At 41.3% G+C, this 144,179-nt stretch overlaps 1 protein-coding gene and 1 non-coding gene across 2 annotated transcripts; one reads left to right on the top strand and one right to left on the bottom strand.

Annotated features, from left to right (window-relative positions):
• Positions 1–6,630: 6,630 nt before the first annotated feature.
• On the top strand, positions 6,631–6,702 carry Trnae-cuc (transfer RNA glutamic acid (anticodon CUC)). Its single transcript has one exon. It is a non-coding gene; the product is annotated as a tRNA-Glu (tRNA).
• A 39,399-nt stretch (positions 6,703–46,101) lies between these two features.
• LOC126474806 (pancreatic lipase-related protein 2-like) lies at positions 46,102–120,941 on the bottom strand. Its single transcript, XM_050102278.1, has 5 exons — positions 120,869–120,941; positions 103,173–103,221; positions 91,976–92,127; positions 65,422–65,628; positions 46,102–46,106 (listed from the first exon to the last, which is right to left on the bottom strand). The coding sequence occupies exons 1-5, from the start codon at positions 120,939–120,941 to the stop codon at positions 46,102–46,104; spliced, it is 486 nt and encodes a 161-aa protein (XP_049958235.1).
• Between the last annotated feature and the right edge of the window lie 23,238 nt (positions 120,942–144,179).

The raw sequence follows: 144,179 nt of genomic DNA, 5'->3' as shown, positions 1-144,179 counted from the left end.
GCAGGGTAGCCTACCTTTGCTATGCGCCGAGTTAAATTCCTCTGGGCAGTTACCAAATTTCTTCCAGGCTTACATTAAGTCGTTCACGACATTTATTCGTGGAGGGCCTTCTTTTCAAGGGACGCAGATAACTTAATCGTTAAAATTCACAGAACTGTCACGATTCATTTACTCACTTAGACACTCTGTTCCTCTAAAATGTACGTGATTGATAGATTTTATATTTCTGCATGAACTGTGATGACAACTTGACTCTCTTAAATATCATTTACTTGAAACTTGGGGCTAATAACTTCTGAAATTAACAGTGGGGTATGCAGTTAGGACTGTTATTCTGGATTGGTATTAACTTGGTTTTTACTCTACTTTACTTATTTTACGATGGAATTTCAAACTCGATCTTTTGGCTGACGTGTTTTCCACACAGTGGTCACTTTACAGAATAAATATCACTGCAAGGGCCGGCTTCCTTGATGCCATATAGATCCGTTAATTAGCCACGAGACTGGCAATACGACATAGCTGAAGACCGATTTGAGACCCCAGCGTCTCCTATTTTGTGGATTAGGTGTTATTTACAAAACAAACGTTTTTGTTTTTTTTTCATACTGAAAATTCAAATAAGTGACATGGATAGATATCTAGTCCAGAGTAAAACTAGTAGAATATGTAAGGCAATATTAGGCCGGTTAGTTTACTTTTATAACTATCTTCTTCGGGTCTGTTGGTTTCATTGTAACCGTATGGTGGAAGGTGCAGAAGTATAGCGTGGTGGCTTAGGGGGTACCGCGTCACAAGGCAGTGTGGGGAGGGGCGGAAACCTAAAAGCTGCTCACTTAGTGGGGTGGGCAAGGCTTGCGGTCTGTAAACAAACTGCATGAAGCTATCTTGTGTGGCATTAAGCAGTGACTTTCTCTTTTGCATTTGGAATACAAGAACACATAGTATCATGAAAATATACCTTGTTGTTTCTCCAGTGGTATTTAAGAAACAATATAATGGCACTTAGGAAGGGCTCCATTTACTTTTAAAGCAACATATTTGATATTTAACTTGAAGGTATGTATTCTTGTTAATTGAAGACACTGTCTCTCTAGCCTGATGTTCAAATTGTTTTTGACATAGTAAAGATTGATTCTTACTCTGTGTGTTCTACTGACATGGGCAACTTTTCACCTTAATTCCCTTATTTCCAGCTGTTTACCACTACAACAACATTACTGGAGACATTGAATGATGCAAGGCAAAATGATTACGAAAAACTTCAATCCCTTCCCATTAACATATGACATCCTAACTTCTATTACAAATGGTTGCCAATACTTATGAATACTTACAAATAACACGCTCCACTTAAACGAATATAATGCAACGACGGCGGTTTCCCGTCAGTTAATTCTTTTGCTTCACTCAAGACATTTCAAATTAGGGGTAAATTCTTGGCACGCTGGACGTAGTCCCTGGCTCGTAATCCATAGCGTATCTAGGTTGCGCTATAGACGGTTGCACTACTTTCTTTCTTGTCTTCTTGGCTGGGGCTACTTGTGTAGCAGGCTCTGCTTCACTGTCAAGCGGAGGTGGCTTGGAACCCTTATACAATTTTAACATGTCAAGATGAACGATCATCGTCCATTCTGCTAACTGAATTTCTGCATTTACCAGCGAAGAAAGTATGTGGACCTTCATACATGGGAGTAAATTTCTTCGTCCTTCCCTTTGAACTGCTGAATTGCGCAGCATCACTAAATCTCCTACCTTGTACTCGGGCATTATTGCTCTCTCGTTACGTCTTTTTAACTGCTGAGCCATAGCTTTTGCGTTGTTTCCTCATACTTTCTTCCAAATAGCTATTAAACGTTGTGCCAAACCCTTCACGTCCATGGATCTAATCCCTGTGAGCAGTTTGTCAATTTAAAAGGCGAATTCATGGGTCAGCCATATACTGCCTCATCGGGTGAGTATTCAGTGGCCTCATGGACACGTATATTATATGCTGATGTGACGTATTGGACATACGTGTCCCAATCAGAATGATTTTGATTGACATAATAAGAAAGCATACGCATAACTGTGCAGTGGACTCGCTCTAAGTGTCAAAAACAGTATCGTGTCGTTTCATAGTATAAACATGCGCTGGCTGCTGTGGCTGAGCGGTTCTGGGCGCTACAGTCTGGAACCGCACGCCTGCTACGGTTGCAGGCTCGAATCCTTCCTTGGGCATGGATGTGTGTGATGTCCTTAGGTTAGTTAGGTTTAAGTAGTTCTAAGTCTAGGGGACTGATGACCACAGCTGTCAAGTCCCATAGTGCTTAGAACCATCTGAACCATTTTATAAACGTGCGTTGTATATCGAAGTAAGAGGGTAATCTCAAAAGTAAGGTCTCCTATTTTTTTTTAAGTACATAGACCTGTTTATTTCTGCAATGGTTTACATCAGTTTACAGCTTGAACATTTAGCTATTTTTCGACATAATCACCATTTCTGTCGATGCATTTTTGTAGACGCTGTGGCAGTTTTTGTATGCCCATGTCAACCATAATTAACGCTGACAGGTTCTGTGAGACTGTGAAAACCTCAAACGGGCAATTCAGAACCGGAGAAGAGGAATGTTGAGCAAGGGTGTACACATTCTCCATGACAACGCTCGCCCACGCATTGCTCGGCAAATCGTTGCTCTCCTGCAACAGTTTCTGTGGAACATAATCACCCACCCACCCGCCCACCCACCCTATGGTCCTGACTTAGCTCCCAGTGACTTTCACCTGTTCCCTAGGTTAAAAGAACATTTGGCCAGAAAGCGATTCAGCTCCGACGACGAGGTGAAAGAAGAGGTTCATAACTTTCTGAACAGCATGGCGGCGAGCTGGTATGACATGGGCATACAAAAACTACCACAGCGTCTACAAAACTGCATCGACAGAGATGGTGATTATGTCGAAAAATAGCTAAATGTTCAAGCTGTAAACTGATGTAAACGGTTTTAGAAATAAACAGGCCTATGTACTTATAAAAAAAATAGGAGACCTTACTTTTGGGATCACCGTCGTACTAACGCTTCTCTGAGGAAGGCTGACACACAAAATGATTGATGAACTACAGCAGTATTATGGGATGGCGATTAGAAATAATACTGAGGATTTGTTTAAAATGAAGCAGGCAGTATGGGCTATCTTCTTTGCTAGCTCCATACAGCCATCCATAACATTTACAAAGTTGTTTCTTAATGGTTGTTTGTGAATAAAGTGATTATACCACAATAATAAAAGAAAGAAAACATAAACTATCAAAAGACCACACATATTTAAATGGTTGAACATTCCATTTAACACTAGTACACAATTTCGGATAGACAACACTGCAGCCGACGTTGGAAGAGGAATGCTTGCATTAACCAGCGCTCTGGTACATAAAGGATTTTTGTTGTCTTGTATCTGGTACACGAGAACAGTGGACGATCGACATCTCCTTCTTCATTGCATAAACCGCATGATGATGATTCCTTCAATCCTGTGTCGAATAGGTGGGTTGGGAATTTTCCACGATTTAAGGGGAGTTGGAACAGAAATTTTTTTTTCACATTTTCGGATTTTTATCTCATTATAAAATTTGCAATTTTCCTAATAAGATTTATATATATATATATATATATATATATATATATATATATATATATATATATATATATATATATAAAATTTTATTTTTTAAAATATAATCTACAACAGTTGAAAATGTTAAAATTTTTGTGTGTATTACTTCAAGATCTAATAAAATCGGTAATTTTTTTTATATAGAAGGCTGTGGATTGCTGTGTTATAAAGGTTAAATTACGTGTTTGTATTGGTAGCACTGTCAAAAACAGTATAGTTTCGTTTTATAGTATAAACGCGCGTTGTATATCGAAGTACTAATGTTTCTCTGCGGAAGGCTGACACACAAAATGATAGATGAACTACAGCAGTATTATGGGATGGCGATTAGAAATAATACTGAGGATTTGTTGAAAATGAAGCAGGCAGTATGGGGTATGTTCTTCCACAGACTGTCAACTGATGAAAAACCAGTACACACCTGGGCCTGATTCATGGTGCAATGTCCCGTACTCAAACAGTTCACACAGCCATAACATTCCATCCCAGCAGCAGTCACGGATATCATAAAACCTATTTACAGAGACATGGCAAATCCTGGATTGCTGAAGAAAGTGTCTGTATGGTCAGAATAAAATTCCCAATGAGTTGTCAATAATCTTATATGGACTCGCTTACCAAATAATGTTTTTGTTGTAATGAAGACAGTAGCATAGTTGGCCAATAAGTACTCCAGAAAGAAGAAAAAACTAGGAATAAGATCAAAAGGATGATATACAGTATGGTGCAGTGTGCTTCTGAATGACTAAAAATAAAAAAATTAAGCATAAATTAAGTGAGTGATAGTCTTGTGAAACCTTAGAAGCCGTTCCAGAAAAATTTACATTTTGTGTTGCATTTTCCCCTAAATCTCAGAAACCACTTTGAGTATACAATTTTTCAGGGGGTAATAAATACATATCCTGAGTGTACTGAGCTAAAAGAAGAACATAATGCTATGTATAATTAAAATTATTTAGGATAACATACAAAAAGTACACCAAATTTTAACAGTGTAATAAAAAAATTGTATTTCTCAAAGCAGTGGCTGAAATGCAATTATTGTAGTTCAGTAGACTCAGAATATACAGTTTAATGTCCTGCAAAAGTTATATGTCAATGGCTACAGTGGTTCTTGAAATACAGGGAAGCCAAGTCACTAAACTTAACATTGTCGGGATAGTGCGATCCAAGTCACCTTAAGCGCATACGCGTACTCATTGTTATGGCTTGTCTGCTCCTTTTCCAATTGTTATGGCTTGTCTGCTCCTGTTCCAATCAGTAATCCAAGGGGATAACGCTATTTTAGGCTACAGCTGACTATAGTGTACTCTTACCGAAACCTTGGTCGAACCCCATTGCTTCTGCCAGTCGTTTCTCGACTTTTCATTGATTAAGCTCAGCATTTCTTGATAAGGAAGTGTCTCATTTACGATTTCACTGAAGTAGATTGTTCGCTTCGCCAAGATATTCACTATTTCACTAGGATAGACGCCACTTTGACGTGGAATCCGCAAGAAATTTGTTACTATTCTTCGTTGTTTATTTGTAACGACTTCTTTAATAATATCTATAAGTCTTGGTGACTCACTACCGTTGCATTTTTTAAATTTATTTTTATTTTCGTAGGCAACGTCCTTGTTAAATATGCGAACACAGAGACGGAACGGTCAGAGTGGGCTGGCAGGAACTTCGAATTCGGGAAAATATGGCGCAATGATCTGTCTCCCCTATGGCGCGATGATCTGTATCCTTGTTTTCCGAAATACAAATACTAGATGTTATTTTTCATTTACACTTTATGGGCGGGCCTGGTAGTCTGGAGGTAAAGTGTATTTATTTGTTAAACCCAATACTGCAATTTCGACCATGTGGCTGTTATCGTGTGGAAACTATATCCCTGATTACGACCTTCTTGTGTGTATTGCAGTCTTTGAATTGCAATGTAAATGTATTCCACTCATAGTAATACCGAATGGGGTAAATGATTCCATATTTGTTTATGTTTCATATGAAACGGAAGCTGGTATCGTCGCATGGTATACTGTGGACTCTTGTCCATTTGTTAGTCGTTACGAATCCGCTAGATTTAAATATACTGTACGAATATTGCCCATATTCTGCGTTATTTTCGTTCATATCTTGTTTTTGTACTCTCGCATTTAATATAGGTCACCAAAATATTGTCTTCTGCTAAAATGTACGTAATATTTTGTAGTACCTGTTTATAACGTGTGAAACAGTTTGCGGAACTACTGTCGCATTTTTAGCATTTGCATACTCATCTACATCCGTAATCGGCAAGCCACTGTGAAGTGCATGGTACTCAGTGCCAAGGAGCAACACCATTCAACGCAGAAATACCTACTTATTCGGTGACAAGATGTAACACGGTTGAATACGAAAAATGTCGAAGCTCGCTAACATGGAGTTCTTGATTATATGCGCCAAAGATGCAAACCAAAGTAACGTAGAATACGAGCAGTGCACTCAATGCATTTAAACAGAACATTTTACGCACTAATTCGTTCTCAATTGCAGAACACCATGCAATTAAAGCGTCTTATCTTTTGTACTTAACAACAAATATGGAATCATTTTCCCCACCTAAAACTACGGATGCAAGAAGAACGCAATCAGAAAAGAGCAACATATTCACAATGATTCATAGAGAGCAACACACAGTAGGAGGCTTAAAAAGAAGCGCAATGTGATGAAACCAACTTCTTCAAACAATGGTACGAAAACAAACCTGAAAGTCTAAAAATCAACCAATAAGAGAGCGAAATGATGGATTGATAAACTTGGAGCGCTCATGGCGGCGTGGCAACGAGCGAAGGTCGTGTTACCGGAAGCCCGCATATAAATTCACGCCTGTGCTTAGTTGGACGCTACGGAAAAGAACAGAGGAGAACGTTGCTACCAAATTTAACGCTGTACATGCATGGGCGTCATAAGTGTGCGACTCCTTAAGTGTGAAACACGTAGGATTTGCGCGTGTCCGGTATGGTCTAGTGGCTAGGATACCTGGCTCTCACCCAGGAGGCTCGGGTTCGATTCCCGGTACCGGAATAACATTTTTCGTAACGCGCTTCGCTTTTTATGTACCTGTATTCTGTAGATGTAATGTACCAATAAATAGACGTCGAATATCAGTTCAGATGCTTGCACTACAATTGACCCTTCTCTCATATGTAAATCATTCACAATGTTACTTGTCGTTTTTCTTAAATTCTGAGTAGTTCTAAGGGCTTTAATTCTCAATATTGTTCTCCACATAACGCCCAAAACAGACCAGAAACAAAACTAAAAACCTATATCAAATTAAAAAAAAGCTTTTAGAATATCAAGGATTCCATTGTAATGCAGCGATACATTTCGTTCAATATTGTAAAAATAGTTTATATACGTTAAAAAAGTATCGGAATGTAAATTTTAACCATTCAGAACGCAGAATTCCGGCGTTTGTCACGTCAGTCTATCGTCGTGTTAATGCTTTTGAGACCCAAGCATTAGGAGTTAAGGATGTATAAAATCTGCATGAGACAGAAGTTAGCACACATCTGCAGAACCTCGGCTAACCCAGTAACACCTGCGGACTTCATGACACCGGATAGTATGCACGAAAAGGAACGCAGTTAACTTGTTAAAAGGATTAAGTTTACATTATCTACTAACAAAAGATGAGTATGAATAACATTTCGGTCTGACAACTGAGGATCGCATGTTAATCCGAACCAGAAACGATAAATAAAACTAAAATTTTCTGAGCAGAGCTATTACATCGAAAAGAGAAGGAAGAATATACCGTCTATCAGATAGGAAGAGGACAAAAGCAATTATTGCCTTGGATAAAAAAGAATGGTCTGATGCACGGAGAATTTTCACATGACACAATTTGTTTAATTGTCCTTTCCATCATTACTTTTTTTAATCAAGAAGAAGATAATTTAAGTCACATGGAAAAAATTATATTTATCAACACTATTTTAAACATACACTGACGATAGCTTTTAACCCTTTCTAAGACCCAAAGAAGTGGACTTAATGATTTTAATCTGAATGACAATTTTACCAGCGCCATTTCAACATAAAATGAGAAGACTTACTTTGTTCACACATGGCAACAAGGCCATTTTTTCCTTTTCTCTTTTATTTTCGATTTAAAACGAAGTAGTATTATTTTCTATCCTTCGACACATTTCCAGGTTTATTTTTCGCATGGCAGAAAAAACACACACCAATAATGAAGAATGTTGGCGAGCGGATAAAAGAAATGGCTAGGATATTTGGGAGGACAGGTTCGATTCCCCGCACAGAAACATACTTGGCCAGCAGTCAGAGTGTCGAGGTTTCACTCTTTCACGCCTGTGTCAAGATACACACACACAGGCGTTGAAATGAGTGGCAGAGCAGTAATCATGGAAGAAGAGACGGTGCTTTGATATGTGACAGCTGACGCTACAAAGATGTGTGGCCAGTTAGCTCAGGAGGTTACTGAAGTTTTCATGGACGGACTTCCAAAAATGTCGTGCGGCATCCGCACGGATGAATAGAACAAAAAGAAAGAAAGAAATAAGATATAGATTAGGGCTTCATGTTAATAACGCGAAAGTCGTGGGTTCACCTGTCCGCGGACAACTGAATTTATCGTTTCCAAAAGACAATGTTTTCTCCAGCCGACATTGCCAGATGTGGTACCCCTGAGCGGCGGAGCATTATAGAGTCGGTGTAACGAAGGTCGAAGTCAGCCATTCGCGGCTGCTAACATAGGCGATGGTAAGTAGCGAGTAAACACTCGTGTTCCTGGCGAACCACCCGATGTCATACTTGGTACACCTCGTTTGAATAATGTTTTAGGGCAGTGGACAGATGCAGGGCCGCTGAGCGCCAGGAATGGGCCCAGAGCACAATGCTTGACTGGGCCCCATCTCCAAATACAGCAATGCAATTTTTTTTTTCTTTTTGAGTTTGACAAGCTTTATCATAATTCAGGAAGTGTTGGAGATACACCAAAATACTTGTTGAGGTGAAACGCATGATAAATATAATTTCTTATTTAAGAAGTATATGTTCACAAATGCAGTTTACACTACGGTATTCTCTGTTGCATGAGGTATTGCCTGTAGGATACGAGTGAACTGTAGTCCGATCCACGAACGATGGCGGTCCAAGCAGCTCGAGACATAGATGGGAATTGCATTATTGCCAGTTCAAAATGACAGTTGCTTTAAGTGTATACATATGCTCTGTGCTTGAAGAAAGCATGTATGAGGGTTGCCCAGAAAGTAATGCATCGCGTTTTTTCTTCGACAATTCTCTATTGAACATAATGATAGTTGCTCTCACGAAAGAATAGTGTTTTACCTAGACACCCTATTTTTCCACGTTCTCTCTATCCCATTCTGTGGCCATTCTCCAGAGCGAAAAAAGGGCGTGAATGCCCTGTCGATACCAGTCCTTGTCCTGGTGGCGGAGGCAGCGCTTCACTGTGCGAACTTCCTTTGCTGATTGACAGAAGCAGCGCCAACTGCCGAGTCGTAATGCGTCTGTCCTCGCGAATGACATCTGCAGCTCGCTGCAACATGTCAGGTGTGACGGACATTGATGGTCTTCCCGACCGCTGCAAATCGTGTAGCTTCGCTGAACTGCCATCTGACAGCATCACCCTCCGTGCCCAACGACTATCTGTATTTCTGTCAACAGCAGTGCTCAGGAAAGGTTGCACAAGTGTTTGTGAATATTTCCCACAGTTTCTTTTTCTGCAGTGAGAATTACAATGACGGTACATTGCTTGTGACGAATATGACGTACAGAGGCCATTTTGAAACTGTCCTGCAGTTACGCTATCTGTCGAAATTGACGGAAACTTGGCACACTCGCTCAGGAGACTTCAAATAATACGTACGTAACGTTTCGCATTGTTTTCGGCTGAGAAAAAAATGCGGTGCATTACATCTGGGCAACCCTCGTATTCTGCAAATTATTCTCGCTTGCTTTTCTAGAATTTTTCGGTTACCAATAGTATCGGCTGTAAGCTGCCATCGTTAGTGACTCCAACTAAGAGTTGGTCATGGTGTAGTAGGCTGAACCGGTGTGTGCAGTAGTGTACACAGTTGTATCATTGAACCACCATTAACAGCACTAACTGTAAGCCCGAACACGTATTCAGTGTAGCGTGTCCAGACTAAGCGCCTGCAACTTTCGCTTCCCGCGAAGCAGACCGGTACAGCGGGCCCCGGACCGAGTAGGGGTCAGCCTGGCCGGTCGTCCCGGAGACAGACGCTTCCCAGAGACCACCAGGAGACGTCCACGGCGCCGCAAGAGATCGCTACAGTGGCGGACCTCTTTCCTTCCGCCCGACAGGCGACTGCAAATAGAGCCAGCTATATCCATGCGCCAAGCAGTATTTAGGCGTGCACAGGAACCTGGAGAGGCAGTTCACGCCGAGTGAGTCCACTGGTGTCATCGTAGCCGCCGCGTCATCGTCCACCGTCACCAGCGTACCGGAGTCGTCCTCGCAGGGCCTCTACTCGTCCTAGGACTCTGGTGACGGCAACGTGGACTCCGCGCCGCTCTTCACGAGATGCCCGGGGCTTGGTTAGGTGAAGTTGTATGGTTACTACAGACAGTTTATGTTTGGAAGAATCTCTGATTTAGTTATTGGTAGGCTTGGAGGATCAGTCCTACCTTACGAATATTGTTTTGTCACACTCTGAGATTTTCCTATCCACGGACGGCGGATATATTACAGTGCACTTATCATGTTGTATTACTGAGTCTATGGACATTCGGGGAAATTACTACACATGCAAACAAAGTTGACACTCGGCGCCTTGGCTGATGGGAGCGATCGTAAAGGCATTTCCCGTTTACAGTCGCTCCCATCAGCCACCACGCCGAGTGTCAACTTTGTTTGCGGGGATATTACATGTAACATGACAATCGCCTTGAAATTTTAAGCTTGTGCATTTTACACAAGACGTCCAGTGATTATAAAGTAATGTATTCAAAGATTGAAATATGAATTGTTTTCAAATATTTAATTTCTTCTTCAAAATCTATTGTGACATTGTATTCACTGGTAAATAACTTGCGTGCCTCAGTGACCTGATTGTCAGTTATATTTTGAATATTTCCATAAAAACCCCAATGTTTCGTTGGAAACCTTCTCTCTTTTATTGGATTTTAGAGTTCGCCACTAAATTGTCAATGATAGCATAAAAACTCTTTAACTTGAGTAAATTTACCGAACTCACATCTCTCACGTCATTCCTGGTTCCATCGTGAAATGATGCCCACTTCTAAGTGCATCACCTCTGGAAATTCATGATCGGTATTGAATTTCACTGGCAGCAACTTTAGATTCAGAGAGAATGATGTCCCAATTCTAGTAGAGATATTTTAAGCCATTCAATTAGATCTCATAATGTTTAACAACACCGTGGTATCATCCAGAGATAGGGGTGCGACACCGAAGTTGGCAACGAATGTAGATACCACAGACATTGGCGAGGTGTCGTTTCAAACTGCAACGAGGTGTTGGAGTGGCTCCTGAAGACACCACCTCCACTCTCAGTGCAGCAGCACCCTCACACTGGCGGTCAGTATAGGTCCAAGCATGGAAGTGCGCTGCCAAGTTCATGACCTCGGCCATAGCAGTCAACATCATAGTGTAGGCCACCGGATTTTTAAAGTTTCTGTGAACATGTACTTTCATAAACGTGGAGCATTTTACTGCAATAGAGCAATTTGTTAAACTGTGCATAAAGTGATGCTTTCATAATCAATGACAGTTGTAAATTATCAAGCAATTGTGTAGCAAAGAACGGTGTCAAAGTCGTTTCATCTGGCTACAACACACACCAGTGGTAGTCTTTCGAGCTAGTAGTAATTTGCTTGTGTAGTCCACTGGTACAAGTTTACCAACAACTTTAGGCAAATTGGAGCACACTTCAAACATCTAACATAATTCAGAACACCGCACACCACAGAACATGTTTTTGGGTAAAAAATTTAATTCACTGCAATACATCTATAGTAATTTTGTCCAAGTGAGCTCCAATACTTCTCACAGCATCAGCCCAAGCACTCCAGTGGGCATTGGACATAGAATATAAGGAAATTCCAAGATGGTGTGTCAGAATTATGCACTGCAGCTCAACAGGCTATAAAGACGCTGAATCAATCTGAATAAAGTATCTGCTTTGCAACAACTCTCCGCTGCATATACTCCACGTTAGCCCATGACAAGCATACAGAGAAAATCCTGCAACACGATTCCAGCTGCTTTTAAGACCCTCTCATAAGACTTCTGTTAAAACATTGTCTGAGCTTTCAGTGGTAGCAGCTGAGTGTTTCACAGGTATTGATTGGATTAAATGTGCTTTAGCAACTCCTGTTTTCTCATTACAATCTATGAATCCCAAAAACTGTTCTTCTATTTCATACTTACCAGTTTGCTTTTTGAAATAGGCGTAACATAGGATGAATGTTGTCTGTTCAACGGAATTTGAATCAGAAGTTGCATCACCAATAAGTGAATAATGCCTCTCATTTTTCTCTCTGTTCCAAGGTGTACTTCTGACTTGATGGGCACAACTAAAAGTAAATTCATCCTATCACCAGAGATACAATGTTCTTGTAAATGCTTTCCAGCTTCTTGTCTGTCTCTGACCTTGTTGGTGTACTTTCCAGAATTGGATCATGATATCTGAAGAGCTATAATATTATGAGGAAATGTCCATTGTTTGGACCTCCAGTTTTCTGTGATGGACCTCTGATGGCCAACTCACTTTGTCCAAGAAATATCATTATTTCAGTCAATAACATGAGTGTACCAAGTTAGTCGATTACTTTGCATATAAACAAAAGAACAGCATTAACTCTTCACTTCCAAACCTCAGCATGGCTAATGTACCTCTTTCATATCATTTCATTTCTTCACTTTTATGATCCTTCCAGAAAAACTATATACCAGTACATATAGGCCTATTTCATTTTGGGTTTATTTAGGAATGCAAAATATTTTCTGTATATTTTGTGTAAAATCACCTTGTGATGGAAACAGAAGTGCCTTATTGTTGAATGTTGCTGACAATCCTACCAAATTACACAGTCGACCCATATTAGTGTGACCATCTGTCAAAAGCCTGAGTAATCACTTTTTGCAGTGTGTACATGCAGGAAGAGTGTCACTGAGTTTCTGGGAGTTACTGACAGGGTTGTGGAGCCATGCTGTCTACAGTTACTGTTGCCAGCTGCGCTAGGTGTCTCGGGTGAGGATCCACAGTGCAAAGAGCCCAATCGAGATGGTCTCACAGATTCTTGATTGGGTTCAAATCCATGTGGTTTGGTAGCGAGAGGAGTACAGTAAACTGACTCTGGTGCTCTTCGAACCACGCACGTGCACTGTGAGCTGTGTGACATTTTGTATTGTCCTGCTGATAGATGCTATTGTGACAAGGAAAAAGCAAATTGCACACAGGAGTGGAATGTAGACCCCCAAGGATAGATGCATACTTGTGCTGATCCATTGCGACTTCCATAACTACACTCCCTCCCCCAGCCTGGACCCTTCAGATGATTGTTGCAGGGTGTTTGCTTTAAGACGTTTCACACCGTACGTGTCAACAGCAATTTTTATGATGGAGTATAAAACATGATTTATCTGGAAAGGCCACCTGTCACCACTCAGTGGATTCCCAGCTGTGGTATTGGCACGAAAAATTCAAACCTTCGTTACTGAGGAACAGCTGGCAACATGGATGTGTGAACGAGGTGCCTGATGCGGAGGCCTATACGCATCAACGTTCACTGAATAGACGTTGAGGAGATGGTGATGATAGCCCCTTGGTTCATCTGCGTGGTTAGTTGCTCAGCATTTGCACCTCTATTCGGCCATCTACACCTCTGCAGCTGTCATTCAATCTTGTCATGTATGGCCTGTGGTGAATCCCAGTTGCCTTGGCATCAGTTTTCGATAGTGCCAATGGCCAAGCACATATTTCAACCTTAACTGTAGGTAAACAGTACACAAACTTAATTGTTTTGAAATTGCTTCCACTCTTGGCCCGAAAACCATTGGTCATGCCCTTTTGGACGTCAGATAAATCGCCCCATTTCTTCATTAAAACAATGACTACACTGTTTTCTGTGTTGCACTGACCTGCCTTATGTACCCTCCACTGCTGGTGCTGCCATTTGAGAGGGGTTATTGTACATTCACGTCCAACATAGTCCCTTGTTGACCAGTCTGGTGTGACAGTTGAAGATAACAAAGCAAAAGCCAAAGTGTTAAATATCGCCTTCAAAAAAAATGTTTCACATTGGAGACTTGTACAAACATGCTGTCATTTGACCATCAGACTGACTCCCATATGGACGACATCGTACTAAGCATCACTGTCATAGGGAAACAACTGAATGATTTGAAAACAAATAAGCCACTGGCTCTGGATGGAATCCCAGTTAGGTTTTACATAGAGTATTCTACAGTATTGGCCCCCTCGCCTAGCTTGCATTTATCGCAAGTCTCTCACCCAGCAAAAAGGTCAAAATGACTGGAAAAAGTGCAAGTGCCTCATGTTTATAAAAAGGGAAAAGAACAGACAGCAAAATAACAGACAAGTGTCCCTAGCTTCCCTTTGCTGCAGAAACCTGGAACGTATTCTCGGTTCAAATATAATAAATTTTCTTGAAACTGAGAATCTTATGTCCACAAATCAGCATGGTTTTAGAAAGCATAGCTCGTGCGAAACTCAGCTTGCCCTTTTCTCACTTGATATACTGTGAACTATGCATGGAGGGCAACAGGCAGAGACAATATTTCTAGATTACTGGAAAGCATTTGACATGGTGCCACACTGCAGGATGTTAACAAAGATATGACAATATGGAATAAGTTTACAGACATGAGAGTGGTTCAGAGACATCTTAATACGAGGGCCATTCCAACAGTAAAGCCACTTTTTTTTTCTGTGTGTGTGTGAGTGTGTGTGTGTGTGAGTGTCTGTGTGAGTGTGTGTCTGTGTGAGTGTGTGTCTGTGTGAGTGTGTGTCTGTGTGAGTGTGTGTGTGTGTGTGTGTGTGTGTGTGTGTGTGTGAGTGTGTGTGTGTGTGTGTGAGTGTGTGTGTGTGAGTGTGTGTGTGAGTGTGTGTGTGTGTGTGTGAGTGTGTGTGTGAGTGTGTGTGTGAGTGTGTGTGTGTGTGAGTGTGTGTGTGGGTGGGTGTGGGTGAGTGTGTGTGTGGGTGGGTGTGGGTGAGTGTGTGTGTGTGTGAGTGTGTGTGTGTGTGTGTGTGTGTGTGTGTGTGTGTGTGTGTGTGTGTGTGTGTGTGACTTTGGATGTCGTTGGTGTAATGCTAATGCTTGAATCTTCCTCTTCCATTTGCAGGTGATTCTGTTGTTCTGTGGTAGTTGGCGCCAGCAGAAGAGTGTTCCAAAATGGAGTCTGATATGAATGTGCTTATAAAACAGCAATGTATGATTGAATTCCTCATTGCTAAAGAAACTACACTGAATGAAATTCATCAACTGTTGTTAAAGGTGTATGAGGAATACTACAGACATGAGCAAAGTGAGGCAATGGGTGTGGCTTTTTCAAGGTGGTGGAAAGGGTGTGCATGACCTGGTCGACCCTGCACAGCTGACATGCCTTGCAGTGAAGAGTGTCTTGATCGACACATCAATTCTGATCAGTGGATAATGACCAGAGAAATGTATGCAGAGATGAATGCCGGCTGTAATGCCTAGGAAACAATCGTGGAACATCTACTTTATCACAAGTCTGTGTGGATAAATCCCGCGGATGCTTACAGAGGAACTAAAAAAAAACTCATTGAATGGAAATTTGTCAGAAACTGCTGGACCAATATGAAGCTGAAAGTGACAATTTTCTGAATAGCATAATCACCAAAGGTGAGACATGGTGTCATCACTATGAGCCAGAATCCAATATACAGTCCATGAAATGGTGACATGCGAATTCTCTGTCAAAGAAGAAATTCAAGATGCAGCTATCTGTAGGCAAAGTGATGCGTACAGGCTTCTAGGATATCAGGGTGTGGTTCTTTTGGATGTCTTGGAGCCTGGAGAAACTGTCAATTCAGCACACTACAAGATGACACTGACTGAGCTGAAAGCCTGAATTTACAGGGGAGGACCAGAGAAGACTAACTTTCACCTGCAACATGATAACACCAGGACTCACACCAGTTTTGTGACCATGGATTTCATTGCAAAACTCAGCTGAACTGTCTTCTACATTCCCCCTACGGTCTCGAGTTAGTACTGTCACACTTCTATCTCTTTGGGTCTCTGAAAACTGGAGTATGTGGAGAGTATTTTCAAGACTTGGATGCTGTTACTTTCAGAACGACCGTCGTAGAACCCAGTGTGTTGTCCTTGACAGTGAGTGTTCATCAGAGACAAGGGTATCATCAAGAGTGCCCCAGAGAAGTATGATAGGACCACTGTTTCTCTCTCTATCTCTTTATATATATATATATATATATATATATATATATATATATATATATATATATATATATATATATATATATATATATATATATATATATATATATATATATATATATATATATATATATATGATTTGGCAGACTGGGTGTGTAACAATCTGGTTGTTTGCTGATGATGCTGTAGTGTATGGTAAGGTCGAAGTTTAGTGGCTGTAGGAAGATACAAGATGACTTCGACCTAATTTGTAGTTGGTGTTATGAATAGCAGCTATCTCTAAATGTGAGAAAATTTAAGTTAATGCAGATGAAGAGAAAAAACAAACTTGTGATGTTCAGCAACAGATCTAGTTGTGTACTGCTAGACAGTCACATCAGTTAAATATTTGGGTGTGATGTTGCAAAGTGATATGAAATGGAACAAGCATGTCAGGACTGAGTTAGGGAAGGCAAATGGTAGACATGGGTTTATTGCGAGAATTCTGGGAGCAAGTGGCACATCTGTAATGGAGGTAGCATATAGGACATTGTCTTGACCTATTCTTGATTACTGCTTGAGTGTTTGGGATCTGTACCAGGCCGAATTAAATGAAGACATTGAAGCAATTCAGAGGCAGGCTACTTGTTAGGGCTAGGTTTGAACAATACATAAGTGTTATGAAGGTGTTTTGGTAACTCAAATGGGAATCCCTGGAGGGAAGGCGACATTATTTTGGAGGAACACTATTGAGAAAATTTAGATAACTTGCATTTGAAGCTGACTACCAAATGATTCTACTGCCACTAACATACATTCCACATAAGGACCCCAAAGAGAAGATATGAGAAATTAGGGCTCATACGGAGGTGTATAGACAGGCAGTTTTCCCTTGTCCTATTTGCAAGTGGAATAGGAAAGGAAATTACTAGTATTGGTACAGGGTACCCTCTGGAATGCACTATATGGTGGCCTTTGGAGTATCGATGTAGATATAGATGTAGACACTACAATAATTAAGTAGAGATTTTTACCTCGCACAACAGCTGTCCATTACATATGCTAACATAATTAAAGGTTTTACGGCGAAAGACATTCAGTTTTTGTCTTGATGTGAACATTCTCAGAAAATGTGTATTGGCGTACATAGTGATTTACCAAGTATAAACGATGTTAGCCGAATATTTTTTAAATGCTGCTTTAAATTTGTTTCATCTTTAACGATCTGATGTTGGCTGGCAGTCTGTTGTAACGTTTTGTACCAGTGTGGCTCACACGCCTTTGAGTGTTTGTTGTTTTTGTTCACTGATTGTAGAGTGCTGTGCTATTTTGGTTATTGTAGTTATGGAACTCGGAATTTGTTTGAAAGACTGCAAGGTGGACCCTAACATATAAAACACATTTGTATATAAATAATCAAGGTACTGTTAGTATTTTAAGCTTTTCGAATATGGGTTCGCAGTGAGTCTGTGGATGACTTTGTATTGTTATTCGTATTCTTCTGTAACAAAAAAATTTGTTTTAGATGGCAAGTGCTGAAACCTCAAAATATTATTCTGTTGCAGGAGACTGAAAATAGCCAAAATATTCCATCCTGGCACCCCCACCCCACCCCCCTGAGGTAAATGTATTTGTGATAATACTAAGGGCATGACAATATTAGATTTATCTGCATCCAATATCCAGCATGGAAGCCGGTCCGTTGTGATGGGGCCATCACATACCCATTTGGTGGTAGCACCCTGACAGCACAAGGATTGCACTGCTGATGCCTGAGTGCTAAACTCCCCATGTATGCCAAGGAGTAGATGCCTGTCTTCTTGGGGCATCAGGACTCCTGAGAACAGCCATCATGTCGGGTGGCCTTTTCTGTGGCTGGGTGGCGCCCGTGGAGAGAACCCCTGATCAGAGCGACTGGCATCAGGGCGGATGACCTGCAATGAAGTGGATTAAGTCATGTATTGCTGGTGACCATATGGCACCAGCATTCTATAAGAAGGGAAGATAGAGTACAGTGCTGACAGATATGACCCTAAATCGTTTCCCTCCCTTGCTACACCATGGGAGGAACGTAAGGCTACAGAAAGAGGAGAGCCATATTCGCCTCGGTATTTAGTTTGTAGCAGAATGGATGGGGACTCCTTTCTACCTATGAAGGCCCCCCTTGCGGGTCCGGGGTTAGAATAGGCCCGAGGTATTCCTGCCTGTCGTAAGAGGCGACTAAAAGGAGTTTCAATCGTTTCGGCCTTCCATGTGATGGTCTCCCTTGGGTTTTGACCTTCATTTTTCAAAATTCTACAGAAGTATGAGCCTTTTGGGGAAGGACGCCTTACGTGGTGTACCACTGGTCTTCAGTGCACTAAGACCTTGGCACTCAGCATTGTACTGGCGTTGTTGCATACCCACTATTCCTCAAATTGGGCCTAAATGCCTGATGGGTTGTACAAGTTACGCCCATAGTGCGTCCCCATCTGCACCTACGATCATGATGGACTTTCCATGGCACCAGAAATCCAGCACGGTAGCCAGCCCGTTGTGGTGGGGTGGTCATGTACCCTCTAGGTTGTAGCCCCCTGACAACACAGGGATCGTACTGCCGATACCTGAGCTGCACCCTCCCCACGTCGGCCAAGGAGTAGATGCCCGTCTCCTTGGGGCATCAGGACTCCAGGCAACGGTCATCCTGCCAGGTGGCCCTTGCTGAGGCTGGGTGGCGCCTGTGGGGAGAGCCCCTGGTCGGAGTGGGTGGTATCAGGGCGGAGGTTTCGCAGATGAAACGTCAACATGTATCAGGTCGCTCTGCGGCCGAGTCTTTCAAAAGGAAAGGTACTGTTTCTAGTTCTGGTTCTCCTGCCCTTTCCCCCTTGGCCACTCCCTGGGAGGAGGGACAGGCCCGCCGGCTTGGGGCGAAGTACTTCCCCCGCTATTTGGTCTGTTCTCGAACCGATGGGGGGGGGGGGGGGGGATGTTCGCCACCTCCAAGCCCATGTTGTTTGTTCAGCACATTGAGGACATCTTCGGGGAAATCGAGGCTCTCAGTAAGATGCGTTCGGGGTCCGTTCTTATAAAGACCACCTCCGCCACACAGTCGGCAGCGCTCCAGGCGTGAGACCGCCTAGGGGACATCCCAGTGTCCATTGTCCCGCATCTGGCACTAAATAGGACGCAGGGGGTTATTTTGCATCGTGACCTCCTCCTGCAATCCGATGAGGAGCTCAGGGCCAACCTGGAGCGCTGAGGCGTGCATTTCGTCCGGCGAGTCCAGCGCGGCCCCAAAGACCGTCGCATCGACACCGGGGCCTTTATCCTCGCCTTCGAGGGGGACGTTCTCCAGGAGAAGGTAAAGGTGATGTGCTCCCGGTGCGACGTGCGACCTTACATCCCGCCTCCTATGCGCTGTTTTCGGTGTCTGCGCTTTGGGCACATATCGTCACAGTGTGAGGCTGAGCCCCTTTGTGGCAATTGTGGACGTCCTCTTCGTGAGGAACATACATGCACCCCACCACCTCAGTGCGTTAATTGTCCTGGCATCCACTCGCCTAGATCCTCAGACTGCCCCGCATATCAGAAGGAGAAGAAGATACAAGAACTCAAAACTTTGGATCGGCTCTCTTATTCTGAGGCCAGGAAGAAGTATGACCGCCTCCATCCCGTGCCGTTGACCACTTCGTTTGCCTCAGTTGTGTCCACTCCTTCCGCGGTATCCTCACCCCTATCCTGTCCCCCCCTCCGCCTCCTCCCCCCATCCGGGGTCTCTGCCTCCGCCTCCCAAATCCTCCTCCCCCATGGCCCCCGCCCCCTCTGCCCCAGGGGCCACCCTTCCTCATCCTCCTCCTCCTCACCCCCCCCCCCCCCCCCCCCCACCGCCTGAGAAGCGCTCCTCTTCTCAGGTGTCCATCGGGGAAACGTTCCGGACCCCAGCTTCCGAGGTCCGGCGTTCCAAAACGGACCCCGCGCGTGAGGACCTTCTTCGGGTCCAGCCCACCATCCCTGTGCCGCCTCGGACTTCCAAGAAGGCCTCCAAGAAGTAGTTTCTATCCCCCTCTCCACCCCGGCGCGTTTCGTCTGACGCTCCATCCGTGAGTCGCTGCTCCTGGCCGTCCTGAGTTTCTCCGGGACACTCTGCTGCCAGGCGCTCAGCTGGCCTCTCATCGGCAAATGATGCTGCCCCTCCTAGACAACCAGGGACAGCGGCTGCAGCTGGCGACGACTCGATGGAACAGGATCAGCCTCCCACTGGTTGTAGCGTTGTTCCCTCGAAACCTGGCCCTCCACGGCCGTCGAGGTGACCAGCTCTTCCCCCGTCTCGTTCCCCCTCTTTTTTGACTAGCGATGGCCTTGTTACATTGTAACATAAGAGGTATTCGATCTAATCGGGAGGAATTACAACTGCTCCTCCGCCTGCACTGTCCGCTCGTCCTTGGTCGCCAGGAAACCAAGTTGCGCCCGACTGACCGTATTGCCTTTACCCACTATGCCTCAGAGTGGTATGACCTCACCCCTGTGTACGGTATCCAAGCTCATGGTGGGGTCATGTTGCTCGTTCGGGACGATGTCTATTACCATCCCATCCCATCCCATTGACCACCCCACTCCAAGCAATAGCTGTCCGTATTACTCTTTCTGCTTTTACTTTTTCAGTTTGTACCATCTAGACTCCACCGTCATCTGCTGTTAGTCGGGCTGACATGATGCACCTGACCATTCAGCTTCCCCCACCGTTTTTATTGTTTGGCGACTTCAATGCCCATCATCCCCTTTGGGGCTCTCCTGCATCCTGTCAAAGAGGCTCACTCTTGGCGGATGTCTTCAACCATCTCAATCTTGTCTGCCTCAATACTGGCGCCCCGACTTTCCTCTCGGACTCTACTCATACCTACTCCCACTTGGACCTCTCGATCTGTTCTACCACTCTTGCCCGTCGGTTCGAGTGGTATGTCCTTTCTGACACCTATTCGAGCGACCACTTCCCCTGTGTCGTTCGTCTCCTGCACCACACCCCATCCCGACGTCCTTCGAGCTGGAACATACCGAAAGCTGACTGGGGACTTTGCTCCTCCCTGGCGACCTTTCCAGACCACGATTTTCTCAGTTGTGACAGTCAGGTCGAATACCTCACGGCTGTTATCATCAATGCTGCCGAACGTTCCATTCCTCGTACTACCTCTTCTTCACGTCGCGTTTCCGTCCCCTGGTGGAACGAGGCTTGTAGAGACGCTATCCGTGCTCGACGACGTGCGTTACGCACCTTTCGCTGCCATCCTACGTTGGCGAATTGTATTGGATACAAACGACTCTGAGCGCAATGCCGTAGAGTCATCAAAGACAGCGAAAAAGCTTGTTGGGCCTCTTTCACCAGCTCTTTTAACAGTTTTACTCCCTCTTCTGTCGTATGGGGTGGCCTGCGCCGGCTGTCGGGCATTAAGGCCCACTCCTCGGATCCTGGCCTGACCTCAGGTAATGAGGTCCTCGTTGATCCTGTGGCTGTCTCCAACGCCTTCGGCCGGTTTTTCGCAGAGGTTTCAAGCTCCGCCCATTACCACCCTGCCTTCCTTCCCAGGAAAGAGGCCGAAGAGGCTCGGCGACCGTCCTTCCACTCGCTGAATCTGGAAACTTATAATGCCCCCTTTACTATGCGGGAACTTGAACGTGCGCTTGCACTGTCCCGGTCCTCTGCTCCGGGGCCAGATGCCATTCACGTTCAGATGCTGGCACACCTTTCTGCAGCGGGCAAAAGCTTCCTTCTTCGTACCTACAATCGCGTCTGGACCGAAGGTCAGGTCCCCATGCGTTGGCGTGACGCCGTCGTTGTTCCTATACCCAAACCCAGGAAGGATAGACACCTTCCTTCTAGTTACCGCCCCATTTCTCTTACAAGCTGTGTCTGTAAGGTGATGGAGCGCATGGTTCATGCTTGGTTAGTTTGGATTCTTGAATCTCGACAGCTGCTTACCAATGTCCAATGCGGCTTTCGTCACCGCCGCTCCGCTGTTGACCACCTTGTGACCTTGTCGACAGTCATCATGAACAACTTTTTGCGAAGGCGCCAAACGGTAGCTGTGTTCTTCGATTTGGAGAAGGCTTATGATACCTGTTGGAGAGGAGGTGTCCTCCGCACTATGCACAGGTGGGGCCTACGCGGTCGCCTGCCCCTTTTTATTGATTCCTTTTTAACGGATCGAAAGTTTAGGGTACGTGTGGGTTCCGTATTGTCCGACGTCTTCCTCCAGGAGAACGGAGTGCCTCAGGGCTCCGTCTTGAGCGTAGCCCTTTTTGCCATCGCGATCAATCCAATTATGGATTGCATTCCACCTAATGTCTCAGGCTCTCTCTTTGTCGATGACTTCGCGATCTACTGCAGTGCCCAGAGAACACGCCTCCTGGAGCGCTGCCTTCAGCGTTGTCTAGACAGCCTATACTCATGGAGCGTGGCAAATGGCTTCCGGTTCTCTGAAGAGAAGACAGTTTGTATCAACTTTTGGCGATATAAAGCGTTCCTTCCGCCATCTTTACATCTCGGTCCCGTTGTTCTCCCATTCGTGGAAACAACTAAGTTTCTAGGGCTCACGTTGGACAGGAAACTGTGTTGGTCTCCGCATGTCTCTTATTTGGCGGCCCGTTGTACACGTTCCCTTAATGTCCTCAGAGTTCTTAGTGGTTCATCTTGGGGAGCGGATCGCACTGTCCTGCTTCGCTTGTATCGGTCCATAGTCCGATCGAAGCTGGATTATGGGAGCTTCGTCTACTCGTCTGCTTGGCCATCCCTGTTACGCCGTCTCAACTCCATCCACCATCGGGGGTTACGTCTTGCGACCAGAGCCTTCTACACTAGTCCTGTCGAGAGTCTTTATGCTGAAGCTGCTGAATTACCATTGACCTACCGGCGCGTCGTACTGCTGTGTCGGTATGCCTGCCGGCTGTTGTCTATGCCCGACCACCCCTCTTACCAGTCCTTCTTCGCCGATTCTCTCGACCATCAGTACGGGTTGTATGTGTCTGCCCTGCTGCCCCCCGGAGTCTGCTTCCATCGCCTGCTTCGACAATTGGATTTTGCCCTCCCTACCACCTTCAGAGAGGCTGAGAGCCCGACACCACCTTGGCTCCAGGCTCCGGTTCATATTTATCTCGACCTCAGCTCACTCCCGAAGGAGGGTACTCCGGCTGCAGTGTATTGCTCACGGTTTGTCGAACTTCGTGCTCGACTTGCTGGTCACACCTTTATTTACACCGATGGCTCCAAAACTGACGATGGTGTCGGCTGTGCCTTTGTCGTTGGGGCCGCCACCTTTAAATACCGGCTCCTCGACCAATGTTCGAGCTTTATGGCCGAGCTTTTTGTTCTCCATCAGGCCGTTCAGTATGCCCGCCGCCACCGCCATTCATCGAATGTACTCTGCTCTGACTCACTCGGTGCTCTTCAGAGCCTTGGAGCTCCCTATCTGGTCCATCCCTTGATTCAACGGATACAGCAGTCCCTCCATTCTTTCGCTGGTAATGGTTCTCCTGTCAGCTTTCTGTGGGTTCCCGGACATGTAGGAGTGCCTGGGAATGAGGCTGCGGATGCTGCAGCCAAGGCTGCAGTCCTCCTGCCTCGTCCAGCCTCCCATTGTGTCCCATCATCTGACATTCGTGGGGATGTTCGTAAGAGGCTTGTGTCATTGTGGTGGGATGCTTGGTCATCCCTCCAAGGAAACAAGCTCCGGGCAGTAAAACCACTCCCAACTCCTTGGACAACCTCCTCCCGACCATCTCGGCGAGAGGAGGCCCTTCTGACCAGGTTGCGGATTGGGCATTGCCGGTTTAGCCACCGCTACCTGCTCTCCGGTGACCCAGCCCCGCAGTGCCCTTGTGGTCAGGCATTAACAGTGCGCCATGTTTTATTGTCGTGTCCCCGTTTTAGTCAATTTCGTGTTGTACTGTCCCTGCCATCTACTTTACCCGATGTTTTAGCTGATGACGCTCGAGCAGCTGCTTGTATTCTGCGTTTTATAACTTTAACTGGCTTGTCCAAAGACATCTAACCTTTTTACTTATTTTATCTGCATCTTTGTCAGGTCCTTCTGGTGTCCCCCTCATCCCCTTGAGTTTTACTAGATTCCATGTGCTCTAACAACGGTGACTGGGCGCTAATGACCTCAGTAGTTGAGCGCCCTTAAACCCCACCAAAAAAAAAAAAAAAAAAAACCCCTATTTGGAAAGCACGGTCCAAGATGAGAAGCAGTGCAGTCTTGATTCACACGACATCCCCAGCCCAATCCCGGGCATTACTCGCTTGTGACCTGCTGGGTGATATTCCTGTTTTCGTCACTCTCCATAAAAGCGTCAACATGGCCCAGGGGATTATTTTCCATCGCCACCTCCTCTTGCAGTTTTGACAACAAGCTCCACGCCATTCTAGAATGACGGGGTGTTCATTTCATCTAGTGCGTTTACAGGGGACCCAAAGACAACAGGGTTGCTACCGGTGCCTTCATATTGGCCTTTGAGGGTGATTCATTGCCTGAAAAGATCAAGGTGATGGTGTATCACTTTGACATTAAACCATACGTCTCTCCCCCTATGCGGTGCTTGAAGTGCTGGAAATTCAGGCACATGTCTTCCCGCTGCACTTCCAGTGCCACATGTCGAAGCTGCGGACGTCCACTGCATCCAGATACTCCATGTTCGCCTCCTCCCACTTGTATCAGCTGTGGAGAGCAGCACTCCCCCTGCTCGCCAAACTGCACAGTACTCCAAAAGAAGCAGAAGATCATGGAGCACAAGACCCTGGACCGGTTGACTTACGAAGAAATTTGAACGATTACACCCAATTTTGTTGACCTCCACATGTGCTGCAGGTACATTACCATTGCCGTCACAAGTACGTCATGCCACACTCTGTGCCACGAACAGTGGATCCTCCAGGTTTCCAGACCATTTCTGCCCCCTTGAGGGTAGGGGGAAAATCTCCTTCCATTGGTCCCAAAGTACCTACTTTGGGAGCAAGGCTCACCCCGCACCCCAGGTGGAGAAGCAAAAGCCTCCAACAGCTCCTCTCGTCTGGAAGATCCTCTCTCCCAAGGTCAACACTAATGCCACAGCGGACACTCGCCAGTGGCCAAAGGAGCCAAAAGCTGCTGGTCGAAGAGCTTCACGGTCTTCCTACATGCCCGAAGCTACTTCAGAAAAGTCCTCCCAGCAAGCCCCTAAAGAGAAGCGAGAGGCCAAGCAAACAAAGAAGTCTGCTAAGAAAAACGACCCTCCGGTGGCCCCAGCAGCGCCGCTTTCTACGAATTCTGCACCTGTGGATGAGGTGGAGATCTCAGAATCCCCTGAAGACCTGGATCTCACTGATGCCTCATCCACAATAGGAATGGATACAAATACTCAGTCAGTGGCAGCAGGTGACCCTGAGGCGTAACCTGCCTTCTTGCGTGCTTCATGTCTTCCCAGCCTCAAGATAACATCATCCTCCAGTGGAACAGCTTTTTTGTCCACCACCTGGCTGAGCTGTGGCAACTGTTAAGCTTTAAACCTGCTTTCTTCATTGCCCTCCAGGAAACCTGGTTCCCGGAAATGTGGACCGCTGCCCTCCGTGGCTATGGGGATATTACAAGAACTATAGCGACTATAATAGTGTGTCATGTGGAGTTTGTGTCTATGTCCTGTACTCAGTATGCAGTGAACCTGTGCCCCTTCAAACCCCTCTTGAAGCTGTGGCTGTAAGGATGAGGACGACGCAGGAAATACTGTCTGCAACGTATACCTTCCTCCTGATGGTGCAGTACCCTTGAATGCATTGGCTCCACTGATTCAGCAACTCCCTAAAGCCTCCCTACTTTTGTGAGATTTCAATTCCCATATCCCTTGTGGGATGGCACCGCGCTTCCTGGCCAAGGTAGAGGTGTCTAAAACTTTCCTGTCTGAACTCGACATCTGCCTCTCCCCCCCCCCCCCCCCCCCTCCCACCTGCCCTGCCCCTCCACTGCACCACTGTGGCATTTTACTGGCAATGGGAGCTTTTAGGATGAGCCCGGTGACGAAACGTGCTGGTGGAGGACAGAGTCCCTCCATTGAAGGTTACGCGAGCACAACTGCTCGTCAGTTACGTTCCACACATTCGTAGTTCTCATGGTCATCCGAATTACAGTCTCCTTTTCCCACCCATGGCGGTTCGTCTCCCGCATCGGAGGTGCAGGTCAGAGCTTACGATTATGGTTCGTGTCTTATCTCTTCTGTCTGAAGTGGAGTCCTTGCCTTTACCACCTACATTCGAGGTCCATTCACGTACACCTCCATGGTGTACACCTAGGCCAAAGCTTCGCCTGAACTTTTCACATGGTCCCAAGGACTCAGTTAACCCCGTGGCTCTCTGCTGTCACTTCCTCTCAATTCTTGACATGTACTGGGAAAAAAGTGGTTTACACCAATGGCTCGATGGCTGATGGTCACGTTGGCTTCGCGTATGTTCATGGAGGACATTTTGAACAGCACTCCTTGCCAGATGGCTGCAGTGTTTTGACTGCAGAGCTGGTGGCCATTTCTCGTGCTCTTGAGTGCATCTGCTTGAGCCCTGGCAAGTCGTTTCTTCTTTGTACTGACTCCTTGAGCAGCCTACAAGCTATTGACCAGTGCTACACCCACCATACTTTGTAGAGACCAACCAGAAATCCATCCTATGTCCTGCAATGGTCCAGTCGTTCCATGGTGTTTGTGTGGACTCCAGGCCACGTCAGTATCCCAGGAAATGAACTTGTCGACAGGCTACATGGAAACCGCTTCTGGAGATCAGCATATTTTTAACTGACCTGCGATCATTATTATGCCGCAAGGTTTTTCAGCTTTGGGAGATGGAGTGACATAATCTCAGTACACGCAACGAACTGCATGCCATTAAGGAGACTACGAATGTGTGAAAGACCTCCATGCAGGCCTCTCTCAGGGATTCTGTGGTTCTCTGCTGGCTTCGCATTGGCCATACGTGGCTAACACATGGCTACCTCCTCTGTCGTGAGGACCACCTCGGTGTCACTGTATGCCCCTTATGACTGTCGTCCACATCTTGCTGGACTGCCCACTTTTAGCCACTCTGCAGCAGAATTTTAACCTTCCCAGCACCCTACCTTCATTGTTGGGTGACAGTGCCTCAACAGCAGATATAGTTTTACATTTTATTCACGATAGAGGTTTTTATCATACCATCTAAGGGTGGGCGTTTAACCTTCTCTCAGAAGCTACCACTCTCTCTCCATCTTAACTCTGTCACACTTCCTTTGCATTTGTTTGTCTTGGTGGTCATCTTTTCCCTACATGTGTTTATCTTGCCTTGTCTTTTTGGGGTGGACATTTTAATGTGTTCCAGAGTGACTGGCTCATCCTCTTTTATTATTGTGATCAGCCAGCCCAGACCATCTGCTCTATGGTTTTAATACCTTCTTCTACCTTTCCTTGTGGTGTATGTTTTCCCGTTTTTCATTTGTTCCATTCATTTTCTTTTTAGGTGTGCTTCCCCATTCATTTTCCCCCTTTTACTTTCTCAAACCTACTTTGGGTGTTTTTGTACCTTGAGTGTTCCTTGCATCAGGAAAAAGGGGGCTGATGACCCTGTAGTGTGGTCCCTTTATACCCCCAACCAACCAACCAACCAGCTTTTGAAATTTTTGGTCTTTCTTGGTTTGTAAATTGAGAATGTAATGAAGTTGTTGCATTTATGAAATAATTGTTAATATAATTTGCCAAATGGTTTTTGGTGTTGACATTTTCTGTATTTTTGAGAATAATGTTCTGGTCTTTGCATCTCTTCCCTGTTTCTGCCTTCCCAATGCGCCATATAGCTTCTGATTTGTTTTCACTCTGTTTTAAGCTGCCATTACTTGTAAATTTTTCCTTGGCATTTACTTTTCAGTATACCTACTTGTAATTCCTAACATATGCTATGAACTGTGGGTCTGTAGATTATTTTCATTTTAAAACTAAGCCTCTTTTGAGTTCCACAAGGCATTTTGATGCCAGCTGTGATCCAAGAACTTGGCTGCATATTGCCAGATGATCTGGTTCTTGACAGCTTTTTCTGGAAGTGTATTTCAAAATATCCCATGAAAACTGAAGAAAATGAGTTGTATGCATCATTTGTATCCATTAGAGACAGTACTTCTTCCCACGACTAATTTGATAGAGTATTTATAAATTCTAAATGGTTTCTGTAGAAAAAATCTTTTATGTTGTAAGTATGCTTTTTTTCTTCTTCTTTCAGTGGAACTGAGGAATTTTGATGATAAGAGCATTGTGGTCTCATAATCCCAAATCAGTATTTGTTACTTCTACTTTTTTTTAGAATCTACATTTGGAAATATATTATCTATAATACTAACATGCAATACAAACATTGTTGTTGGTTCATGTATGTGTGGGAATACGTTGAAACTACACAACTTATTCAAGAACTGATCTTCTAGCCTACTTTCATTCATAAGATTTCTGTTGAAGTCCCCACAAACAATTACAGTGGCATTTTCAGTTAATTGCATGTCAAACAGTGTCTCTCATTGATTGATGAAAATGTCTCTATCGCCAGTACATGGTCTTTATATTGCTATGCCTTACCCCTGTATTTCATACAGCTATAGAGATGCTTCAGAAAAATGATTTTCCACACTCAGTGATTCAGCTTCACAGCTTCTTTTATAACAGATACTTGATTTGGTAAAGATATATATGCCCACCCCCTATTTAGGCAAAATTATTCAATTTTTTTTTTTTTTTTTTGGCAATATTGATTTGCCACGTTATTTGGATTAATATTAACACAGCTTAGTTCAAAAATTCTACTGGTTACATTGTATTTACACTTCCTTCCTGTGGCCTGGTTGTTGTTGTTGTTGTTGTTGTTGTTGTGGTGGTCTTCAGTCCTGAGACTGGTTTGATGCAGCTCTCCATGCTACTCTATCCTGTGCAAGCTTCATCTCCCAGTACGTACTGTCCTTCTGAATCTGCTTAGTGTATTCATCTCTTGGTCTCCCTATACGATTTTTGCCCTCCACGCTGCCCTCCAATACTAAATTGGTGATCCCTTGATGCCTCAGAACATGTCCTACTAACCGGTCCCTTCTTTTTTTCAAGTTGTGCCACATACTCCTCTTCTCGCTAATTCTATTCAATACTTCATCATTAGTTATGTGATCTACCCATCTAATCTTCAGCATTCTTCTGTAGCACCACATTTCGAAAGCTTCTATTCTCTTCTTGTCCAAACTATTTATCGTCCATGTTTCACTAACATACATGGCTACACTCCATACAAATACTTTCAGAAATGACTTCCTGACACTTAAATCTATACTCGATGTTAACAAATTTCTCTTCTTCAGAAAAGCTTTCCTTGCCATTGCCAGTCTACATTTTATATCCTCTCTACTTCGACCATTTTCAGTTATTTTACTCCCAAAATAGCAAAACCCTTTTACTACTTTAAGTGTCTCATTTCCTAATCTAATACCCTCAGCATCACCCAAATTAATTCGACCACATTCCATTATCCTCGTTTTGCTTTTGTTGATGTTCATCTTATATCCTCATTTCAAGACACTGTCCATTCCATTCAACTGCCCTTCCAAGTCCTTTACTGTCCCTGACAGAATTACAATGTCATCGGCGAACCTCAAAGTTTTTATTTCTTCTCCATGGATTTTAACACCTACTCCGAATTTTTCTTTTGTTTCGTTTACTGCTTGCTCAATATACAGATTGAATAACATCGGGGAGAGGCTACAACCCTGTCTCCCTCCCTTCCCAACCACTGCTTCCCTTTCATATCCCTTGACTCTTATAACTGCCATCTGGTTTCTGTACAAATTGTAAATAGCCTTTCGCTCCCTGTATTTTACCCCTGCCACCTTTAGAATTTGAAAGAGAATATTCCAGTCAACATTGTCAAATGCTTTCTCTAAGTCTACAAATGCTAGAAACGTAGGTTTGCCTTTCCTTAATCTTTCTTCTAAGATAAGTCGTAGGGTCAGTATTGCCTCACGTGTTCCAACATTTCTACGGAATCCAAACTGATCTTCCCCGAGGTCAGCTTCTACTAGTTTTTCCATTTGTCTGTAAAGAATTTGCGTTAGTATTTTGCACCTGTGACTTATTAAACTGCTAGTTCGGTAGTTTTCACATCTGTCAACACCTGCTTTCTTTGGGATTGGAATTATTATATTCTTCTTGAAGTCTGAGGGTATTTCGCCTGTCTCATACATCTTGCTCACCAGATGGTAGAGTTTTGTCATGACTGGCTCTCCCAAGGCCATCAGTAGTTCTAATGGAATGTTGTCTACTCCCGGGGCCTTGTTTCGACTCGGGTCTTTCAGCGCTCTGTCAAACTCTTCATGCAGTATCCTTTCTCCCATTTCGTCTTCAGCTACATTCTCTTCAATTTCCAGAATATTGTCCTCAAGTACGTCGCCCTTGTATAGACCCTCTGTATACTCCTTCCACCTTTCTGCTTTCCCTTCTTTGCTTAGAACTGGGTTTCCATCTGAGCTCTTGGTATTCATACAAGTGGTTCTCTTTTCTCCAAAGGTCTCTTTAATTTTCCTGTAGGCAGTATCTATCTTACCCCTAGTGAGGTAAGCCTCTGCATCATTACATTTGTCCTCTACCCATGCCTGCTTAGCCATTTTGCACTTCCTGTCGATCTCATTTTTGAGACGTTTGTATTCCTTTTTGCGTGCTTCATTTACTGAGTTTTTATATTTTCTCCTTGAATCAATTTAATTCAATATTTTTTCTGTTATCCAAGGATTTCTACTAGCCCTCGTCTTTTTACCTACTTGATCCATCTGCTGCCTTCACTACTTCATCCCTCAGAGCTACCCATTCTTCTTCTACTGTATTTCTTTCCCCCATTTGTGACAATTGTTCCCTTATGCTTTCCCTGAAACTCTGTACAACCTCTGGTTTAATCAGTTTGTCCAGGTCCCATCTCCTTAAATTCTCACCTTTCTGCAGTTTCTTCAGTTTTAATCTACAATTCATAACCAATAGATTGTGGTTAGAGTCCACATCTGTCGCTGGAAATGTCTTGCAATTTAAAACCTGGTTCCTAAAGCTCTGTCTACCATTATATAATCTATCTGATACCTTCTAGTATCTCCAGGATTCTTCCATGTATACAACCTTCTTTCATGATTCTTGAACCAAGTGTTAGCTATGATTAAGTTATGCTCTGTGCAAAACTCTACCAGGCGGCGTCCTCTTTCATTTCTTAGCCCCAATCCATATTCACCTACTATGTTTCCTTCTATCCCTTTTCCTACTCTCAAATTCCAGACACCCATGACTATTAAATTTTCGTCTCCCTTCACTACCTGAATAATTTATTTTATCTCATCATACATTTCTTCATCATCTGCAGAGCTAGTTGGCATATAAACTTGTACTACTGTAGTAGGCGTGGGCTTCATGTCTATCTTGGCCACAATAATGCGTTCACTATGCTGTTTGTAGTAGCTTACCCACACTCCTATTTTTTTTATTCATTATTAAATCTACTCCTGCGTTACCCCTATTTGATTTTGTGTTTATAACCCTGTATTCACCTGACCAAAAGTCTTGCTCCTCCTGCCACCGAACTTCACTAATTCCCACTATATCTAATTTTAACCTATCTATTTCCCTTTTTTAAATTTTCTAATCTACCTACCCGATTAAGGGATCTGACATTCCACGCTCCGATCCGTAGAATGCCAGTTTTCTTTTCCTGATAACGACGTCCTCTTGAGTAGTCCCCACCCGGAGATCCGAATGGGGGACTATTTTACCTCCAGAATATTTTACCCAAGAGGACACCATCATTTATCCATACAGTAAAGCTGCATGCCCTCGGGAAAAATTACGGCCGTAGTTTCCCCTTGCTTTCAGCCATTCGCAGTACCAGCAAAGCAAGGCCGTTTTGGTTAATATTGCAAGGCCAGGTCAGTCAATCGCCCAGACCGTTTCCCCTGCAACTACTGAAAAGGCTGCTGCCCCTCTTCAGGAACCACACGTTTGTCTGGCCTCTCTACAGATACTCCTCCGTTGTGGTTGCACCTACGGTACGCCCATCTGTATTGCTGAGGCATGCAAGCCTCCCCACCAACGGCAAGGTCCATGGTTCGTGGGGAAGGCCTGGTAAAGTACCAAAAATCCTTGAGAAAGACAGTTTCGGCACCTCACTGGGATGTGGTGAGTTGCTTGTTGCTGCTGCTGCAGCTGCTGCTGCTGCTGCTGATGATGATGATGTTTTTAATGCTGTCATCTATGTACTTGCTGATGGTGGTGCTGTTCCAGATGCTTCAGGTGTTGGTTTTAGCACTACAGTTGTGATCGCTTGTGGTGACACAACATTAATTTGTAGTCTGGTGGGAATACTTCATTGTTAGTGAATTGCACATGAGCGCTTCGAAATAATGCTTTGCTCTTGTCCATGAGGGGACTGATATTGGAGATGTTACCATTTCCTTTTGTTTTGATATTTACTATTTCTGAAATATTGGCTTTTACAAAGTTTTAACCTAATCCATGCTCAGTATGAAATCTCATCCCCAATTTACTTACATTTACAAAAGTCACATTTTCATATCAACTGCATATATTTTTTTATCTCACGTCTTTGTCTGTACAGGACCATTCTGCCAGGTAATGATGATGTGGAACTGAATGTATAATGACTTTAGTCCATCTCAGTTCACATAGTCTTCTTTTAAGGAAGAGCACTAAATCTTGTTTTTCGTTTCTCACATCATCATTTGTTCCCACCAGGAAAATGGAAAAGTCTTTGAAGCCTAAAGTGTAGATTTTTCCATGACTTATTGATGTTGCTGTACAAAATTTCACACCTGATTTCACTTATGGAAGTGCATTTCAATTTTAATACTGATACTGAATTGGAGCTACAAAATCTAGGCATGCCTTTGCTTTGCATAGCATTTTGTTTTGCATTGTTTATTTCATAACTTTTTATCCTAGAAGCCAGTAACTGATTGGAACAATTTAAAGTCGGCAAATTTGTGTTTACTACTGTCGCAATGGGTTTTGTACTTTTCTGCAGCAACAAATTTTGTTTTCCTACCGTATTCACATTTTCCTTTTCTTTTTCATATTGCTCATGAGAACTTCCTGGTACTGCACTTCCATCATACATTGTAGAAAGTACTTGAAAGGAGTTGTTGTACACAAAACTTACATTTATTTTTTTTTTTTTTTTGCAATTTTTTTGACTATGCACTTTTTCTTTGTGGGTACTCAACTTCACTTTACCCCATTTTTCTGAAATGATCGAATTGTTCTGTGGAAAACTTGGTGTGTTCACTTCACTTTTTCTTTATTAACGTTTGGAGATATCCATTTTCAGGGCACTAATTACAAACTGTAAACTGATAATGCTTTCATTAGGCTTGGTAATTTTGCCCTTACACTTTTCACACTTTTTCTTTATAGCAGAAAAATTCACATTTTTATGGACATACATATTTCGAACTTTTACCTTACATGCCCTTTTTCTTACTGTTGGGAAAGAGTTTTTGGTGTTTTACAATTTATTCTATGAATAGCTTTGCAGGAATAATCGGTATTATGAAAAGGATTGGTGATACCTACCAATCTGTTTCCACACATACATGAACCCACAAGAATAACATATAATACAAACAGCGTTATAGATAATATATTTTCAACTGTACAGTCCACAGAAGTAGAAGTAACGAATACTGATTTGGGATTATCAGACCATAATGCTCCTGTCTTCAAAATTCCTCCAATGCCACTATAAGAGAAAAGTGTTCTTCATGTATAAAAGAAAATTTTCCACTAAAAACTGTGTAGAATTTACAAATATCCTAACTAGTGAGTCCTGGGCAGAAGTGCTGTCCCAAACAAATATGAATAACGGATATAAGACTTTTTCTTTAGTTTTCCTGGGATATTTTGAAATGTGCTTTCCAAAAAAGCTGTCAAGAATCACATCACATTACAATATAAAGCCAAGTTCTTGGATCACACTTGGCATCAAAACTTCTTGTGGAACTCTAAAGACACTAAGTTCAAAATTGAAGACATCTGCAGATCCACAGTTCATAGAATATGTTAAGAATTAAGAGGGTATATTGAAAAGTATTTGCGAAGGCAAAATTTATGAGTAATGACAACTTAATAAGACAGTCTGACAACAAATCGAAAGCCATATGGTGTATTGTGAAGACTGAAATAGAAGAGAGATAAGAAGACCAGGATATCATTCTCAAAACCACAGAAAATGGTAATATTAAAAACAAGATTTGCCAAATTACATCAACAATTACATCATAAATGCAACAACTTCATTAAGCTCAAAATTTACAAACCAAGGAAAACCCAAATTTCCAAAAGCCACTTGTAGCATGAGGATAGATCCAACAGATGAGCATGAAGTGTTAAAGATAATAAAAATCTTGAAACCTAAAATGTGAGCAGGAGTAGATGAGGTGCCTGTTTATATCATAACAATGAGAGCTGCACAAATTGCAAGACCCTTGACATACATAGCTAGCTTATTATTTAGTGAAGAAGTGTTTCTAGAAAAGAAGAAAATGTCAAAAGTGAAGCCATTATTCAAAAAATGGCTACAAGCATATGGTAGAAAACTATCGGCCAATATCCCTCCTTCCAGCGTTTTCCAAAATAATAGAAAAATTAATGAAGCACAGAATTAACCAGTATCTAAATGACCATAAGTTGCCAAATACAAATAAGCCTGGCTTCCAGGCAGGTAAAAATACAGAAACAGCACTAAAGTGCTACACTGATCAAATAATCAAAAATCTAGGAAAAGACAACAGTGTAGTAGGAATAAATTTAGATCTCTCCAAAGCATTTGGCACTGTCAATCATGCCATTCTTTTAGAAAAACTGGAAGCATTAGGCATTCATGGGACAGTAAAAAAGTGAGTTGAATCATACCTACAAAACAGAACAGATTGTAGGGCTGATGTCAGATTACTCCAACCACAAAATAAATGTAGTATGAGATGCAAGAAAAGTGGAAACAGGAGTGGTGCAATGCAGTATTCTAGGTCCCTTATTGTTCCTTGTCTACATAAATGACTTTCACACCGCAGATGGCTCAGCAAAGGCCATACTATTCACAGATGACACTAGTGCGATAATAGGTGCACCAAAGCAAATGTTGCAAACAACTACTGATCAAGTAATAAAGAATGTCCACACTTGGTTCAATGCAAACTGGTTGACACTAAATGCAAATAAAACAAATTATATGCAGCTTGGGAAAATATGTCAAAATGTAAATCTTGATCTGCTGTTGGGTGATAAGGCCATAGACAGAGTGGCATCAACAAAATTGCTGGGGATTCATGTAGATGAAAATCTTAATTTCAATTATCATGTAATGAAACTACTGGAGAAACTTAATTCAGCTCGTTTCTGATAATGTTTATATTAAGGCAAAACTTAAAAATTGTCTTTCATCCCCTAAAGTTTCTGATATTTTCTTTAAAATTTGATGGACAGCTGTTGAGTGTAGTAAAATATTTACTGAATAATTGTAGTGAATATAAGGGCTTCCTGTTTAGGGAATACAAAAGTAACGCCTTAGGGCAAACAGACTACGCAGTTACAATACTGTTAGTATACATGTATTATTCTTTGTACTATGAAATGTAAAATTTTGTATGTTCCTTTTGCACAGATTGTTTCCCATAAATTTATATATACTTTTGACAACATAAATACAATATTTATTGTCTATGGATGGATGGAAAAATAAAATAAAAAATGGTTCCACAAAGTCTTATCTAAATGTGGCCACCAGCCAGTAATCCAGCTGTATGAAGAGACAATGACACACACACTGGTCAGTGAGAAGCTTGATTATTTTGTATCAGAGTGCAGTTCTCAGCAGAATATGGTTTACTTTAATAGCTGCTTTTGATACAGTGCTGTTCGAGTATTTTGCTCACTGCCTCCATTCCATCACCTGAAGCTGTAATTCCATATATGGCAATTGTCACCTTATCCACTCTACACACAAGTCAGTCTTCCTGCCTTGAGCCTCCTTTAATCATTGTCTTCCTGTTTCCATCCCATTTCCCACTACCTGAAACATATTTCTGAGCCCTCCAAAACATAAGGGTTACAGTGCCATTATAGTGTACACAACATATTTAAGGCAAGTGTGTCAGAAACTGTAATTATCTGGCACCTTCCCCTTCATATTACAACAACAGTGCTACAAATGGCAATGAAACATTACTTAAAGCTGCCTTTCCTCCCTGTCATACTAACAGCACAGCAAATCTTCAGCTCAGTCTAATTGTGTTTAAACAGTTCAGATATTACACTAAGACATCTCATGAAGAGGGCTATGCTTTGTAGTCTCTCACTGATGTAACTATGATACACTTTCCTAGGCAGCCGATAGAGTATCAGTTTTACTGTTAAAATTGTTCTGAGACTTTAGAATATTCCATTTTATTTATTGAATTACATTTATTTGTTATTTCTGGATGATGTTGTCAGGCCTTGTGCAGCACAGAATTGCATGTATTGTGTTTTCAGGTGTTCAGTGACAGTATATTGTAGATCAGTTATTAATTTTCAAGAAAATTTTATTCGTATTATCAAATGTTTAAGTTATTCCATTAGGTTTGATGATAATACTTCCATCATCAGCAAAAGAACTATTTCTGTTTCTTGGATGTAATATGTAAGGTGATTTACATATAGCAAGAAAAAGGTTGGACATGATATTGATCCGTGTGATACACCTGTGTGATTATTTTCCATTCGGAAGATTTTTGGCCCAGTTGTCACTTGTGGCAGCAAAATATGAAGCTTTAATGCTAAAATCAGTAAGTGTTACACCGTGAGCACTGCAAAGATGCACAATACAAATTACTGGGGAGACAGGAGAAGAAACAAACTTGTCATGGAACTGACAAAAGTAATGTTAATTAAATAGATGTAGTCAAGAAATGAAGGCAGCTGAATGGACTGCAGATGGAACAAACAAGTTACTTGCTGTATTGTAAAAGGTAAGTGCAAAATGATGTGATGTAATGCAAGGTGGATGGACAAATGAGAAGACACGAGTGACCTTGATGCATCACACACACAAAACCTTAAGAAAGCAGAGTGATTGTCTTGTAAAATTTTATTGCTTTTTTAGATAGATGCATGCATTTAGTATGCCACTTCTGGGATTTGGGGAGACATGCCGACTCCAAATTGAATCTGCTCCACAGACTGGAGACAAGTTAGTTTCCTGGCCAGCCTAGATCTGGATTTCAGGTGGTGTCACACATCTAAGTGAATGCTAGGCTGGTACCCACATCCCACCTCACTTACATGATTCACAAATGCTCCCATACTTTCACATGGAATAGCACTAGACTCGGACAGTGGGGTACACAAATTCTATCCCGGGAGTTCAATCATGAATCTGTTTAGAAAGTGAGCTGCCACAATGGTTTTCTCTCTATTATTTCACTTATGTTTAGGTTTTAAGACCAATTCTTCTACAGACAAGATCAGGTAAAGCTATCATCAATCTGATGGATAGTTTGAATGCCAGTGCTGTACTAGATGCAGGTGTAGTTCACACAAGAGTGTTGTGGCATGGACGCCTGGCAGTAGCGACAGGGTGTGGACAGGATGTTACTTTAAACTCTAAATTGTCTCACATTGACACTTCAAATTAATGAAAACAGCAATGTGCCACTTGAATGTGTTCCCACTGCATCACTTTCGAACGCATCCCTTGGCTATATGGAACTGGTGTGGAGCATGAAGCGACGTGTCTGGTCACTGCTGGGCCACCTCTGTGTGCATTGCTTTATTTATTAATATGATGATGTCTCGAAACATCATTACATCCCCACCGCACCACTGCCAGGTATCCATGGCATGCCATTTGGGTGTGCACTGCACTGTGGCCATTTTGGAGCTGGTATTTCCTCAGTCTTTTGAACCTACTTACCCAGTCCATAACATGGGTCCCTACAGTTCCATGGGGAATCCAGACCACAATATGACCGGATATTCTTCACACACTGGTATACATTCAATAGCGAGATGTGAAAGAAGCAGTGAAAGACAGAAAAAAATTCTTTGATGTGGCTGAAGTTTAAACCTAGACCATTTGGCGAGAAGTCTGAGAAGTCGCCAAACTAAAATGGTACAGGCACGGATAATGTCATAATTCATTTTTTATTTTGTGTTCCGTGGTTCCAGGTAGTAAGTCAGTTGAAAGTATATGGAATGCGTCAAATTGTACAGAGTCCAAATATAACTAACACGACAGTAAAAGATATAATGTAAACAAGATTACAATTAAAAAACGAACACTCAGTCGACGGAAAATGTGTTTCACTGTGAAATGAGTGAAGTCGAGTGACCGCACAAGATTCTCTCTCTCTCTCTCTCTCTCTCTCTCTCTCTCTCTCTCTCTCTCTCTCTCTCTCTCTCTCTCGTGTTATAAGGAGACACGCGCCGCGTCAGCGGCCCGCGAGCAAGCGACTGCTTACATCACAGCCTCAAGTCCACACCTTTTTACTCGTGCCAGACACAGTCTTCTGTAAATATAGTTATGCTAAATATTGCCACAAGTAAATACATGAATAAAAAAAAAAATTTTTTTCATGTGTCGCTGATATGCCCAAAATAATGTGAGAATGGTAAAAGTTCAAATTCAGTGTACTGGCATACAGAAGAAGACAGAAAAATACAAAAAATATCATATTCATTGTAATTTACACTGTTATGAAGTGATGCGTCACAAACATGTTGAAAATACAGTCGTGTTCAGAAAACACAGAACACCTTGAATGGCTGGAGATAGGATGTTCATACTCACAGGACATGTACATTAGTACGTTCACCAGAAATGATTAGCATTTGAACATGTAGGCCCGCAGGGTCAAGGTCAACATTGATATCACAGTGCAAAACTACCTACCAGCAAAATGTGCCTGCGGGTCTCATTGTACTGTAAACTGAAGGTAAAGGATCAGTGTGACTTGAGCAGACATACAGGATGCCTCGTAGACGTACGCTTGAACCGTGCCATCAAATCAATGAGTTTGAAAAAGGTGCATTATTGGCATGAGAGAATATGATGCATCCATCTGGGGAACTGCTGCTCATGTGGGATAAAGTATTTCAGCAGAAGGGTCCCCCCCCCCCCCCCTCCCCTCTCCCTCTGAGAAGATCAAGAAGATCAACTTCTCATCCAATTGGCATTGCCACACAGATCTGGATCTTCCTTGGTTCTGGCACAACAGTGGAACAGTGGAACACATCATACACTATCAGCATTGACAATCCATTGCTGTTTATTATGGCATGCACGTCATTCGCCGCCTACCTTTGATGAATGTGGAGAAACAGACTAGATGGTAATGGTGTATGGAAAGACATCACTAGGAACACAAATGGCATCAGATAGTGTTTCTGGATGAATGCAGGTTCTGTTTGTTTGAAAATGGTGGCTGTATATTGGTTTGACGCAGACAGCGGGAGTGGCATCACGGTGACTGCATTTGCACAAGATATAGTGCCAACTCATGGTCTTATGGTGTGGGGTGCTATTGGGTACAACCACAAATCACAGTTGGTGTATATGCAGGGCACTGTGACCAGTGTGACCTACGAGATTGACATCCTGCGATCCATAGCCATACCCTCTCTTCACAACACTCCAGTTGCCATTTTTCAGCAAGACAGTGCATGACCACATGCTGCTGCATGAAGATGTGCCTTCTTGGTGTCACAGGATGTCATCCTTTTGCCCTGGCCTGCCAGATCACAAGCGTTATTGCCAATCGAAAATGTGTGTGATGTGGTGAAATGATGGGTGCAGTGCTGCAACCCAATGCAGCCACTACAGATGAACTTTGGAACCAGGTAAATGCTGCGCAGATGGCTATACCACAGGGCACCACTCACACCTTAAACACATCAGTGCCATCATGCATGGAACAAGTTATCAGGGCCCATAGCAGACAGACCCTGTGCCTAAAAGGCAGCAGGACACATGCTGAACTGAGGTGACTGAAATGCTAATCATTTCTGGAGAATGTACTAATGTACATGTCGTGTGAATATAAATGTCCTATCTCTTGTCGTTAAAGGTGTTCTATTTTTTTCTGAACATGAGTCTACAATTCCTGACAAAAAAAAACTACATCTACATCAATACACCACAAGCCACCATACAGTGCATGGCAGAAGGTACATTGTACCGCTACTAGTTATTTCCTTTCCTGTTCCACTTGCACATAGAGCGAGGGAGAAATGACTGTCTATGTTCCTCAGTTTGAGCCTTATGCTTAACATACGTTGGCAGCAGTAAAATCATTTGGCAGTCAGCTTCAAATGTCAGATCTCTAAATTTTCTCAATTGCGTTCCTTGAAAAGAACATCGCGTACACTCCAGGGACTGCCATTTCATTTCCCGAAGCATTTACGTGACACGTGTTGTTTGAACCTACCAGTAACAAATCTAGCACTCCATCTTTGAATCACTTTGACGTCTTCCTTTCATCCGACCTGGTAGTAGTCCCACGTACTCAAGCAGTAGTGTCCTATATCTGGTTTCCTTTACAGATGAACCACACTTTCCCAAAATTCATCCAATAAACCAAAGTTGACCATACACCTTCCCTACCTCATTCCTCACATACTTGTCCCATTTCATATAACTTTCCAGTGTTATACTCAGATATTTAAATGTCATGACTGTGTCAAGCAGGACGCTTCTAATGTTGTATCAGAACATTACAGATTTGTTTTTTCTACTTATCCACATTAACTTACATTTTTCCACCTTTAGAGCTAGCTGCCATTCATAACACTAACAAGAAATTTTGTCTAGCTCACCGTGTATGTTCCTGCAGTCTCTTAACTTCAGCACCTTACCATACACCACAGCCTCACCTGTAAACAACTGCAGATTGCTGCCCATTCTGTCCACCAGCCCATCCTGTCCACCATATCAAATGGTTCAAATGGCTCTGAGCACTATGAGACTTAACTTCTGAGGTCATCAGTCCCCTAGAACTTAGAACTACTTAAACCTAACTAACCTAAGGACATCACACACATTCATGCCCGAGGCAGGATTCGAACCTGCGACCATAGCGGTCGTGCGGTTCCAGACTGTAGCACCTAGAACCGCTCGGCCACTCAGGCCAGCTCTGCCATATAATTTAAGTATATAGTGAATAAAAATTTTAAGTTTAGCAGTGGTATTCATTTTATCACAGAATTTCATCAACCGTATAAAAAGATTTCTCAGACAAGTATGTTTTGAAAAGTTATACATTTGGGCAGTTTTTGATGAAGACACTTAATATGTGGTGAGAGTGCATGGAACAGCTTAATTCTGGAGTTGTAAACTCCTTTATGAATCAGATTAAGACATTTTAATTCATTGTGCTGACTGTTTCTGGTTACTGTATTGTTGTCATAATATTTGCCATTTTCTTTGTAGAGAGAAATGTTATTACAGGAAAAACATATTTTTGTGGTGTGGTGGTGGTGGTGGTGGTGGTGGTGGTGGTGGTGGTGGTGGTGAAAACATGCCTTTTTGGTTCAAAAATAAGGTCAATAAATTGGATGTGTCTTATACACTGGTAATAAGTTATGGCAGGTACCTGTAAGCTCCATTTTTTTTTTCTTTATTTTCTCTTGAAGCAATTAATTGTTAGCTTCCTTGTAAATTTTGAGAATTCCTGTTGTATAGAGTTCAGTGGATGCACAAGTGCCACCGTTAACAGTTTTTATATTGCTTTGTCAAGTTTAAGTTACTGTGGTGTTTAATGTGAAGTCTTGTGTTGTACCTATGTTGTGCATGGCTGACTAGAAATACTGGCGTGGGTACTGGAAGCCATCTTGTTTATGACGTAAACAAAGTAGTGCCTTGCCTGTAGTGGCAGTAAGTAGATGTGCTCCACATGAGTTGACCAGTTTCTTTGTGTATGTGGTTCAGGACTTTTGCATGGACTGGTCCATTATTTGTTTATCTTCAACAACTAAAGTGAAATTTATTAAACTGCTGTGTTTGTTGATTGTTAGTATAAGTTGTAATTTCTTAATGATCAATGTGAATGAGTATTTTCAAGGCTCTCAAACTATGCTTCAGTTATGTCATCAGTTACTGTATAAATTAACAACATATATACAGACCCTTTTGGAAATTATGTATACTTTTAGTTTAATAAATACATTGAACATCTTTTTTTCAGATACTAGAAACACTGGATGTGCTGTAGTGTGGCTGGCTGTGAAAGTAGTTACAAATCACAGAATGAAACGGTGAACACACATTCTTTACCCATCAATGAAGACCTAAAGGAAAAGTGCCTGAAACAAATTTCCACTGACTTCTCAGAATTAAAAAAGCCTACAATATGCATAGTACATTAGTGCATAGCAAAAATGGAACAGTTTATAGTTGATGGAAAAGTAAAGACATTTGTAAGGATTTATACAAAGCTGAAACCACCAACTAGATTTCCCTTGACAACAGTTGGACCCTCTTGCAGAAGTTTATGTGATGCAGAAATTGAAAATTTTGAGAAAGTGATGGTAAGAAGCTTGGAACATTCTGAGCAGTATGAAGATCAGAATGCTATTCATAATACAGAAGACACAAAAATATTTTTTGAGTGTTGCCCATTTCAACAAGACACAGTGGTTTTGTATTAAGAGTGAACAAAAATTAGTGTGTGTCTTATTGACACAAGTGATGAAATACCCAACATTATTGGATGAGTAACAGTTAAGACTGATCTGAGTGCTGTCCTTTCCCTTGTAAAGTATCAAATTCCCCAGCATATAGTGCCCAGCAGTTGTGCATCAGTATCCCTTGGATAGTCTAAATATGTAAAATGAATGGTGTCGAAAGAAGACACCTAGAACAAGAATTTTGTAATTCTACACATAGTGAATATGTTAATAATAGGTGTTCTCAGGTGATGTATTCACACATGCAGCTGAAAATGGAACAAATCCAGTTTTTAAATAAAAACAATGATAGTCACATGTATAGTAGGAACACATTATTATGAGGGTTGGAACTTTATTACTGACAACTATTTATTTACAGCTTGTACAAAGTAGATATGTGCTTCAAAGTTTTACTGACCTTCAAGGTAGTCACCAGAATGTGTATAACCCATTGCCAGCAATGTGGAAATCGTAGGATACTATTATCAGTGCCAGTTGTGTTGACAGTTCTAGTGGCGTGATCTATTGCCTGCCGAATTTGTAGCCGTTCTGAAGTGAATGCCGTGACGTGTTTCCTTCAGTTTAGAAATTGACTTGAACTTACAAGCGCTTAAGTCAGGGGAGTGCAGTATGTCGTATAGCACTTACCAGCCCCATCAGTCAAACAAATCGGTAAAAGCTTGCACTGTATGTGCTTGAGCATTGTCCTGCAAAATGATGGTCAGGTCCTGCAGAAAGTGTCATCACTTCTGTCTCTGTGCTGTTTATTTTTGGAACACAACCTGTGACGTACAGTGCAAGCTGTTAGTGATTTGTTTGACTGATGGAGCTGCTTAGTGCTATACCATCTACTGCACTCCCCTGACTTAAGCCCTCATAAGTTCAACGTGATTTATAAACTGAAGGGAACACTTCACGACATTCACTTCAGAACTGCTACAAATTTATCAGTCAATAGACTGCGCCGCTCAAACTGTCAACACAATTGGCACTGCTAAGAGCATCATACGACTTCCACATCGCTGGCAATGAGTTATACACAATGCTGGTGAGTACTCTGAAGGTCAGTAAAACTTTGAAACATGTGTCTATTTTGTACAAACTATAAATAAATAGTTGCCACTATTAAAGTTCCAACCCTCATATTGGCAGCTACATTTTATGTACATTTACCGTAAGCATTGTTTACACAATAGTAGTTACCTGAATTTGTGTCATCCATGCAGTGTAAGAAAGTTGACAGCCCAGTTCAGTTTAAATAGTTTAAATGTAGGTTGCAGTATATGGAGAATTTTTGAAAGATCACAAAACTTGTAGTAAATGTACATACGGATTAAATTTACATTGAGCCTCATTTGATCTTTAAGGGAGAAGCAATGTGTGTTTGCCAGCAAGACTGATAATAATGTAGCTAAAACAACTCAGGTTTTCATACTCTGAAGGAGGACATTGCCCAAAAGCTAAGCAATGTCTTCAGTTTTCTTTTGCTGTGTTTTACAATCTCGGGTTACACAAATTATAACATAAGTGGCGCTGTCTTCTTAAAAGTTCATCAACAGGATATGCATAGCATTCTGGTAAAAGTACAACTGTCTTGAGTTTTTAACCTTGTTTTTGTGCCTGTTAACCACTCAGTGCCTCAACTATATTGTGAATACCTATACATTTACTCTTTTCATTTTTTAAATTCCATCTAGGGCTTTCCAGTACATTAAATTTACAGTGATGGCACATAGGAATATGTGGAAATGTTTCTGAAATAAAATAATCTTTGTTTATATATTCATATAATTTCAATATATGTGTAACAAACCATGTTGGTAAAGGCCCGTAAAACTTTGAATGAAAGTATTAAATATATATGGCACAATACAAAATCCATACAATGAGTCAATAACACACCACATGTTTACTGTAATTATATAATATGGATATAAAACAACATTAATTATTAATAGTATAATGAACTGGCCATAAATGTTGCAAACTACTGTTATCTGTTGATATATCCAACTCCATAGTTTAACTTCTCTCTGAGGCCACAGAGTACATGAAGTACAGTCACTGCACAGTGACTCGAATCACAATGGAACAGCTCCCGCTGCACCACGACCAAAGGGGCTCACAGAGTTTGTAGTCAAATAGTATGAGCCTCTCAACCTATGCAAGAAATAATAAATATGTTTAAACAATATTGTGTATTCAACAATACAGTGGATAGTTACATAATTTGATTAATGTAAGTACTACACTGAGGTGACAAGTCATGGGATAGAGATATGCCCATATGCTGATGATTTTGGAAATCATTAGGGAATTCAATATTCAGAGATCTACAGTGTCAAGAATCTGCTACGAATACCAAATGTCAGGCATTACCTCTCACCATGGACAGCGAAGTGGCCAACAGTGTTCAGATAATGAGAGAGCAGCAGCACCTGCATATAGTTGTCATTCCTGACAAACAAGCAACATTTCATGAAATAATGAAAGAAATAAATGTGGGACATACAATGATTGTATCCATTAAGACAGTGTGGTGAAATTTGGCATTAATGGGTTATCACAGCAGATGACCTATTAGAGTGTCTTTGTCAACAGTTCATCATCACCTGGAGCACGTCACTTGGTCATGTGACCTTTTGGTCCAGTTGAATCGATCACTGACCTGAAATAGTTATGTTCGACTACTTTGAGATCATTTGTATCCATTCATGGATTTCATGTTCTCAAACAACGATGTCATGTCATCTGGCCACAATTGTTTGGAATTGGTTTGAAGAACACTCTGGGAAATTCAAGCAAATGATTTGGCCACCCAGATTGCCCAACACGAATTCAAACAAACATTTATGGGTCTTAATCAAGAGATCAGTTTGTGCGCAACATCCTACAGTGGCAACATTTTCGCAATTATGGACGGCTCTAGGGGCAGTACGTCTCAATATTTCTGCAAGATACTTCCAACAATTTGTTGAATGCGTGCCATGTCACATGATATTATGAGGTGTTCCATGACTTTTGTCACCTCAGTGTATATTGGATGTGTTCTGTTGAGTTCCCTCTGGCTCCAGGGACTTGACTCAATGAACTCTTGAATAATCTCATTTCATCCACAGCCAATATCTATATTGCATTCTTCTCATGGCCATTGTTATTGGCTTCTTATTTAATTTTGGAAATACTTCTGGTTGGGAAAGTTGTGGATTTGTGGGCACAGCATGCATTTACAGAACAACCTTATTGTATCCATTTACTATGCACAAGGTTAAACTGAATTGTCATACCTCACACTGTAAACAAACAAAAAAGAAAGCACATTGCATTAACAATTTGAATTCGAACACTTGTCATTAAAGATACTTACTATGTAAAAAATTAGTATATAACTACTTCATAGGTGAGTTCCTACTACATCCCATAGCTAGTGGCACCATCTGATGCTACACATAATTGAAAAACTGGCATAACATTACCAGAGGGTCCTTGTCACCAGGAGCACTTTCTGGTAGGACCATGCCAAAATTTGGTATATAAGTCAACCAAGGGTTGGTCCGAGTCAGTTATGATGTGGCCTGTGGAATGTGCATTGCTTGTGCTACCGGTCTGGCAAGGGTGGACACTGTTTGCCATAGACCTAGGTGGAATTTGGATATGGCGTGGACTAGTCTTTGCTTTGGAAAATGGATTCAAGTTAGCTTGCACTGTTTCCAAGGTGCATCCTGTCGATTTCTCTGGTTGTAAATAAACAAAAGTGAGTCTCATGTACCTTGTGTGGATATTAATATAGGAAACAGGTGCATGCATTTAAGAAGTCAGTTAATTTGCAAAACTGCCTGTAGTTAATCGTGTTCTACATTATAACAGAAGAAACTTATTGGAACTGTTATTCCTCTAATCATGTAACTCTTTCCTAGTATGAACATACTGCTGAACTGATATAGGGAAAATTTGGATAAGACAGCAGTCTTAAGCTATGGATAGTTTTTGTCAACCCTTTTTTTTGGTTGGGGGGGGGGGCTACAACCTAGGTAGAATCTCTCTACAATCTCATTAAAATGTATGTTTTACTCCAAAACTCGAGAAAGTAACTTTCTTATAGGAATGTTTGTCATTGTAACCAAATATGCAGTTAAGATGATGAGACTGGATAATATAACTAAGCCAATGATTTACTTTAAACAACAAATTATTTTAAATTTTGAGGTATGCTGTTTTTTAGTAGCCAAGAAAATGAATCATAATAAAATACAGTTGATAAAATTAAAAACAGTGCATTTGATCAATTAGATGGAATAAGAATTTGGTAATGTACCAACAACATTCAATTGCTAGAAATCATTTCCTTAATCCAACAGCCCTTTCATGAAACCCTACCATGCACAAAGGTCTAGGAATTCAGTCGCAGAATTATTCACAATAATTTCATTTCCAAAGGCAGTGTTTTCATTTTAAACTTCATCACAGCTGATGAGTGCGGCATGTGTCATTACTCTCACTTGGAACACTAGAACCATAGTTAAGTTTTCCCTTTCCAAACTGAGTCTATCACTCTGCAGCAGAGTGCAGACTGCTTTGAAACTTGCTGGCAGGTTGAAACTGTGTGGCAGACCAGGATACGTATCTGGAACCTGCTCTTTCACAGGCTGTGTTGTTCTTAAATGAGTTAAGCAGGCATGACTCTCACAACCTGCTCTCACAGCTTTACTGTACAGAAACTGTTCTTCATGCACTAGAGCTTTTGTGAAGTTTGGAAGGAAGGAGACTATATACTGACTCAAGTAAAGCCATAAGAGCAGGTTGTGAATTTTTCCTACTTAGCTCAGTCAATAACATCACCAACTCTGAAAGGCCAGGTTCCAGATTCATGTCGTGGTCTCCCACATAGTTTCAGCCTGCCAGGGAGTTTGTTTTCCCTTATTCAACACAAGTAATGTAGTTTTATCCATCATCAGTTTTTTATGTCTATATCATCATTAGTGTAAACATACTGGAGATCAATAGCATCTTAATATTCTGCTGAGTAAAAGAGCAGCTGATGAATGAATGGCTTCTTCATCTTAGTGGGAATCAACAGCTTGGCTTGGTTTTTTACAGCTGCCACTGTTTGCATTCTCCACTTTTTCGTCTTCCTCATTTCTCTGCCAAAGACATGTTTTTCTTAGATCTCATAAATCTGCCCTCTCACCTCCCCCATTACAGTCAGAAGTTGTGGAGCTTGGAAGTTGTGCTTCTTTCAGTTGGAGGATGAGTAGGCAACTCATAATTCTGTATTGCTGAATGGGATTAGAATGTAGCTCAACTGAATCATAATCAGTAGTCTACAAGTAAGTGAACGTGAAATGTTGTAAAGCCATAGGATGGTTTGCACAGCACAGCACAGTACATTACTAGGTGTAGTCTATTACAAGTGGCATTGCCTTTTCCTTCCTCCAACCTTTGAACTGACTTACCCCGTCCATTTACTAGGAGACATACAGTTTGATGGGGATTCTGAATCATGCCACAACTGGCATTTTTTCACATTCATACCCATTGCCAGAGATCAAGGAAGTGAACAGTGTCAGATAAATATCCTGGTAGTGACTGGGAATCAAACACAACACCTTTGGATTGGTAGGCTGGCACTTTACCACTACGTCCCTGAGCGATGCTGGTATATTGAAAACAAAGTAATGTGCCCCATAGCTGCACAGATGGCACAGTAGGGCAGGGAATGATGGTAGTGGTGGGGGTTCCATTGTGGGTGGACACCACACAGTAGGGAAGGTGCAGTTAAACAGCTGATGATTGCTCACAAGCAGGACTTGTGTGGTACAGGTAGCAAGTCTGCAATTGATTGTATTAACAGGTTATGCCAGTATGATCGATAATTTGACAAGTCACTCATTTATTATTAAAAATACAATAGGTTATGAGGATTATGCGGGAAACACAAGGGAAGCAGCAATTTAGCTTCATGTGACTTGTAAGCCTTTACTTTCTCTTTCTCGTTGCCATGTTAAAATTAGCTTCATTTGCAAAACCACAATGACAGAATCTTAAAATAGTCTATTATTAAGCGAAAAAATGAGGACTAGTCATTTCAATAGCTTATGAAAATCCCATTCTTAGTATGAAAATAAACAGAATTTCTTCTGTTATCTTGCTGCAAACCCGTACTAATTCACATTTCACCAGCTATTGATGGCTCCTAAAATAATTACATTAGTTCATTGAAAAAATCTGTACTCACTCATGTGTGGTGATAGACAAGAAAGTTTGCATATCAGCTATATGTCAAAATAGTCTTTTGTGCACAGTCATTTGCCAAAAACTCTGTGATCTCAAACGTTTTATGAAGTGTGGGAGACGTTGTGCATATTTCACTTTCACTTGTTAGCAGTTGTGAGCAGAAGGAAGTGCTCTACACAAAGTTCCATTACCATAAGATTAGAGAGAGATATACAGAGTGATTCTGTGATTATGACACAGACTTTTACGTGTAATGGTGAAGGGTAGCAATTTGAGGCAAGAGACCTTGCTCCAAAAATGTTAAAGTCAAAAAGTGTAAGTGAAAATCATTCTGATACCACTGATGCTTCATTACAGCATCTAGTAAATGGGCCATGTGCTCATATGCAACTGTATCTATGAAGGAGAAAGTCCTTGCCCACAGAGAAAGTGCTGCAACATCTGAATATGAACACTATCCAGCCCTGGGGTGGCAGATAAGCGACATGAGAGCAAGATCTAGCTCCTGCATAGTAAAGGCAGCATTGTAGCTTTCACGATTCTGAGAGGAGAAGAGTCTCACCTGAGCCTCTTCCACTTATTTCCAATGGAAGAAGCCAGGCTGATAGTAGGTGGAGCTTGAAATCTCTGCAAAATGACCAAAGATGTTGGAGATAGCAATAGGAAGCCCGGTTCTGCACATGAGTTGCACCATGGCTCGCTTCAGTCCACCAATAAACCTGGACATGGCACGGTAAAGATGAAGTGTGAGTAATGCAATGTTCTGTGGCGGTAAAGATGAGATTTGTAAGATATTCTACCTGGTCATCACAAGTGGAAGTTTGTCGAAGGTCGCCAGGGAGGAGTAAAACCTCCAGCCGGCCTTAGAAAACTGTTAATTAGGTTTACATGTAGGTGGGGTAGGAGTCAACAAATGGATAGCACATGAGAAATGGCCACTCGAGTACTTGTCAGAGAGAATGGACCACTCTAGATGATGGCCAAGCTGGACAGTGCATAATGAGAGGTCCAAATGGGAATAGGTGTGTGTGGTGTCTGAAAGGAACATAGGTGCCCCAGTATTAAGGTAGATTAGGTTAAGTTGATTGAGAAGGTCAGCCAAGAGGGAACCTCTCTGACAGGTTTTGAGAGGGCAGAATTGCCCAATAAGCTGGAGGAAGTCTGCCCTGGTGACACTGAGTGATGGAGCGATATAGACAGTATAAAGAGAAATGGTGCAGTGAGGAAGGAAAATGCTGACTGCAGCAGTTTGCAGCCAGGTGTCAGTGAGATGGTTTGACTACGAATGCCATCCTCTGCAGGAAAGTCAAAGTTGACCAGAAATAAATGCAATGTTTCCTGGAAGCAGAAAACGACTGGATGCTGTGATTCAAAGAGCACTGGTAAGTCCTAATTGTTGGATCTAAGGCCATGAACATTCCACTGGAGGAGAGACAAGACAGGGAAAGGGAAGGAGGGAAAAAATGAAGGGGTGCCACCTCAGTGGCTGGCAAGTGTCAGCCTTCGAAGACTCACTGCTACAGGGCACAGAGGCTGGAGCATCCTGCTCCACGAGATCTGCAGTGGCGTCGGCATTATCCCTCTGTCAGTCTACGGATTCCATGGCCAGAAAATGGTTGGTGGTATCCACCAGTGAAATGGTCAGCAAGGTGAGGGTATCATGCAGCAACACCATTGAAAAGGATCTCCGAGTTGGCAAAAGAGAAGACCATTTGCCTTTGTTTGATTTCTTGGAGCCTTTGCGGTTGGCAGTTGAAGGCTCAATGTTTGTTGGCCAGAGGGACATAAAAAGTCTTCACGGGAGTATTCCTTCTGTCCTTTCCACCCTGCCAGTTGTGTGGCAGGTGATTTTGCTGTCAGAGACGAAAATCTGGTGGCTTGTTGCACAGCTGGAGGAGGAGATAGGGATGCTACTATGGCACTGGGTGGTGGAATTTGAGGCCACAAGTCTGCATGGCCATCTCCTTTGTGGAGCAAGGTGTAGCAAGAACTGTACTGTAAGTGTCAGATGGTAAAAGGCAGGGACTAGCTAACGACTTTTGAGTGATAGGACAATGCACTTTTTCCTTCACGTGGTTCTCCTGGGCAAACCGCTCATCGTGATACATAGGGTATTCTTGGGATGAGGCTGCATTGTTGTCATTGCAGTTGATACAGTGGGAAGGAGGTGGTGGGCAATTCCCTTCGTGAGCATCCCTATGACAAGTAACACACTTGGCCAGGTTTTGACAGGGCATTCGAGTGTGGTTGTAACATTGTCACTGGTAGCAGTACATCAGGTCTGGGATGTACCATCAGACCAAGATGATTTCACAGGCTGCTCTGATTTTTGATGGAAGCACTACTCTATCAAACATGAGAAAAAGAGTGTGTACAAAGGATGCATCCACAATTTTCATCACCTGATGGACTGCAGTGATGCCCTTGTCAGAGAGGTAAGTTTGGATTTCTTCCTCAGTCAGACCATCAAGCAGCCTAGTATAAATAACACCATGTGAAGAATTCAGCATTCGATGGACCTCGACACGAACAGCACAACCATGGAGGAGTGAAGCTGCAAGCAGTTGTTGTGCTTAAGAATCACAGTCTCCAAAATCGAAGTGCCATTGTGTAAATGGATTTCACAGGGCCAGTAATTGCATCAACAACTTTCTGAATAATAAATGGATTAACCGTAGCAAAGGACAAACCGTCTACAGTACGATACTGTGAGGAACCGAGGTATAGCTGGGGGAGTCTTTGAATCTTTAGCCTCATTTCATTTACATTTAGTAGACATAGAGTGAGATGAAGATGATTGGCTCATTGCAAGAAAATCCCCCCATGATTGCCAGCATTTCCGATAGAGCACTCCTTTCAACTGGGGGCCCCTCAGAGTGGGGCTCACCCACTTAATGTTATTGTTCACACCTCTCTAACTCCTGGCAGAGGGGCCAATTGACAAGTTGGGAAGGTAACAGTTTAGGATCCTTTCCTGGGCCTGCACTGTTCTATGGGGTATGTGCAAGAACCCTACCTGTCAACCCGGGGCTGGGAACTACACATTACACAGTCACCAGTTATGTGGCAGATGCTTGGGCCAGCTGCCAGGAGCACATATGGAAGAAGAAGAAACAAAGAGAAACCTCAAATGCTGAAGTGGAGGAAGGATACAAGAAGTGGATGAAGAAAGAAAAAAAGACCAGTGGAGGGGCTGTTATGCTGTCAGGCTACTGGAAATTCAGAACACATTCCCAAAAAATCCTGACATGTTCCCTAAGGGAGGGGGGAAAAGAATAGCAGGAGGATGGATATGCAGCATGGAATGGAAAAGGTGCTGCAAAGACTGAGGCCCTGTGGTAGTCAAGCACCAACTCACCCGCAGAGTTGTGATCCCCAGGGGGGAGGGGGGGCAAACAGCTGTAGCAACATACTATTCTGTAATGGGAGATTTAGATTACGTTCCTCAACTAAGACAAGATTATGCATTAGGTTGAAGTTCTTGTAAGAGGTAGTATCAAATTCTCTCTTTTCTACTAGACATGGAAATTGTAAATGTCTTTATACTGCAAAAAGTGAGTAACAGACAAGAAGGATATCAAGATCAACAGGACTTTCAATTATGGCTCACAAAACATGTTAGATGGTTTCTCATCTTTCACAAAGAAAGGGCATTGTCCCACCATTATAACCAAGAATAAAACCTTTGCAGACCATATTCAACTGGCAAAAGTAGATCATCATATGCCTGTTTTGGTAAAAAAAAATATACAAAGAATGCTGAATTTGTTCTACAGAACCGTGAGACAAGTCTACAAAATACTTATGCATCTCCTACAGAGTACCCCAAGTATCGAACCATGCTTGCACCATTTTTTCTGGAAAATAGTGATGCTTCTTTGAATATTTGTTGGAGAAAGAAATATTACATGTTTACAATCACTTAATTGTTAACCTTGAATTTAAACCACTTGGAAACATAAGGGTAAATATTTTTGAAATAAAGTAAAATCAAAAACGGAAAATGTTATTTTTATTTATCTGTGTATAATTACAAGGCGTAACAGCTCACAAAATGGTAGTGGGAAGAATACTTTGCACCATAGCTTTTTGTCATGAATCACAAAAATTAAGTTTAGTCAGTTTATCACAATTCTAATATGACATGAAAAGAAAAATTAACTCTGTTGCATCACTAAAAAAAAATTTAACTGCGAAATGATTAAGAGTGATATCTCTTCTACTAAAAGCTCTTGTTGTCCCTGCCTTTTGCACAAAATCATATCTTTTGTTTGTTGATTAGCACTTGCAAAACTATAGTGATATACAGACGTGCATTTAAAGCTCATTGTTCCTCTACCTACATGTTTTTCACAGGCATTCCTCACACAAGTTAATAATCACATGATGTAGAGCTTCCAACACACTTTGTCATAACCATTCCATGCACTTCTGCTCTTGTATAGCTTGAATTTGTAACAAATCGGCATTTGTGATTTAGTTACTGTAGCAGATTTTCTGTCTAATATATTGTGTTTCATCTAGTAGCCCTGTATATTCTGTTTTTGAGCTTGCCAACAACTGTAATTAACATCAAAATGTTTTGAGAAACTATTAATTTTTACCACAGATTTTTGTGTTGCTTTAATAGAAATCTTGTTACATGTATTTGCTTCAATTCTTATAGGGAATTAGCAACTTTTCAGCTCAACAGATTAAGCAATAATCAGCGGGCTTAATTTAAAGTTATTTGTTCACTGCCTTGTAATACATTGCACCAGCCAAAATGCAATCCCACTGTGAATGCTTTACCAATCATGAGATGAGTTGTTTGATGTTCATAAGCAGCTGGAAGTCACCCTGACTACTGTCAAATGATTCAAATGATTGGCAATTGCTGTGAAGCAGTGTGTTGGAAGAGCTACTGTGACTCACACACCTATGATACTGTAACAGAGGCACTTCAAGTACTGTCCTCTTCTGGGGATACTGTCTCCTCTCCAGTAAGTACAGGATCTGTCATTATTCGTCCACTTGACTGTGAGTGATGTGTCAATGGTAGATCTAGGTGTCCTGTACAGGGTGCGCTAGGACAAGGGAGGACTCAGATTGTTGTACTTGTCCCCCTAACTAACAAGTTTGAAGTGCTTTCTTTCACTGAAACTGAAACTGAGCCAGTGGGTCACTGAAATTGAAACTGAGCCAGTGGGACTCATGTCACCTGTTTTGGAGAAATCTGTTTTATCTGGTGTCAGGAGGAGGCAAATGCAAAAGAGTAGGGATCTATTAATTGTCAACAATTCAAATGTAAGGCAAAATGATGGTACCCTTCAGGGAAAGGGCAGCAAGGGTCAGGAAAGACACCAGTTGCACTCATTGTGTGTGCTTGGAGGCCTCATTCAGTATGTTGAAGAGGCTATTCCAGCAGCCATTGAGGGAACAGGATGCAACTGACTGTAGATTGTGGTGCACGTTGGAACTAATGATGCCTGTTGTCTGGGCTCTGAGGTAATTCTTGGGTCATTCCAGTGAAAGGCAAAGAAGGCTGAGAAGACCAGCCTTGCACACAATTTCAAAAAAGCTTACAATTTTCAGCATTATCCTTAGAACTAATCACGGCCCTTTGGTTCAAAGTCAAGTGGAAGGTCTGAACCAGAGTCTTTGAAGAGTCTGACAAGCTAGGATGCACCATAAGGTTGAGAACTGAGAGGTGCCCAGAAATGGGTCAGGTGTGCACTTCACAACATAGGCTGCTACTCAGGTAGCTGACCGTGTATGGGATGTAAAAAAGTGTTTTTTAGATTAGGTGACTCCATCCAAACCAGATAACAATAGCTGTAGGAAACCCAAAAGTATCAAGGTAAGTTTGAAAGAAGTGCCTCCCACAGGTGAGCGTAGTAAAATCCTGATGGTAAACTGCCGAAACATTCACAAAAAAGTGCCAGAGTTTGAAGTGGTCATGGAAAAACAGCGAAGCTGACGTAATACAAGGTACAGAAAGCTGGTTGAAATGTGAAATTGATAGCAGTGACATTTTTTGGCAAAATTTAAGTGTGTATTGAAAGGATGGGCAAATGGCAGAGCTGGTGTATGTTTCACAGTAGACAAGAAACTCAAATCTACTGAGAGAGAAATTGAAGCTGCATGTGAGATTATTTGGGCAAGAATCAATATCAGGAGTGGGCATAAAATGATGATTGGTATCTTTCTGTCAGACTCATCTCCTGATGTAACTAAAAAGTTTAGAGAGAACCTCAGTTCACTTGTATGTAAGTTCTCCAGTCGTACTGTAATAATTGGTGGAGATTTCAATCATCCAACAATTAATTGGGAACATTACAGTTTTGTTAGTGTTGGGCATGATAAGACATCCATGAAACTTTACTAAATGCCTTATTTGAAAATTACCTAGATCAGATAGTTAGGAATCCCACTCATCAAGGAAATGTATTGGAACTAATGGCAATGAATAGACCTGACCTCTTTGAGGATGTCCACATTGTAACTGGTATCAAAGATAATGACACAATTATGGCAACAATGATTACCAAAGTACAAAGGCGAACTAAAAAAAGCAGAAAGACATATATGTTCAGTAAACTAGATAAAAAATCAGTAGTGTAATATCTCAATGGAGATGAGGAGTTTGAAACTTTTAGAACAGGGCAGGAGCATGTAGGTGAACTCTGGCTCAAGTTTAAAAGAATAGTTGACTATGCATTGGATAGATATGTACCCAGTAGAACAGTTCATAATGGGAGGGAACCTCCAGGGTATACAGTCACTGCAGGTGTAAAACAAAGCATAGGGCTATAGACAGAGGAGGCTGAATGAAATACGTTTGGCTGTCAAGAGAGCAATGTGTGATGCCTTCAATCTATACCATAGCAAAATAGTTTCAAATGATCTTTCACAGAACCCAATAAATTCTGGTTCCTAGTGAATGAGACAGGAACTGAAATTTAGGGTAGCAAACCAAAAGCTGAAATGCTTAACTCTATTTTTAAAATTCCTTTACGAAGTAAAACCCAGGAGAATCACTCCAATTTAATCCTCATACCACAGAAAAGATGAAGGAAGTAAATATTAGTGTCAGTGCTGTTTAGAAACAGCTGAAATTGTTAAAATTAAACAGAGCTCCAGACCCCGATGGAATCCCTGTCAGATTCCATACTGAATTTGTGGCTGAGTTAGACCCTCTTCTAACTATAATCTATCATACATCCTGTGGAGTCGTGCCCATTCGTGTCTAATAGAGTGCCTAGAGGATGCTGCTTTCTCGGATAGCTACACAACAATTCAAGCAAATCAGATTAATAGTTTTTATTATAAATAAGAAGATTGACAATACTTAACTTTGAATTTACAATGATGTCGCAAGTGATGGGTGACATGCATACAAGTCAGAAACTGCTGGCACATTTATCCCATTGCAACACTAGCCAGTCAATTTCCATCCTTGAAGAAGCTGGTAGGCTGCTGTCAGATCTATGCATTGTGGTGTGGGTGGTGCCCATGCTAATACCCAGTAACTGATGGATCTAATCCATGGTGATTCTGTGGTTGTCCAAGACTAAAGCATTCACTTCCACAACCATTTCCAGTGTGATGGCATGATGAGCCTGTTCAGGATAAGCATCATCTCCCAGTGACTTGTGCCTCTCAAGGAACCGTTTGCGCCATTCCACAACACTTGAATGACTCAGACTGTACTCACAGCCATCATCTGTTGATACATTTCAAAGCCCCCAACTCCCTCCACCACCAAGAATCGAATCACTCCTTGTTGTTCCTGCTTAGTTGCCTGCATGTTCAGTAGTGGATGATAACTTGTGTGACCACCTTCTCTTTGGTGTGAAACCACACTGGCACTTTGCAACATCAAACAGTGTGCACGCGTCAGTCTCTCTAGCAATATATGGCGCCACCAATCCCACAGTTACGTGGTGCCACCTAATGTGTAAGGCAAAGGTAGATGCACTGACCAGGTTTCATCCGAATGAACTTCATATAATGTCCATTTAAGCAATGGATATGGATCATGGTATGTCCTGATCAGTATGCTATAGGCTGATGTTGCCTCACAGTGTTCTCTGGGATTGCATTTTTCATCTTTGTGCTGGCACTTGTCGATACACCAGAACACATCCTTCAAACAAAAAACTGTGCTCAACTCTTGGAAAAAGGCACAGGTTGCATGCATCTACAAGAAGGGTAGTAGAAGTGATCCACAAAACTATTGTCCAATATCCTTGACATTGATTTGTTGTAGAATCTTAGAACATATTCGGAGTTCAAACATAATGAGATATCTTGAACAGAATGACCTTCTCAGTGCCAACCAGCATGGATTTCGAAAACATCGCTCATGTGGAACCTTACTCGCAATTTGCTCACATGACATACTGAAAGTTTTGGATCAAGACAACTAGATAGATGCTGTATTTCTTTATTTCTTAAAAGCATTTGACTCAGTACCACATCTTTGCTTATGGGGTTTCAAGTGAAATTTGTGACTGGATTGAAGGCTTTTTGGTAGGGAGGACACAACATGTTATCTTGGATGGAGAGTCATCATCAGATGTAGAAGTAACTTCAGTTGTGCCCCAGGGAAGTGTGTTGTGTCCCTTCCTGTTCATATTGTACGTTAATGACATTGCTTAATTGTAAAATCAGGCTTTTTGCAGATGATGCAGTTATCTACATATAATGAAGTATTATCTGAACGAAGCTGCATAAATATTCAGTCAAATCTTGACAAGATTTCAACACGGCACAAAGATTGGCAACTTGCTCTAAATGTTCAGAAATGTAGAATTGTGCACTTCACAAGTGAAAAAACATAGTCTCCTATGGCAATAATATCAATGAGTCACTGCTGGAATCGACCAACTCATACAAATACCTGGGTGTAACACTTTGTAGGGTTATGAAATGGAATGATCACATAGAGGGGCTAGGCAAATTAATGTGAACAGTGGTAGTAATGGGATGGTTGTGTTTGACGATCAACAACGCAGGTATGGCATGTGTTCCACTGGACTGTGAATGTTGAGTACGGACTAGGCGTCAGTGCAGGTTGTTTACGAGTAGTGCACACTTTGAATTTGCATTCAGAGGCCAAGACTGATGTGCAATTAAAGATCTAACAGAGCTCCAAAGAGGTTAAATTGTGGGGGCCCAATTATCTGGAGACAGCCAACTTATTGAATGTTTCAACAGCAGCTGTTTCAGTAGTCATGACAGCCTACACAAAACTTGGAAAGACATCATCAAGAAACGTAATACTGGGAACAATTCAAAACTAAATGACAGAAATCATCATATGCTAACACACATTTTCTGGAAACAACACAAAACTATGGTGGCTAAACTGAATGCAGAGCTCCTAGCTATCTTCGAGCCCCCATATCTATCAACACAGTCTGCTGAGGACTCCATAAAGAGAGTATTTGTAGACGAACTGTATACCGAAACCATCATTGATGTCAACCAATGCAAAGAAGCACAAAACATGTTGTCAGGAGCAGAAATCCTGGATACTTGATCAGTGAAAGCACATCATATGGTCCAGCGAGTCAATGTTTTTGTTATTTCCAATATTGGCCCAGGTTTACGTCTGTAGAATGCCAAAAAAGCCTATAATCCTAACTGCTTGGTTCCAGTGGTTAAGCATGGAGGGGGAAGCGTGATGGTGTGGGCAACCATATCATGGTATTCTGCTGATACTATCATTACTCTCACAGGCTGTGTTACAGCCAACGATTATGTGAACATTTTAGGTGATCAGGTGCACTCACAGTCCAAATGTTGTTTCCCAACAATGATGCCATATTTCAGGACAATAATGCACCCATTCACACAGCCAGGACAGTACAAAGGTGGTATGAAGAGCATGCAACTGAACTGTAGCATCTTCCCTGGCCAGCACAGTCCCCGGACTGGAACATTATCAAACCCTCTTGGGTGATATTGGAGTGCAGACCTCGGAGCCAATTTCCACTTCCCTTGTCACTACAGGACTTAGAAGAGGTTCTGATCGAAGAGTGGCATAATATTCCACTGGAGACTATAAATCATTATATGCCAGTATCCTAAGAAGAATAACAGCTGTATTATGAACAAATGGGGGTCCAAGCCCTTATTAATAAACCATTCCCAAGTAAGTACTGGTATTTACATTATTTTGCCTATCCCCTAATGATTCAGTAGTGGGTAAGGCAGATGATTGGCTTCGGTTTATTGGAGAATACTGGGGAAATGCAATCAGTCCTGAAAGGAGATTGCTTACAAAGCACTCATTCAACTGGTTCTAGAATATTGCTCAGGTGTGTGGGACCCATACCAAATAGGGCTAACAGGAGATATTGAACGTATACAGAGAAGGGCAGAATGAATGGTCACAAGTTTGTTTAATCCATGGGAGTGTGTCACAGAGATATTGTAGGAACTGAACTGGAAGACTCTGGAAGATACACGTAAACTATCCCAAAAAACCTGGTTAACAAAACTTCAAGAACCAACTTTAAATGAGTACTCTAGGAATATACTACAACACCCTATGTATCACCTACATAGGGACTGTAAGAATAAGATTAGAATAATTACTGCATGCACCAAGGCATTCAAATAATCATTCTTCCCTCCTCACTCCATAATAGGATGTCATGTATATGACTACAGTTACCCCACAAGATAATGCCATAGGATATTATACTCTGGAAAAATGCAAAATAAGATGATCTGATGTATGTTTCAGGTACACAATTTCTGAGTTGTCTTAAATAAATTACTCTAGATAGTTTACTACTAATATAGTTTACATGTTGGCCCCAGGATAACTTTTCGTCTAAATAAACTCCCAGGAATTTAACAGAACTAGGGTCATCAGATAGTGGCTTGTCTCTTAGAGTGAAGATTATCTGCTGAGTTTTATTTTCATTTAGCAGGAAACTATTTGCTCTGAACCAATATGCTGCATGAGTGAGTGTATTTTCAGCACAGGTTTTAAGATCATTAAGACTGTTACTGCTATGGAGAAAAGTCGTATCATCTGCATACAATACAGTGGTGGATCTAATAAACGAGGGGAGGTCATTGATCATTATCAGAAACAGGAAGGGCCCCAGTACAGATCCCTGAGGCACACCTACTTTAACGTTTTCTATGTTTGACATTTCCTTACCAACACAAACTACCTGTTTACGGTTGTTGACATAAGCTTTTAATAGTCTGAGACTGTTTTCTTTGATGCCGTAGAATTCTAGTTTCTCTAGTAGTGGCATGTGCTCAACACAGTCGAAGGCCTTGCTTAGGTCACAGAATGAGACCTGAGCAAAGCCTTTGTTCTCAAAAACTTTGAGGATGTAACTGACTACCGTGTTGATTGCATCAATGGTCGACAGATTCTTCCTAAACCCGTATTGTGTAGCATTAATTATTCCTAGATTCTCAAAGTGAGATGATAATTGTTGGTACATGATGCATTCTATTACCTTGGAGAATGTGGGTACTATTGAAATAGGCCTGTAGCTAGATGGAGAGTCTTTATCTCCCTTTTTGTATACTGGGACAATCCTAGACAGTTTTAACTCATCAGGAAAATATCCCTCAAGTAAGCACTTGTTTATGCAATGGGTTAAGGGGTAGAGAATGCAGTCACACACTTTTTTTAGCAGGTTGGATGATATGCCATATATATATAAGCTATCAGATGATTTCAGTTGTTTTATGACCCCTTGTACATATCTAGGCGATACTTCGGAGAAGGTTACCATGCTTGTATTTAGTGACTGTCTACCCCAATTTTGGGAGAGTAACTCTGATGGACTAATGTCTGGTTTGATAATTGTGTCTCCTATTTCTCTCACTGAATTAATAAAAAACTCATTGAGTGTTTGTGGTGGGATATTAATTTTGTCTTTTTTAGTATCTCTGGCAGCACTGTTAATTACTTTCCAAGCAGTTTTGCATTTATTGGTGGAATTATGTATGCTGTTGGCATTGTAGGTTTTTTTGGCTTGCAGGATGGCTTTTTTGTATTCATTCCTGCATTCCACATAGGCTGATTTGGCACAGTCAGACTTCATACTATTGTATATGTTGTACAGTAACAAAACTTGTTTCTTTAGGTCTGTCAGCTGTTTAGTGTACCATATATTTTGTCTGTTTTGAGATCTGGATTTGTGGCTGCTGTCCATTATTTTGATTTTCTTTATGGGAATACTATGGTTAAATAGGATCAAGAATGCATTAAAAAATCTATCAAATATTATTTTGGCTGGCAGATCATTACTTGATGTGTAATGTCCATCGACACTACAATGGCCAAACCAGTCTCTGTCAGCAAGGGAATTACGAAATGTTTTAATTTTATCCTCTGTTATGGGTCTGGTAATCACAACTGTTGGGACAGGTCTGTTTGCATTGCTCCTATTGAGGGGAATTTTACTTGCATAATTTAGAGATACGGAGTCATGGTCAGAGAATGGGAACACTACAACTTCACATGTGTTTTCAGTGGTCTTGAAGTTTACAAAGATGTTATCTAAACATGCTTTGTTTCTTGTGGGCCTGTTATTAACATGATGTAAATTGTATTGTCTTAGCAAGTTTTCCAGATCTGCAACACTACCCTTACATTTAGTAACATCAAAATCAGCATTCAAATCACCTCCTATTGCAATATCATAATGTAGCCATTTAATAATACTTAATTCACTCAATAGCATGTCCATTTTTTCTAAAAATATGTTAATGCTTCCCTTTGGTGATCTGTACATGGATACTACTATTAGCTTATGACTATTAATGATTATACCCGTAACTTCAAAGTGCTGTTCATCACACAAGGAATTTAGGTCTAGTTTGGTTATTGTACAATTGAGTGACTGGTTGGAATAAATTGCCACACCACCTCTAATGTGCTTTTTCCTACAGTAGCTATTTACTATACTAAAATTGTCAAATTTGGCAACTGCAAGTTCATTCTCATTAGCCCAGTGTTCACTCAGACAAAAAATATCAAACTGGTTATCAAGTCCAAACTCATTTATGATAAGTTCTTTATCTTTCAGTCCTTGAACGTTAAGGTAACATATTTTAAGATCCATGCTCTTATTGCTAACACACTGAACACTATGGTGATTGGTTTTCAAACGTTTTTCAGGGCTTATCTTTTGGATTTCTGCCTCTTGTTGCCTTTTACTAAAAAATTGTTCTCTTGGAGTGGTAGCACATCCACTGTTGTATGCCTACTCTTCCCTCCTTGTGATGATATTGTAGATGAAGCTGCTACTAGAGGAATTGATGTAACTGCTGTTATGGTGTCTGGAGGCACTGTTGTGGCATCTGGTGACTGAGGAGATAAGGTGGTTGCTTCTCCTTCTGCTGCTGTTGAATCTTGCTGGTGAAGTGTGATAGGTACTGCTGCTGCTGTAGGCATTGTTGTAGCAACTGGTGACAGTGGAGATTTGGATGTTGCTTCATCTTCTGCTGCTGTTGAATCCTGTTGATGAAGTGTGGTAGGTATTGCTGCTGCAGCATTTGTTATGTGTGTAGGTACAATTGCTGCTTCCACCTCTACTTCTACTGCTGCAATAGAAGTAACCATTTCTTCAGGCTCTGCTTGCGTCAAGCAAGGAACTGGAAAAGCAGCAATTACTTCTTGGTTGTCAGATGCTTTCAGTATCATGCTGATGTTTTGGCACAGAATCTTCTTGCCTCTGTTATTAAGGTGCATGCCATGTCTCGTGTAACAGTCTCTTTGCAAGGAGTCCATACTTATAAAATATGCATTTTGGTAGGCCCTGCAAATCTTTGAGTATTGCCTGTTTGCTTTTATGATTTCCGCGTTCACACATGACCATTCCGAAAGGTCATGCCTATGTGGAATTCCGACTACAAAAACTGATTTCTCTCCTGTTGAATTTAGTATTGCTTTAAGGTTTCGTGTTGCACTGTGGAGGTCGTTTTTATATACATTATTGGCTCCTGCTATGACGACAATATGACGATCATTTTCAGTTTCTTTGTTTCTAACGAGTTCTTGGATGGGTGCACCTGGTTTGACAATACTAGTTGCTTGTATACAATGACTGTAACGTAGTATTTTTGCGATCTCACGTCCATGGCTATCACAGAATATTTTCACTTTGAGTTTGTCTTCACGTTTATTGCGGAAGTTTCTGCTCATGTGCTTATCACTATATAGATTCGGCGTGTTGTTGTCGCCACAGTTTTCCGTGGATTCCACATTTATATCTGAATCTAGTGCATGGAAACGGTTTTTTGTTACCACAGTAGTTCCACAGTCACTGAGTTTCACACGACCAACCCTTTTTGGCCTAGTAAACATATGTTGCCTTGTTGTTTCTGCCTTTAGGCCTATATCCACTTCAGAGCACTCGTTTATTGTAGGTAGGACACAAACTGCTTTTATTGCCGCGGTTCGTTCCATTCGTTGTATTTATCACCTTTTCGCTTCTTTCTTCCGTGATCATGCTAGTCCTGTGCTCCCAGTTCCGTGTTTTACTTGCTTTGGCGATCGGGATATTACGCGCCTTTTTCAGTTCGGCATTTTCATTTTCTAAATGCGCAATGTCCCGCCTTAGTACATCTACAATTAATTGCAGGCTTGATACATGTTCATTTAGCTTCACTATTTCACTGTTATAATTTATGTATGTTCCGTTTTTCACCACACAACTATAACTTTTGTTCACTTTCTCACTATAAACAACTGTACCGGACGCCATGTTGCAGCACAGGACTGGTAGTCATATACATGACATCCTATTATTGCAGAAGAAAGCCATTAGGATAATTACAAATTCTTCACATAAGGCTCACTGCAAACCCTTATTTACTAAACAAAAAATTATGACTGTAATAAACCTCTATATATACAATGTCTTAATCTTTACGAAGAAGAACCTACAAGATGTGAAACGTAGAGAAAATGTACATTGTTACAACACAAGAAGCATCAAACACATATACACGCCTTACCACAGACTATCAAAATCAATAAATAGCTATGAAGTCACAGGGCACAAGCTATTTAATAAGCTGCCACATGCCATACAGGATCTTCCTGAACATACATTCAAAGAAAGACTGCATGAATGGTTTATTGCCCACCCGTTCTATGATATCAATGAATTCTTCAACTGTAAAATGCAGTAATCCAACAGATGACCCACTGTACATTTATTGTAATATAAGCTAAAATATTTCAGTAGTCAATACCTTATCACACTGTATTATAAATTGTAGCTTCATTTGACGTTGTCAATTGCTGTAATGGCCTAAAGACAATAAAATCTTTATTATTTATTATTATTTATTATTATTATTATTATTATTATTATACATGAATGGGAGAGGAAGAAACCCTAATAACAGGTAGAATGGGACTTACCCTCTGCCATGCACCTCATGATGGTTTGCAGAGTGTAGATGCAGATGTAGAAATACACTTACTGTCACTGTATAGATGAAATGTTCTGCAATTTTTACATTTTTCTACACTTTGTTGAGAATTTTTTACATGGCCAAGTATCTTGTTGCTTTAAAAATGGTTCAAATGGCTCTGAGCACTATGGGACTTAACATCTGAGGTCATCAGTCCCCTAGAACTTAGAACTACTTAAACCTAATTAACCTAAGGACATCACACACATCCATGCCCGAGGCAGGATTCGAACCTGCGACCGTAGCAGTCGCGTGGTTCCAGACTGAAGCACCTAGAACCGCTCAGCCACACTGGCCGGCTTGTTGCTTTAATGTGGTGCCATCTTCAGTCCCAGAAACTATTCTGTTATACACCATTCTTCCTATCATTATACCTCGATTACTTGTCAACAATGCCAGACAGAAATCTTTCATGTCGGGGCCATGTTTACCTATTTTATGGATTGGAATTATTACTACTGCTTTCCAGACTGATGGAATTTCTGTTTCTCAAATTCATTTGTACATTGTATACTGATATTTTTCAAAAATTCAGCATTAATCCTCTCAAACTGATTACTTTTCTTAATCTGTAATGATTTTATAAAATGCAAGAGTTCACCAAACATAACTTGTTGTTAAACATTTGTGAACTCTGTTCTATCCAAGTCTCTCTTCTAATTCTTGAAACAAAAACTATAAGAATCAGTGATGCAAAAAGCAAGTTTAATAATATGCAGAAAGGAATTCACATAAAAAATACTACATAGGAACTTTGAAAAATAGAGAGTAAATAAGGAAGTTTTAGGGGCAGTGACGGAAAAAGACGTCTAGAACTGCGGAAAGTGAATCAAACGTGTACCTGTTAATGAAACAAATATGTAGGTAACAGCATTCTTCAATCACTTTCATAATGACACTGCACATGTGTAACTTACTTACCAGATGGTGTTAACAATCCCTGTGATCGTTTGGGGCAGCCAGGCTGAATCCTCTCTCCACCATTTGGGTAAAAGTCCACTGAGCCAGTATTCATTGGAACTCCATATTTTCCACCACCAGTGTGAATCACATCTACAAAATCTGCTGATGTTTCCTTGATGTGAGTGTTTTCCAATATGTACAGGAGTGGATAAGCTGGGTCAAGTGCTGTGCATAAATTTAGTAATGAATATTGCTTGTAAAACTTTATAAAACAAATTTATTATTACTGAACACAAGAGATCTTTAAGAAATCGTAGCAAAAATAATGTCATCATTTCAGAGCCTTCTCAAGCAGTCTGCAACACAAGTGCCTAAATTTATGTCTTCCAAAATGTTTGTATTTGCAATTCGTAAACCAAGCAAAAATTTTGGAGCATGTGAACAAGGCAATGAACCTATTTTAAGATATTGGTTTACTATATGCGGCTAACTGTTATACATAAACACAATAAACCCACTTTAATAATTGAATTTTAGGTGTTAGGCCAAATCATTATAAAGTGCTTAAACAACTACACCACAGATGTTTTGACCAACTACAATGGTCTTATCTTTGGAGTGGCTAACTTATAAGTTCTGGGAATGATCCTACATATGTACCATCTATGAACCGTGTTATTTCAGTTGTCAAGTGGCTACTGATGGCACATTCTGCTATACTAATGGACAATTTGAAGTAAAGATTCGTATAGAGGGGTGGCTGTATGGTTGGCTGTTGCCTATGCTACTCTGACATGTACTGATGATCAGGAGGTATTGAAGCATTGTGTAGAGTATTTCAGTGAACTGCTGGATGCTTCAGAGTCCCCTATTGGAGATCCCAGTCGCTCCAGAAGATGATGCCATAGTACCTCCCCCTTCCCAAGGAGAAGTGAACAAAGCAATTTCCCGATTGAAGAACAATAAAGCACCAGGGACTGACAATACAACATCTGAACTATTGAAAGCTGGAACAGTTTAGCTGAATCGTAGGATCTAAAAGATTGTGTGCCTCATCTGGGAAAAGGAAGAGTTACCAGAAGAATGGAATGTAGGGATAGTGTGTCTGGTGCATAAGAAAGGACATCTATTTGAATGAAGCAACTACAGAGGCATAAACTTTTGAATATTATATATAAAGTACTATTAAATATCCTGTTTAGTAGACTTTCACCTATAGCAAAAGATATGATTGGAAGCTATCAATGCGGGTCAGACCAGGAAAGTCAACTATAAACCATGTATTTACTTGCTGACAAATAGTAGAAAAGACCAATGAATTCAACATTGGTGTGCACCATCTTTTCACTGACTTTAAATCTGCGTATGACACAATAAACCGGGCCAAACTTTATGAGGCAATGCGGGAATTTTGAGTGCCTGGAAAATTGGTGCATTTAATAGAGGTCACCCTAAAGTATCCCCAGTGTGCCATGCAGGTGCAGTCAAGACTATCACCTCAATTTACCACTCAAACTGGGCTAAGGCAAGGAGACGGGTTTGCCTGCCTACTTTTCAACCTGGTGCTTGAAAAAGTGGTATGCAAATTGGGTATTCAGACAAGAGGAACTACTACTTAAATCTGTACAATTGCTGGGATATGCAGATGACTTGGATTTAATGAGTGGAACACTTAGAGATCTACAAAGTGCATTTTCACCTCTAAAACTGAGTGCAGAGAAGATGGTCTTGAGAATTAATGAAGGAAACATGAAGTAAATGTATAATGGCACTCACCAATCCTTACAGTCCACAATAACCCTTGATGGAATGACATTTGAGCGACTGGAATGTTTCACCTATCTGGGATTAAATATAGAGGCAAATAGCACCACCTTCACTGAAATTATGGCTAGCATAAGTGCTTCTAACCGATGCTACTTTGGAATTTTGCGACATTTTAAATCCAAGCTTATATCATGATGGACAAAGTGCCAACTTTACGAAATGCTGATACGCCCAGTACTTACTTATGGCTCAGAAACATGGACAATTATGAATCAGGGTGAAAACAAACTGAGATCACATTAAAGAGTTATACTAAAGAGGATTTTTGGCCCTGTATATGAAAACGGGACCTGGAGAAGGCGAAGAAATGACGAACTTTATGACTGCTATAAGGAGGATGATGTGGTAAAGTTCATAAAGCTGTGTAGACTGAGATGGCCTGGACTCTACTCAATGAGACAGATTCCGCAAGGAAAGCCTGCTGCAGTGAATCTTGAGGAAGAAGAGCAAGAGGATGACCTAGGTTGAGATGGAGTGACGAGGTTGGAGAGGATGCTGCCAGAGTCAGTTGCCATAACTTGGAGGTCCTCGGCGAAGCCCAGAGAGGAATGGCAGAAAATTATTGAGGAGGCCAAGTCCCATCCCGCGATGTAGTGCCACTGGAAGAAGAAGAATACCTATAGGATACAAGTTAATATCAAATTAATGTAGGCCTAATATGAAGAAAAGTGGAATAAAGTCCAAGACTATAATCTCCAATGAATACTGCAGTGAACAGCTTGGAGTGCTGTACTGCAGTACAGTTGTTCTGACAATCTATACATCCCCAATAAGAAATATGTTAAATATAAACCTCCGGCAGGTGCAGCCACTGTTGTCACACAAGGAGGCATGCGTTGTAAAATTTACAACATGGTCGTTTGTCAGTAAAAACAAACTTGTCTTAACCAAACTATTATATTTATTGAATAAAGCAGTTCATATTCACTATCTTCTACATTTATAAAAAAAGCTTCATGCCTTTCACAGACAATTTGTTTGCAAACTAATTCTGACAATGTTCAGGAAAATGAGAAAGTAGGCAGTGGCCATCACCTTGAAATTCTCAAAATGGAGTATCAGTCTCTCATTTTAGCTACAATTTCAACTCCACCTTTTGTCATCTTGTACTCAATTATGATTTCGGGTTTGTGTGTTTCTTCATCCACCATTGCCATGTCATGCACAGCAGACAAAAGTATGATAGCACAGTTTTTACAAGGAACATATGAAACTAAGGTCTTGTCCTATTGAAATCCAAACACTGCACTTCCAATTTCTTTTGTTTGGGAGAAATTCTGGAAGACATTAACATCTGTTCTTTGTCATTGTACCAATGCAAGTGATAGTCTTCTGCAGAAAATATTTAGAAAGGAGCTAGCTTGTGTACTAATTGCCAGTTGTAAGATTCCTGTTAGAATTTTCTATAGGCACCTCATATCTTTTCACTATGTCCTCAAGAGCATTAGATAGCCGATATTGTCCTTTGGTTGGATGCAACAATAAACCTCCAGATTACTGCAATAAAATGCTTTTGCATCACACAGAGCAAACATTTTTGTCCCATATTTAGCTGGTTTGCTGGGTATGTACTGAACCCATCTACAGCAGTCTCCATACGGGTGAAGCATTTCATCTATCATGGTGAATTCATCAGGCTGTAAGAACATTGACAGTTAGCAGCAAAGGGATCCAATACTGTACGAAATGCAACCAGATTATCAGATTTTCTCCTGTCATTCCTCGTTTCTATATCAACAAACCTCATACAGCTTAGGAAAAACAGAAACCTATTGTAACTCATTGCAGTTCTAAGCAGTAGCATTTTTGTTCCATCTGATGCCAGGACTTCCAGTACATTATCATGATGGCATTTTCTTCTTCTTCTTCTTAAAAAAAAAAAAAAAAAAATCCCGAACACAGCCATTATTTCGTCAGTTTATTATTATCTCTTTTGCATGAGAATTGATGTGGATCTCGCTTGTTTATTTATATTGGTATTTGTATAGTTTATGATTTCATCAATAAAGTTGAGGTCAATTACTTTCAAAAAAGCACTAACATCATCAGTTATACCCATCACCTTTCTCTTCGGATCTGGTGGAATTTGCACAATGTCTTTTCTGTTGCTTTTTGAAGTTATAGCACACTCACGTTTACACCAATGTGAACCTTTGTCTTTTCAATAAAGAACCCTCATACGTCTGCTGTCTCTTCAGGGTCACCACCATCCGTACCTTCAACTTCAGATCCACTGGCATGGTCCTATTCAGTGTTTTCATCACTCAAATCTACTTTACTTAAATCTACTTTACTTTCCTCCAAGTCTGAAAAGACTGGATGGACTTTATCATATCCTTCTTCAAGCAGTTTGTGAATTTCTCTGTCTGATGCACCCTTTGCATTGCAACAAAACATCAAAGAAATGAAATGAATAAATGCATTCAGATGCCGGTATAGCCAAAGTAACATTTAATGTGCATCTATGAAAACTAAAAAAAACAATGAGCAAGTACAGTTAACTTTTTACTACACTTTCCTCTGGACAGTGTGGCCTGAGCTCCCAGTTAGTGCACATCGACAGTGCAGAAAGATACATATATAGCTTCTTTTCTGTGTTTACTTCGTAGATTCTTACATAAATTGCGTGTGAGTTTTGTATAGGAGGTGTAATTTTGAGTTTTAGTTACTGTAATTGTAAATTCAGGCAGACTGTAGCGCAGTCATTAGTCATTTGTACAGGTTAGTTCATACATTCTTTGTGTGTTTCCCTCGTGTTATCTAGGCACGGACTAGTGTTTCAGTAACTGTTGTTCAACATAGATTAGAATGGACAGGGACTGTGATTGCTGTGTTCGGATGAGGGCTGAGTTGGCATCCCTTTGCTCACAGCTGCAGGCGGCGCTGACTTCGATCACGCAGCTTGAGGCTGTTGCCAATGGGCACCACTGTGGGAAGCCAGACTTTGGTATCATGGGGATGTCAACCTCGTCTCGTCTGTCCCCAGATCGGTCTGCCGCTGTGGTTGCCCCGGTTGCTGCCCGCAGTGGGGCTGAGCCCTCGCCTGTGGTTGATTGGGAGGTTGTTCCAAGGCGTGGCAGGCAGCGAAAGACGTCCCCGGAGGCTGATCAAAAAGCCTCCCCGGTGCGTCTGACAAACAGGTTTCAGGTACTGTCTCTGGCTGAGCCAGATGCAGCTGCCTGCCCTGTTTCAGAGGATGATTCTCAACCTTCAAGGTCCGGGCAATCACAGAGGGTGGGCTTATTGGTAGTTGGGAGCTCCAATGTTAGGCGCGTAATGGGGCCCCTTAGGGAAGAAATCCAGTGTGCACTCCAGGTGCATTCCGGGTGGAGTCATTCCTGATGTGGAAAGGGTCCTTCTGGATGCCATGAAGAACACAGGGTGCAGCCAGGTGCAGGTGGTGGCACATGTCGGCACTAATGACGTGTCGCTTTGGATCTGAGGAAATTCTCTCTGGATTCCAGCAGCTATCTGATTTGGTGAAGGCTGCCGATCTTGCTTACGAGATGAAGGCAGAGCTCACCATCTGCAGCATCGTTGACAGAACCAACTGCGGACCTTTGGTGCAGAGCCGGGTGGAGGGTCTGAATCAGAGGCTCAGATGGTTTTGCGACCAGGTTGGCTGCAGATTCCTTGACTTGCGCCATAGGGTGGTGGGGTTTCGGGTTCCGCTGAATAGGTCAGGAGTTCACTACACTCAGTTGGTGGCTACACGGGCAGCTGTGTGCACGGAGGCTGTGTGGCGTGGACTGGGCGGTTTTTTAGGTTAGAAGGCCTCGGGAAAGTACGGGGTGGGCTGCAATCTCAAAGGGTGCATGGCAAATACAGGACGTGCTTGGATCAAGGAAAAGTCGGAATTGTAGTTGTAAATTGTTGTAGTTGTGCTGGGAAAGTCCCTGAGCTTCAAGTGCTAATAGAAAGCACAGAAGCTGAAATCATTATAGGTACAGAAACCTGGCTAAAGCCAGAAATAAGTTCTGCAGAAATTTTTACGAAGTCTCAGATGGTGTTCAGGAAAGATAGATTAGGCAGAATTGGTGGTGGAGTGTTTGTGTTTGTCTGTCAGTAGTGGATTATCTTGTAGTGAAGTCGAAGTAGATGGTATGGGCGGAGGTTATACTTAACAGCCGAACTAAGTTAATAATTGGCTCCTTCTACCAACCCTTAGACTCCGATGATATAGTTGCTGAACAGTTCAGAGAAAATTTTAGTCTTGTAACAAATAAATACCCCACTCATATGGTTATAGTTGGTGGGGACTTCAACCTTCCCTCGATATGTTGGCAAAAATACTTGTTCAAAACCGGTGATAGGCAGAAAACATCTTCCGAGATTGTCCTAAATGCTTTCCCCGAAAATTATTTTGAGCAGTTAGTCCATGAACCCACGCGAATTGTAAATGGTTGCGAAAACACACTTGACCTCTTAGCCACAAACAATCCAGAGCTAATAGAGAGCATCATGACTGATACAGGGATTAGTGATCACAAGGTCATTATAGCTAGGCTCAATACCGTTTCTTCCAAATCCACCAGAAGCAAACACAAAATAATTTTATTTAAAAGAAGCGGATAAAGTGTCACTAGAAGCCTTCCTAAGAGACAATCTCCATTCCTTCCGAACTGACTATGCAAATGCAGACGAGATGTGGCTCAAATTCAAAGATATAGTAGCAACAGCAATTGAGAGATTCATACCTCATAAATTGGTAAGAGATGGAACTGATCCCACATGGTACACAAAACAGGTCCGAACGCTGTTCCAGAGGCAATGGAAAAAGCATGCGAAGTTCAGAAGAACGCAAAATCCCAAAGATTGGCTAAAATTTACAGACGTGCGAAGTTTGGCATGGACTTCAATGCGAGATGCCTTTAATAGGTTCCACAACAAAACATTGTCTCAAAATTTGGTAGAAAATCTGAAGAAATTCTGGTCATATGTAAAGTACACAGGCGGCAAGACGCAGTCAATACCTTCGCTGCACAGTGCTGATGGTACTGTTACCAACGACTGTGCCACTAAAGCGGAGTTATTGAACGAAGTTTTCCGAAATTCCTTCACCAGGGAAGATGAATGGAATATTCCAGAATTTGAAACACGAACAGCTGCTAGCATGAGTTTCTTAGAAGTAGATACCTTATGGGTTGCGAAGCAACTCAAATCGCTTGATACGGGCAAGTCTTCAGGTCCAGATTGTATACCGATTAGGTTGCTTTCAGATTACACTGATACAATAGCTCCCTACTTAGCAATCATATACAACCGCTCACTCATCGACAGGGGATTTTGAGTTGATTCCGTATTTCTAGATTTGCGGAAAGCTTTTGACACCGTTTCTCACAAGCGACTTCTAATCAAGCTATGGGCCTTTGGGATATTGTCTCAGTTGTGCGACTGGATTCGTGATTTCCTGTCAGGAAGGTCACAGTTCGTAGTAACAGACGGCAAACCATCGAGTAAAACTGAAGTGATATCAGGTGTTCCCCAGGGAAGCATCCTGGGACCTCTGCTGTTCCTGATCTATATAAATGACCTGGGTGACAATCTGAGCAGTTCTCTTAGGTTGCTCGCAGATGATGCTGTAATTTACCGTCTAGTAAGGTCATCCGAAGACCAGTATCAGTTGCAAAGCGATTTAGAAAAGATTGCTGTATGGTGTGGCAGGTGGCAGTTGACGCTAAATAACGAAAAGTGTGAGGTGATCGACATGAGTTCCAAAAGAAATTCGTTGGAATTCGATTACTCGATAAATAGTACAATTCTCAAGGCTGTCAATTCAACTAAGTACCTGGGTGTTAAAATTACGAACAACTTCAGTTGGAAAGACCACATAGATACTGTGGGGAAGGCGAGCCAAAGGTTGCGTTTCATTGGCGGGACACTTAGAAGATGCAACAAGTCCACTAAGGAGACAGCTTACACTACACTCCTCAGGTAGGATTGACGGAGGACATCAAAAGGGTGCAAAAAAAGGGCAGCTCGTTTTGTATTATCACGTAATAGGGGAGAGAGAGTGGCAGATATGATACACGAGTTGGGATGGAAGTCATTAAAGCAAAGACGTTTTTCGTTGCGGCGAGATCTGTTTACGAAATTTCAGTCACCAACTTTCTCTTCCGAATGTGAAAATATTTTGTTGAGCCCAACCTACATAGGTAGGAATGATCATCAAAATAAAATAAGAGAAATCAGAGCTCGAACAGGAAGGTTTGGGTGTTTGTTTTTCCCACACGCTATTTGGGAGTGGAATGGTAGAGAGATAGTATGATTGTGGTTCGATGAACCCTCTACCTAGCACTTAAATGTGAATTGCAGAGTAATCATGTAGATGTAGATAGCATGCATCTCCGATGGCATGCTCCTTCCAACTGGGGATCACCATCAGAAGGGGGTGCACCTGCCTTAGGTGATTGTTCACACCTCCTTGAATATTTTGTTGAGCCCAACCTACATAGGTAGGAATGATCATCAAAATAAAATAAGAGAAATCAGAGCTCGAACAGAAAGGTTTAGGTGTTCATTTTTCTCACACCCTTTTTGGGAGTGGAATGGTAGAGAGATAGTATGAATGTGGTTCGATGAACCCTCTGCCAAGCACTTAAATGTGAATTGCAGAGTAATCATGTAGATGTAGATGTAGATGTAGACATTGACTGCTGGATCATAGTCTGCAACTGTCACACCAGCAGGCATACATTGTACTTTTTACAACATTCGACATGTCTTTGCTTACAATTCTCAAAACAAACTGAGAAAGCTAACCAAATGAACTGAAGCTATTTTAACATTGTCGAGAAAACATCAACACTGGAATACATGGCAGCAATGGTGCAATAGCTCAAGGTCAAGTCACCGATTAGGCATAAAAACTGCTGTTGTGGTACTTTTTACAACAGTGCACCCATTCGAGGGTTAATAAGTGCTTGGAGGGGATAGTAATAAGACTTAGCAGAAACAACTGGAAAGTGATTGTGTGTGGAGATTTCAATAAACATTTCAGTTCGGGTTAAGGGCAGTTATGTGCAGCTTTGGTCTTATCCCCATAACACCACTCCCAACAAGAATAGGATAAAGTGCAAAAGCAATTGATCATTTCTAAATCCATCCATTTTTCATTAAATAGACATGAGCCACATAATAAATGGTTTAAATGGTCGCATGTAGCAATAACACATCCCCACTGATCAGATTTAACTATGAAAGGAAATGTAAAATTTCACACAATTGTGAATGCTGACTCACATGCACTATTCAGAGAGAATTCACAAGATGAAAAATGAGAAAATTTTTACCAAGAACACAGAGTAAATGAGAAATTTAATTCTTCCACAAAAATATTCTTACATTGAATACAGTTTTCAGGGATATTTACAGTGAAAATTGAGAAAAAGTGTGAGTAATATCTGGGTTCAAAATATCGTGTGCTAGGAAGAGGGAGCTTTATTTAATTCAAAAGAATAGCTCTAATCACGACTTCACTATAAGTCTAATTGCAAAATTCTTCATTGCATCATGAAAAAGGCAAGAACCATGCACTACACACAAAAATTTTAAAATTTCAACAAAAATGGGACAATTTGGAGCTTATTAGGCACAAAACAATCTTGGCATGGCAAATGATACCGAGCTCCCAGATGACAGTAGCAGTGTCAAATATTGTACAAAATTAAAATCATTGGCAACTAAATTCAGTGAATCTTACTCAGACAGATAATGTATATTCCACACTAGACATTTGTCTGCCAACTCATCTGTTAGAGAGATCACAAAATTCATTACTCATTCATTCATTCATTCATTCCTTTGTGTTCCACAGATCCCATAAAGAAAGAGATCCTTCAAGGATATGCAATGAGTCAAGGAATATGAAAATAAGTGAAAGACATCACAGAAACTTAGTTTTGTTGACACAGAATACAAACTATTACTGTACTAATTAATGTTCTTCACACTTACATCATCTAATTTTAATCAGGTAGTTCATTAAAAAGTAGTAATTCCTTTGTCTATGACTGCACCTCAACCAAAGCAATAAAATCTTGTACTGAATTGATACTGCCACCCTTCTGTTACCTTTGTAGTCAGTCTGAGTATTTCCTGGAAGACTGAAGTATGCAGTAATGACATCAATACACAAAGTGGAGATAAGCAACTGATCCCTAATTATGGATTGGTCTCACTCCTTCCTGTGGGCTCAAACGTTTTTGAGAAAGTAGGTTACAACAGAACACTGCTCCATCTTTCTGAGAATAACCTTTTAACAACAGCTCAGTTTGGCTTCCATAAAGGCTTCTCTGCTAGGAATGCCATAAATGATCTCACAAACTCAAATCTAGTAGAATGGAACAGCAAAAATTACCCTTTGGATTTTTCTGTGATATTGACAAAACCTTCGACTGTGTGGCTCATAACATTCAGCTGCAGATGAGTCTACATAAGAAGATCCTTGACAGCTGCAATGAGCTGGGCACAGCAGATTTGCACAACTTCCTCATCACTCACAGAACACAATTTTTTTAAATACCTCTGTGACAACACTTCAGTGTTGTTGCAGCTATATCGATGATTATGGTTTTCACCTGCAGCCATTAGTGTTATGCAACTGAAAGCTGGTAACAACACTGCTAACTGTCAGGACTCTCCTCATGCGACATGACTGTAGCGGAACTAAAATTGTTTGGCATTAAAGGCCTTCTTCATGTGTGGGCAGAGTCATATGTCAACAACATAAACAGTGAGTTACATTACAAATGATTCAACAGGAATGAGACTAAATTCAGAGTAAAGAAACATTGGATCTTGGTTTACATAAATGATTAGCTGGGGACATTGGAGGACTCTTCAGAAACTGTAACATCTCCTAGTGACACAAGTATAGTGATAAATAAATAGTCATATGGCACAATTGGCAGTGTGTCCCTCATGAGGAATGTTCAACTGCCTGCACAAGTCTTTCAACTGGACACTATTTTGATGATTTCCATACACCTAACCTACCCCAGTAATCTTATTGTGGAAAGGAGACTACAGTTTAATGTGGAAACAGAACCAAGTGTTGTTTATGGCATATCTTGACATCATTAACAGGTGAAGCAGACTGAAAAAGTTAAAAAAATGAGTGAGATTCAATCCTGTGAACTTCTGTTGTCCAGGCTTTCACTTTACAACTAGACCACCAAGACTGACAGTATATCGATATACGGTCCACACACGTCCATACCAGACAAAACCAGATGGATAATACCAAAGGATTACAACTGGTTGACAACCTAAACCTTAATCCTTAATCTTGAAAAACCTCAGATTATGAAACCCCAAACAAATAAAAACGACTGACAGGTACCAGGTCAATGGGCGTACACTGGCCGGTGTTCCAGACACAAGATTCCTGGTTGTTCATATGGATAATAAACTAAGGAGACATCAGCATGTGAATATGTTAATGAAAATCTCTGTTCTGCCCACTTTGCACTTTTGAGAGCTTTCCCATTGTTTTGTCCTTCAGAAAACACTGCTAGCATACTTTACATACTTTCACTTAATTCTATCATATAGCATTATCTTCTGGGGTATTACAGCTAAGTGTTTATGTTACAAAGATTTCTAATTATAATATTATGTAAAGTTGCTAACTGGACATCATGTAGAAGCCTTTCCAAGGAGCAAGGAATTTTTACTCTTACATGCCAATACATGCAGGGGATGGACAAAAATACAGAAAGACCAAAACACAGCACAGGAAAACTGATGGTTTTTAAAGCAGCTTCCAGTCATCTTGGAATGAGTAAATGCAGGTCCTGTATGGTTTCCAAGGGAAACTTATACCACTTCCCCTCCAAAATAGTGGCAATTCCAGGTAATGATGACAGAGTTGGATAGTGGTCTGACACCCTTCTCTCCAAGAAAGACCACAAAGGCTCAATAATATTGAGATCTGGTGTCTGTGATGGCCAGGAGAGATGCAACATTTAATACTTGCACTTGCAAAATCCCCCCCGACAAGAGCTATGATATCTTCAACACAGCATCACTATTGACAAACAAATGTTGTACGATAGAATGGGACTGATAAGCCAAAATAATCACACAGTTCTTGGCAGTAATGCGACCTTGCAGAATAACTGTGGGGCCCATGGAATATCACAATATGTTTGCCCAAATCATTGCCAAACCCCATCTCAATGAATAACTTTCTTCCATTGCTCCATACTACAGGTTTTATGGCTTCAGCACCACAGTTTCATATTATGGGCAGTTGCATCACTGGTGAGTGGTATTGGAATTTCATCTCACCCTGCAGGTCCATAGTGACTTCTGCAGCTGCCATCCTCTTATTTTCATCACAGTCCTCTTCAGTGACCATCTGTCAATCATTCAACACGTAATTTCATCCATGTTGTGGCTTAGGAGATGATGTTTTTCTGCTTTCTCTGTATGTGGTACAAATCGTCCATATGTTGCCACTTGAAACACCAAACACTTCGGCTACCTTGGCTATCGAAGCACCTACCATATGAGCACCAACAATTTGCCCACATTTGAATTTGCATAGCTTCAACATAATGCACTGTACTACACAGGCCACTGTTCTGAGCACGACTGTCAATCACAGTGTATTGAGGACATTGCACAAGTGTCACTTGTAATCAAATACAGTAGTGCAATCTGCAGGCTTGGCTAGCATCTGCATTTATGTTCAAGAATGCTTTTCTCATGGTGTTTCCATATTTTTGTCAACTCCCTGCATATCCTATAATGGTATTTATGGTTAATAAATAAAACGAATTTAGAACAAACTCAGAAATTAAAAAAAACAATACGAGAAGTAGAAATAATTTCCGTATAACCTATGGTTTGGAGTGGAGTGGTATTTTAGATTCTGGTCCAGAAGTCACGTTGCCTGTGAACATCAGATAGTAAAATGAAAATTCCCAAATATTTAAACACAAAATAAAACATAATCTCATTAGCCACTCCTCCTATAATTCATGTGAATACTTGGACTCAAGAATGTAAATTCTGACTAACTCTAATATTTGTATAATATAGATCCTGATTTTGACAGTTTATAGACAGCTAATAGTGGTCTGTGTAAAATTCAAATCTGCAGTATCAGGCAGTAACAGCAGCTGAGTAGTATAGGAGGAGTTAGCTTTATCTTTCTTCAAAGTAGCTGTTTTTTCCTTACACAAAAGTAATCTGCAAATAATCAGCAGAATTATTAATTTGAGCTGGTTAGCAGTGCTCATAATTTGTTTTCGGTACATTTTACAGAACTAGTTAGCAGTGGTAGCTACCTCCTGTTAAAGTGTGACTTTATTCGTTCCACTTCACTGAAGGCTATCCTTCATGGTGAGACTGACAGAACACATTGGATGAATGAGTGAAAGTTCATGAATGGGTGGATAGATTGTGTGAGGGCAAGGGAAAATCTATACCTGTGACAACCTTATATTATGACATTGAAACTATATCCTTGCCCAGATAAAAGTGTTACATTTGTCTGCAGCAGATTCCTTATGCATCTCTCCAGATCTGCAACACTATATTTTCAGCCTGCTCACTACTTGTATCATGTTTCTGTGTCATTGCTGTTTCCCACTTCATCTTCAGTACCCAATATAGTCGGTTCTAAGAACATGGCATACATAACTGTTTCATGTTTCTGTGAGGCATGTATTGAATGTACAATTAATCTAACTGTTAAATAATTACAAAGCCTTCTTTCGAAAAGAAACACACATAAACACACATGTTCACGCAAGCAAGCACACATCTTTTTACTGGCTTTTGGTGATCTTTTCATTATTTACCAATTTTAGTTTTCATGTAACATTGATATGTCTCATATTCATGTATGATACATCAACCTTAAAATATTTCTGTGAACAGCACAATGCATAACATAATTTATCTTTCCACTTCTTTAAGGTACACATAGGAAGTAAAATTGGAAGCTGACCTGTGATTCGAGGAAGTTTGTGGGTCTTAGAAAGGCGATCACCAACGAGACCAGCACACTGAGGAGCCCCCATGCTGTGACCCAGCAAGTGTGTAAGATTTCTTTGGAGACCTGAATCAAGCAGTGTTATCAGAGCCTCAGAAACTTCATCTGCTGATGCTGACAGCTTCAAAATACTGAGTGGATAGGGTCGAATTTTTGTGGTTTCACTCCAGTCAACAATAACAATGTTGTGATCACCACGTTTCAAGTATGCTGTCAACATCAAACACACACATCACTCTAAAGCAGTACACTTATTATCTACTGACTCATATAACATTTTAAATATAGTTGAACATAAACTGACAGGAATATAAAACTGCAGTGTTTTACAAGGCTGTAAGAGGTTTTCTCCCAGTATATGTCAAAAATATGATGACAAACAGACAAAAGATGACATCATTGAATCCTTGGGATTATAACTTGATAGTTAATAAAATTCAGAAGAACATACCACAGAAATGTGTAAGCACCTTACACAAAGCTTTATTTGTAATTCAGATGCTGTTAGACATAGGTTATATCACATCTTGTTCTAAATCACTGGACCGATTTCAACCAGGCTTGGTACGCATACCTCCTACTGCAGGCAAGAGTTTCTGTAGGGATAAGAACCACCAACTTGTCATAATTCAGGAGATATGATGTCATAAACAATGAGATGCATGAAAAACCACTGCATCATGCATGACATTTAAATTTATTATTTCTTTGCCACTAACTCTACTTGCAACATATTTAATAGACAGCATCAACACATACCACTGAATGTACTTACACAAATGTATCATCATGCGACTCATAGTTCAAGAGTATGATCTCATAAATACTGAGATGCATGAAAAAATGCCACACCATGCATGAAGTTTTAATACATTTATTCTTTACTACCAAGACACTCATACATTTGAGTCCACTTAAGGAAATACCTGACACCTGTAGCAGTGCTTTTGACAGCTGTTGAAATTCAAATGGCTACAGGTGATAACAATAGCCACCTACAGAGTTATGAAGAGGCATTGCCATGGAGATGTTCACAAAATCATGTTGTATACATGCGAATCAACAGCGTCCAGTATTCAGAAACTGTCTTGTGTCATGTCACACCGAGTCTTCATCTCACATCGAGTCTACTGCATAATTTCAAAGGCGTTTTCATGACTACATGGAAATGAAATTTTTTTGATATTACACAACAAACACAGTTAATTTTTTTTGTTTCATTTGTAATAGAAAATTGGCAACATGAATATCCAGGCAATGCCAGGCTTGTCAGCCTTTGCATTGCACAATTTCAATTTCATAATATGAGATCATTCTAATTCAACAAGCCAAACTAAAGTTTACTGAGTTAAAAATGAGTAATACAAATTATTTGTGGTGTGAACTTAAGAACATACTGCAGGATCTATTCAAGGAACTGTGAATATTAACTACCGCTGCACAATCTATTTATCTCTTAATGAAATTTGTCATAAATAATACATCTCTTTTTCAAACCAGAACAGTTCAGTTCGTGGAATGAATATTAGACCTAAGCATAATCTACACAGAGATTTAGAGTCATTTGTGTTGTTTCTAAACAACTGACATCTTTCAGACAACAAATTTCCAGTAACTCACCAACATGAATGAAAAATTCAGCAGTTAATAAAGTTCAGTTTAGAAGGAAACTAATAGATTTATTGGTGTTTCATTCCTTCTATGTTACCAACAAATTTCTCAGCAGAACTAATCAAATTTTGTACTACTGATAACCTGTAATCCCTCACCACCGACCTTTTAAAGAATCAAAATCTCATGTATAAAACAGCTTCAAACATTTGATTACTTAACAAAAGAGTTAATGTCTTAAATACATTAGTAAGCGCCCTCACTAACAGTAGGTGAGTTTAATGTGGGTAATTTGCACTGAATTCTAAGAAAAGCCAGTTTTTAGTGCATTTGTGACATCACATCTCCTGAACTGTGTGTCGTACAGTAATTTTGCAGATATATCCAGTTGTATATGTGGATACGGTCTGGAGGAACAACCAGGAACCTGCCTCTTGGCATTCATGTCAAATTAAAAAATTTTTGACGCATACACAATGGAGGACACTGAGATAGTACTCAGAATTAACAATTGCCCTTCTGGTACAAACTCCTGATTCCTTTACAATTGAAGAAAAAAAGCTGTTAGCATTGTCTTCATATGACTCTTTTACAAGCACACTTTCTTTGATTTCAGCTTCTGTGAGCTCAACCATGCTTCATGCTGCCACTTTCTAAGGGACTTGTATTGGAAACACCACGTCTTGTTAAAAGTTACAATAAATTTTGTGCAATAAATATCACTTTGGATCACTTGCAGGGGTCTTTGTAGGGTTTTACTCAGCCATGTTTTTCATTGTCTGAAAGCGGGTGCTACACAAACCATGCACAGACTTTTCTTTTGCCAAACTTTTGTGCACAAGAGTTTTCGGTATTTCTGACAGGTTCTCGATAAGTTGTAAAGAAACACATCAAACTGATGCAATGATTTCAGCAATTTTTTGCACATTTTCTGTCTGTGTGACTTGTTTGCCACTTTGATGCTCATGGTGTGTTCTTAATGTCCTCTCTGCCGTGACGAAATAGAGCATATCACCAAAAAACATTTGAATGACTACCATAAAAACTTTTCAACATGTTTAACTGGCTGATTTGCCTAAGCCAACTGGTGTTGCCTCACTGCTCCACTGTCATTTTCCAACGAGTGTGAAACACCTATTGTTACATTTGTGCCCAAAAGTCCTGCCGCAATGATGCTGCATTTTGATCTTCTACTAGGCTGCTGTTGAAACTTCAAGGGCCGTAACGCTGCAGCTCACCAAGGGCTAGGGTTTCACTCTGGATTTCCACACGAGCAGTCTTAACGAAACTGACATCTCCTCATGATCCCTGTCTTGGCTGCTTTCCATCAACACAGCTCTCTGTCACTGATGTTGTGAACGCACTCATTGGTCCACTAACCTTTCTTTTCATATACATTTAATCCTCTCTTTTGGTCTCGGATGCAGTAATACATTTTGTTTCAACTTTCCTTAATCTAAGACAAATAACTATTTAAATGATTAATGGAAAATCTCATATAAAGATGTTAAACAAATACAAACAAAGAGATAGAGGGGCTGGCCAGTACTTACCTCAGCTCAGTACAGCCAATTGATACACAAAAAACAGAACCAAAAATTTACGTTCCTAGCTTTCGAAACAAATGTTCCTTCATCAGGGAGGAGAGAGGGGAAAGAAAGGGAAGAAGGGAAAGTAGATTCAGTATTCTCAACCCAGGTTACGAAGCAACAGGGAAAGGAAAACAGGGAGGGTAGCAAGGATGGAGGCATGGTTGTCAGAGGGAAGCCAAAGATATTCTACTGTAAGTACTGTGCCAGCTTCAAACCAAAGAGGATGCATACAGAAGTAAAGAGGTATATAGTATAAAGATAAACACAACTATGTAGGATGAAAAGATGCACGAATGGCTAAAGAGGAAACGGAAAGAGGAGAAGACTGAAGAGTAAATGGGAGTGAGGTGGTTTAATGTAGGTTCAGTCCAGGGGGATGGCGGGATGAAAGGATGTGTTGGAGTGCAAGTTCCCATCTCCGCAGTTCAGAGGGACTGGTGTTGGGTGGGAGAAGCCAAATGGCACATACAATGTAGCAGGTTCCTAGGTCCCTAGAATTATGCTGGAGGGCATGCTCCGCTACTGGGTATTGGACATCTCCTAGGCGGACAGTTCATCTGTGTCCGTTCATGCGCTCAGCCAGTTTAGTTGTTGTCATACCGATGTAAAAGGCTGTGCAGTGGAGGCTGAGTTGCTGTCATGTAATTACCATTCCGACTGATGTACATCTGTGCATGCTCTAGCTGTTCACGATGGAGCTCCTCTTCATTTCTCCCACCAGCTGCAAATTGTGCCCAGCATGATGTCTGTGGGACACAGTGTATGGATGTTAAAAACGTGTAAAAGTGAAATGGAGTTCAAGGATGGATGTACAGATGTCCATGATGAACAGAATTCTGGTTGGCCCTCAGTTTTGACCAAAACAATTGCAAAAGTGCAGAAAGTAATGCTTGATCAGCATGTGACAGTTCACAAGCTGTGTAAAAAGATCCCTGAACTCAGAAAGAGCACAACTGACAGTATTTTACCTGAAAATTTGTATTGTCACAAGATCTGTGCAATGCGGACCCCCAAAATGTTCACCAAAGACCATAAATAGCAGCATGATGAAGTGGCCCAATGGTTATTGGAGTGCTATGGGGAACAGGGTGAGTAATTTTTAGATTCATTTGTCACTGGCAATGAAACCCAGTTATGCTACACAACAAATGAAGCTAAAAAGAAGTCTCATCAGTGGCACCATTCTAATTCGTTGAAGCCATGAACTGAAAACCCAGACTGAGTGCTACCTACACAATGTGCTGGCAGAGTTCTATGACAAGGGCATACAAAAAATGCCACAGCACATGCCAATGTTCATTGATTGCAACAGTGATTACATCAAAAGGTAGCTGAAAGTTCAGCCTTTCCATCAAATTAACATTCATTGCCATTAATCATGTTTCCTTTGTGAAAAAATAATTGGAGATCTAACTTTATGAACATGCTTCATACATTGTCCATTATCAAACAATAGCTTACAAAAAATACATAATTGTTAACATAACTTTTAAAAAATTGTTTTAAACTTTTTTTTTTTTTACATTCCAGAAAAACTGAACAGCTCACATTAGTGTCATTAACGTTACATACCTTCATTGTAGAAGTTAACATACATTTCCACCAGTGCACACACATACAATTATCATAACTTGTATTATTATATTTCTATAAAACAGTAATGCTTATTCCAGTGTCAACAACTTCACAGAGACAAGAAATGATAGCTCCCTAGATCAATATGTGGGATATTGAAGGTCCATGTTATGACTGTGTCGAAGTGAGCTCATAGAAGCTGCTAGTGGCTTGTGTTTGGCCATTATATAGCTGATCAGATGAATCCATTTCAATTTATACACACCTGGCACATTGTATTCTATTACTTATTTTGCCCTTTTATTAATATGTTTCACCTGTATCCCAAGTGCCCTGCTGTCCAAAAAGCTATTCTGAAATTCTTAGGGAAGGCAGGTGCTAATTTCTTAGTAAGCAGACCTTGTTACTGCAAAGTAATAAATCTTTTCCTTTTTTTGTGGTTTGGTATGTTTATGTTTTTGAAGATTTTTTGTAACCATTCTCTCTCCTATTTTTCATTAAGGAAATGCAAATTTTACTAACTCCTACAGCTATTAGCTACTGCCAGTTGTTTGAGGATACTAAATTCTCACTGTATCTCTGTGTTCAAGCAGTGATTTACTAAGACGTGCTGCCATAACATGGAAGAATGCTTTTTAGGTTGTGAAAGATTTTGGAATCTGTCCTTTTATTGTATCTGACTGCATTGGCTTATGGTAGATGGGAAAACCAATTTTATCTTCTTTTCTAGCAACCACTAATTCCAAGAGATGTAGCTGTTGACCTACTTCCTTCTCTGGGGTATACTTTATTTTCTCATTTTCTTGATTAAATACAGATTAGAGGGCTCCTAAAACTGTGTCTGCTCATCTGAGTACCAAAATCAACATAACATTTATAAACAACAATTATCTGTGTCACTAAGGGGTTATTTATGAATAAATTTGTTTCTAAGTTATTCATGAAAATGTATGCAAGTAGCCCTGATAGGCAATTGCCCATTGCAATATTCACATAATGTTGAAATTTCATAAAGCTTCATTATACTTTAAATTAGATATATATTTCTTTCATAACTACAAAAAATTGTTTTCTGTTTCTTTTCATGTAATTGGTGAGCACCAGGAGAATCACAGTGCCTCCAAAGACTGAACTGTGCTGACTGCCTGTCTGTTTGTTTTGTTTTAGGGTGCAAAAACAACTAGGGTCATACGCACCCATGTCAAAACTGTAGAACACGAAGACAAATAGAGGAGCTAAAAACAACAACACATCAATCCCAATTGATGGGAGAGATGACAGCAAAAAACAGGGACATGGAGAAAGGTCTATAAAATATGCCATAGAGAAATGGAGGTCAAGAACTAAAAATTAATGGCCTTCACCATATCACTACAATGAATAAAAAGTAAAACGCGGTTGACAGCCCGTGCTTCTTTCGCTAAGAGAGCCGATAACTCAGATAGCAAATACAAACGTGAACATAAGCAGTTACAAAAGGGGCATTCCATCAGGAAATGGTGGACCATCAAACATGGAGCACAATGTGCACCAAGTGTTGGGGTAGCACCACTTAACAAATGGCTATAGCTAAAAAAATAATGCCCAATACACAATCTAATTAAGATGATCTCCTTGCAGTGAGAAGGCCCAGAGGAGCTCATCAAAGCCACTGGGAGAGGCTTAAAAATCCGGAGCTTGTTCCCATGAACGGAGGCCCAGTGGTGATGCCAAAGTGACACTATCTGCTGACAGATGGCAACACAGAGAGTGTTGGAGGGAATGTAAGAACTACCGGGCTGATGTATGAGGACTGCAGCCTTGGCTGCAGTGTCAGCAGCCTTGTTTCCTGTCAGACCGGCATGGCCAGGAACCCACATAAACATCCCAGTGGCTCCATCAAAAGTGAGCAAGTGACAGCTTTCCTGGACCCATAGCCCTAAGGGATGGGATGTGTACAGGACACAGAGGCTTTGAAGGGCACTGAGAGAGTCTGAGCAGATAACGCAATCGAAAAACCTGTGACAACAGATGTACCGCATGGCCTGATACAGGGAAAAGAGCTCTGCTGTAAATACTGAGCAGTGTTCCGGAAGCTGATACCAAAAAACGTTGGCACCAGTGACGTAGGCACACCCGAGGTCATGGTCAGTCTGAGAGCCATCAGTGTACACAAAGGCATTATCACAAAGTTCCGTGCGAAGGTCGTGAAACTGAAGGTGATAGACCAAGGCTGGAGTAGTGTCCTTAGGGAGTGAATGAACATGGGCCACCACATGAAGCCAAGGTAGTGAAGAGTTTACACCCACAGGGAAAGCTCCAGGTAGCGTGAAGTTAAGCTGCCGGAGCGAGAGCTGAAAGCGAACTCCAGGAGGTAACAGAGAAGAGGGATGCACTCCATACTGGTGATCAAAGAAGTCATCAATGAAGGAGGCATAGAATGGGTGGTCATGCGTGGCAGACAAATGGCATGCATATCTGCTGAGCAGAAAGTCACAGCAGTAGGACAGCAGTAGTTCGGTAGCTTCTGCATACAGACTCTCACCTGGGCTAATGTAAAAGGCGCCAGTGGCCAATTTGATGCCACAATGGTGGATAGTATTGAGACAGAGTAAGAGGGGTGGACATGCAGATATATAAATGAAATACCCATAGTCTAGTTTCGAATGAGCAAGGGAGCGGTACAAATGGAGAAGGGTCATTTGATATGTTCCTCAGGAAGTACCACTGAGGACACACAGGACACTGAGGGACTATGTACAATGGACTGCCAGTTAAGATGTGGGAGGATCAAGAAAATTTCCTATTGAGTATGAGCCCCAGAAATTTTGTATTTTCAGTGAACAGAAGACCACCAGGCCCGAGATGTAAGGACTGTGGAAGGAACCAACTGCACCACCAAAAATTCATACAAACGGTTTTGTCAGTGGAAAAACTAAAGCCATTGTCAATGCTCCATGTGTAAAGATAATCGAGACACTGCTGAAGATGCTACTCCTAGAGACAGGTCCACGGAGATCTGCAATAGATGGCAAAAAGGGAGCCAGAGATGCCTGGCAGGAGACAGGTCATTATAGGCTTAATGGTGATAGCAAAGAGGATGACTCCCAGGGTGGAACCCTGAGGCACACCGTTTTCCTGGTGTTCAACAATGTGGAACCCACAGACACCTTGAAAACTCAGTCTTTTGAAGCAGGTCAGGCAACCATGGAGGTCCCACATGTAGAGAGTACAGAGGATACCCATCCTCCAGCAGGTGTCATAGGCTTTCCCCAAATCGAAAAATGTGGCCACAGTCTGGGATTTCCGCAGAAAACCATTCATGATTTGGGTGGACAAAGTGATGAGATGGTCAACTGCATACTGGCATGCTCAAAATCCACACTGCGCGGTGGTTAGTAAATTGTGAGGCTTGAGCCCGTATATCAGCTGGGCATGAATCATATGTTCCATCACCTTGCAAACACAGCTAGTGCGAGAAATGGGGTGGTAGCTAGAAGGAAGGCGTTTGTCATAACCTGGCTTAGGCATGAGTATGGCAGTGGCTTCATGCCAGCATCAGGGAAACATGCCCTCTGCCAGATGTGATTGTATGTATGAAGCAGAAAGTGCTTGCCCACGAGAGGAAGGTTCTGTAACATCTGAACATCTGAATGTGAACATCGTCAAGTCCTGGGGTGGAGGATTGAGATGAAGTGAGAGCATGATCTAGCTTCCTCATAGTAAAGGTGGCGTTGCAGCACTCGTGATTCTGAGAAGAGAAGGGTATCACCTGAGCCTCCTCTGCTCTTTTCCAATGGGTGAAGGCAGGGTGATAGTGGAAGCAGCTCAGAATCTCAATGTGTATGAGAGGTTAAGTCGATTGAGAAGGTCAGCCAAGAGGGCACCTCTTCGACAGGTTCTGGGAGAATCCCAAAGGGGTTGTTGCACATTAAAGTCACTGAGCAGCAGAAAGAGGAGAGGGATTTGCCCAATAAGCTGGAGGAAGTCTGCTCTGGTAACATCAAATGACGGAGGGATGTAAATGGTAGAAAGGGAACAGGTTAAGTGAGGAAAGAAAAGGCAAACTGTGACAGCTTGAAAGCAGGTAGTCTGGGAGATGAGTTGACTATGAACATCATTCCATATGAGCAGCACGACTCCCCCGTGAGATGGATGGCCATCCTTGGGGGGAAGGCAAAACAGAGTTGGCAGAAATGTGAGATCTCAAAATGATCATGAGGACACAATTTTGTTTCCTGAAGGCACAGAACAACTGGGCACTGTGATTCAAAGAGCAGCCATAAATCCACTGTGTTGAATCAAAGACCGTAAGTGTTCCATTGGAGGAGAGTCCTTATGAGGAAAAAATGAAGGGGTGTCACCTCGGCAGCTGCCGAGTACCAGTCATTGAAGACTTGCTGCTACAGGGTCCAGAGGCAGGAGGATTCTGCTCCATGAGGTGTACAGAAGGGTCAGAATTCTCCCTCTGTCGACCTGTGGAGAAAAACAGGTAGTGGTGTACACCGGTGACAAGGAGGTCGGCCAGGTGAGGGTATCATGTGGCAACACCATCAAAGAGGATCTCCGAGTGGGTGAAGGAGAAGACCGTTTGCCTTTTTTTGACTTCTTGGAGCCTTTCCAGTTGGCAGAGGAAGACTCAGATGTTGGTTGGCTGGAGGAACATAGGAAATCTTCAGGGGAGTAATCCTTCAGTCCTTTCTGGCCTGCTGGTTGTGTAGCTGGTGACTTCACTCTATGAGGTGAAAGTCTGGTGGCATATTGCATGGCTGGAGGAGGATACGGTAATGCTACCATGACACTGAGTGATTTCATATCCATGGTGCTAAATTTGAGGTCACATGCCTGTGTCGCCATGTTCTTCATGAAGCGAGATGTAGCAAGAACAGTACTGTAAGTGCCAGATGATTGAATGCAGGGTTTCTGACTAGCCAACAACTTCCTAGTGACCAGGTAAGGAACATTTTCCTTCACCCAGATTTCCTGGACAGCCCACCCATCGAGATACATGGGGCAATTGCAGGAGAAGGCAGCATAAGCACCATTGCAGTTAATGCAGTGGGGAGAAGGAGGCAGATAATTGCCCTTGTGGGCATCCCTACCACAAGTTACACATTTGGCTGGGTGTTGACAGGACTCTCCAGTGTGATTGTAACAATGACAATGGCAACAGTGTATAGGGTTTGGAAAATATGGCTGAACTGTGATAATTTCATAAGCTGCTTTAATCTTTGGCAGAAGAACCACTCTAACAAAAGTGAGAAAGATTGCATGTGGACACTAAGGAGGCATCTACTTTTTTCATCACCTGATGGACTGCAATGACATCCTGATCAGAGAGGTACATTTGGATGTCTGCCTCTGTCAAGCAGCATAGGATAAGCAACACCATGGGAAAAATTCAGCATTCGATGAGCCTCAACACAAACAGGATAGCCATGGAAGAATGAAGCTGCAAGCAGTTGTGCTTGAGAATCAGAAGTCGTCTCCAAAAGCAAAGTGCCATTACGTAAACAAGAGCAAGATTTCACAAGGCGAGCAACTCCATCAACACCTTTATGAATAGTAAATGGATTTAGTAGTGAAGGACTGGCCACATTCAGTACATGAAACCACAAGGAACCATACTACATCTAGGAGGGTCTTTCAATTGTTAGCCTCTTTCCATTTATGTTTCGAAGCTATTGACTGTGAAGATGATTGGCTCAGTGTGAGAATTCCCCCATAGATGTGTACCTACAAATTGGAAAATTGCGCAGGTCGCACCAGCGTTGTAGGAGTAATCCATCGAACTACAGAACTATATCATTGACGTCAGTTTGCAGTAGGGTTTTGGAGCATATATTGTATTCAAACATTATGAATCACCTCAAAGGGAACGATCTATTGATACATAATCAGCATGGTTCCAGAAAACATTGTTTTTGTGCAACGCAGCTACCCCTCTATTCGCACGAAGTAATGGCCGCTATCGACAGGGCATCTCAAGTTGATTCCGTATTTCTAGATTTCCGGAAAGCTTTTGACACTGTTCCTCACAAGTGACTTCTAATCAAGCTGCAGGCCTATGGGATATCGTCTCAGTTGTGCGACTGGATTCGTGATTTCCTGCCAGGAAGGTCACAGATCATAGTAATAGACAGCAAATCATCAAGTAAAATTGAAGTGATATCAGGTGTTCCCCAGGGAAGCATCCTGGGACCTCTGCTGTTCCTGATCTATATAAATGACCTGGGTGACAATCTGAGCAGTTCTCTTAGGTTGTTCGCAGATGTTGCTGTAATTTACCATCTAGTAAGGTCATCCGAAGACCAGTATCAGTTGCAAAGCAATTTAGAAAAGATTGCTGTATGGTGTGGCAGGGGGCAGTTGACACTAAATAACGAAAAGTGTGAGGTGATCCACATGAGTTCCAAAAGAAATCCGTTGGAATTCGATTACTCGATAAATAGTCCAATTCTCAAGGCTGTCAATTCAACTAAGTACCTGGGTGTTAAATTACGAACAACTTCAGTTGGAAAGACCACATAGATAATATTGTGGGGAAGGCGAGCCAAAGGTTGCGTTTCATTGACAGGACACTTAGAAGATGCAACAAGTCCAGTAAAGAGTCAGCTTTCACTACACTCGTTCATCCTCTGTTAGAATATTGCTGCGCAGTGTGGGATCCTTACCAGGTGGGATTGACGGAGGACATCGAAAGAGTGCAAAAAAGGGCAGCTCATTTTGTATTATCACGTAATAGGGGAGAGAGTGTGGCGGATATGATACGCAAGTTGGGATGGAAGTTATTAAAGCATAGACGTTTTTCGTCGCAGCAAGATCTATTTACGAAATTTCAGTCACCAACTTTCTCTTCCGAATGCGTGAATATTTTGTTGAGCCCAACCTACATAGGTAGGAATGATCATCAAAATAAAATAAGAGAAATCAGAGCTCGAACAGAAAGGTTTAGATGTTCGTTTTTCCCACACCCTTTTTGGGAGGGGAATGGTAGAGAGATAGTATGATTGTGGTTCGATGAACCCTCTGCCAAGCACTTAAATGTGAATTGCAGAGTAATCATGTAGATGTAGATGGCAAGCATCTCCGATGGCATGCTCCTTCCAACTGGAGGCCACCATCAGAAGGGGGTGCACCTGCCTTAGGTGATTGTTCACACCTCCTTAACACCTGACAGAGGGACCAATTGGCAATTTGGGAAAGTATCTGCTCAGGCAATCACCCTTCCCTGGACCTGGCCTGTACCAGGGGTATGTGTGAACCCTACCTGTCGATCCAGGGCTGGGAATTACACATTACCTGGTCACCTGTTATGTGTCAGATGCATGGGCTGGCCTTCAGGAGTGCACAGAAAGGAAGATGAAAAAGAGGATCCTCAAATGCCAAAGCAGAGAAACGATAGGAGAAGGTGGGCAAGAATGGGGAAAAAAATGAATGAAAAACAATGGAAAGTATTCTGATATTGACTACCAAAAATGCAGAATACATTTCCAAAAACAGCCCACACATGTTCCCCAAGGGAGGGAAGAAAGAACAGCAAGAGAAGAGACATGGAGCATGGAAGGGAAAAGATGCTGCAAAGGCTGGGGCCCCTTTGTAGGCAAGCACGAACCAGCCAGAGAGCGGCGATCCTCCGGCAGAGAGGGAGGGGGGAGGGGGGGGGGGGTTGGAAATGGATAAAGACAGGGTGAAGGAGATTAGGACATATATCTAAGTCCTCATACATATTAAGCAGTTACGAAGCACTGCTGGGTTCATTAGTGTTTTTATGAATACAAAATGTTTTTGAAACACATGTACATGTAGCTGACATACCTATCATCACATCAAGATGATGAATGGATAAAAAATTAATAAACAAATTTCATGCTTAATGAGAAGCCAACTAATGAATATGGGAAGCTAAAGTGATTATTAAACTAAAAATATGTTCATATCCATACCAGGGTTAAATAATTTGCACTATTTTACTTCTTACCGTCAATTACTGTCTTTACATTATCGCTGCTGAGGTCCTCTATATAGCCAAAGAAGTAGAAAACTGTTGGTCTAGAAGTGTTGTACTCTTTCAGATGCAATAGATTCTCTGCATTTTTAAGATTTACCAGGGCATCTGGTTTCAAAGCAGATCTGAAAACAAGGCGACTTATGAGAAAAGGTTGTTTTTCTTGTTGCAAGATTAAATTTTAAAAATTGTCTTCACACACAACTGTATATTATGAAAATAACATTGCATGTATATAAATATGACCCCCCCACCCCCAAACACAGAGAGAGAGAGAGGGAGAGGGAGAGGGAGAGGGGGAGAGAGAGAGAGAGAGAGAGAGAGAGAGAGAGAGAGAGAGAGAGAGCATGTGTGTAAGTGATAGCGCATACATAATTACTCAAAAGACGTCCCATGGCCCCACAAATGTACATTTGCTTACATTACACTTAAATGTTTTGCATAAAAATCCTGAAATGAAATGAAAATGTCACACCTTGTTCATGGAAAAATAAAGGTGAAGCACAAAAGGTGCCGGAAGTGACCAGCTTCATATTGTAGACACAGTTGAACACAATGCTGCAGATTCTCTAATGTTGCTGCCAGAATCTCTGCTGTTACTGCCTGGACTTCATGGATGATATTCTCGTATAAATCATGCAAGTTGCTTGGTTTGTTCCTGTGTTTGTCTTTGTCATTGGCATTCAGTTCCTGAACAACTATAAACCTATATGGACACATCCCGGCTTTCTTCGTAGCTCTGTGACATGGGCTCTGTGACATTCCACATACCTGAGATAAATGTCAAACAGACTTTGCAGGAGAGGCCAACAATCATTGCTTCATGGCAGTAACTTTTTCTTCTGATAATGGTGGCTGACCCCACTGTAATATCCAACTCCATTCCACTGCTCTCCATCTTTTCTCTAAGTTATGTATGCAGCATTTAGACAGTATATACTGGTCACCAAACTGTACAACAAACATTTGCAGACATGTCTTAATGGAATCAGTAATCCAATATTATTTCAAACTAAATACACGCTCTTCATCAGAATGGTGATACATTGTCACTAAATGCTGAACACTGAACACCTATCTCCAGTGCCAGTGACACACGGAAACACACTGTAAGGGTCAAATGATGTTGCAGAGTGCAGCATTGCCATGTCAAACATCACAAATTACACAGTGCACTTTCAGCACTTACTACACATGTTTGTGGGGCTTCTTTGGAGTGTGACACCATGTAGCATAGACTGTAGAGGAGGACTTGATTTCAATTTAATTTCTTCTTATATTTTACTAATATTATCTCCTCTATGTTTTTGTTACATTCAGAAGCATCATGCCCTATCTATGTTTCTGTTTACTGCTATTTGCAGTGTTAAATCATCCTTGGACGCATTACACAGCTCTACAAATTGACATCACCTTATCGTGTAAATCATTGCCATTGCTACCACCACCACCAGCAGGAGCAGCAGCACCAGCACCAGCACCACCTCCCTGTACAGTTTCACACCAATGGCAAGGTTGCTGAGAACACAAGCCCCTCCATCTCCCCCACTTTCCCCAATGCCTGTCTATTGCTACTCAGGTGCATTCCTGTCCTGTCTTCCGAATTCTTTCTTCCTGTCGTTTTAGCCACTAGTCCTTCGATCTACCCCTTGGCCACTTGTCCTTTATCTTCATCTTGTGCATCTTCCAAAGCATCCTTGTCACATCCCTTGTCTCACCTACTCATTTCATTTTAAACTCTTTACCTCAGTCTTCTCTTGTAGCAATTGCTTACATTTTATAATGACATTTTCTTTCTTCACATTTTCCAGTTTTGTTACTCTTATCCAAGTTCATTTCACTTGCTCTCACCTTACTTTTCCCCCTTTCCTTCATGACCCAATTTTTTGTTCATGACTAATAACATCCACATAAAGTTTGATTCCCCCCATGAACCATGGACCTTGCCATTGGTGGGGAGGCTTGCGTGCCTCAGCGATACAGATGGCCGTACCGTAGGTGCAACCACAACGGAGGGGTATCTGTTGAGAGGCCAGACAAACATGTGGTTCCTGAAGAGGGGCAGCAGCCTTTTCAGTAGTTGCAGGGGCAACAGTCTGGATGATTGACTGATCTGGCCTTGTAACATTAACCAAAACGGCCTTGCTGTGCTGGTACTGTGAACGGCTGAAAGCAAGGGGAAACTACAGCCGTAATTTTTCCCGAGGACATGCAGCTTTACTGTATGATTAAATGATGATGGCGTCCTCTTGGGTAAAATATTCCGGAGGTAAAATAGTCCCCCATTCGGATCTCCGGGCGGGGACTACTCAAGAGGACGTCGTTATCAGGAGAAAGAAAACTGGCATTCTACAGATCGGAGCGTGGAATGTCAGATCCCTTAATCGGGCAGGTAGGTTAGAAAATTTAAAAAGGGAAATGGATAGGTTAAAGTTAGATATAGTGGGAATTAGTGAAGTTCGGTGGCAGGAGGAACAAGACTTTTGGTCAGGTGATTACAGGGTTATAAATACAAAATCAAATAAGGGTAATGCAGGAGTAGGTTTAATAATGAATAAAAAAATAGGAGTGCGGGTTAGCTACTACAAACAGCATAGTGAACGCATTATTGTGGCCAAGATAGACACAAAGCCCATGCCTACTACAGTAGTACAAGTTTATATGCCAACTAGCTCTGCAGATGATGAAGAAATTGATGAAATGTATGATGAGATGAAAGAAATTATTCAGGTAGTGAAGGGAGACAAAAATTTAATAGTCATGGGTGACTGGAATTCGTCAGTAGGGAAAGGGAGAGAAGGAAACATAGTAGGTGAATATGGATTGGGGGGAAGAAATGAAAGAGGAAGCCGCCTTGTAGAATTTTGCACAGAGCATAACTTAATCATAGCTTCTTCTAGTTAAGTTCTGCCACAAACTTCTCTTCTCCCCAATCCTATTCAATACCTCCTCATTAGTTACGTGATCCACCCACCTTATCTTCAGCATTCTTCTGTAGCACCACATTTTGAAAGCTTCCATTCTATTTTTGTTTTTTCACATGGCTACATTCCATACAAATACTTTCAGAAATAACTTCCTGACACTTAAATCTATACTCGATATTAACAAATTTCTCTTCTTCAGAAACGCTTTCCTTGCCATTGCCAGTCTACATTTTATATCCTCTCTACTTCGTCCATCATCAGTTATTTTGCTCCCCAAATAGCAAAACTCCTTTACTACTTTAAGTGTCTCATTTCCTAATCTAATACCCTCAGCATCACCCGACTTAACTTGACTACATTCCATTATCCTCGTTTTGCTTTTGTTGATGTTCATCTTATATCCTCCCTTCAAGACACCATCCATTCCGTTCAACTGCTCTTCCAAGTCCTTTGCTGTCTCTGACAGAATTACAATGTCATCGGCGAACCTCAAAGTTTTTATTTCTTCTCCATGGATTTTAATACCTACTCCAAATTTTTCTTTTGTTTCCTTTACTGCTTGCTCAATATAGAGATTGAATAACATCGGGGAGAGGCTACAATCCTGTCTTACTCCCTTCCCAACCACTGCTTCCCTTTCATGTCCCTCAACTCTTATAACTGCCATCTGGTTTCTGTACAAGTTGTAAATAGCCTTTCGCTCCCTGTATTTTACCCCTGCCACCTTTAGAATTTGAAAGAGAGTATTCCAGTCAACATTATCAAAAGCTTTCTCTAAGTCTACAAATGCTAGAATCGTAGGTTTGCCTTTCCTTAATCTTTCTTCTAAGATAAGTCGTAAGGTCAGTATTGCCTCATGTGTTCCAGTATTTCTACGGAATCTAAACTGATCTTCCCCGAGGTCAGCTTCTACTAGTTTTTCCATTCGTCTGTAAAGAATTCGTGTTAGTACTTTGCAGCTGTGGCTTATTAAACTGATTGTTTGGTAATTTTCACATCTGTCAACACCTGCTTTCTTTGGGATTGGAATTATTATATTCTTCTTGAAGTCTGAGGGTATTTCGGCTGTTTCATACATCTTGCTCACCAGATGGTAGAGTTTTGTCAGGACTGGCTCTCCCAAGGCCATCAGTAGTTCCAATGGAATGTTGTCTACTCCGGGGGCCTTGTTTCGACTCAGGTCCTTCAGTGCTCTGTCAAACTCTTCACGCAGTATCGTATCTCCCATTTCATCTTCATCTACATCCTCTTCCATTTCCATAATATTGTCCTCAAGTGCATCGCCCTTGTATAGACCCTCTATATACTCCTTCCACCTTTCTGCTTTCTCTTCTTTGCTTAGAACTGGGTTTCCATCTGAGCTCTTGATGTTCATACATGTGGTTCTCTTATCTCCAAAGGTCTCTTTAATTTTCCTGTAGGCAGTATCTATCTTACCCCTAGTGAGATAAGCCTCTACATCCTTACATTTGTCCTCTAGCCATCCCTGCTTAGCCATTTTGCACTTCCTGTCGATCTCATTTTTGAGACGTTTGTATTCCTTTTTGCCTGCTTCATTTACTGCATTTTTATATTTTCTCCTTTCATCAATTAAATTCAATATTTCTTCTGTTGCCCAAGGATTTCTACTAACCCTCTTCTTTTTACCTACTTCATCGTCTGCTGCCTTCACTATTTCATCCCTCAGAGCTGCCCATTCTTCTTCTACTGTATTTCTTTCCCCCATTCCTTTCAATTGTTCCCTTATGCTCTCCCTGAAACTCTGTACAACCTCTGGATGCACAAAACATATTGTGCAGGGGGGGCACTGAAAACAGTGCAGTCATTCTTGTAATGTGGGAATGAAGCAACTTATCTGATGTCCAAAAGTGCATGATAAGTGGCTTTCAGACCAAGGATGGAAGCAATTCTGAAAAGGCTAAGTTTTAAAACTGTTCACTTGTTGCTGTGGTTAAAGTATACCATGCATGGTAAAATGGCACTACCCAAAACCAGCACCAAAGCAACTGTGGTGCACTGTGGGTCATAAATGACAGGGGTGAATGATGGCTGCAGAGGTGTCTACAGGCAAACAGATGTGGAACTATAGAGTGACTCATCACCCAGATGAACCAAGGAGCTACCAACAGTGTCTCTTAAATGACAGTTGGGCAAACTTTATTGCACTTGGGCCTTTGCAGCAGACAGCTGGTTCAAGCACACATGCTGACTGCTGTTCATCAGTGATAAAGGCTGGAATCTGAATGCCAGTACCACAACTGGACATCCACTGAGTGGCAACAGATGGCCTTTTCAGGTGAATCATGTTTTATGATCCATCTGACAGTCCGCCCTGGTAGCGGAGTGGTCAGCGTGACAGACTGTCAATCCTAAGGGCCCGGGTTCGATTCCCGGCTGGGTCGGAAATTTTCTCCACTCAGGGACTGGGTGTTGTGTTGTCCTAATCATCATCATTTCATCCCCATCGACGCGCAGGTCGCCGAAGTGGCGTCAAATCGAAAGACCTGCACCAGGCGAACGGTCTACCCGACGGGAGGCCCTAGCCACACGACATTTCCATTTTTATTATCCATCTGACAGATGGTCATTGGTGCATACAGTGTGAAACATTTCAAAGCAAACACCCTGCAACAACCGTCAAAAGGTTCTAGGATGGAGAAGGGAGCATTATGGTCTGGTGAATGTTTTCATCATTCTGGAAGGTGTAATGAATCAACATAAGTAGGCATTTATCCTTGGGGACCATGTCCACTGCTACATGCAGCTTGATTTTCCTTGGCACAATGGCATCTGCCAGCAAGACAATGCATTGTGTCACACAGCTAGCAGTGTACATGCATAGTCCAAAGAGCACCTTTGATGATATGAAAGGTACAAAATTTATGACACGTAGAATGCTTATGACAAAAATATGACGTTTATGATGTGTACGGACAGTTACATTTAATGACAAATAAAGTTGAATTTACAATTGTAATCCAATATTTATGTAACTAAAATCTGATTTAAGAGAAGGAGAAAGGAAACAGTTTGGTCATTTAAAACACAGCTGGCAGTCTGTATCATATGTTTATTGATGTCCAGTACTTCAAATGGGATCACCTTTCTGTTTTTCTCAACAGTCTGTAAAACTTCGTAATCTACATCATATAGGTAGTAGTTTCCTGTTAAAAGATGTTCAGCAAAGGTTTAATGAGTCTTTATTTGTCTCCCAATTCATGGAGATAGTGGTCTTCCTTGATTTAGATAATTTTTCTGTCAGCCCCCATTTCCTTTGTCTTCTCATTCTCACATGACTTACCTATCAACTCTTTTATCTTCAGTAAAGTTTGCTTCACTACTTCTTACTTTTGTAACTCCTCCCAAACTATTCTTCTGGATACAGTATCCTATACTGTCCTTAACTTCAGGAAGACCATCAGTAGATCCCTTCCACACTTACTGTGGTGGTTTTGCACCTGTAACAATATGAGACCTACTGTGGACTTTCCTTACCTGAAGCTACAGTGTTCTTCTCTCAGCTGCTTCTCTACTGTTCTTGGAATGCATCTCTCCAGAATCTTCACATATGTTATTGTACAGTGGCACATGTGAGTAATGACACTTTAGTCATTTTACATCACTTCTCTTCTTGAAGACACATACAGTTTTTTCCTTCTCCCAGAGTTTTAGAATTCTCATTTCCATCCACACAGTTATCGTAACTCTATAAGGACTACTCTTCACATTCATATTATGTCTAATACCAATGAAGAGCTCTTTCAGAAAGAATATTTTCTTTGCCTCAGCAAGTTTGGTTTTTAACACTCTATTACTACACCCATGGTGTTTACTTTTCTTTCAAATAGTCTATACAGTGAAAGCAGAGCCTTAACAGTTTAAGCAGCTATCCATGCCTACCACATCAAGTCACATGACATGATTTTGTGTACATCTCTACAGTAATGCCTTAGTGCTGCTGCATCTCTCTATATGATTATCGACCTGCCAGCACTTTCGTTCGGTAAGTCACATCATCTGTGTTTTTAGATATATGATTATAGTTTTTCAGTCATGTGACATATCTACCATTAGCAGCCATTTGGCTTCACAGCTGAAAGCTGATAGCACTGCTGTGAACCATCAGTGCTCATCTTTTGATGTACAGAATATAAGTAGCTAATTTATTCACTTCTTCAGAACTAATTTACCTCACTTCTTCAGAAGCTTATCTTCCCCATTTCAATATTTGAGGGGCACAGTGGAAAAGGGGCACAAGCCACCTGCATAGTGATTTTGGTACAGGAAGACAGCCGATGCCATCTAGTATCATAGGTGGTAACTTCTAGCACAGTGGCAGGTACTTGTTCCTTTAAAGAGAGCATATCAATTTTGCTGTTATTCAAGACTGACACATTCCCAGTGGATAAGATGCCCATGCCAATAGTATTTCTGTGTCTTATGAGTCAATTTGTCTCATTGGTTGATCTGGTTTTGGAAAGCCAATCAGAAAGCGTTTCTCAAATGTTGTTCATATGTTTCCAAGATGGCAAAAAACTTGTGGTGAAATGCATCAGTACAGGGGGGGGGGGGGAGTGGAAAGATATTGAAAGATATTGAAAGGAAGAGGTCAAGAAATAATGGTAAACAATATAAATCCCCAAAATATAAGATTGTGTCCAAGAAAGTGTTTCATTGTGCCAGTGATCCATGCTGGAATACTAGTTTCTGCAAATACTCAACACTGAATGAAGAAGGAGTCAATATTTATTGAGTTTTATCAGTTGGGAGATTATAAGCAAAATGCTTATTTATTTGGCTCTAGTGCGGCCAAATAACTGCAAAAAAGTGTATCCAAAGAAGAGGAAGGTTCCAACAGTAAGCCATAGGATGGGTTCTTTCAGGTATTTTATTCGTGACACTCCAGTAACTGAGGTTGAAGTGTGTGGGACTGCATTTTTAGCTGTTCATGCCATTAATGTTAAGCATTTGAGGACTGTCTGTAGCAATGATGAATGTGGCACAGAGAGTCGTGACTCTACAACACATGTGTCTGCACATACACCTTCACAGGATAACAAAACAAGCATTCTAACAGACCTCATGCCATTTATAACGAGAGAAAAAATAAGGTTAGAAACCACATCAAAATGTGTCCAAGGTACACATCACATTATAGTAGAACGCAGAATCTGAAAAAGTCTTTCATAACCTCTGTTCGCTCAATTGTACTGTAAAGATCTTAAAAATACAGATGAAGTCCCAGTGAAACAACATGTGTATGAAACCATTCTCAACACAGAATATAATATTGGTTTTAAATTGCTGTTGAGTGATATGTCATATTTGTGATTCTGCTAAGGCACGTAATAGCCCTGAATCCACAGATATCAAACTACGCCTTGAGAAAGCTGAAGCTGAATATAGTGCTCTGAAAACTGACTCAAATGAGTCAGAACAGGATGGTAGTGATGCACTTGTTTTGTGCATGGAGTTACAACAAGCATTGCTAACACCATATATTTCGACGGAAATAGTTTTACGAGGGCAGTTCAATAAGTAATGCAACACATTTTTTTTCTCGGCCAATTTTGGTTGAAAAAACCGGAAATTTCTTGTGGAATATTTTCAAACATTCCCTCTTCGTCTCGTATAGTTTCATTGACTTCCGACAGGTGGCAGCACTGTACGGATCTGTTAAAATGGCGTCTGTAACGGATGTGCGTTGCAAACAACGGGCAGTGATCAAGTTTCTTTTGGCAGAAAAGCAGGGCATCTCAGATATTCATAGGCGCTTGCAGAATGTCTACGGTGATCTGGCAGTGGACAAAAGCACGGTGAGTCGTTGGGCAAAGCGTGTGTCACCATCGCTGCAAGGTCAAGCAAGACTGTCTGATCTCCCGCGTGCGGGCCGGCCGTGCACAGCTGTGACTCCTGCAATGGCGGAGCGTGCTAACACACTCGTTCGAGATGATCAACGGATCACCATCAAACAACTCAGTGCTCAACTTGACATCTCTGTTGGTAGTGCTGTCACAATTGTTCACCAGTTGGGATATTCAAAGGTTTGTTCCCGCTGGGTCCCTCGTTGTCTAACCGAACACCATAAAGAGCAAAGGAGAACCATCTGTGAGGAATTGCTTGCTCGTCATGTGGCTGAGGGTGACAATTTCTTGTCAAAGATTGTTACAGGTGATGAAACATGGGTTCATCACTTCGAACCTGAAACAAAACGGCAATCAATGGAGTGGCGCCACACTCACTCCCCTAGCAAGAAAAAGTTTAAAGCCATACCCTCAGCCAGTAAAGTCATGGTTACAGTCTTCTGGGACGCTGAGGGGTTATTCTGTTCAATGTCCTTCCCCATGGTCAAACGATCAACTCTGAAGTGTACTGTGCTACTCTTCAGAAATTGAAGAAACGGCTTCAGCGTGTTCGTAGGCACAAAAATCTGAACGAACTTCTCCTTCTTCATGACAACGCAAGACCTCACACAAGTCTTCGCACCCGAGAGGAGCTCACAAAACTTCAGTGGACTGTTCTTCCTCATGCACCCTACAGCCCCGATCTCGCACCGTCGGATTTCCATATGTTTGGCCCAATGAAGGACGCAATCCGTGGGAGGCACTACGCGGATGATGAAGAAGTTATTGATGCAGTACGACGTTGGCTCCGACATCGCCCAGTGGAATGGTACCGTGCAGGCATACGGGCCCTCATTTCAAGGTGGCGTAAGGCCGCAGCATTGAATGGAGATTACATTGAAAAATAGTGTTGTGTAGCTAAAAGATTGGGGAATAACCTGGTGTGTTTCAATGCTGAATAAAACAACCCCTGTTTCAGAAAAAAAATGTGTTGCATTACTCATTCAACTGCCCTCATATATAAGAGACAACTTTGGACATATGATCTCTGTATTCACCATTGTAGCAATGAGACTGCAGTGATGTGTATCTGGTCCAAGAATGTTGCATCTAGAGGGGCTGATGAAGTATCTAGCTGCGTTTTAAAGGCCTCAGACATGGTGAAGGAAGAACTTCATCAAAGGCTCATCATTCATTCTGATTCGTGTGTTGGACAAAATAAAAACTGTATTATCCTAGGTTTGTAGTTGTACCTCCTAGACAAAAAATGTTTTGATGTAGTTGAGCACAAATTTCTCCTCGCTGGTCACACTTTCCTGCCATGTGACAGGGATTTTGGAGTTATTGAGAAGCTGTGTACACTCCAGAAAAATGGGTTGAACTTATAAGAAAGAACAAGCAAAAAACCCATTCATTGTGACTGAAATGAAGAAAGATGACTTCGTGTCTTTGTCGTCTATAGTGAACAGTATTGTCAAACGTAACATTACTGTTGACGAAAAGCCTGCAGACATCAGAAAGGCAATAGTGTTTAGATTAGTGAGCAGTGAACATTCTGTATATATCAAATATTCACACAATCAAACTGAGAAACCTGTGTGAGTTAGTTTAGAGAAGTGTCATGGATGATTTCCTAAGCTTGCAGACTGCCAGTTAGTTCCTAAGTATTCAAATGGATGTCAAATTAAGGCAGCAAAGTTCAAGGACCTTCAAGCTTACCGCAATTTGTGCCTCCAATGTATTCAAGTTTTTATGTGTCATTGAAAAGTGATGGTAGTGACGATACAAAGGAACAGGAAAAAATTGATACTGCTCCGATGTAGTTGCACCTGTGGTACAGCTACCTGTATTGCTGATGCATGCAAGCCACCCCACTAATGGCAAGGTCCATGGTTCATTGGGGGGGGGGGGGAGGGGGCGGTGTAAGGCATATACATTTAATATCGTCATCATTAACTGCTTCAATCAATGATATTTTGGTCTTTATCACTCTCTCATCACGTCACAGAAAATGTGAAATATTCTGGACTGCCATGCATTTTATGTGGCACTACCATCAGTGACTAGTGGACTTCCATTATTTTTGTTTATTAATAACTTACTTCTGTTGATATTCCATATTGGATTTTAATTGTTTGTGCTACAAACAGCACTAGCTGTCATCATTACATTTTTTATGTACATCCATCATTCAACAGTTCCCATTCGATGTGGATTACAATGTAGCCCTTCTACTGTAATTTATGTTCTATAAACTGGTATCATACAGTGATATTTATAGTAAAATTGTAACACAGCCTATTTTTTACATTGGGAACTAATGTGACATACTCATGAACAAAAAATAAACAAGGAAACTGATTATGTTGAAATGATCAAACAAATCATTATAATACTTACCTTGTGTACAAAGCAAAACTGAAATCAGAACCTCCAGCATTGGTGCCAGCTGGAAAAAGAAATATCTGTATTAACAACATCACTGCCTGAAAACTTTTGTTTTACAATCTCAGCATGGCAATAATATCAGGAGTGAGAAATATGTTTTGTGATTTTTCACATACATTGTTGGAATGTGAAAATATCCTATAATGGCAGTAGACTCTCAACTAATAGAACACTTCCCCCAGACTAAAGCTGTGTGTTGGATTGAGACTGGAATTTAGATTTTCATCTTTGCTCGTAAGTGCTCATTTGGCATACCATTGTACATGAAAGGTAAACTGTTGTTTTCAATCCAGATTACAGGTTTACTGTGTTGGGATGTTAATGTGAGTGCACTTGGAGAGGGTCAGATTTCAGTCTCCAGTTTGATAAAGTATGCCTATATATACTAAAATTGTACAACATCAAAAAAGAGAGATGTCCTGAGAGATTTTGTAGCATACTTCAAAGGCAGGGAAATATGCAGAAACCTATTAAGTACATCTAAAATAAACAAATCGAGATATTTTTGAAAATAGTACTAACCAAAAGTACAAACAGTATTTGACAGCACAAACAGTGTTCTAGAAAGATAAATCTCTTGTGTCTATGAATGACGAACAATGGGATATAAAATACTTTCATTAGCATTGTTGTTGTGGTCTTCAGTCTTAAGGTTAATCTTAAGCAGCTCTTCATACTACTCAATCCTGTGCAAACTTCTTCATCTCTGAATAATTACTGCAACCTACATTCATCTGGAACTGCGTATTGTAATCAAGCCTTGATCTCCCTCTACAATTCCCCCCTCCCACTCACATTTTTCTCCAGTACCAAATTCACAATTCCTTGATGCCTGCGAGTTTATCATATCAATGGTTCCCTTTTTTTTATTCAAGCTGTACCATAAATTTATTTTCTTCCCAGTTTGATTCAGAACCTGCTCATCAGTTACACAGTCTACTTATCTAATATTCAGCATTGTTCAACAGCATTATAATTCAAAAGTTTATATGCTCTTCTCGTTCAAACTGATTATCATCCACATTTCCCTTCTGTAAAATTCTACACTCCAGGTAAATACCTTCAGAAAAGACTTCCAACTATTGAAATTACCATTCTTATATTATATAGTAGGATTATTTATTTAAGAAAGCAGATGATTAATCCTTAGAGCTATAACCAGTGATGTGTTGTGGCACAGCCTAGGTGGGCAAACTATATAGATACCAGAAATGTCATTATGCACCACCAACAGATTTTTGTTGAAGCTTTTTACTAAATTTTCATGACCGGACTAAACAAACAGAGTTCGTTTGTTTAACATAAAGTGTTGTATATCAGAAAGTCACAGTAAACTCTTAGCCTGCAAGCTTTTCATCTACAATCAACAAATTGTATTGTTATCTGATGCATTTGTTTTGTCTCTAGTTACACAGTTCACAGAACTGAAGCAGGATCAGAGATTTCATGCCAGTGGCATTCCCCTTATTTGGTTCAAATCACATTTTATTAATAAAATAGGAGTGTCTCAGACGCAATAATATTCAGATTGTTTAATCATGTTACAGTATTTCACATGAAACATGATTGAATACCTGTAATCTCTAAGGATGTCAGTTTCAATGGTAGATAGGAACTGATGGAAGCAGCACAACTATGTAGAACACCACCATAATGAAAACACATAGTCATCAATTTTGTGACTCACAATGGCTGAAATTGGCCATCCACTACTTTTTTTAAAATTTTTAATAATCTTTATTGTCATTTTATGAATTTTACATAGTTAATTCAAAATTCTGAATTTGTGTAATGTAAATCTTTTGTCACAGTAATGGCATAAAAGAAATGACGAAAGAGATAACAAAAATAAACATTAATTCACAAAAGACAAGTCTTTTTATTTCACTCATGAGGAGTTCCAAGTTCAATTTATTTTCATTATCCTTGTCCATCCATGTAGTTTTCCCATGACAATTCATTGTGACTTGGGTTCCTGGGAAGCCTACTGCATATAAAAGGGTGGCTTTATTGTATAACTTCTCCAACTTTCTTCCCAGGTTTTGATGTGCTGCGTCTTTATGCTGACTGGAGCCCATCAGTTTGGTACAGAGAACAGTCTGTTGGTTGACATTGTTGTTGACATTAGATTTCAATAGCTGTGTCTAGCACTATGAGTAAAAATTTCATGAAGATTTCCACATAGTGTGGTGTTTTCCTTGTTCATTCATGTTGGTCCAGTAGATAGGGTACATACAGACACTTCTTAGTAATCATGAATCCTGAAGATCTTACACTGACTTTACATGTTCCTCTGTAAATGTCAATGTTGTTTGCTTTAGGACCAGTTCTTGTAGACACCATGCTGCTTAAGGTCCTTCTGCAGTTCATCCTCCCACCACTTCCTTGCTCTTTCAACTGGACAGATACCATCCAGTTTTTCCGTAAGCACAGGCTTGGCCTGAAAAGTGTCTGGTCTCCTGACAGTAGGCCCTCCCAGCCTTATTCTCCATGCTTTCATTCTTTGCACAATGCTCAGTTTTTCCATTAGGTAGCACAGTTCTTTTCTTCCATCTGAGACGTGGTTTAGGTTTGAAAGCCATACATATTTGCTCAGCTGCTGACTTCCTATGTCTGACACGGATGAGGATTTTTTTCAGTGTTAACTCCCTTAATCATTGAAAATCCCTCTTCTCCACAAGGCAGTGGTGTACTCTTCTAATTATCTTCAGGGAGAGTAGGTTGCCTCATCCACCATCTCCGCCATTCCGAAGGTTTCCTCGCCTGTAACCATGGGCATAGGTTCCACATTATACCCCATGAACCTAGGCCCCTGCCTCAACTTAGCCATCCTTTCACGTTGTCCTACTGGTGTGGAGGATGCCCTTTGCCACAGCATGGATGTGCCAAGCAAGAATTGCTCAAGTAGATAATAGGGAAGGTGGCCCTATCCCCTTGGAGTTGGGTTAATGGTTGTGTATGATACCACAACCAAGTTATCCTGGAACAGAAGGTGTACAAAGACAGAAGGAGGGAGACAGCAATGGCTTGTACATTACAACCAGGAAACTGTAGTAGGAAAATGATGCTTGTGATGATGGTGGTGATGGTGATGATGAGTACCATACTTGGTTGGTGCTACATTTCAGGTATTCTCTTCATAAAATTAAATTTTTGCTATCACATAACATGCCTCATTCAAACAAACATCTTGATAGACGACTTGCAAATTCTGAAACTACATGCAAACTAATAATCTTAATCTAAGGTCACAATAGATATGTTGTTGATTCTTCAGTGAGGTATTTTTTACAAGCTTATCATTCTAAAGAAAATAATTATGGTTATAACAGATGTGATGCTACTTATTTAGACAGATACTGTATTATATGTTTATCACTTAAGAAATCCTCTACACTATAATAGCATTTGCTTTTCTTGTGTTTTTCTAGGTTTACTTCAGTATTTTTTAGATTTGGGTCACACTTTACCTTCCAGATTTTATTTGTAATTTCACGTCCATGTAGTACGGATTTTTTTCATATAGTTTTAGTTTGTGGGTAGGTAACATGTTACTTGCCCTATGTTTCATCTCACACTGACACAAGAAGCAGTTGCCCTCAGATAGTTGTGGGTTTCTCTTTGTGAAAATGAGAATCTCGTATCACCCTAGGAAAATTAGGAAAAAGGGGAGAAATAATTTCTAAAGTTTTGAAACTTTGGGAGAACACTCTCAGAGGATGTAATAGTAAAAAACAAAACTTCCCTCCCCTATCAGGTGAGCATGTGTGTATGTGGTCTGCAATCAGTGTGTGATACTTCTTGGCCATCATCATGGTGCCTTACACGAGCTCCACTGGTCCAATGGATGCCCACATGAATGTTCCCCAGAGCATAAAGGAGCCACCACCAGCTTGTCTTCATTCCACACTACAGGTGCCAAGGAGCAATTGCCCTGGAAAATGATGGATTTGCACCCTCCCATCAACATGATGAAGAAGGTATGGGGATTCATCAGAATTCATCAGACCATGCAACGCCCTGTCCAGTGCTGATGGTCACATGCCCATTTCAGTTGTAGTTGTCAATGGAATGATGTTAACATTGATACATGCATGGGTCGTTGGCTGTGGAGGATCATCATTTAGGAAAGTTCAGTGCCACCACAGTTTACTGCCTGTCCTGTTTTATTAGTCTGTCAAGCCTACAAAATTGAACATTTGTAATGAGGGGTGGCCGCCCAACCTGATGGCAACTGAACATGATTTCACCTTGGTTTTACCAGGTGTAGTGGAAACTCACCACAGCACTCCTCAAACACCAGACAAGTCATGCAGTTTGTGAAATGCTCATACCAAGCCCCCAGGTCTTCACAATTTGCCCTCTGTCAAACTCAGATAGATCATATGCCTTCCCCTATTCTACACACCGACAGCACACTCACTGATACAACATACACCATGCATGTGTGACTAGCAGTCATCCCTTGTCAGGTGACACTGACATGGGCAGCCAAAAAGGAGAAGAGCAGATCCATTTATTCTCCTCATCGTTGCTGGCGCACCATCTGTCGTTGAGCTGGAAAGATTTTTGCCTTAAAGATCAAACTTTTCCATACAACTTATTACTACTTCATATACCTCTTGACCTGTTGTACCTTTCATTGAACGCAAGTCAAGTAACTCCTCAATTACCATGTAGTTCTCTCTCTCAAAGACTGCCGATTGAACTGTATCTGAAACATCAGCACTCTCATTGAGTGCTTAACTGTACAATACACATTCCTTTGATTGTGCATTAAGTGAAATTTCAATATCTTTTGCCATGTTATCAACTCATTGTGCTATGGTTTGATGTGACAAGCTGGTATTTTCTCACTAATGATACTTGTTTTGTATATGCTGCTGATGAAAATATTTCCAAACATGCAGATAAAAGTTTTCTGCTTTAGGTAATAGCGTCTACTATCTTAAAACTTAGTTTTCTTACAGTTTCTAAGTTTTCTTTTGGTACTTTAAACATGACCTGCTGTGTCAACATGATTGTGCCACTTAAAAACCATAGTGATGTCTTGGTGAGAATTGATTTATTGAATGTTGACATACCAGTCTTTTTCTTCCAATGAGTTGATTCAGTCAGTTTTTATTTGGCCACTGTATTCATTATACTTAGAAGCATGTTTTTCAGAATAATGGTACTCTACATTGTACTTCATACAAATTAATATTCTTTCATTACAGATGAGATACAGTATGTTCCTATTTTGTTCAGTCACAATAGGCTTCAGTTCAACTCAATTTGAATACATGACATTCTGTGTAAACTTTCCATTTTTTCATGGATGACATGACTGCATTAACAGTCCTGGATTGTTGATTGATAATCAATACACCCAACGAATACACTTATCTTCATAATCACATGCATCTTCTGGAACAAAATTAAAATTATTCTGATAAATCTCATTGGTTGATCAAAACCCAAAATAAAATGTCAGTAAGTACAGGGTGTTTCAAAAATGACCGGTATATTTGAAATGGCAATAAAAACTAAACGAGCAGCAGTAGAAATACACCGTTTGTTGCAATATGCTTGGGACAACAGTACATTTTCAGGCAGACAAACTTTCGAAATTGCAGTAGTTACAATTTTCAACAACAGATGGCGCTGCGGTCTGGGAAACTCTATAGTACGATATTTTCCACATATCCACCATGCGTAGCAATAATATGGCGTAGTCTCTGAATGAAATTACCCGAAACCTTTGACAACGTGTCTGGCGGAATGGCTTCACATGCAGATGAGATGTACTGCTTCAGCTGTTCAATTGTTTCTGGATTCTGGCAGTACACCTGGTCTTTCAAGTGTCCCCACAGAAAGAAGTCACAGGGGTTCATGTCTGGCGAATAGGGAGGCCAATCCACGCTGCCTCCTGTATGTTTCGGATAGCCCAAAGCAATCACACGATCATCTAAATATTCATTCAGGAAATTAAAGACGTTGGCCGTGCGATGTGGCCAGGCACCATCTTGCATAAACCATGAGGTGTTCGCAGTGTCGTCTAAGGCAGTTTGTACCGCCACAAATTCACGAAGAATGGCCAGATAGCGTGATGCAGTAATCGTTTCGGATCTGAAAAATGGGCCAATGATTCCTTTGGAAGAAATGGCGGCCCAGACCAGTACTTTTTGAGGATAGAGGGACGATGGGACTGCAACATGGGGCTTTTCGGTTCCCCATATGCGCCAGTTCTGTTTATTGACGAAGCCGTCCAGGTAAAAATAAGCTTCGTCAGTAAACCAAATGCTGCCCACATGCATATCGCCGTCATCAATCCTGTGCACTATATCGTTTGCGAATGTCTCTCGTGCAGCAATGGTAGCGGCGCTGAGGGGTTCCCGCGTTTGAATTTTGTATGGATAGAGGTGTAAACTCTGGCGCATGAGACGATACGTGGACGTTGGCGTCATTTGGACCGCAGCTGCAACACGGCAAACGGAAACCCGAGGCCGCTGTTGGATCACCTGCTGCACTAGCTGCGCGTTGCCCTCTGTGGTTGCCGTACGCGGTCGCCCTACCTTTCCAGCACGTTCATCCGTCACGTTCCCAGCCCGTTGAAATTTTTCAAACAGATCCTTTATTGTATCGCTTTTCGGACTTTTGGTTACATTAAACCTCCGTTGAAAACTTCATCTTGTTGCAACAACACTGTGTTCTAGGCGGTGGAATTCCAACACCAGAAAAATCCTCTGTTCTAAGGAATAAACCATGTTGTCTACAGCACACTTGCACGTTGTGAACAGCACACGCTTACAGCAGAAAGACGACGTACAGAACGGCGCACCCACAGACTGCGTTGTCTTCTATATCTTTCACATCACTTGCAGCGCCATCTGTTGTTGAAAATTGTAACTACTGTAATTTCTAAAGTTTGTCTGCCTGAAAATGTACTGTTGTCCCAAGCATATTGCAACAAACAGTGTATTTCTATCGCTGCTCGTTTAGTTTTTATTGCCGTTTCAAATATACCGGTCATTTTTGAAACACCCTGTAAGTAGTGGAGAGGCAAAATCAGTCTCTAAGAAACCTGAATTATAATAAAATTGAACTCTCCTTTCATAGCCCTGTGAGTGTCAGAGGGGGACAGATATATGTGTAATCTGACATCAGTTCACAAGGTTACAGTGCACTATAAATTTCCAAGGTATTGGAACTTGTACACGAGTATCATTTTCTGGTAATGTTGCCATCGCCCATTCCATGCCACATGGAAGCTGATGTGGAACATGGGCAACAATGACCATATGTGAAAGATTGGCTAGTAAACAATAGTTGCTGTGTATGTCCACCAAACAAAAGATACTACGCATCATCTCAGCAGCTCATAGCAATCCCAGAAACACTGTGAACATAAGCCCTATAGCCTTACTGCCAGCCACACACTGCCAGAAAAATTATGCTCATATATGACTTCATTATAAGCACATACACATGCAGCCACACAGATTAGGTTAGATTCTGTTAAATATCTGCTAAATTTCACACATCCAGACACCTACACTATTCCACATGCACGTCTCATTTGGAACTAGTATGTTCGCTAATTGAACTTTGTTTCTGAATTAAAACAAGTTTTTTGTATTTACATACTTTTAATCACCCATGTGTAAATGAAGGGAAATATGTAATGTGGGAGCTAACTATTAAGCAGTGCCTTGCCACTGCAATAGCACAGAGTGAATCTGACTAACTGACTCAACTGAAACAAAGGAAGTAAGTGAGTACAGGTGAGGATGCCATTGCATGCCTCCCGTCAGGCCAATGCGTCACCTATATGAATCACAGGAGGGGAAACATGTGGCAGGTAGCAGGTATGGAAGAGTACAGCTAGTAGGTTAGCAGGCAGGCAACCACTCCTGTGCCCCACATGCACGTTTGTTTGTGCCATGTGCAATCGATAAAGCATGTTAATTTTAAATCATTGTCCTCATTTTATTACTGTGTTGGGAAAAAAAAGGAAAAAACTTTGTCAGGCTACTATGGGCTGGATTCTTCATCACCTCAGGCCACCATGTGACCTGTGGGCCATACGTTGGACAACTCTGGTCTATGGCATTCAACAAGGTAGATCACAAAATTCTTCTCAGGGTAGTTGAGCACTATGGCATAAATGGTGAAGTAAGGTTGTGGCTCAAGTGATATCTAGATGATAGAAAAGCAGAATGTTGTGAATAATTCTGCAATGGTACCTGCCTGTCCTGACTGCAGCACAGTGAAATGTTGAATACCACAGGGTTCAGTGCTTGGTCCTTTACTATAAACAGTGCTTGGTCCCTTACTACATCAATAACCTTCCAAAAAGCACATTTCACCCTATTTGCAGATAACACTGCAGTATTGAGAACACTGACTCCACTATATTTAAGGAAGCTATAGACTTGTTCACTTCAGGTGGTCTGTCCCTAAAAATTAACAAGACTCAGTTCAACTCACAAAAAACAGGAAGATGTGGAAATAAAATGTGGTGACAAAGAAATATCAAGGGCTGAGTCAACCAAATTCCTGGGATTACATACTAATAGCAACCTAAACTGCATCATTCCATTTCCTTGACTTATGCAAAAAACCGAATTTGGAAGCATTTGTCATTCACTCAACTGCATCTATTTATGACTTGGAAATAGGATATTTCATCACATCTGACATATGGCGTTATATTATAGGGGAACCTGCCACAAGGCTCTGAAGTGTTTATGGCACAGAAGAGAGTCATCAGTAGTATGAGTAGAGTCCACCCTAGATGCTCTTGCAGAAATTTATTCCAGCTGATGGGGATCCTCATCATGACTTACCAGTACATTTTTTTTTCAGTCAAGTCCTTTGTTAACAATAATTTTATTATTTACAAAATAAAAGAGCATATCATGATCATGATACACGAAGTAAACATGACCTTCAAAATTATGTAAAAAATCTCAACATGATACAGAAGGGCATGTTATTCAAGTCCAAAGGTATACAATTAATCTCCACATTTATGCCAGTGAGTAATCTGACTAAATTAAATAAATAAATAAATAAATAAACTAAAGCTTTGCCTTCTAGATCACTCTTTCTACTCCTTACATGAGTTTGACAGTTTGTAATGATATGTGGAACTGTGTTTAATTTTAAGTATACTATAAGAATTTACCATGTAGCACTTTATACATGACAGAGTGTCCGCCTTATAAGTTTTATGTGGCTTACACACCAGTTCTAAACCTTATAATTTGTATGTGGGGCACATGAAAGGAGCCTCCCCAGAGATGTACTCTGGGCAACATCAGTGACTGAACATTCTCTGGTAACTGATCCTTTGAGTTCCAGAAGTGATCAGCCTAAGAGGTCTTTGGTAAGATCAATTTTGACAATCATGTCTATAAACATGGGGAATTTCTGCAGCAAATGAGGAATTACCCTGAAATCTTTGCCATTACTTTCAGTGTGTTGTCTTACGTGTTCAGGAGATTCATTAGTTATCCCAAGAAAGATGGGCAAAGCTAGTGCTGGATCTAAGATATATAGACAAGCTGAACTGGAAACTAATGAACTCTCTCAAGAGCTCAGAGAAGAAGAATTGCAAGAAGCCATTTGACAATGCAAGAACTATAACTCAGCTGGCATGGATGATAAATGGGTGGAGCAAATAAAATGATCTGAGCAAGTGACCATGAAATGAGTGCTTGATACAGACTCAGATCCCAAACTATGTAGAAAAACTGAAGTAGCTGCCATCTTGAAACTTAGGGGGGAACCATCTAATCTCAAAAGTTATTCAAATAGGTTTTCAAAAGCCTTCCTATGACTGACAGTCTACTAATTTCTAAACAGGCAGGCTTCAGACCAAAAAAGAATTACACAGCACAAGAAGCCAACTTAACTTACTGCAAAGAGGATAGATTTGAAAGAGGTGACATCACTGGAGTTGATTTTATTGATCTATGTTCAACCTATGATACTAATCAACCTTTTATAATGTTCCAGAAGATCTATAGCATGACACCTAGTTATGGCTTAATGAAAGTAATTGGTACTTTAATTGTGCAATTGAAGGTTCTTTCTTGAGTTTCAAGGAAGGCAAAGTCATTGAAATGAAGGAAGCGTTTAGTCCCCTGTACTCTTTAATATATATGCCAAAGACCAATCAAGGCCTAACGCGTACAAAAGCTTCATACTTACAAATGGTCTCACTTTAGCTACTCAAGCAATGAAGTTTGAGGAAGTTAAACAAGTTCTTACGACAGCACTGACAACTTTCACTGACTATTGTGATAATAACCACCTGAGAGCTAATTGTTGGAAAATTCAGGTCTGTCCTTTACACCTCTGAAACAGACTGGCAAATAGAAAACTAGAAGTTAATTGGAAGGGCACTAAGTTGGAACACTGTTGTATATCTAAATATCCTGATGTCACTTCAACCAGGTTGTTAACATTCCGCAAACACTCACAGAGCACTAAGCTAAAGGGTTCAGTCCTAAATAATGTAAATTGGAAACCATTGGCAGTAAATGGGGAACCCAACCCAAATCATTAGAACTTCCACCAAGGCACATTGTTTCTCTGAAAGAAAGTATGTATGTCCTGTAAGGGTCAGCTCTGCTTATGCAAAGCTAGTGGAAGTCACACTGAATGAAGCTGCATGACTGAACCGTATTTCTGAAAGTGCTACTTGCATACAAGGTTTACTACTTGATAGATATTGTACCATCAGATATTCAATGTAAAGTAGTTACAGACATTGAAAGGAAAAAGCTTAAACTAAATAATTTACATCCACCCCATGGCCACCAACCACCAAGACCTTGGTTGAAATCTCAGTTCATTGTCCATTCTATCTATGTCTCCCAGAACAACTCAGCAGCTAGAAATGACCTGATCACTGAAGATCACTGAACAGACCAATTTCAAATGCTGGTAAATTGATAGACAACCTTGTCGAATGGGAATATTCCAAGGGAGCAACACAATGTTACTGCAGAGGAGAACGGATAATGGATCAACTGTGCCACTGTCCACACCACCCCGAGTCATGCAGTGATGAAGAGCTGCAGAAGCTGTTGCACAATTCTGGATGAAGATCATTTAGTTTTCTCCTCTTCTTTTAGTAATGTAAACTAAGTTAATTGTAAATTGTGTGAATTGTTGTTTTAGCAGCAGCACACAATATTGCACTCTTGTGTGCAGAGCTCTGTATGGCTTCTGACTTGAGTAAAATATTTGTGTGTGTAACTATTATTACTAGAATCATCTGTGCACTTGGACCCCACTTTTCATGTACCTCTTCACTTACAGTTAACACTGTAAGCCTTATGACCATTTATATATGTCTGTTTGCATAAAAATGTGAAATTTTCTACATCCTAGCACCACACTTGTGTCAAGCATCCATGGATCTCAAAGATAAAAAATTAAAAAAAAAACTATCACATTTTGTGTAAGCTGCTTTCAGCTGATGACTGGCAGACCATTTGTTTAATACAAGACATAAGAATCTCACTGAACAGCATAAAGGAGCAGTAGCAAAGTGAGAAGCACAATTTAGAGTAACTTAACATAGAAAATATTTTAAGCCTGTAGAAACATTAAATAATATGTTAATATTAGAGATGATAACAGGATGAGTTTTACAAGTACAATATTTAAATCTGAGAGTATAATCAAACCAAAATAGCACAGAATGAAGACTGGATTTTCAGTTACCAATTTATTAAATGAGAAAATTAAGGTTTTGCTGGCACTACAAATATATGCAAAATTTTACTTATAATTTCCTGTCTATCACCAGTAAACTGAATCAAAACTTGCATACCATGCAGTCCACAGATTACCCACAAAACACAATTTAAGTGAACAATGTGATACCAAGAGTAAGGAATTATTGAGTCTTTGAAATATAATGTTTTTATGTCCAGAGGTGAAGAAGGGTGACAAAGATTTGTGTGTCAGACATTAGCAGTGTACCGTACTTCGTTACTTGTGAACATCACAATAAAGGATGGCAGCCAAAAACAGTTGCAGGATAGAATTTTTTTTATTAAAATTCTTGACCAAGGTTTCGGTACATATAAATATACCTTCATCAGAAGTACATTTCCTGAATAGAAAGACACATTCATTAGAAAAGCCATATCAACGAAAGTGAGAAACAGAAGCTTAAATAACGGTGAAATTGCTAAAGTAATACAGGCACACAATCTTTAGTACTTACTAAAATTACATCATGCACTGGAGAATAATGAAACAATTATGCCAAAAGGCGTAGTCAGTAATTAAAATATCATCTCCATTTGTACAACATGTGTAATGGGTACAGGATCAAAGCGAACAGTTTAACAATGTTACTTCGCCTATGAACTGTTGAGACACGAGTGTGAAGGCACTCGTGTCTCAACAGTTCATAGGCGAAGTAACATTGTTAAACTGTTCGCTTTGATCCTGTACCCATTACACATGTTGTACAAATGGAGATGATATTTTAATTACTGACTACGCCTTTTGGCATAATTGTTTCATTATTCTCCAGTGCATGATGTAATTTTAGTAAGTACTAAAGATTGTGTGCCTGTATTACTTTAGCAATTTCACCGTTATTTAAGCTTCTGTTTCTCACTTTCGTTGATATGGCTTTTCTAATGAATGTGTCTTTCTATTCAGGAAATGTACTTCTGATGAAGGTATATTTATATGTACCGAAACCTTGGTCAAGAATTTTAATAAAAAAAATTCTATCCTGCAACTGTTTTTGGCTGCCATCCTTTATTGTGAAGAATTTTAACAGTTGCTGCTGCAGCCATGTTTAAAATCTTGACTTGTGAACATGTCGTTTCTGGCTGGTTTCTCCTGAAACAAACTTAAATGCTAAGGTGCGAGTCATCTACACAGGAAATAGGAAACAGTGAGATTGAGTACTGCAGCCCACTGTTGTTGTCACTCATGTTTACAAAAATTTCAATAAGGCCATGTACAATAATGTGGAAACCCATTTCTCTGAGCACAGCTCACTGACAGACTCCCAATTAAGGTTTAGCAAAATCTCTTTATGTGATTACACATATATTGTTTCCTCTATGAGGTAGTCAAAGGTGTTGTTGTGGTCTTCAGTCCAGAGACTGGTTCGATGGAGCTCTCCATGCTACTCTATACTGTGCAAGCTTCTTCATCTCCGAGAAACTACTGCAACCTACATCATTCTGAATCTGCTCAGTGTATTCATCTCTTGGTCTCCCTCTACAATTTTTACCCTCCATGCTTCCCTCCAGTACTAAATTGGTAATCCCTTGATGCCTCAAAACGTGTCCAACCAACTGATCCCTTCTTCTAGTGAAGTTGTGCCACAAATTCCTCTTCTCCCCAATTCTATTCAGCACATCCTCATTAGTTATGCGATCTACCCATCTAATCTTCAGCATTCATCTGTAGCACCACATTTTGAAAGCTTCCATTCTGTTTTTGTTTTTTCACGTGGCTACATTCCATAAAAATACTTTCAGAAAAGACTTCCTGTTACCCAAGGATTTATCTACATGATCCTCTGCTGCCTTCACTGTTTCATCTCTCAAAGCTACCCATTCTTCTTCTGCTGTATTTCTTTCCCCTGTTCTTGTCAATCGTTCTCTAATTCTCTCTCTGAATCTCTCTATAACCTCTGGTTCTTTCAGATTATCCAGGTCTCATCTCCTTAAATTCCTACCTCTTTGCAGTTTCTTCAGTCTCTTCATCATCTGTAGAGCTAGTTGGCATATAAACTTATACTACTGTGGTAGGCATGGGATTTGTGTCTATCCTGGGGACAATAATGTGTTCACTATGCTGTTCGTAGTAGCTTACCCATGCTCCTATTTTCTTATTCAGTATTAAACCAACTCCTGAATTACCCCTATTTGATTTTGTGTTTATAACCCTGTATTCACTTGACTAGAAGTCTTGGTCCTCAAGTCAAAGGAACTGATAAAAAATAATACATCCATCAGGTGTACTTTTTGACTTCACTATGTAATCATTTTAAATAAATTAGAGGACTATGGATCTGTATAAGAGACATATACCTAACTTCAGTCTCATCTAAGTAATGGAAAACAGGTTACTATACAGGGTGTTACAAAAAGGTACGGCCAAACTTTCAGGAAACATTCCTCACACACAAAGAAAGAAAATATGTTAAGCGGACATGTGTTCGGAAACGCTTACTTTCCATGTTAGAGCTCATGTTATTACTTCTCTTCAAATCACATTAATCATGGAATGGAAACACACAGCAACAGAACGTACCAGCGTGACTTCAAACACTTTGTTACAGGAAATGTTCAAAATGTCCTCCATTAGCGAGGGTACATGCATCCACCCTCCGTTGCATGGAATCCCTGATGCGCTGATGCAGCCCTGGAGAATGGCGTATTATATCACAGCCGTCCACAATACGAGCACGAAGAGTCTCTACATTTGGTACTGGGGTTGCGTAGACAAGAGCTTTCAAATCTAAGTCAGAGATTCAGGAACCAGATTTTAAATTGTAAGACATTTTCAGGGGAAGATGTGGACTCGGGCCACAATTTATTGGTTATGAACTGTAGATTAAAACCGAAACCTTCCAGTGTCTCCAGGCCTCTTCCACATATACAACCTTCTGACATGGCTCTTAAACCAAGAGTTAGCTATTATTAAGTTATGCTGTGTGCAAAATTCTACTAGATAGCTTCCTCTTTCATTCTTTACCCCCAGTCCATGCTCACTGTCTATTTTTCCTTATCTTCCTTTTCCTACTATCGAATTTATTAAACAGACATTTTCTTATATTCAGTCGATGAGAGCAAGATAATGAAATGATCTTTATGTTATGGGTGTATCCTCAGTTACTGATAAAACTGTCTGCAGCAATCTGTTACATTTTTAATAAGCTTTCAAAAGAGGCAAAAGTTATTACAGATATAATTTTAAACCCTTGGGTGGTTGAATTTTGTTTTGGCAAATCTTTCCCTTTGCAATGGGAATATTTTAGTGTTAATTATAATATGGAAAAGTTGTTCAGTGGAATGAGTATGTACAAGTTCCCTGGATTATGTTAAGGCTAGTGTATTGCAAAAAACTAAACTAATTAGTATGAGAAAATGTTTATATAAAGAGGATACCTGATTCAGCCATTATGATTAGGAATTCACAAGTTTTTACTAAATAATTCCTAGTGAATTATGGATGGTTCCAACTAATAGGCCTTAACTAACTTCTTTTGCTTATTTGATTTAACACTTGTAAAGTTAGTTAGTTTCATGTTCCACTGATTATCCTCATGTTACAGGAATAGACATTCTTCTACAAAACAGAAGCTGTCAAGAGAAACTTTTCAGTTTTTTTTTCAAATTTTACTCTGTTCCCTGTCAGGTATTTTGTATCATTGGGTAATTGTCAGCATTGTGCAAATATCAACATTAATGTGGAATAATTAATGTCATTTTTTCTTTGTATTGTAATCACATACACCATCATTCCTTCGAATTGTAGTGGGTTATTTACAACAGGCTTCCTGAGGCAGTACATTTACTGTGAGGCAGTAGGCCTAGTCAAAATATGTAACTCCTTAAACATATCTCTACAATTTGATTGTCGGTGAGCACCACATATTATTCTCACAGCACATTGCACTTGTTTGAGTAATTAAAAGTATCTTCCTTAAAGATGAGTTGCCTCATAACATTATTCAGTAGGACATTAGTGAATGAAAATACACAAAAATTGTTAGCTTACTGATTTCAATATTTTATCACAGGGATTTTTTCTTTTTAATAAGTTCTGCATATTTTGTGTCTCTTTCAGTGTAATAGAAAAATTATTTTTTTTCCACCTTCAGCACTTTGATAAACCCATTATAATGATGAGAGAAAATGGTATGAGGGTAAAATGCCATGGACAGTGATTGTTAAGATAGACTGCAAGATTATTTCTGCAGTGGAAGATAAGGAGAACAGTGTGTTTGCAGTACAGGTGGAGTGAACTATAAACAATATCTTTAAGCCAATAAAAAGTAGAAAAAAATAAACAATATCTATGGAAAATGTTATTTTTGAAAGAGAGGTTGACTGCTAATCTTAACAGGTTTGATTTCTCTGGGATTTTGGGATACACTGTGTCAGAGTGAGGTTCCTGGAGAATTGGAACAAGCAACAATACTATGTAACTGGACAAAAAGTTTTGTGGTAATACAGGAGCATAAGCTTTCACAGCCAGAGTTCAATTCAATAATATTCTTTTCACCTTCCTATTGATCCTGTCACCTAATCAAAACACAGTAAGCCAGGATACCCAGACAGTTTGAAATAACACATATAAAGCTGTAGCCATACAGGCCCATAAAATTTATGCAAGGTAGGGCAACATTTTAAAATTTACACTTTTGATGTAATTGATTTGGTGAGTAAGAATGAACACAGCTACATTGGGGCCAGTTGATTACTTATGTGTTTTGTGCAGCAATGTTGTCAGGGCACACAGGAAGGCTCATGAAAATGAAAGAGGGTGTGTCAACTTCTCGTTCTACGCAGCTATTGAAATAGCAGCAGACGGTCGACGTTTTTGGAACCAAGAGACCAAGAAATAAACACATTCTCACGTGAATATGCCACAGCCTTGGAAATCATTCACAAAAAAAGTGTGAAACTTGTATGTGAACAAAGATCGTTAATTTAACTGCTGCTCGTTTCAGTTACACTAATGCAAGCTGTGTTATTAGGTCACAACGTGAAAAAAAAATTGTGCCAAGGAATATTATTAATTTAATTTTTGTACGTTAGGCTTCTGCATCCCATCCTAAACGAGGCATGGGAATAAGCTAAAGATCTGTCTGTCATCGCAAGTTGGCTTCTTAGTTTCTGACTCCGCCAACTCTCAACCAAACTATCGCATCGCGACCTAACCTATTAACTCGGGTAAAGCTGCAGATCAGTCTGCCACAAAGTGGTTTTATACCATTCAGAACTCACAACCAAACTTTCATATCCGATGCTAACTATAACCTCGCAATAAGAGAAACATCAGTAATTTCGAACAATAGTCAAAAATTTGTGGCAACCAATAATATTGATAGACTTGCTGCTCGACGTTGGGATAACAATTAGGGAAGGAAAAACACAAAAATTAAGGTGGAAGAATGGAACAAGTTCCGCTAACTGTGAAAAAATGTTTTGCCCTGCCTACTGCTATGCAACGACCTTTTGAGTTTGATATACCCTATTGATCGTAATAACGATAGTGATATAAACACCTGCGCGCCGATTGGTCGCGGTCGTACCGCGCGTTCACGGGTGTTGTTACGCCATTGGAAGTAGACCCTAATTTGTATCAGATATTTTGTGTTATCCTAGCGCTAATGAAACTGTAAGACATTCTAAAGCATTAACAGACATCAGAGGATTTGCTGGTCAGTATGCTAAGTGCTTACGTAGTGCATTTCTTATTTCAGTTCTGTGGGTACAGTCGTTTTCTCTGAGCAATACTGTGGCTAGTTCTAATAAGTACATATGTCATTGGTTTGGCTCCTCCTTTGAACATGAAATGCCGAAACGCCCAAGTTTTCACTTTCTTTTCAATAAATTTGAGATACATAAGATAGTATAATTAGTAAAGTATCACCAGACCTACACACTTGCCGTAGCGTAGTGGATATAGTAGTTGACATGTATCCTCAAAGTTGTGGATTTGATTCAACATTAACAGGAGGGTCGTACGAACTTCCCTCACCCATTTGATTCCTATTGACAGGATGTGTAGGACAGGACTATGCAACATAGGTCAACAGGTAGGTGCAACTCTCAATAGTTTACGAGAAAACCGAGTTTGCAAATTTTACGCGTATTTATGTATTTTGTATGGTTGCTAGCAACCAAGAAGTCCGCACTTCACAGCCGATCGTGTTTAACGGTTAATTTCAACAGCGTGAGGTCTGTGGATAGAATATCCCTGTCTGCCCTTTTTTTCTTCGCACCAAATTATTATGACTGTGTAAACTGTCATTATTGAATGGTTGGTTGGTTTGTTCGTTGATTGAGGAATGGGTACAAACAGCAAGGATATCGGTCCCATGATCTAAAGCAGCAGAAACCAGGGGAGAAACTACCCAAACAGCACAGTCCAGTCAAGGAGGGAAAACGGACAAACAAAGAGGTAAAAGGAACGTCGGGGCAGTAGGAAGAGTAAAGAACAGGAGCGGGACGGGTGGACGGTGAGAGCAGGCCCTGAGACATTACACGCTTTGGGGCACCAGCGGCATCGACGACCCTTCCCAATCCCCATACTACAACGAGATCGTGGCACAATGGTGACAACACCAGGGGAAGAAGACACAAGAGAACAGGAAACAAAATGGCACAAAAGACCAGAAAAAAAGTAGGGATGGGGGGGGGGGGGGGGGAGAACATGGCCAGTGTGGAGGCAAGGACAAATCCTCCAACCAACACCAATGCTAATCGAGGAACTGCAATTTCGGAGGGAAATTCAGGTACTTAAATCTGGGAGGACAAACCACTTTCTTGAAGAAAACCGAGGAGAGACATAACCACATGAGTGTCATCCTCTAATACCTGGCACAAGGTAGGTGCGAGGGCGTATTTAGTGTTAAGGGTGGTGGAGGGGGAAAGGATGTGGGTGAGTCAAACTCAGAAATCACTGACATGGGGTGAAGATGGTCATATTTCTGATGAGCCTATAATAAACGATCTAGTGACTTACACTTCTGTACCTTCTTTTCCTTCTTATAAACCAGAAGACATGCCCAAAACACAAACACCTAAAAAACCTCATGGGTTGTGTTTATGGCTTCACGTCACGCTGGTAACACTTAATCTTGACCTTCTCCGAGAGGGTACCTCCCTCAAATGCCAAAATAGACACAAAGGTATCGATACAATTGTCCTTATTACCTTTCTGAACATGCCGAACAAAATGAACTCCCTGCCATTCCAGATTGGCCTGGAATTCCTCATCACTTTGAAGGATGATCTCCCTATGAAAAACGGCTCCCTGAACTGTATTCAAAGACTGGTACAGAGTAATGGACATCGGGATGTCGCAAAGGGGATCACAAGCATGAAGGGACGAAGAGAGGGGAACGAGGGACGAAAGGGAAAGGAGGGGCCAGAGGGGAAGGTCAGGTAGGCAGGAGCATAGGAAGGAAATACAGCCTGGGAAGAAAGAGTGGGCTGCAATAGCTCACGGACCCATGTGCAGCAGGCACTAACTCACAGAAGAACTGTGAGCCCCCTGGGAGGACCTTCATCAAGAACTTGACATCCAGGACACCATCAGGAAGAAAACAAGTAACCTCCTGGACACTGATGACTACTGACCAACCACCCATCACCTGGAGCACTTCATATCTCTTGCCCCACAACTTTGGTATCGGACTTGGGTGCCACAGGCCATCACCAAAGCCCTAACCAACAGAAACGTGTAGAAACCACCGTCACACAAGGGCGCATGGACCCAGAGCCTGCAGTCATTCTTACTAGTAAATAAAAAATAAAAATGCCCACTTACCTTTTCGTCCAGGAAGTCCATCCATACAGTGGTAGCACTTCTCTTACATCATTCATGTACACACACACACACACACACACACACACACACACACACACACAAAGAAAAAAAGATGGACCAGCTTTCCTGTTTAAATGCGCTGCTTTGGGTTAACCTCACTTAGCAATGCTGGCGAGCTAAGCTGGTACATAAAATGTAAGGTTATTATTGTACCCGACTATACACAGCAGAAACTCTATGTGAAATAAAACCCAATGAGGTAATAGCAAATGTGGAAGAATACGCAATATTATGTTTACATCAGGACTATTGTTACGATGAATAGGATTTAGCGCTCCGAACGCCCTCTATGGTAGTGGTATTGGCACCTGTCATTGCATCCTTAAAAGTCAGTTTGTGGTTGATATTAAGATGCTTAAAATTCTCGTCTTTCCGAAACTTATATGTACGAAAACATTCTGATGTTATTGTTGTACCTAGTAAAATGTTTTCTTTAATCATTTCATAAAGGAAAGTTTTTGACTATCGAGGCACAACATGAAAAAAACATTTGTACGATCCTCTTTGGATATCTCCTGTCAACCATCTACCTTCCTTCTTCGCCACTAAACTGTTACTTGTCAAACTGAAATTCATCAATCTCAACAATTTCTTCTTCACCAAAAAGTTTTTCATTCTTTCTCTGGCACGCTTTGACACAAAGGCCCTTATAAAATTGTATGCAACCAACACAGTAACAGTTTTCTTAACTAAGTCCAGTTCTTGGGATATAAATTCAGATCTGCACTTGTTGTTGTTGTGAGCTTCAGCCCAGAGACTGGTTTGATGCAGCTCTCCATGCTACTCTATCCTGTGCAAGCTTCTTCATCTCCCAGTACCTACTGCAACCTACATCCTTCTGAATCTGCTTGGTGTATTCATCTCCTCGTCTCCCTCTTCGATTTTTACCCTCTGCACTGCTCTCCAATACTAAATTGGTGATCCCTTGATGCCTCAGAATATGTCCTACCTTCTTCTAGTCAAGTTGTGCCACAAATTTCTCTTCTGACCAATTCTATTCAATACCGCCTCATTAGTTATGAGATCTACCCCTCTAATCTTCAGCATTCTTCTGTAGCACCACATTTCGAAAGCTTCTATTCTCTTTTTGTCTAAACTATTTATTGTCCACGTTTCACTTCCATACATGACTAGGCTCCATACAAATACTTTCAGAAACGACTTCCTGACACTTAAATCTATACTCCATGTTAACAAATTTCTCTTCTTCAGAAATGCTTTCCTTGCCATTGGCAGTCTACATTTTATATCCTCTCTACTTCGACCATCATCAGTTATTTTGCTCCCCAAATAGCAAAACTCCTTTACTACTTTAAGTGTCTCATTTCCTAATCTAATTCCCTCAGCATCACCAGGCTTAATTCGACTACATTCCATTATCCTTTCAAGACACTGTCCATTTCGTACAACTGCTCTTCCAAGTCCTTTGCTGTCTCCAACAGAATTACAATGTCATCGGGAAACCTCAAAGTTTTTATTTCTTCTCCATGGATTTTAATACCTACTCCGAATTTTTCTTTTGATTCCTTCACTGCTTGCTCAATATAGAGATTGAATAACATCAGGGAGAGAATACAACCCTGTCTCACTCCCTTCCCAACCACTGCTTCCCTCTCATGCCCCTCGACTCTTATAACTGCCATCTGGTTTCTGTACAAACTGTAAATAGCTTTTCGCTCCCTGTATTTTACCCCTGCCACCTTCAGAATTTGAAAGAGAGTATTCCAGTCAACATTGTCAAAAGCTTTCTCTAAGTCTACAAATGCTAGGAACGTAGGTTTGCCTTTCTTTAATCTAGCTTCTAAGATAAGTCGTTATGTCAGAATTTCTCGCGTGTTCCGATATTTCTACGGAATCCAAACTGATCTTCCCCGAGGTCGGCTTCTACTAGTTTTTCCATTCGTCTGTAAAGAATTCGCGTTAGTATTTTGCAGTCGTGACTTATTTAACTGATAGTTTGGTAATTTTCACATCTGTCAACACCTGCCTTCTTTGGGATTGGAATTATTATTTTCTTCTTGAAGTTTGAGGGTATTTCGCCTGTCTCATACATCTTGCTCACCAAATGGTAGAGTTTTGTCAGGACTGGCTCTCCCAAGGCTGTCAGTAGTTCTAATGGAACGTTGTCTACTCACGGGTCCCTGTTTCGACTCAGGTCTTTCAGTGCTCTGCCTAACTCTTCACGCAGTATCATATCTCCCATTTCATCTTCATCTACATCCTCTTCCATTTCCATAATATTGTCCTCAGGTACATCGCCCTTGTATAGACCCTCTATATACTCCTTCCACCTTTCTGCTTTCCCTTCTTTGCTTAGAACTGGGTTTCCATCTGAGCTCTTGATATTCATACAAGTGGTTCTCTTTTCTCCAAAGGTCTCTTTAATTTTCCTGTAGGCAGTATCTATCTTACCCCTAGTGAGATAAGTCTCAACATCCTTACATTTGTCCTCTAGCCGTCCCTGCTTAGCCATTTTGCACTTCCTGTCGATCTCATTTTTTGAGACGTTTGTATTCCTTTTTGCCTGCTTCATTTACTGCATTTTTATATTTTCTCCTTTCATCAATTAAATTCAATATTTCTTCTGTTACCCAAGGATTTCTACTAGCCCTCATCTTTTTACCTACTTGATCCTCTGCTGCCTTCGCTACTTCATCCCTCAAAGCTACCCATTCTTCTTCTACTGTATTTCTTTCCCCCATTTTGTCAATTGTTCCCTTATGCTCTCCCTGAAACTCTGTACAACCTCTGGTTTAGTCAGTTTACCCAGGTCCCATCTCCTTAAATTACCACCTTTTTTTAGTTTCTTCAGTTTTAATCTACAGTTCGTAACCAACAGATTGTGGCTAGAGTCCACATCTGCCCCTGGTTCCTAAATCTCTGTCTTACCATTATATAAACTATTTTAAACCTGTCAGTATCTCCAGGCTTCTTCCATGTATACAGCCTTCTTTCATGATTCTTGAACCAAGTGTTAGCTATGATTAAGTTATGCTCTGTGCAAAATTCTACAAGGCGGCTTCCTCTTTCATTTCTTAGCCCCAATCCATATTCACCTACTATACGCAAAGAAGTGGGATACGGAAGTACTAAGGAATGACGAGATACGTTTGACGTTCTCTAACGCTATAGATACAGCAATAAGGAATAGCGCAGTAGGCAGTACAGTTGAAGAGGAATGGACATCTCTATAAAGGGCTATCACAGAAGTTGGGAAGGAAAACGTAGGTACAAAGGAGGTTGCTGCGAAGAAACCATGGGTAACAGAAGAAATACTTCAGTTGATTGATGAAAGGAGGAAGTACAAACATATTCCGGGAAAATCAGGAATACAGAAATACAAGTCGCTGAGGAATGAAATAAATAGGAAGTGCGGGGAAGCTAAGACGAAATGGCTGCAGGAAAAATGTGAAGACATCGAAAAAGATAGGATTGTCGGAAGGACAGACTCAGCATACAGGAAAGTCAAAACAACTTTTGGTGACATTAAAAGCAACGGTGGTAACATTAAGAGTGCAACGGGAATTCCACTGTTAAATGCAGAGGAGAGAGCATACAGGTGGAAAGAATACATTGAAAGCCTCTATGAGGGTGAAGATTTGTCTGATGTGATAGAAGAAGAAACAGGAGTCGATTTAGAAGAGATAGGGGATCCAGTATTAGAATCGGAATTTAAAAGAGCTTTGGAGGACTTACGGTCAAATAAGGCAGAAGGGATAGATAACATTCCATCAGAATTTCTAAAATCATTGGGGGAAGTGGCAACAGAACGACTATTCACGTTGGTGTGTAGAATATATAAGTCTGGCGATATACCATCTGACTTTTGGAAAAGCATCATCCACACAATTCCGAAGACGGCAAGAGCTGACAAGTGCGAGAATTATCGCACAATCAGCTTAACAGCTCATGCATCGAAGCTGCTTACAAGAATAATATACAGAAGAATGGAAAAGAAAATTGAGAATGCGCTAGGTGACGATCAGTTTGGCTTTAGGAAAAGTAAAGGGGCGAGAGAGGCAATTCTGATGTTACGGCTAATAATGGAAGCAAGGCTAAAGAAAAATAAAGAGACTTTCATAGGATTTGTCGACCTGGAAAAAGCGTTCGACAATATAAAATACCAAGAGGGAATAATAAGAGTGGACGATCAAGAACGAAGTACTCGTATTAAGAAGGGTGTAAGACAAGGCTGTAGCCTTCCGCCCCTACTCTTCAATCTGTACATCGAGGAAGCAATGATGGAAATAAAAGAAAGGTTCAGGAGTGGAATTAAAATACAAGGTGAAAGGATATCAATGATACGATTCGCTGATGACATTGCTATCCTGAGTGAAAGTGAAGAAGAATTAAATGATCTGCTGAACGGAATGTACAGTCTAATGAGTACACAGTATGGTTTGAGAGTAAATCGGAGAAAGACGAAGGTAATGAGAAGTAGTAGAAATGAGAACAGCGAGAAACTTAACATCAGGATTGATGGTCACGAAGTCAATGAAGTTAAGGAATTCTGCTACCTAGGCAGTAAAATAACCAATGACGGACGGAGCAAGGAGGACATCAAAAGCAGACTCGCTATGGCAAAAAAGGCATTTCTGGCCAAGAGAAGTCTACTAATATCAAATACCGGCCTTAATTTGAGGAAGAAATTTCTGAGGATGTACGTCTGGAGTACAGCATTGTATGGTAGTGACACATGGACTGTGGGAAAACCGGAACAGAAGAGAATCGAAGCATTTGAGATGTGGTGCTATAGACGAATGTTGAAAATTAGGTGGACTGATAAGATAAGGAATGAGGAGGTTCTACGCAGAATCGGAGAGGAAAGGAATATGTGGAAAACGCTGATAAGGAGAAGGGACAGGATGATAGGACATCTGCGGGAATGACTTCCATGGTACTAGAGGGAGCTGTAGAGGGCAAAAACTGTAGAGGAAGACAGAGATTGGAATACGTCAAGCAAATAATTGAGGACGTAGGTTGCAAGTGCTACTCTGAGATGAAGAGGTTAGCACAGGAAAGGAATTCGTGGCGGTCCACATCAAATCAGTTAATAGACTGATGACAAAAAAAAAAAAAAAAAAAAAAAAGTTTCCTTCTCTCTCTTTTCCTACTGACGAATTCCAGTCACCCATGACTATTAAATTTTCGTCTCCCTTCACTATCCTAATAATTTCTTTTATTTCATCATACATTTCTTCAATTTCTTCGTCATCTGCAGAGCTAGTCGGCATATAAACTTGTACTACTGTCGTAGGCGTGGGCTTCTTGTCTACCTTGGCAACAATGATGTGTTCACTATGCTGTTTGTAGTAGCTTACCCGCATTCCTATTTTCCTATTCATTATTAAACCTACTCCTGCATTACCCCTATTTGATATTGTGTTTATAACCCTGTAGTCACCTGACCAGAAGTCTTGTTCCTCCTGCCACCGAACTTCACTAATTCCCACTATATCTAACTTTGACCTATCCATTTCCCTTTTTAAATTTTCTAACCTACCTGCCCGATTAAGGGATCTGACATTCCACACTCCGATCCGTAGAATGCCAGTTTTCTTTCTCCTGATAATGATATCCTCTTGAGTAGTCCCCGCCCGGAGATCCGAATGGGGGACTATTTTACCTCCGGAATATTTTATCCACGAGGACGCCATCATCATTTAACCATGCAGTAAAGCTGCATGCCCTCGGGAAAAATTACGGTTGTAGTTTCCCCTTGCTTTCAGCCGTTCGCAGTAACAGCACAGCAAGGCCGTTTTGGTTAGTGTTACAAGGCCAGATCAGTCAATCATCCAGACTGTTGCCCCTGCAACTACTGAAAAGGCTGCTGCCCCTCTTCAGGAACCACACGTTTGTCTGGCCTCTCAACAGATACCCCTCCGTTGTGGTTGCACCTACGGTACGGCTATCTGTATCGCTGAGACAGCTTGCTCAATATACAGATTGAATTAACATCGGGGATAGGCTACAACCCTGTCTCACTCCCGTCCCAACCACTGCTTCCCTTTCATGCCCCTCGACTCATAACTGCCATCTGGTTTCTGTACAAATTGCAAGTAGCCTTTCACTCCCTGTATTTTACCCCTGCCACCTTTAGAATGCGAAAGAGAGTATTCCAGTGAACACTGTCAAAAGCTTTCTCTAAGTCTATAAATGCTAGAAACGTAGGTTTGCCTTTCTTTAATCTATTTTCTAAGGTAAGTCGTAGGGTCAATATTGCCTCACGTGTTCCAACATTTCTATGGAATCCAAACTGATCTTCCCCAAGGTTGGCTTCTACCAGTTTTTCCATTCGTCTGTAAAGAGTTCGTGTTAGTATTTTGCAGCCGTGACTTATTAAACTGATAGTTCGGTAATTTTCACATCTGTCAACCCCTGCTTTCTTTGGGATTGGAGTTATTACATTCTTCTTGAAGTCGAGTATTTCGCCTGTCTCATACATCTTGCTCACCAGATGGTAGAGTTTTGTCAGGGCTGGCTCTCCCAAGGCTATCAGTAGTTCTAATGGAATGTTGTCTACTCCCAGGGCCTCGTTTCGACTTAGGTCTTTCAGTGCTGATCTGTACTTATAAACCAACAAATAAGATAACTGAAGAATCATACAAATTTTTAACTTTCTTCTGGCCAACCGCGATGTCTTTCAGGCGGAATACTTCTAAAAGTGGCAGCTTTCCCTCCACTTCCATATGATGCCATTGAAAGTAACCTCTGACTCTTTCAGAGCCATTTCGCCACTGCACTTAATGCATTTTCGTTCTTCTGCATTTAAAGCACGAGATGTATACCACCAAATGACATCACTATGGGGCACCATGTCACCGAGTTTATTCCACTCAACAGCATTTGTGTCCATAATCACAGAAAAATATGAATAAACTTACGAATATACAGCGAACAAGATCACGGTTTCATTTTCGACGCCAGAATTACATAGGCTTTTCTCTTAGCTCTTGTTCATTAGCTGACAGTATCATCTCATTGGCAATGCGAAACTGATGCCTTGTAAACTTATGAAAAGTAGAGAAACGTCACTGTGACTGTTGCTGGTCCTGAACTAGACTTTAACCTACTCAATGAATTTGATATCGGAACAATCAACATATTTCATTAGTACACGTAAGTGTCATCAAGAGCTGCTTCCCTCTGGAATCTGGAGTACAGAGTTTTTATTCATTTCAGAATTCTCATTCATTTCTAGAAGTAAAGGCCTAAGAAGTCTCTGGGATGTAATACATATTTTGTGTCATCTATAAAAATTAGCTTCAGTAGCAAGGCACATTTCGAAACTGACCAACTCATTTATTTATTTTCGTTACAGCCACCTATGGGCTACGTTTACACAACTTCCCTCACTTTCTTAAGTTCTCTTCCTTCCTCTTTCGCCAATGCTCCTTCATTCGTGGGCTCACTCGTGCACGTTCTTCTGCCGAGAATACTCTTTCTTCCTTGTCTTCTGCTCGAAGGAATCCTTCACCTCCGCAACCTTTTTCGTAAAGATTTGCCTGTTATAATTTCTTCTGCCGTAATCCCGCATTTTTCTAGATCCCAGTGCACTTCTTTCACCCATAGAACTTGTGTATTCCTGTTCTCCTGGAAGAGAAGAATCTTGTTGGCGAGCCTCTCTAATTCCGTTCTTTTAATATGTCCATAGAAAGACAGTCTTCTTTCCTTCATCGTGGTGGGGATATTTTCAAATCGTTGATAAAGTTCTTGATTTGATCTTAGGCAGCAACGTAGATTCATTAGATATTTTTCTGGGCCCAAGATTTTTCTAAGGAATTTCCTTTATTTCTTTTCCAAGTCTGAAAGTCCCTTCCTGGCTATCGTCTCCGATGCATATAAACATTCGGGTTTGACGACTGTGCTGTAGTGTTGGAATTTGGCCTGGTATGAGAGTGATTTAGATTTGTATGTGTTCTGACACAATCTGAATGCTGTTTCCGTTTTTCTTGCCCGTTCTTCAATTGCGTCTTTTCATTGTTGTTTGAGTCAAAATCTCTCCTAGGTACTTGAACTTTTGAACTCTTTTGATGTCACTATACTTGGTCCTGATTGTCCAGACTGTACCAGTGGCATTTATGTTCATATATTGTGTCTTCTTAAAAGATATTTGTAATCCTGCTTTCACTGCTGTTTCCTTGAGCACTTCAATCTATTTACTTGCAATTTTCAGATTCACTGCAAAAAAACACTACATCATCTGCAAACGCGAGGCATTCAAATACAAGCCCACACTGTTTGCGGCCTAGCCTGATTCCATTTGGAAAGTTGAACTGACTCATTTCTTTTCGCCATTCCCTGATAGCTTTTCCTAAAACACAGTTGAACAAGATCGGAGAGAGACTGTCTCTTTGTCTCAAACCTGTTTTGATTTCAAAGGGCTCTGACAGTTCTCCTAAAAATTTAATTTGTGATCGGGTGTTTGTTAGTGTTTTCTGAATAAGCCTTGTTGTCTTAGCACCTATTCCAAATTCTTTCAGCACTTCTATTAATGTGTCTCTGTCTACGCAGTCGTACGCCTTTTTAAAGTCCCCAAATGTCATGATCACTTTCTTATCAGCTGCTAGTGTCTTTGTTTTCATTAAGGTTTTGATGGTAAAGATCTGCTATGCACACGATCTTCCTGTCCTAAAGCCGGCTTGATATTCACCTAGTTGTCGATCTATGTGTTGTTCTATTCTATGTTTGAGAGCAATTGCAAAGATCTTGTATGCTACTGGTAGAAGTGATATTCCTCTGTAATTATTGACATTGGATTTGTCTCCTTTCTTGTGCAATGGGTGGATGATAGCATCTTTCCATTATTAGTTTTGCAACAATTGAATCTTTGCCAGACACTTGGTTGTTTTTCAAGCCCCTGATGATTTCTCGTATTTCCTTTTTATCTGGTGGGGTGGAATCAGGAAGTTTGTTTTGTGGTTTCTGGAAGGTTAATTTTTCTGGTGGTTGGTCACAGTTGAGTAACTCTGAAGTATCTAGCCAAGTGTTCACAATTCTATTTGTTGTTCATAATCAATTGGCCCTGATCATTTTTGAAACAGATGTTGGGTGATGAGTAACCTCTAAGTTTTGATTTAAATGTCTGATAGAAGCTTCTGGTGTTGTTCTTCTGGAAATTTTCTTCTAGCTCCTTTAATTGATCTCTTTCAAACCTTCGTTTGGTGTTCCTAAATACTTTTGCTGTCGTTCTCCTTTGGGTTTTAAATTCTTTGAAGTTCTGTTTGGTAGAATTCCACTTGTTCCAAGCTTCAGAACATTTCTGACATTTTCACATTCGTCATCCCACCATGGATGTGTCTTTTTCTTTGCAAGGAAAATTGTTTGTTTCGCTTCTTCCTGAATTTTCTGAGCCACTTTGTCCCACTCATTGTTGTTTAACGTGTCAAATTCATGCTGATACTTCAAAACTATTTCTTCACTGATTTTCAGTTCTTCAGTTCTGTACTTCTGTATTCTGAGGGTTTTCCTTCTCCGATTACCAGGGATTGGTTTAACTTTGACCCTTGTCAGATAATGATCAGAATCAAAATTAGCACCTTTCTGCACTTTGATGTTCATTATTTCCTTTAGGCTGGTGGTAGCTATGTGATCAGTCTGAAATCCTCCTAACACCAACTTTTCATTTGCTTTGGAGCCCTCTTAAACTGGGTGGACACAATTTTCATTCCATATGATTCACAAACATCAATCAATTTTTCACCATTTCTGTTTGTCCTTCTGTCAGCTATATTTATATAAAAATGTCAATTTTAGTGTCTTGACTCGCTTTGTGCATGCAAAAAGTTCATATTTGTTCATATACATCTACATCTACGTGATTACTCTGCTATTCACAATAAAGTGCCTGGCACAGGGTTCAATGAACCACCTTCAAGCTGTCTCTCTACCATTCCACTCTCGAACGGCACGCGGGAAAAACGAGCACTTAAAATTTTTCTGTGCGAGCCCTGATTTCTCTTATTTTATCGTGATGATCATTTCTCCCTATGTAGGTGGGTGCCAACTGAATGTTTTCGCAATCGGAGGAGAAAACTGGTGATTGAAATTTCATGAGAAGATCCCGTCGCAACGAAAAACGCCTTTGTTTTAATGTTTTCCACTCCAATTCACTTATCATGTCTGTGACACTATCTCCCCTACTTCGCGATAATACAAAGCGAGCTGCCCTTCTTTGTACTTTTTCGATGTCATCTGTCAGTCCCACCTGATGCCCATCCTACACTGCACAGCAGTACTCCAGAATAGGGCGGACAAGCGTGGTGTAAGCAGTCTCTTTAGTGGGCCTGTCGCACCTTCTAAGTGCTCTGCCAATGAATCACAGTCTTCGGTTTGCTCTCCCCACAATATTATCTATGTGATCGTTCCAATTTAGGTTATTTGTTATTGTAATCCCTAAATATTTAGCTGTATTTACAGTCTTCAGATTTGTGTGACTTATCGTGTAATCGAGATTTATCTGACTTCCATATTATTAATATGAATATGAAAGTTATTTTGACTCAATGATAAATTGCATCCTTCTCATGGTTAACTCCAGAGTGTTCACCAAGTTATTCCCTAACAGAGTTCAGTTGTCACGGAAAATTAAAAAGATAAAATAGAAAACAAGAATGAGGGGATACTGGTGGATACCAACAGAAAATAGTCAGTAAAAATGACAAATAAATACTTCTTAATTTGTGGAAAAAAACCGACGTCCTTCTCATTACAATTGACAAGGCTAAATCTGCTAATTAATAGGATTGCAAACAATCATTGTAAGAAATGTGATAGATATTTGTAACTTGGTCTACAGAGCCAGATTCCAGGAGGGGCCCCCTTTTTGTGGACGCCTATGGTTGTAATCACAAACCACAAGCAGTATGCCTGATAAAAGCTGCCTCCAATAGTAGCCAAAACATCAGCAATTTTTATCGCATTTATTTGTTTCTTGTATTTATTATGTATTTTGTCAATCCATATTATGATAAATCAGAAGGATGTGGAACAAAACTGGTTTACAAGCTCAGAGATACAACAAACATATGTACAATAACAAAACTGTAGCATAAATTCGTCAATAATCTTAGAGGTTAGAGTAAAATTAATAAGATTAAGCTCAAGCAAACATCATACAAATTCTTGAAAATAACTATGGGTACAGAAAGAAAATTCATACACTGTCCATTTTAAACACGTAAGATGAATTGTGACTAACACAGAAAAAATAGAAAGTCTCATAACATAAATACAAATGACAATACGAATTTACCAAAACAATCATTGATTTCTCTGCAGTTACCATAAAGAGAGTAGAAAGACTTTTTCATGAGGTATTTTCTTAATCTGTATGCAAGTGTAGACAAGACATCAATACAAACCTTGATATCTGATTCGGGAAAACTGAAAGTTTTTGTGGTAGAATAATGAACACCTTTTCGTACAAGACTGAAGTATTTTACTTCCTAATGTAAATGTGACATGGTCACGTAGCCAGAAGAATTTAATTTTCGCTGAGATGGGAATAAGTATTTTCACTATATTGTGCAGATAACAGTTTTAAGATCAAAGACAAATAGTAAGAGATGCAAAAATTGAGCAGACAGTACAAGCAAACAGATTGTGTTTCATTAGCTACATAAGACCACGCTGGTTGGTAAATGACGTTATCATGGCAGGAATATGATCATTGCGTGACCCCACAAACACGACTACAATAGCAAAATAAAAACCGATGAAGTAACAGGACCTACACTGTAATAGATGGTTTTGGGTGGGTGTGTCGCTCTTGAGACTCTTCCATTGTCAAACAGAGGTCATCTAAATTTATTTCACAGTTTTAGTTTTGATGGAAAATGCGTTAAATATGGCAAAGCACTTTTGGAATGTCACAAACGGTCAACTCTGTTACTAGGGTATCAGAAGGAGTCTTAGACCATGTACTCACGGAGATCGATAGGGAAAACTGTTAGCAGTAAGTATAGGTTGGTAAAACCAATCTACAAAAGGATCTTCAAATCTGGGATGTAGCGTAAATGGAAAGCAATGTGGATGCTGAGCTCTCTAAATTCTGCATATTGCTTAAATGGGTCAGGAGGAATATTCGATACTAACTGTCAGCTTTGAACAGTGACTTGATGTTAATATCTGCTGTGGTATCAGCTTTAGGTGCGAATTTTCAGTCTGATTGTCAGATGGCGAAGCCAACGAAAGTGAAAGAAAACAATCTGGTTGTGGTGATAGATAGATCTATAACTTACCACATTCGAAAAAAAATTGTCACTGGTACCACATTACAGTCACCACATTGTTTACAACATTCATCACATGTTTTCTACATCACTTTTCACGGTCTATGACTAGTACTCAACATTCCTCTTTATCCATTTAAATTAATTTTTCAGCTGGCATTTCCAGAATTAGCCGCTTCTAAAGCAACAGCTGCACCTGTCTCACAAAACTAATGCATCGAATTTCCATTTAGGCCTTAAATGCACAAGCGCAATTATGACGTCTTGTCAGTAGAGAACTCATCTAATCTGCACCTGTCTCTCTTAAGGACCTTTGGATGGCGGTGAACGTGTGTTGACCTGGCACTCGACAATTCTGAACTGCAGTGACAGCACTGCCATCTGCCGCTCTGTAATCACAGTGCTTGTCTGCCTTTTCCTGCCAAAAGAAGAGCTCTACTCCTGTCCACTCCACACAGTAACCAACACAAGAGTACCCTGGTTTTCTGACACGCTGATACAGGGCAAACCAGAAAGCAGAGTGCACATGTGCCGCGCTCTTTACGACAAATGGGCGTTTGCACGGCCAAATGTAATGCGATCGGGTCCCAGCAAAGGCCGGAAGAAACTCCATGGTGTTGTCCCGCTTGGAACATCTTCTACCATTTCGACTCTGATGGCGGGTTGTGCGCCTACGTTGTTATATGACGCTTAGCGCCGAACACTATGGTGTACGGACCTGGGTTCCTATGTGAAAGTTGCTTGTTATGACCATCTACAACCCATCTCATTTCTTTTACATTCATTCTAGAAACACCTTCTATATTCTGTGTGTATGTATACGGGTTGGACTATTTATTTTCATTGTCTTATACGCTGAGGTGACAAAAGTCATGCGATAGCGATATACAGTTGTAGAGATGGCGGTAGTATCGCGGACCCAAGGTATAAAAGGGCTGTGCATTGGCAGAGCTGTCATTTGTACTCACGTGATACACTACTGGCCATTAAAATTGCTACACCAAGAATAAATGCAGATGATAAACGGGTATTCATTGGACAAATATATTATACTAGAACTGACAGGTGATTACATTTTCACGCAATTTGGGTGCCTACATCCTGAGAAATCAGTACCCAGAACAACCACCTCTGGCCGTAATAACGGCCTTGATACGCATGGGCGTTGAGTCAAACAGAGCTTGGATGGCATGTACAGGTACAGCTGCACATGCAGCTTCAACACGATACCACAGTTCATCAAGAGTAGTGACTGGCGTGTTGTGACGAGCCAGTTGCTCGGCCACCATTGACCAGACGTTTTCAGTTGGTGAGAGATCTGGAGAATGTGCTGGCCAGGGCAGTAGTCGAACATTTTCTGTATCCAGAAAGGCCCGTACAGGACCTGCAACATGCGGTAGTGCATTATCCTGCTGAAATGTAGGGTTTCGCAGGGATCGAATGAAGGGTAGAGCCACGGGTCGTAACACATCTGAAATGTAACGTCCACTGTTCAAAGTGCCGTCAATGCGAACAAGAGGTGACCGAGACGTATAACCAGTGGCACCCCATACCGCCACGCCGGTTGATACGCCAGTATGGCGATGACGAATACACGCTTCCAATGTGCGTTCACCGCGATGTCGCCAAACACGGATGTGACCATCATGATGCTGTAAACAGAACTTGGATTCTTCCGAAAAATGATGTTTTGCCATTCGTGCACCCAGGTTCGTCGTTGAGTACACCATCGCAGGCGATCCTGTCTGTGATGCAGCCATGGTCTCCGAGCTGATAGTTCATGCTGCTGCAAACGTCGTCGAACTGTTCGTGCAGATGCTTGTTGTCTTGCAAACGTCCCCATCTGTTGATTCAGGGATCGAGACATGGCTGCACGATCCGTTACAGCCATGCGGATCGAATGAAGGGTAGAGCCACGGGCCGTAACACATCTGAAATGTAACGTCCCATGTTCAAAGTGCCGTCAATGCGAACAAGAGGTGACCGAGACGTATAACCAGTGGCACCCCATACCGCCACGCCGGTTGATACGCCAGTATGGCGATGACGAATACGCGCTTCCAATGTGCGTTCACCATAAAACGTAGAACTAAATCAGCCAATGAGGCGTTGTCACATAAAATTAGCGGCAACGAGTCTGGTAACCCAAGATTCCGTCGCTGGGCAGTCAAAGTAGGACAGTGCACCAGAAGATGGGCCACTGTCACTGGGTGGCACACCGACACTGAGGTGGGTCTTCACGGGGCAAGAAGTAACCTTGGGTTGTCCAAGAGTGGCCGATGTGGAGCCGGCAGAGGAAAACTGATTCCCTGCGAGAGGCCCACATGGAAGACCTCCACACTTTCATAGACTCCTTAATAACACACAGTTTGTCGTTCGTACTATTACGCCATTCCGTCTCCCAAAGCCGAAAAACCCGGTGGCATAAGTCAGAACACAGGTCAGCTCCAGAGATGCCCATCTCCATAAGTGGTTTCCGCGTAGCCTGTTTGGCCAGCCTGTCGGCAAGTTCGTTACCTGGGATTCCGACGTGACCTGGGGTCCAGACAAACACCACTGAATGACTGGACCGTTCCAGGGCATGGGTGGGTTCCTGGATGGTCGCTACCGAAGGATGACGAGGGTAGCACTGGTCAATAGCTTGTAGGCTGCTCAAGGAGTCAGTACACAGGAGAAATGACTCGCCAGGGCATAAGCAGATGTGCTCAAGAGCACGATATATTGCCGCCAGCTCTGCAGTGAAAACACTGCAACCATTGGGCAAGGAGTGCTGTTCTAATGTCCTCCATGAACATAGGCAAAGCCAACATGACCATCGGCCATCGAGCCATCATTGTAAACCACTTCCTGGTCCCGGTACATGTCGAGAATCGAGAGGAAGTGACAGCTGAGAGTTGCAGGGTTAACGGAGTCCTTAGGGCCATGTGAAAGGTCAAGGCGAATCCGCGGCCTAGATGTACACCATGGAGGTGTACTTGAATGGACCTCAGGTACAGGTGGTAAAGGGAAGGACTCCAGTTCAGACAGAAGGGATCGCACACGAACTGCAATCGTTAACGCTGACCTGGACCGGCGATGAGGGAGATGGGCTGCCACGGTAGGGAAAAGGAGACGGTAATTCGGATGCGCAGGAGAACTACGAACGTGTGCAACGTAACTGGTGAGCAGTTGTGCACGCCTAACCTTCAATGAAGGGACTCCGGCCTCCACCAGGACACTGGTCACTGAACTCGTTCTAAAAGAACCTGTCGCTAGGCGAACGCGACAGTGGTGCACTGGGTCGAGTAAACGCAACGCCGAGGGTGCCAACGAACCATAAACCACACTCCCATAGTCAAGGGGGGATTGAACAAGGACTCTGTAGAGCTGCAGCAGCGCAGAGCGATCTGCGCCCCAGTTGGTGTTGCTCAGGCGGCGGAGGGCATTGAGGTGCTGCCAGCATTTCCGCTTAAGCTGACGAAGGTGAGGTAGCCAAGTCAATCGGGCATCGAAAACCAGTCCTAAGAATCGATATGCCTCCACTAAAGTGAATGGATCATCAGTAAGATAAAGTTCTGGTTTCAGCTGAACGGTACGACGCCGACAGAAGTGCATGACACACGACTTCGCGGCTGACAATTGGAAGCCGTGGGCTAGAGCCCATGACTCCACCTTATGAATGGCTTCCTGTAGGCGCTGCTCAGCAACACCAGTACTGGAGGAAGTAGTAAGAAATGCAGAAGTCATCCGCATACAGAGAAGGCGAGATGGATGGCCCTACAGCTGCCGCTAGACCGTTCATGGCCACTAAAAATAGAGAGACACTCAATATGGAGCCCTGCAGGACTCCATTCTCCTGATGTGGATAGAACTATGGGAAGCACAACCTTTGAACATGGAAAGACAAAGCAACAGGAAATTTTGGATAAAAATCGGGAGCAGGCCTTGGAGACCCCACTCGTATCATGTGGCCAGTTTGTGTCATACGCTTTTTGTAAATCAAAAAAGATGGCAACCAGGTGTTGGCATCTCGGAAAGGCGGTGCGGATGGCAGTCTCAAGGGACACAAGATTATCAGTGGTAGAGTGACCCTGGTGGAAGCTGCCCTGACATGGAACCAGTAGGCCATGTGACTCCAGGATCCAACCCCACTGCCGACACACCATACGTTCGATGAGAGATGATGGTATGGTTCGAGTGTGGTGCAAATCCCACCATGCCATGGGCCTAAGTTGTTAAGAAGCACTTTGAAAGCTGGTGGTAGCTCCATAATATGTGGGCTGTGTTTACGTGGAATGGCCTGGGTTCTGTGGTCCAACAGAACCGATAATTGACTGGAAATTATATTGTTTGGCTACTTGGAGATCCTTTACAGCTATTCATGGATATCAAGTTACCGAACAACGATGGAATATTTTGCTGATGATTCATTGCTTGATTGATGGGGGTATGGGACTAAACAGCGAGATTATCAGTCCTGAGATTCCAAAGTTATACATGGAAGAGAGTGGGTCCACTAAAAGTGGAGAGGAGTCAAACTATGAAACGAGAAAGTTAAAATACACACAATAGGAGGTCGACCCTGCTCCAGGAGTAAAGCAAAACCTTATATATGAAAATAAAAACCACTTTCATGGAGGAAACTGAGGACCAGTTCAACTACCCATAAATCGTCTTCCAATACTAAATTTAAGGAATCTGGAAGATGATACTTAGGACAAAGGGCCAAAAGAAGGGGACACTCTACCAATATATGGGATACCGTCAGTCTGGCACCACAACCACATTGTGGGGGTGGTTCGTTATGCAAGAGAACACAATGAGTGAGCCTGGTATGACCAAGGTATAGATGGCATAAGATAGTGGGCTCCTTCTGCGAGGAGCGGAAGGAAGAGCGCCAAACTGCAGTAGATTCCTTGATTGTATGGAGTTTATTACTGTGAGCTGAAGCACAACAGATGTCATTCCACTTTTGGGAAAAGAGAGGTTTGACATAGATCCACAGATTTGGAGCTGGGATCATGAAAGTAATGGGGGGGGGGGGTTAAGTACATGATTCTCTAGCCAAATGGTTAGCTATTTCATTTCCTGGGATGTCCACATGACTTGCGACACAGAGAAAGACAAGTGAGCAGGTAGCACAGCCAAGGGCAGAGAGAAGGGCATGAGTAGCAGAGACCAAAGTGTGACGAGAGTAGCATCAGTCGATAGCCTGCAGAATGCTCATTGAGTTGGTGCAAATTAAAACAGTTTATAGGGAGGCCTGAGAAACAAAATGGAGGGCTCTGTGAATGGCTAGGAGCTCTGCTGTGCATACATTAGACGATTCCGACAATAAATGGTGTTCTAAGCCAGTAGGAGATGCGAAAGTGTACCCCACCTTATCTATCATCTTATAACCATTAGTGTAAAAGATGGTGGCACCCTGGAACTCTGCAAGGATGGCAGTACAAGATGCTGGAAAACCATAGGGGTGACAGAGACCTTAGGACCCTGGAATAGGTCGGCCCTAATCTGTTGTCTAGGCACCATCCAAGGGGTGGTGAGGGAGGAAATACAAAGAGCAGATTGCAATGAGTGAAGATGGATATTGCAAAGTGGGAAGTGAGATGCACTCCATCCAGAAATCCCACTCATGGGCGGTTATCAGGAAGGAGACATCCCTTGTTTCCAAAGAGGACAGAGTACACGGGATGTTCAGGGAATTGGCGAGTGGCGATTGCATAAGAAACCAGGAGTTGGTTCCATCGTAGTTGTAGAGGGGAGTCCCCACTTCTGTGAGGAGACTATCAATGGGACTCGTGTGAAAGGCACCAATTGCCAGACGCTCCCCATAATGGTGAACAGCGTTAAGCATTTTCAGAGTAGAAGGAGCCACTGAGCCATGAACCTGACTACCACAATCTAGTCAGAAGAAAACCAGAGCATGGTAGAGATGGTGAAGAGTGGCACTGTCTGTACCCCAAAATGTGTGGGCCAGGGGGCAGAGAGCATTAAGCTTCTCCATGCATGTAGTCTATATGTGGCGAATATGGGGCAGCCACATCAGCTTTTTACCAAAAATGAGGCCCAAAAAACTGGACTGTGCTACAACATTGAGGAGCTGGTCTCATAAATAAAGTTCTAGAATAGTATGTACTGTGGGTCAATGACAAAAATGCGTAACACGCGTTTTGAAGGGAGAAAACTGGAAAACATGGGAGATGGACCATGCACAGGCCCATTGCATGGTGCCTTGGAGCTGCACTCAGCATATGCTACCAAGTGGGAACTGCACCAGATGCAAATATCGTCGATGGACAATGCTGGGGTGACCACTGGCCCAACAGAGGTTACAAGTCCACTGATGTCTGTGAGGAAGGATGTGACACTTAACACAGAACCTTGTACGATACAGTTCTCCTGAATCCAAGGGATGCTGAGTGAAGTGCCAAACTTGAACCTAGAAGAGCCCCTGAGATAAAAACTTGCAGTCACGGAAGCCCCAATCATGCAGGGTAACTAAAATGTGATGGCGCCAAGCTGTGTTGTATGCCTGATGTACTGTAGGTCAAAGAAGACCGCAATAAGGTGCTGGTGGTTAGCAAAAGCCTGTCGAATTGCTGTTTACAATCTGAGTAAATGGTCAGTTGAAGATTATCCTTCCTGGAAGCCACACTGATATGGGGACAAAAGGCCCTGAGATTCGAATACCCAACATAATCTGGAGCTAACTACCCTCTTGAGCAGTTTGCAAAGTACATTCGTCAGGCTAATCCGGGGGTAGCTGTCGAGAGATGGGATTCTTCCTAGGCTTAAGGATGGGGATAACTATACTTTCTCGCCATTGCAACGGGAAAGTACCCATGAGCCAAATGTAGTTGAAGTCCCTGAGGAGATGTTGCCTCTGGGTACTATCCAAGAGTTGGAGCATCTGTTTGTGGATAGAATCCAGGCATGGAGCCGTGTCATGTGAAGAGGTAAAAGCCTGCAAGAATTCCCATGAGTGAAGGGTTCATTATAGGGTCCAGCATGGTGCGGGTTGAAACAGAGGGGGGGGGGGTCTGTTCATCTTGGCATTTCTGTCAGAGAAAGGTAGCACGATAGGAAGAGGGCGCTGATGCTGTCGCAGGGTGTTCTGCAAGGACAAATGGATCAGTGCACAGAGTACCTTGGAGGTTAAGACCCTGGACAGTTGACTGTCGCTGGCGCCCTAGAAGGCTACAGAGCTTGGACCAAACTTGTGATCAAGAGGTATGTTTCACCAGAGAGGAAACGTAGTGCTCCCAGCATTCCTTTTTAATCTGCTTAGTAAGGTAACTAGTCTTAGAAAGGAGAGTTAGAAAGGAGAAGCAAGGAGGTAGGTCTGTGAAGGGTGCCATTTAAATCGCTGCACCGCCTGTCAGCAATCTTGGACAGCAACTGTTACATCCTTGGTCCACCATGGTACCAGTCGACGACAAGGGGGGGGGGGGCAGTCGATAGGGGGATGGAGTGCCAGCAACGTGAAGAATAGTGGCAGAGACACCTTGCACGACTGCATCACTGCAATTTGAAAGGGAGGTCTCGAAGTGCACAGCAGACATATATTAAACCCAGTAGGCCGTGTGGAATTCCGAACGTGGGGACCTGTTGGCTAGGCAGCAGCAGGGGAATGATAGAACCACCGGAAAGTGATCACTGTCACAAAGATCATCGTGGGATGACCAATGTAGGAAAGCCACGAGAACAGGGTAGGAGGTCGAGAGACAGAAGGCAGTAAAAGTGCCATGAGTGGCACTGAAGTGGCTAGGGAAACCGTCATTGAGGAGACACAAATCGAATTCTGTAGTAAGTTGGTCAATTAGGAAATCCCTACCCATTGAAGTGGCTCTCCCACACAGTGGATGATGGGCATTGAACTCCCCAAAGAGGAGAAATTGTGGTGGGAGTTGCTGTATTAAGGTAGACCGTACAACATAAGAAAGTGGCCTACCTAGAGGGAGGTAGACATTGCAAATGGTGACTGCCAGAGGCGTTTGCACTCTAACTACTACCGCATCCAGGTTGGTACAGAGGGGGATCCAGTCACTTACGAGATTGGAGACCAAAGTGTAGACCCCACCAGACACTATCCTGGTGCCAGCGTGGTTCTGACAGATTGCCTGATAAGCACCAAATGTTGGAGACTGATCATCACTGAAGTGTGTTTCTCGATGAGCAAGACAGAACACAGAATAGCTGGATACAAGATGTTGTATTTCCAATAGGTGACAATAGTCACCGACAAGGATGGGGTGACTTCCACAAATAAGATGTCAATACCCAACTCTGGGGGCACTGGGGGGGGAGGGGGGGGCTTGTCTTGGGACTTAAGTTTCTTCTTCTCTGCTTTCAGAGATGGAGAAGGGCAGGGCACAGAGGAAGTATAGGCATCTGCGAGATTCGGAATCGAAAGAGAGTGGGCGACCTTGAAGCACACAGATGGTGAAGCTCGTGGCCGAGTTGTGCTAGTAGACTTCCGGCCTGAGAGATACTGGGGAGAGGGGTCCCTGGGAGCAGCCTCATCAGCGGCAGGTGTAAAAGAAGGGAGGCACTTCTTCGACCGAGGAGGGGGAACGGCTCCCCTGGAGGGGAGGTCGTGGGAAGTGCAGGGGAGGGGGAGGGGAGAAAGGATGGGGCTGGGGTAAGGAAGAGATAGGAAGAGGAAAGGATGCAACAGAGGCAAAAGGTTGAAGAAAGTGTCACTGGATGGAGTGTCATATTTTTGGCGATCCTCAGCATAAGTCAGACGATCTGGGGACTTGTACTCTTGGATCTTCTATTCTCTCTTGTAAGGGGGGCAATCCAGCCAGCAAAGGGAGTGGCAGTAATGACAACTGACACACATGGGTGACAGAACACAGGGGATCCCTCATGGAGTGGGTATCCACAGTCACCGCACAGTGTCTGCTGTACAGAAGGAGGACAGATGCCCAAAACCCAAGCACCAAAAGCACGTCATTGGTTGTGGGACATATGGCTTAATATCACATCTGTAGCACATAACCTTGTCCTTCTCTGGGAGGATATTCCCCTCAAAAGCCAGAATGAAGGCGACAGTATAAGTTCGGCTGTCTTTTTAATGATGACAATACGCCATGTCACCATTCCACAATTGTTCACGACTGGTTTGAAGAAAATT

This window comes from Schistocerca serialis, chromosome 4 (genome assembly GCF_023864345.2).
Source record: "Schistocerca serialis cubense isolate TAMUIC-IGC-003099 chromosome 4, iqSchSeri2.2, whole genome shotgun sequence".
In the NCBI taxonomy this organism is placed as follows: domain Eukaryota; kingdom Metazoa; phylum Arthropoda; class Insecta; order Orthoptera; family Acrididae; genus Schistocerca; species Schistocerca serialis.
The sequence above is the reverse complement of the archived record's forward strand: the minus strand, read 5'-3'. Positions and strand labels throughout refer to the sequence as shown.

What these genes read in the sequence shown, in the direction of transcription:
- LOC126474806 (XM_050102278.1), bottom strand. Translation starts at nt 120,941, where the DNA reads ATGTTGAATCAAATCCACAACTTTGAGGATACATGTCAACTACTATAT. An exon ending in ACGCTACGGCAAGTGTGTAG is followed by an intron (nt 103,222 to 120,868) that starts GTCTGGTGATAC and finishes TTCTTTTTCCAG; the next exon opens with CTGGCACCAATGCTGGAGGT. An exon ending in TGTAAAGACAGTAATTGACG is followed by an intron (nt 65,629 to 91,975) that starts GTAAGAAGTAAA and finishes ATTTATGCACAG; the next exon opens with CACTTGACCCAGCTTATCCA.